General features: G+C 35.0%; 2 protein-coding genes across 3 annotated transcripts; one reads left to right on the forward strand and one right to left on the reverse strand.

Moving 5' to 3' along the window:
• Positions 1-6,458: 6,458 nt before the first annotated feature.
• On the forward strand, positions 6,459-32,071 carry SERINC1 (serine incorporator 1). Its single transcript, XM_012777543.2, has 10 exons — positions 6,459-6,616; positions 18,298-18,459; positions 20,755-20,924; positions 21,831-21,910; positions 22,157-22,294; positions 24,004-24,173; positions 24,284-24,374; positions 27,835-27,979; positions 28,088-28,318; positions 30,483-32,071. The coding sequence occupies exons 1-10, from the start codon at positions 6,578-6,580 to the stop codon at positions 30,616-30,618; spliced, it is 1,362 nt and encodes a 453-aa protein (XP_012632997.1). The 5' UTR covers positions 6,459-6,577; the 3' UTR covers positions 30,619-32,071.
• A 367-nt stretch (positions 32,072-32,438) lies between these two features.
• Positions 32,439-75,231, reverse strand: HSF2 (heat shock transcription factor 2). 2 transcript variants are annotated; one of them, XM_012777544.3, is made up of 13 exons: positions 74,957-75,180; positions 62,036-62,144; positions 61,749-61,876; positions 57,034-57,158; positions 54,697-54,772; positions 52,037-52,098; positions 50,905-50,992; positions 49,178-49,326; positions 48,524-48,763; positions 47,809-47,914; positions 43,403-43,456; positions 40,612-40,696; positions 32,439-40,173 (listed from the first exon to the last, which is right to left on the reverse strand). In XM_012777544.3, the coding sequence occupies exons 1-13, from the start codon at positions 75,047-75,049 to the stop codon at positions 39,878-39,880; spliced, it is 1,611 nt and encodes a 536-aa protein (XP_012632998.1). In that variant the 5' UTR covers positions 75,050-75,180; the 3' UTR covers positions 32,439-39,877. The 2 variants fall into 2 exon arrangements, with proteins under 2 accessions (XP_012632998.1, XP_012632999.1); XM_012777545.3 differs by lacking the exon at positions 43,403-43,456 and having other exon boundaries at positions 74,957-75,231.
• Positions 75,232-144,179: the final 68,948 nt, after the last annotated feature.

Consider the following 144,179-nt stretch of genomic DNA (forward strand, 5'->3'; position numbering starts at 1 on the left):
TGATTTTTTGTTGCTTTAGGCCACTAAATTTGAGGTGATTTGGTACAGCAGCAATAGGAAAATAACACAGCACTTTTCTGAACACTCACTGGGTGCTACTACATACTGTAAATGTATTATTTCATTTAATCATAAGAGCCCTATGGAGTAGATACTATTATTATGCCTGTTTCACAAATGCCGGAACCAGTGCAAAACTATTCAAGCAGTTTGCTAGAGACTGAACTCTGTTTCTTTTTCCTGTTTTTAATGTGGCCACTAAAAATTTTTAATTACAAATGTGGCTCACAGTTAATTTCTATTGGAAAGTACTGATTTAGACATTGCCTTAATAACATATTTAACAAGAATTCAAAAATCTGATAAGTGCCAAAATAGAAGTAGTTGGTTTCTTTCTATAGCATAATAAATAAGATTTTTTTTGTGAATTCATGCTTTATTTTAATAGCAGTTCTTCAATGTGATTTTATTATATTTTATCAACTCCTATGTGAGGTCAATAAATCTTAAAACCAATTTTAGCTAACTGCTCTTGAGATGCAAAATGTTTTAGAAATGCCATTAACATTTTTTAAAGTAGTCATTCCCTTCTCAATGATTATAAAACAGTACATTAACATTAGAAACATATTTGAATTCTCTATCTGCTTTATTATTTCCATAGTGAATATTTCCTTTTTTCCCCTGAATTTATGTATGTTCTGCCTAAAATAAATATATTTTTGTAGACATCTACTTCACTGATACTAATATGTCTGATTATCATGGGAATTACTGGTGTAGACTTCAGCAGTGAAAAGAACATTGTTCATTTGCTATTTTAACATTAAGGTAATAAGGACAGCATTTGACATTTGACATTATATTGTAGTTTTTGAAATTTTTTCAAAATAACAATGTCTTAACTGATGAAAGGATGTCTTTAATCAAAATATGGTCTCTTTCAATTCTAAGTTTATACTGACCCCTATGGGTTATTATATCCTAATCTATTTCTGACTTATTCTTAAAATACTTAAAAATGTTTGCATTTAGAATATTATTATTTTTGGAAGAAAGCCATAAATACTCTCTATATGTCCTTTATTTCCTTGGATTATAAAACATAAACTATGCACAAATACTATTCATCCTTTGACAATTCATTTGGGGGGACCAAAATGTTTTAGTCCTCATTAGTTTCAGCATTGATCTGCTGAAGACAAGGGAACTAAGTGGTCTAATTTCTAGAAACATGTGACCTGATTATTTTCTTTAAAATATGTTCCATTCTCACAATATATCATGGATGTAGTCCATTTAAAAATTAACGTTAAAGTTTATACAGAGATTCGTGTAAGGTAGGAAGGATTATGGGACCAAGGGTGAGTCTAATTTCAGTCAATCTTGATAGAGGGTCGTTGATACTAGGTTAAACTGGGATTTTTTAACGTTGGTATACAAGATTCTAAACCATAACTGTGTGGATTTCAATAAGAATTATAAGAGGAGGTAAAAGGTTACAGGCCTTTATTTTCTTTATGCTGAAGATATATGGTTTTATTGCCATGCAGGTAAATTCTGAAACCAAAATTATTATTTTGGTAAATATTCTCTCAACACAAATGACTGATAACCAACAAGTCTATATTTCAAAGTAACTTATTTAGTTACATAAACCTAAATTTTATACCTAAATGATTTTGGGAATTACATTGGCTAATATTGATTTCTATGAATCCACTATTGAAATTTTTACCATGACCAGGGTAAGCTTCGTAACTTTTTTACATTTCTCTCAGGCTCGAATGATCATACCGATGCTCTACTTGGGAACTTCAATTCTTTATTTATCCATGTGTGAGAATGAACTTGGACTGTCTTCTGAGGAAAACTCTAAGCCTGCGTATAGTATTCCAGAATTCTCTCAGCCCATTTCTGTGCATGTCTACTCTGATGTGATATTGGTTTTACTTCTGAATTTCCCTACAGGACTATTAATTTCACATTTCACTTATTCAAATATTAAATTTTATATCTCGTTCTTATTTGGCAACATAGAGAATTCATGCTCAGATTCTTGCCAAAGAATATAACCTTGAGTTCTCTGATGCCACATTCTGATCAAAGGTTTAGTTATGAAAACAAATATCCTAGTATTGCTAGGAGGCTATGCAGTTCACCCTTCCCTCCATCAGTATTTCTTAAACCAGTGGTCCCCAACCTTTTTAGGAAGACAATTTTTCCACTTCCACAGACAGGGTGGGGGGGCATGCGGGGGAGCATTGTGGAGCTCAAGCAGTGATGTGCAGCCCATTTCCTAACAGGTACCAGGTTGTGAGCTGGTGGTCAGGGATCTCAGTCTTAAACTATATTCCACAGTATTATTATTCTGGTATATACTAATACATGTTTCATGGGAAAGAAAAGAGGTTTTCCAAGGTCAAATAAGTTTAGAGAACATTAGGAGAGAAGGAATTCTTAGATACTTCAAAACGCTAATGTACAATAACAATCACAAGAACATAATATGCAGTACTGCACCACTGTCTTCTCCTCTCTATTTTCTTCTTTTTCAGCTTCACAGTTTTTCTCTATTGAGTCCCCAGATGTCTCTGTTGCCGCTCCCTGTCATCCACACCTGAGCCGCAACTGCTCTCCACTTTCCTCAATCCAATATTCTACCTTCCAGCAGGCACAATCTGACAATTGATGTCTCTAGTCGCCTATCTTGGCTGTTTTCCTCTAGCATTCAAATTTGACTACTCTATTCTAAAATATTTATGGCAGAGCAAAAGATCAAGAACAGCAGAAACAAGTTTGAAGAAAAGAATAAGGTAAAGAAACTCACCCATCTAGATAGCAAGACATTTGAAAGCAACTGTTAATGTAATTAAAACTATGTATGAGAGATACAAGGATGGACAATTCAATTCATAAAACAGAACAGAAAGCCCAGAAACAGACGTGTGTATGAAAATGTGACATATGACAGTAATGGTATTGCAGGTGAGAAAGAAAGAATGTGTTATTCTCCAATTCATACTAGGACAATTGATTATCTATATGAAAAACTAAAATACAATCGGACATAGTGGTATAGTGGAGGTAGATAAAACTGACAGGTTGCTAAATATTCAAGAATTTCAAATGCTTATTTTTAAACTATTGTAGCTGGGAGTCAGCCATGCTGGGAGTATTTTAAACAATGGAAATCAGCAAATGCTACATATTAATATCAGGGCTCACCCACTCAACCCAGAACCAGTTTACCAACATATCACTGATTGCATTTCTACCTCACACCATATACAAAAATCAGTTTTAAATGAAAATCAGTTTTAAAAACTTAAGTGTGAAGAGCTAAGTTTAAGACAGAGCAAAATACACAGAGGAAAATATCTTTAAAATCTTGGGGCCAAGAAGGAGTTCTCAGCAACAAAGTCATGTAACTTAAGGGACAAGTTTGCTAAATTTGACTACATTGTAATAATTTGTAAAACTACACTGAAGGGTCATCAAAGGATATCATAGAAAGGTGAAAGGACAAGACCAGATTGAAGGATGATAATTGCTACACACATAAAAAGAATTAATATTCAAAAATATATTAAATCCATATATTAATCAATAAGGAATAGGTGGATACCCCTCTAAAAAATAGGCAAAATACTTAAAAAGGAATTGTTTTTACAGGAGAGGATATCCTAATAACCAATAAAAAAGAAGAGTTCTCAGCCTTACTAGTTACAAATTCATAGCATAATGAGACAATTCACTTCTCTTATGTTCATTAAAGTGTGACAAACCCAAGTGTTGGTAAATATGTGGAACAATTCATACCCTGTGAGAGAAAGCATATATTGAGAAAACCACTTTAAAGAGCAATTTTAGAGAGTCAGTAAGTTGAAGATACTGTAGCACAGATTACTAGTTGGTCCCTAACATTCATTCATTATATTCATTTCTTGCGGAAGAGGGGGAGCAAAGCAAGCAGGAGCAATTCTATTTGTTAAGTCTCATTTCTTGTGAAATGAAAGTGGAAAGTTCATGGTTATTTTTATAGGTCTAAAATATTTCAAATTGTAAAGATGTTTAAAGTGTATTGGGTGACACACACCTACTTCACTTTTTGATATGTTGCATTTAAATGCTCATTAGGCATCCAGATGAATCCCCTTGTGGAGACTAAAATGTGGATCTGGAATTCTTTCTTGAAATTTCCTACTATAAACATGTCACCTCTCCTTGAATAGCTTTGGTAGATCCTTTTCTGATATCCCATACTTGTAGATTCCCCAAAATGTCTTCCCAAGGCTTGTGATAGAACAAACTTATGTATAGAAGTTATGATCTTTTTTTTTTTTTTTTTTTTTTTGAGACAGAGTCTCACTTTCTTGCACAGGCTAGAATGAGTGCCCTGGCGTCAGCCTGGCTCACAGCAACCTCAATCTCCTGGGCTCAGCGATCCTACTGCCTCAGCCTCCCGAGTAGCTGGGACTACAGGCATGTGCCACCATGCCCGGCTAATTTTTTTTGTATATATATTTTTAGTTAGTCAATTAATTTCTTTCTATATTTTGGTAGAGACGGGGTCTTGCTCAGGCTGGTTTTGAACTCCTGACCTCGAGCAATCCACCCGCCTCGGCCTCCCAGAGTGCTAGGATTACAGGCGTGAGCCACCGCGCCCGGCCATGATCTTTATAGGTAACATACCACTATTGGATCTGTATATGAAGCAATCTCATATAAATTATAGTGCTACAGGCCTGCCTGAGAGAAAGACACATCTCCTAGATCAGAAGTCGCATCTGAGTAGGAGCTCTTTAGATGATCCACAAAGATTAAATGTCATCTGGGCCTTACCCATACAATTATCGAGGTGTCTTCTGGGAAACAAACTTCTACATTATGGGTCACAATATGATAACCTTCCCAAGGATATAGACCAAGAAATTCTAGGAAACCTGGGGAAATTATCTGAGAAATTGAAGTAGCCCTTTCGGTTGAGGTTATGCCTATTCGAGGTTGGCAAGCCACAGAAGCTAATTAGTCTTGGTAGGGAATAAAGAGAAGGCAACTAGACTGTATTGATTGTTTATACACAGTGCTATCATTTCTAAGAGCATCCCATAAGATTTAATCCTCACAACTCTGTAAGGTAGGTATATTTCTAATGAAGATACTGAGATTCTCTCAAGTATCTTAGATAGATATTTTGACAATTTATATTGAAAGCAGAGTTTAAAATGCAGAACTTGGGGTAAAGGGTGTGTGGAGATGATATTAATAACCAAAGGGAGAAGGTACAAACTAAAGTCAACAGCTTTTTCCCACCTGATTATTCTTCATGTGTTAAAACTTTCGGTTCCATATTCAGGCTTCATGTAATTCTACACATTTCTTTTTGATTCTCTTCCTCAATCCTTTATCTTCAACTATAATTGCAATATAAATTACTTCAAATTTTGCATCTCATTAACTCCTGGTTTTCAAGCTTGCATTTTCAAGTATGTTTCAGAAACTTCAAGTTCAACATGTCCATACTAAGCCCATTATCTTTTATTAATCTCATTCCTTCCTTTTTGCTCCCTGCCAGTTAATGGTCACAGACCTCCCGGATTCCTATGTGTTACCCCACCTCCACCATGCAATTTTTGCAGATTTTATGACACTTTCCTACTAGATGTGGCAATGACTATTTCAAGTTATTTCTGTGTGTCAAACTCTTTTCCCAGAATATTTTCAGGGGCCAATGACTACAAAAAATAAGAACCAGAACTTTTTAATGAATACATTCCCTGCAGATGTGTACTGTCACCTAAAACGTAAGGGTTGCACATGTTTCAATGGCTCATGACATTCAACATCAATTATATGTTTGAATTTTTATAATTAGCATCTCTCATCTAGTTTAACATTTTTGAATGTGCAAACTTCTTGTAACACTTCAATAGGACAAGAAAATTTAAAAAATGTGCCTCAAAAGCAAACAGAAGTGATATAGAGAACTGAAAACACCCAGGTGAATATAAATGTCCCATTAAAACTTGTCCTGGGCAGTGGGCTGCAGGATTAAGTTGCGAAAGTAAGTGAAAAAAGTAGATGCAAAAGTGAGAGAAATGGGAAATAAGTGGAGGTGGAGCGGATAAACACTAGAAAAGAAGCAACTCCCCCAAAAAGCAGTACGAAAGGTTCCTCTGATATGGGAAGGCAAAACATCAATCACCACCGCAGCTCTGTGAGCTACTAATGTCCAAATTCAAGTAAACGGTAAAGGCAGGTTTTTCCTCACGTCGTATTCTTAAATTTGGCAAACTACCGCCACCCCTGCGTCAGCCACAAGTTTCTCCCCGGCATTCTTAAGGAAATCACCTGGAGAGCCGTCTCCCAGCCCAGGGACGCGCATGCGCAAGCTCAAGCACAGCGCTCTCCACGCGTCACCCACGCTTTCAAGCCTGGAAGGAAGTGACGCACAGCTGAGGGGCGGGTGGGCTCTGCGCCGGAAGTGTCTTGCAGATAGTAAATAAGCCCCAAAAGGCCAAAGAAACGCTGTCTCCATCTTGTCTGCACCCGCGGCTACTGCGACGTTGCGGAGATGGGGAGCGTCCTGGGGCTGTGCTCCATGGCGAGCTGGGTAAGGTGATTTTTTGCAGCCCCCGGGGTGCTAGCGTGAGAGGCGGAAGAGAAGGCAAGCGGGGATGGGTGAGGTTTGTCGGCAAGGTGGTACCCCACCCAGTATGGAGTGCCTTCAGTCCCATTTTCTTTTCTTCGCCACGGGTCACTCCGATTCAGCTTCAGGGCCTTGGGTCTTGCGAAGGACCATGGTGGCCGTAAAGTGCAGTGGCGATGGGAAGATGACCCAAATGGAAGAAGTAGCGGGAGCTAGTAGTGCCCCTCCCCCACCCTTCCTTCGTGAAAACTGTCTCCTTTCAGGCATTTTTTGCTTTTTTTCTTTTGTATCTGCTTAGACCATCTCTACAAAAGTCTTTAGCTCCGTCTCTCTGTGGAGTACGCACTCTCTTCTCGTCATCTCTTCCCTGGCGACCTCAGACTGCAGCACTGTCATTCCCGGAGGCATGTTGGCCTCTTTGTTCTGTGGCGCAGACTATGATTAAGAAGTGCCGATTATTTGAGACAGCCTAGCCGTAATACTGATGCAGTAATACAGTTTTTGAAATGAGTAGTCCTAGCTCTGCCATTGGGTCTTCGGCTTAATGATATTAGTGAGTTACTGTGCTTCTCAAGTAATAATTTTTGCAGCTGAACAAGCTGGTCAGTTCTGTGGTATCAAACATCTTTTGTTTTTTTTAGACATAAAGCATGCGTGTGTAATCTGAAATTTCATGCTTATATGTACTCTGCATTTTAATTGAAGAGTTGTTAAGAATAAAACCATTTTCAGTATAGTGGCAAGATTTCTTGTTCCAGGTGGCACAAATTTTAGTTTACTTAAGGTAACCTCTCCCTCTTCCACAATAGTAGATAAAACATTAACAGTACAGTTAATAAAGATGTTTGTAATTTTGGGCTAGGTGTTGGGAGTCAAATCATATATCTTTAGTCTGATTTCCAAATTCCCTTTCTAACGATTGCTTATCTGACTTCCCACAATGATCCCATTTTATATGTGTATATATATCAACCAGCATATTTATTATTTTACATACGTTTTTATTTTACATCTTTTCAAAAAGGTTTTGCTATTACTTGAACTGTAAATGTTACATTTTAATATAATATGTGGAGGTTGTTACTCCATCCAGGCCATTTTCTTGATTCTGTTTTTATTTTTGTAGTTGGGCATGGAAACGTGGTGTGTTTTATTTTAGCAGGATATTAGAGAGTCTACTTTAGCCTACTGACAGTTTATACAAAAGAAGCATATTTAGTGTAATAAAAAGTATTGAAAACTAATAAGTGATTGTTATATAATATTATTTTCAATGTTTGGGGGGAAGATGTCATATAATTTAATTTATCTCAGAGTTTGTCCAGTATCAAATGGGCATGCTGTAGTTCTTTGTATAAGAGATTTAAAAGGAGGGATACATATTTTTTATTTTATTCCCTATCTCCTTTTTTGTCTGAAGGATGATTATCATTTTAAAGAAAGGTTTTAAGTATATTTGTATGTGTTTTAAGTCAGAAAGAAAATAGCTTTAGTGAACACCATGAAAAAAACTGTATTCTTATTAATACTTTTACATGTTGGATCACACCCTTTATTGACTAGAAGAACCTCCATGCTAAAATTGACACTACTTTTTAGTCGCTGTTAATACCAAAGTACATTAGAAAAGTCGTGACAAGGAGGCAGTTTTCTTCTGATAATTAGACATCTGGCAGATAGAGAAACTAGGTGGCCAAGGTTGCTCATCATGCTTCTGAGTCCTTGTGGTCTGTCGGAGAATTTATTTTATTTATTTATTTTTTGTTTTATTTATTTATTTAAAAGTGAGGATCTTGCTGTGTTGCCCAGACTGGTGTATGTTGGCTATTCATACGCGGAGTCATAGCATACTGCAGTCTTTAACTCCTGGGCTCAAGTGAACTCCTCTCCTCAACCTACCCAGTAGCTGGGACTACACACATGCACCACCTCACCCAGCTTAGAATGTATTTTAGAGTTTGCAGTTTCAGTCATTTTTCTGCCCTTTTCTTCCTTATGCCTTTGTCTCTTTATTGATTAATTGTTCAATTTTAGTGCACGCCAGTAGTAATTGAAGGAGAATTTGCTTTATGGTAAACAAATTACCTCTTACACATTCTTAATAGTATTTACTTAGAAGTTTTGGTGAAATTAAAATTTATTCAAATTTTCAAAAGTAGCTTCAGGTCATTAAATTAGATCAGGTAAGCCAGAATTAAAAACAAACCAACCTTGTGCTTTCTTAGTTCAAGTTTGTGCTAGTCAAATTTAATGAAAGTTATTTTCTTATAAAATAATTGTAGAAAATTTCTGAACTGTAAAAAAGTATAAAAGGAAAAAATTATAATAACCACTGAGCAAAGACAGGAATGTTAAATTGTTGATTTTTTGTTTGTTTGTTTGCTTTTTAAGAGGCCTAGAGTTAGAATGATCATAATCCTTGATTAATGGCAGTATCTTTATTGATATATATAGGGTTGTCTCTTTTTTTTTTTTTTTACTGGTAATTACTTTAAACATTATGATAAACATTTCTGGACCTCCCACTAAATCCCGTATTACCAGCCACATGTACCTATATGTGCTTTTCCCCCATCCCAGTCTCAACATTGGTGTAGTGAGTAGAACTGGCTTTTTGAATGCTTGAATCTTGAATGCAGTAACTATCATTTCTTTGCCCAAGATACTTAAAATAGTTAAATGGTTAAGAAGAAAGATCTAGTGATTTCTAAGTGCCTATTTTGTGCCAAACTATCCTAGATTTTTATTAATAAAATGACTTGTTTTGTAGAAATGATTTGTAGTTGCTATGAATGGTCAAGCAATACACAGTGCAAAGAAAGTAAAAATGTTCCTTCAAAATCCCACCACCAGTAACATTCCTTCTCTTTCCATGCATATATACAAATGGATGAATAGGAAAAAAATACTTTTTTAGGAATGGCAGCATGTTAAACATGTTTTTAAGCAAAGATTAAGTCTAATTTTTCTTGAATTTAACAAAAAAATAAAGGAATTGTTGAATGTTAAGTAAGAATTTCATCAGGAGATTCCTAAAATTCCTAAAAAGATTCCTCTGAGGGGTTGTTTTACCCGCCCCCAACCAGGGCATGGCATTTGGCAATGTCTGCAGACATTTTTCCTTGTCATGGCTTGGGGTGAGAAGTGCCACTAGTGTCTAGTGGGTAGAAGCCAGGGATGTTAAATATTCTTCAGTGTACATCACAGCCTCCAACAACAAAGAATTAATCAGTCCAAAATGTCAGGAGTGCCATGGTTGAGAAAGCCTGTTTTAAGCTTAAGAAAAAGATTGTATAAAACATTGAAAGTGGAGTAAATTTTTAAAGGACATTTTAATTTTAGACTCACTACTAATAAGGTGGAAAAAATTAATGTTCACTTGTCCTGCCATCCTAGTTCTTATAATTGTATAATTTTTAAATTCAAATCTATATACACGTAGTTCTACATGACTTAAGAAAAACAGTACACTGCCTCCATCTCTACCTCATGGGAGTAGTGTTTCTTTAGGTATTTATCACCATATTTCTAAATAGCATGCATATGTTGTATTCTTGGGGTTTTTTTGTTTGTTTGTTTTAGACATTGTCTTGTAACTATGGAACATGAAGGGGAAGAGTAGCAATCTTCCTTCATTTCAAATGGCCCTCATCCCCCACCCGCACCAAAATCACACACTCATGGTGTCCCTTTATCCCTTTATAACACTAATAATTTTGGTTAAATGAACATTATTGTAACTATTTAAATGAGCTATTATATGTAAAGCTATAGTAAGCACTTAAATGTGTTCTTTATTATTTTTATTACTGTGCAGTGCTCTTCATAGTTCTGCCATGTAATAAATATACAATGACTTTTCCTTTCACATACAACCTTTTTGTGCTGATTAGAGTTACTGCTTAACTTTAATTTCTATGTATGTAGTTCATTTAACCCCAGACTTTTCCCCAGCTGTATGCATCTTTCAGTAAGTTCAGATGCATGTGATGATTGATCTAGCCTTGGTGGTTATCTCTCCTGGAATCTTCTGTTCTAGTCTACTGTAGTGATAGTCACTGTTTTTATCCTGGATCTCATTTTGTCTTCAAATGACAATGTACATTGCCTCTCTTGGGTTGAAACTCTTTTTTTTCTGTATTCCTTGTTCTTGGTTTATAATCGTATTTTTGTGAAGTTTTCTTTGACAGAAGAGAGTAAGAGGTTTACTTATGGCCACAGAATTCTAGGTTGGAAGTCATTTTCCCTCAGAATTTTGAAGGCATTACTCCTTATAAGCTCATTTGTAGGGTTGTAGTGTTGCTGCTGGGTATTCTGAAATCATTTTGGGAACCTTTTCTATGTGGTCTCTCCCTCTTCCCCCACCCCATCAATTGATTAAATTTGAGTTCAGTTATTTTCTTCTCTGTATTTTCTGTATTCTGTGTTACTCAGTGTGCTTCCTGGACTGTAACTCTAGGTTTCTTGTTTCCTGTTGTACATCTCATTGGCTTTTTGCATTACTTTCTGAGAAATTTCATCGATTGTTTTCAGGACTTCTGTTAAGTTTTTAAACCTCTCTTATATCATTTTTGATAACCAAGAGTTCTTTCTTGTTCTCTGTTCCATTTTAATAGCATCTTGTGCTTGTTCCATGGAACACTATCCTTTCTTATATAATCTATTTGACCTATATAATATATTCCATAAGTATGTTAAAAATACTAGATATTTTTATGCTTTCATTTCTATTGCATAGTTTGTTTCCTTTAAGTTCCCCTACTTACCCCTGACTCCCACCCTTTTTATTCATGCTAGAGTTTTGCTCAATATTCAGTGGTTCTTGACTATTCATATTTAGGAATGAGACACTAAAGAGCTTGGTAGGACTTGTTAACTGTACTTTGCAGTGAAACGATTTGGCTGTGCCATTTTGTTGCAGAAGCCTAGTACAAGTATTTTTATCCAGGCCTCTTGATATATCCAGAGCGAACTTCCAATCTCCTGCCTGGGGAATATATCTGCATTCTGGGAGCCAAGTGGGAAAAGAATGGTGAGGTTCTCACATTTGGTGTATAAAATTTAATTTTATGTTTTTAGCTTGGTACCCATGTTGTCAGCTCTATTATCTATCTGTCAAGACCCCTGTTTTATCCTCTTTAGTTGGTTAGCGCAAGAAATGGAATGAAGTCTGGGAATCCAAACTACTCTTTGAAAAGATGTTCATACAATCATCCTGTTTTCACTCTACCTTCAGTATCACTTTAAGAGGTACCTGGTGCCATCAATTCCTGATCTTTTTTAGCATTCTGCGAAACAAATTGTGTTACTTGTTAACTTTCTCCTTTAATGACTTAGAATTCAGCTTTCTTGCTCTTTTAAGTCAGTTAATATTTTCTGCTTTTCACCTATTAGATTTGTTCCCCTGTTCTTTTTGACCTTTCAGTTTTATTCCTTCTTTAAAAAAAAAATCCATTTTTCAATTTATTGATGTTTCTATGGGGAGTATAGGTAAGTTCATATATTGTCTGCTATCTTTAACCAGAAGCCCTTTGTACTACTATTTTTGTGTTGCCATTATGGTTTACACCCTACAAACACTGTGTGAGGCCCAGCATTTGATGTTTTAATAAAGTTTCTAGGTAATTCTAATATGTGCTACAGTTTGAGAACCACTGCTCTAAACTTAAGTGGATTCAAAACTCTCCACTGTTCCTTTTTACTGTGACTTCTCCCTAATTTTTTATTTTAATGTCATCTCCTAATTAACCATATTGTCATCCAGTAGATTTTTCAAAAAAGATTTCATGGGTGCAGAAATCCCTGAGTTCTTTTATATTTAAAAATGCCTACTAAATTCTTGAGAAACGTTTTGGAATAGTATAATAGTATACTCATTTCCTTCAGAACATAAAGTTATTTTTCTGTCGTATTCAGTCTTACATCAGATTGCTATCTACCCCCTCCCAACACACTTCTGCCCATGTGCATGTGACTTATTTCTTCTAGTTGAGTATCTGAAGAGTTTACCTTTGAAATTAAATAATGAGATAAGTCTGACTTTAAATCTTTTATCACTTTTTTCTTCCCCCAAATAGTGTGTTCTTTTGGTCCACAGATTTATTTCCTCATCTAAGGAATTTTTCTTTTATTAGATCTTTGAATGTCCTTTTTTTCCTTTTCTTTTTGTTTTTATTTTTTAATGTTCTTTTATTTATTTAGAGGGTTCTTTAAGGACTTTTTTTTTTTTAGTAAAGTTATAATTTACATACAGTAAAATTCACTCTTTGTTGTATACAGTTCCTTGAGTTTTGACAAATGTATATAGTCATGCAACAACTACAGAGCAGTCATAATGCTCAGAAATTCTGCCATCCCAACCTTGGCAACCCCTGTTTTCTGTCTTTAGAGTTTTTTCCTTTCTAGAATGTCATAAATGGAATCATACAGCATATATAGCCTTTTGAGTCTGGCTTATTTTACTTAGTATGATTCATTTGAAATTAATTCATATTGTTCCCTGTATTAGTAGTTTGTTGATTTCTATTGTTGAGAAGCATTTTATGCTTCATTTTTATGAGAAGCATTTTATTTTAGATGTACCACAATGTGTCCATTCACCACTTGAGTTTTGATGATTACAAATAAAGTAGCTATAAGTATTCCCATAAAGGTTTTTTGTGTGATGGTAAGTTCTTATTTCACTTGGGTAAATATCTAAGAGTGGGATTGCTGGATCATATAGTAGGTGTATGTTGACTTACACGAAACTGCCAAACTGGTTTCCAAAATGGCTATACCATTTTTCATTCCCTAAGAGAATTCTAATTGTGCTGCATTCTTGTCAGTAGTTGGTATTATCGGTTTATTTGACTTTAGCCATTCCAGTATGTGTATAGTCGTATCTCTATGATTTTAATGTGCATTTCCCTAATAACGAGTGATAGTGAGTACTTGTTTTTATTTGTAGTCCATATGCCATCTTTGGCAAAGTATCTGTTCACAAACTTTGCCCATTTTTTAACTGGGCTGTTTGTTTTCTTATTACTGAGTTTTGAGAATTCTTTTTAGATTCTGGACACAAATGATTTATCAGATACCTTTCTTGCAAATATTTTCTTCAAGTCTGTGGCTTGCCATTTTTTTTTTCTCAACAGTGTCTTTCAAAGAGGCAAAAGTTCTTAATCTTGATGAGGTCCAATGTATGCATTTTTTTCTTTTGTGTTTTTTTAGGAAATCTTAATTTTTATATATGGTTTGATTATGGCGTAAGGTTAACTTTTGAAAAAACATGGATGTCTAGTTATTTCAGCACCATTGATTAAAAATTTCATGTTGACTTGTGTTGGTGTCTTCATCAAAACTCCCTTGGCCATGTTTGTGTGAGTCTATTTTTGAACTTTATTATGTTCCATTTATTTTTGTGTCTACCGTTTTGTCCATACCACTGTTTTGATTCTGTATCTTTAAAGTTTTCTTGAAATCAGGTCGTATGTCTTCCAGCTTTGCTTTTTGTCAAAATTGTTTGACCTATTCTAGTTCCTTTGCCTTTTCATACAAATTTTTGAAGCACCTAGTTTATTTCTGTAAAACTGCTGCTGGGATTGTGATTGGAATTGGGCGAATATATAGATCACTTTGGAAAGACATCTTAAAAATATTGAGTCTTCCAGTCCATGAACCCAGTGTATCTTGCCTTTTATTTAGGTTTTTGGTTTCTTTCACTAGTGTTTTATAGTTTTTATCATTTGGCATCTTGTATATATTTTGTTAGATTTATATCCAAGTATTTAATTTATGTTTCTAATTGTTTTTACTATTAATAATACATGGAAATATGATTGATATGTGTATATGGACCATGTATCCTGATATCTTATTAAAGTTACTTGTTGGTTCTAGTTGCATTTTTGTAGGTTCTTTGGAATTTTCTATGCAGACAGTTATGTGTGAACAGGGTAGTTTTATATCTTCCATTCCAATTTTGTATGTCTTACATTTCTTTTTCTTGCCACATTATATTGGCTAGCACCTCCACTGTGAAGTTGAATACAAATGGCCAGAGCAGATAGATATCTTTTCCTTGTTTCAGATCTTAACCACTTCAGTACCAGCGTTGACTATAGTCGATAGCCACAGATGAATGCGCACAGCGACTTTAGCAGACAGCGTGATATGACTTTTCTAATTTTTCATTTATCAAAATAAAATTGTGAACATTTAAAAATAACGTAATGAAAACATATATGTATATGTTACCTATTCTGATTTACATTACAAGTAAAGCTGCCTGTAAAGTAAAATAAGCTTTCAGTGCTTTAAAGCTTTCTTCATCACACAAGAGCAAAACAGATTCATCGTCAGTGCACAGCACAAACTGTCATGCGGACTAGGAGTGCCAGCTGTGGGCAAGGTTTCATGGCCAGCGAGCGTGGTACTGAAGTGGTTAAGGAGAAAGCATTCAGACTTTCACCACTAAGTATGAATGAGAACTATAGATATTATATTAGTAAATGCCCTTTCTCAAGTTGAGAGTGTTCTCTTCTATTCCTTGTTTGCTGAGCATTTGTATCATGAATAGATACTGAATTTTGTCAGATAGCTTTTCTACATCTGTTGACGCGACCATAATGCTTTTTCTTTAGTCTGTTAATTCAGTGGATTTCATTGACTGATTTTTAAAAGTAGAACCAGCCTTACTTTCCCAGACTAAACCCTACATAGTCACTATGTATTAGCTATCCTTTTTATATACTTTTATATTACTTTTATAGTTTGACTTAATAAAATGTCATGATAATTTTTATGTTTATATTCATGAGGGATTTGGGTCTTTTTTATGATGTCTTTGGATTTATTTTCAGTTATTCTGGCCCACTTTTTAAATAAGAAAAATATATATATTTACCCTTTCTATTGTTCTTCATTCCTTTGTGTGTTGATTCAGATTTCCTTCTGGTATAATTTTCCTTCTACTTTAAAGATTTCCTTCAATATTTCTGGTACTTTAGGTCTGCTAGTTTTGGAATCTCTGGTCTTTTCCATGTCTGAAAAATGTTTTTATTTTGCCATAATTTTTGAAAGATACCATCACTGAGTCCACAATTCTATGTTCAGTTTTTTCTTCCAGTGCCGACTTTTGGCTTGAAATGTTTCTTACTAGAAGTGTGATTTATTTGTTCCACGTATATAATGTGAATTTATTTTTTGCCTGCTTTAAGATTTTTCTGGTTATTGTTTTTAAGTAATTTGATTATGATGTGACTTGGTGTAGTTTTCAACATGTTTATCTTGCTAGGGCTTTGTTAAGCATCTTGATCTGTGAGTTTATAGTTTTCATTAAGTTTGGGAAAGTTTTGGTGGTTATTTCCTCAAAAGGATCCACTTGTCTCATTTCTCTAGTTTACTTCTCTCCAGTTGAAGTCCAAGTCATGAACTCTGTTTTCACTTATATTAAGCTGCTTGAAGTTGTTCGACAATGCTCTGATCCTTTATTTTTATCTCTCTTTCATTCTGGATCATGTCTATTGTTATGTCTTCAGGTTCATTAGTCTTTTCTTAATGTGTCTTAGTGGTGTTTGGGGGACTTAGATATTTTAGTTTTCATTTCTATAAGTTTGATATGGGTCTTTTATCTTTCATGTCTATCCTTAACATGATCAAGTGTTCCTCTGCCTCCTTGAACATGTGAAATACAGGTAAAATAATATTACAATGTCCTGTTTATAATGAACTCAGTCATCTATATCATTTCTAGGTTGGTTTTGACTGATCAGTTCTCATTATAGATTATATTTTCCTGCTTTTGCATGCCTGCTAATTTTTTATTAGATGTCATGTGTAAATTTTACCTTGAGTGCTAGATATACTTGTAAAGTATAAAAAGTATTCTTGGGCTTTGTTCTTGGATGTAGGTTATTTACTTGGAGAGAATTTGATCTTTTTGATGTTTGCTTTTAGGCTTTGTTAAGTGGAACAAGTCTTTAGTCTTATGGCTGATTTTTCTCCAGTACTGAGTAATAGTCTTCTAATATCTCTACCAAATGACTCATGGATTATAAGGTTTTTCTACTCTCAGTGGTAGAACTCCCAGATACCACCGTCTAGCCCCTTGAATAATTAATTCACATGATCAGTGCTCTGCTAGAGCTTGCTTTCTGTGTAGCTTTCTTTGTCCTCTCCAGGGTTCGGCCCCATGAACTCTACCTACTTGTGAACTCTAGCTGCCTTTGCTTCCCTGAACTCCTAACTCTGTTTCCTCCTAAGTCACATAGACTGCCAGGCTCTGCCTGGATCCCCTTCCCTGCACTGGACATTCTCTCCAGGCAAAAAGATTGGCCAGTCATAGGGCTGACATTGCCTTCTCTCAGAAATTACTACCCTACATTTCCTTTTGTTCGTTGTCTGAAAAACCATTCTTTAATATAATTTTTTTGATTGCTTAGTCTGGTCACTATTTGTCCATCTTGCCTGAATTTATGGTAATTATTCCAAGCCTTTTCAATCAGTAATTTTATTTTCAGCTATGTCTGTTTTGTTCCTTGATAGTTAACTTATTCTTTGATTTTCCCATTTTTGTTTTTTTCTTTAGCTCTTTAATTCACCCTTTCCATCTTGTTCTGTCTTTTTTCATTTTATTTTTGAGAATCTTTTTTTTTTTTAGCTTTTTGTTATTTTTCTGGAGCTTAAGTGAAATACTAGTAGAGAATTTCCTTTTCTTACTGATTGTGTTTATTTCAGACCATAATCTGCATGTCTTTTTTTTTATTCCTTTCTTTGAGGAGAGCTGTTTATTTTTAATTTTTGCTAGAGTATGTTTGCTTAGTTATCATGACCTTTAAGTTTCTTGCTGAAAATTAATATAAAGCAGTTCTGTTCCTACCTTATATCAGTTGCTTCAGTGTGGCTGGCTGCATATTCCTTTATTATGGTATCTAAGACTCTTTCCCCCCAGAGTTACAGGTGTAGGGCTGGAATGTCTTAGTTCATCCAGCTTCTGAAGTCTGATGGTGTGGTAGAGCTCAGTTCAGCTTATGGTCAGTCCTTAATAGAATACTTACTCTTTGCCCTTTTGAGATATTTATTGTTGAATACCCTATATCAATGTTCACCCCTCCTGGACAGGAAGATATCCTGTTCCCTTGGGTCTACTATTAGTAGAGTTTATTGGACAAAGTTAGCTAGCCCTAGTTGTTTACTTATCCTTTATGCCTGACTCTAGTTGTAGTTTTCATTGTTATTACCATCACCAAGTCAAAAGAGGGAGAAGATAGGGGTACCAATTCACTTTTTTTCCTCCCTGGAGGTATTGGAGAATTCTCAGAATTTTGTGGATTCACCAGTATGATTTCTGGGAACTAAGGGGCTAGGGCTGGAGTGTGCTTAGCAGCTATGCTTCTCATGATTATTCCATTTCTTTTCTTAGCCAAATTTTGGTTCTGGTGATGATTTCCTTTCCCTTTGTTGTCTTAACTAATTTATTCATTTTGTTTAGTATATAGTGCAAGGATTTTTTTGTTTGACTGTAGATAATGTATATGAATCAAATACCTTTGTCCCTTGGTAATTACTTTTCTAATTTTTTTTCTTTATTGAACAGGTAGAATGTAAATTTCCATTGTATTATTTTAAGCTATACTGATTTTTAATAATATTCTTTTTCCCAGATACCATGTTTGTGTGGTAGTGCCCCATGTTTGCTGTGCAGATGCTGTCCTAGTGGAAACAACTCCACTGTAACTAGATTGATCTATGCACTTTTCTTGCTTGTTGGAGTGTGTGTGGCTTGTGTAATGTTGATACCAGGAATGGAAGAACAACTGAATAAGGTTAGTCTTTTTTTCTTATTTATTAACTGAAGCTGTAGAGTGTGTGTGTGTGTGTGTATGTGTGTATGTGTGTGTATGTACACATACACAAAACTGATTTTGGAGTATTGAAAAGAGAATAATGTAAAAATAAGATACAATCCCAGTTTTAACTCATAATCTTTTAGGGAAGGCAAACAAAGGTAAGATAAATTAGCTTGTTAAATTTTATGATGGTGGTACAGAAAATGTGCTATATTAATATAAGGAAAAAAGTAATTCTAACCAAGTGTCAGAATGTCAGTGGGTTTCATGGAAAAAGGGTCATGCTGAGAATGATTTGAACTTTTGTATGCAAAGATTGGAAATACGAAGCATTTGAGTATAAAAGAGCTTTTTGTAAATAGTATCTGTGCTTTAGGTTAATTTGGTAATTAGGAAAGTATAGAAGTAAAACAGTTAAGTATGGAGGCTGTTGCAGTGGGGTAATCAAGAAGTATATAGAGGGCTGGAAATAGATTTTTCTGGATATGGAATTTACTGACCAAGTCTGGTATTTAAATATTGGCAGTGATAGAATCATAAATAACAACCAGGTTCTATTCCTAGAAAACTGGGAGGAAAGTGTTTCTGTTAACCTAGAAAGAAAAATTTTAAAACGTGGCTATATTTTTTTTCCTTCAGAGAATCAGGTTGTAGAAGGAGATGGGGAACATACAATAAATTTGCTTTCTAACATGTTGACTTGTGGAACTTGCTGTCATTTACATGTCTTAGTTCAGGCTGCTATGACAAGAATATGATAGGCTTAAGGCCAGGCGCAATGGCTCATACTTGTAATCCTAGCAGTCTGGGAGGCTGAGGTTAGAAGATCGCTCAGGTCAGGAGTTTGAGACCAGCCTGAGCAAGAGCGAGACCCCATCTCTACTAAAAATACAAAGAAATTAATTGGCCAACTAAATATATATATAAAGAATATGATAGGTTTAAATAACAGAAATTTGTTTCTCAATTCTGGAGGCTGAATGTCCGAGACCAGAGTACCAGCATGGTCAAGTTCTGGTGAGGGTGCTCTTTCTGGCCTTACCTATGGCCATCCTCTTCCTCACATTGCTGAGAGAAAGAAGCAGCAGCTCCTGTCTCTTCCTAAAGGCCACTGATTCCATCATGAGGGCTCCACCCTCATGATCTAATTACCTCCCAAAGACCCCATCTCTCAATAACCTCCCATTGGGGGTTAGAGTTTCAGCATTCAATCTAGGGTAGACACAAAAGTCCATAACAACATAAAGCAGGAAGTAGAAAACATGAGTGTGTAATTAATTCAAAAGAGAAATCAGAGCTAGCTCTGTCTTGGGGATAGAGATTGAAAATTGATGCCATGGAAGCTTATGCTGAAGACCATTCAGAATGAGCAAAGCTAGAACATTGCCAAAAGGTCTTACTTAAGGGAGTTGGTGGAAATAAGGGAACCTCTGAAGGAGCAATAGAAAAGAAGAACCAAGAGAATGTACAGGCTATAGGAAGAGTTTTAAGAATGACAGGGACAGTGTCTGTAAAAAAGAGATTAAGGAATGTGAGGATTAAGCAGTAGCCTTTGGGTTTGACAACTAGTACATGACTAGTATCTTGAAAAAGTTTCTTTAGCGTGCTGGGGGACTGGAAGGAGTGGGAGGAAATCATTCATATATATGTGTATGTATATATATATATGAATAATATATGTAGTTCTGAATAATAGTTTCACTTTTTTCACATACAAATTCTTTTTTGTGCTCTAATTCCAGTATGACTTTCTGAAATGGCCAACAGTCTTTTTTAAGATTCTGGGTTAAAACATGAAACTGCCAGCTGTTATGCTGTTGAGCCATATCCATTCATGATCAAAAACAGCACTTGTAGAATAAGGGATAAAAACTAAAAATTGATAGTAATACTGGCTTTGAAAAGCCATTATTCTCTTTAGTACTTAGAAGCAGAATTAGTTACTCCATGATTCTTTAAACTTTTATTGACTTTATTTTATACATGCAGTTCAGTATATCAGAGTTGAATGCAAGTTTTAAGAATTTAGCATAAATCTTTAGCTCAAAATAAGCATCTAGTTTAGGCTTGCCACTGGTAGTTTATAATTTGCTCACATGGAAGTTTAACTCTTTTTCATTTTATTTGATTAAACTCTATCAGACTCATCTGGATGGTCATCATAATCTGTAAACTTCCATTTTCCAAGCCTTATCTTAAACTATTTGATTACATAGATTTTTCGCCCAGTGAAAAAATTATGGTTCATAAACTTCTGTTTTGTTTTTCTAGATTCCTGGATTTTGTGAGAATGAGAAAGGTGTCGTCCCTTGTAATATTCTGGTTGGCTATAAAGCTGTATACCGTTTGTGCTTTGGCTTGGCTATGTTCTATCTTCTCCTATCTTTACTAATGATTAAGGTGAAGAGTAGCAGTGATCCTAGAGCTGCAGTGCACAATGGGTAGGTTTTCTAATAAACTTCAATATAAAAGTCTGGGAAGCCTCTTCTCAGTAATTTCTGGTCTATCTAAAGGAACTTTAAGGTGAAATAAACTTATATAATTTGTAGAATTATTTTGTCTATTCATGAATGACAAGATTTAAGAAAAACTTGTCTGTACTATAGAATGTCATACTTTGGGTATTAAATAATAGCCTTGATAATTAGTAATTAATTCTAATCTATATTGTTTTTTTATTTTTATGCTAAAAAAGATCTATTATATATCTCCCTTGATATAGAGCACCACTTCCAGTATTCTATTTTAATGTTTTGATTTAATATCTGCTATTGCTTATCTAATGACATGTGCTACTAAAGACAACGGGAATAAACAAGTGGGATATAAATACGAATGAAAAAATATGATGTAACAGGTTGATTTTGTTTATTTTGTTCCTTTAGTCATTGATTGTTTGAAAATATCAGCGTTTTGGATGGTGACATTGTGCATTTATTAAAACCATTTATTTGTACAATACACCTTATACCTTCACACGTTATCCCACTTGTGTTAAATAAACCTGTGATGTTCTTCACATGTTTAGTAGTGCTGGCAAAAAGAAAAAAAAAATAATGTGAAAAAACTGTGTAACATTTTTTTAAAAAAAATAAAAATAAAATAAAGTAAACCTGTGAAATGAAACTAATATTCTTATTTTATCATAATGAATCAGTGGAAAATAATATTTTATTAAAACTGTCTCAAAAGCAGTTTAATGTAATAGTCATTTTTTTTGATTTTCAGGATCTCAGAAAGAATAGAATAGTTACATAGAATGTAGCTGTTCTTTAAGATTCAGTTGTTTCATATGTGAAAATATTTGTTGAATAAATATTTATTAATAAGACATTTTTTTGTTTTAGATTTTGGTTCTTTAAATTTGCTGCAGCAATTGCAATTATTATTGGGGCATTCTTCATTCCAGAAGGAACTTTTACAACTGGTAAGAAATCTTTTTCTTAAATTGTTTGATGTGGATATTTTATAAAGAAATCCCAAATAATTGTTACGTGGAATAATAACTATAGTTTGTTTTTTGTTGCATTTTGTGTGTGTGTGTGTGTTTTCTCCCTTGTTTACATAGCATTTATATAAAATTTTATTTTCTCTTTTTACTGTGATTATGGAAAGGGCATAATAAAAGCCAAATCAGTCACTCACTTGTATGTGTGCTTTTTCTTTCTTTCAGTGTGGTTTTATGTAGGTATGGCAGGTGCCTTTTGCTTCATCCTCATACAGCTAGTCCTACTTATTGATTTTGCCCATTCATGGAATGAATCATGGGTTGAAAAAATGGAAGAAGGGAACTCGAGATGTTGGTATGCAGGTAAGCTTTTATCTCACAGAACAACTGCAAGAAGATGAGAACTTTGAAGATGAGACTAGATAATGTAGACTGTAGGAAAATCACTTAGGATTTTTATGGTCAGTTGTTCCGTGAAGAGGTTTTTAGTTTATACGTTTGTGGGTGGCATCATATCACATTATATCAGCAACTTGTTGAGCAGATCTTTGGCAAATTAACTGGGAATATACCCAAGAACCAGGAAAGAATCCAAAGGAACCTGAATAGCTAAAATAAATGTTCCAAAGCCTATTCTTGAAAGCATGTGTATTTTATAGTATTTCCTAGCCTACAGTAGGTTGTATGTAAAATATTAAAGGGAAGAGGACTGTTAGAAATAATAAACACAATGATACAATTCATAAACAACAACAAATAGAAAAAATACCAAAAGCCACTCCAGGACATTTTATATAACTGCAGAGGATGCTTTTACATGTATCAGTAACAGCTGAGGGAATTTCTATAGTAATGCAATTAATGATTGATGAGCTTGAGTCCTATAGTGTTGTACTCTAAATCAGGAATCAAAATATAGATGCTTACAGGGATAACAAGAATGAGGAAAGAGGACTAAGTTTGCACATACTCAATCTTGGTGCAAATAGTGGAGACTGTGAATGAATTGGAAGGTGTGAATGCCCTACTGTGCATAGCTACTGCACAGCTCCATCTTTTAGCTGCCTTGTGGGAATATAAACTCAGTATTGCCTAATTTTTCTTAGAAGAAGCCATAAATCTGGATTTTTTGTAGAAATAATCTGGCTTTCAGCTAAAAAAAAATTTAAAATCATAGTGCAGGCCAAGTTCAGTGTATCTGCTGGCTCAATGTTTCTCTTATACAACTAGTTTGTGGTGTTTGATCTCAGGGGTTTAAGGTCAAAAGAGTTTGGTGCTCAAAGAAATAAGCTTAGTCATTTGGAAACTTCACTTACATGGAGTACCTTATTCTTTAATACAAAGTCTAATGTAAGGGTTTCTGTCTGTTTTGTTCTCCCTGGTGTATACCCAGGGCCTGGAACATTGTAGGCATTCAATAAATATTTGTTAGATGAATACCCTGTCAGTGAGGCAAATCCATATAAATATTTGTACATTAACCCCATATTAGCACAAAGACTAAAATATTTTGTAGGTTAAAATTTATATAGAAAAATCTTAGGTTGACTTTTTAAATAATGACTTACTCTTGCATACTATATATATTTTTTAAGATTTTAGTTGGCGAAAAGCATCATTGTTTTGTGGGTTTAACATTAACTATGAAAATAATTTTGTCTGTTAATGCCCTTGTTTACAACTGAATAATTAGGGTTCTGTAGAAACCTGAAGTAGTATTCCTCTTACAGTTATTTTTCTTTATTTTAAAAATAATGGCCAATATATGTGAATGTGGTTTTTAAACTTTGCAATATAGATATTACTACTAATAAAAATCATAATAGTATGTTACTAACTTATTCTCCTTTAAAATATATAATAGTGAGCTTGTGCAATGACTATAGAATTCTTTAGCAATAAAGATCAAAATTAATTTTCTTCCCTGCTTTCATAGCCTGCATAGTGCTGATAACATTAGTTGCTTAAAACATATTTTTAAATAAAATGACATTGTTTATAAAACAGGTTCCATGCCTAATTCCTAATGTTTGTGATAAAAAGCTAATTATCCAATTATATTTCTTTCACAGCCTTGTTATCAGCTACAGCTCTGAATTATCTGCTGTCTTTAGTTGCTATCGTCCTGTTCTTTGTCTACTACACTCATCCAGCCAGTTGTTCAGAAAATAAGGCGTTCATCAGTGTCAACATGCTCCTCTGCATTGGTGCTTCTGTAATGTCTATACTGCCAAAAATCCAAGTATGCTCTTCATGGCATTGGTTTTTATGAAGCCTGTATCTTTCTAAGTTTTCAAAACTCTAGAATGATGTAACAATATTTATCTGTGTTGCTTAATTTCTTTTTTGTAGGAATCACAACCAAGATCTGGGTTGTTACAGTCTTCAGTAATTACAGTCTACACAATGTATTTGACGTGGTCTGCTATGACCAATGAACCAGGTATGTTTGTTTGTGTAATTTGTTTTTAATGAGTTCTGCAGTTTTCTTTCAGAGATTGTCAATTTTGTGAAATAAGCTACTTAAAAATAAGGCTTTCAGAGGAATAAGGAATATAAATAATACCATTTTCATCTTTATTACTTACTATTTTTAAAACTTTATTGCTAACAATCATGTGAGCCTTCAGCAAGTTGTAATCTTTTTGCTGGCAGAAGGTCTTGCCTGGATGTTGGTGCTTGCTGACTGATGAGGGTCGTGGTTGCAGAAGGTTGAGGTGGCTATTTCAGTTTCCTAAAGACAGTGAACTTGCTACATCAGTTATTCTTTCTTTCAAGAAATATTTCTGTGTAGCATGTAAGACTGTTTGATAGCATTTTGTCCATAGTAGAACATCTTCCAAAATTGGAGTCAGTCTTCTCAAACCTTGCCTCTGTATTATCAACTACGTTTATGTATTGGTCTAAATCCTTTTTTGTCATTTTATCAGTATTCATAGCATCTTCATCAGAAACAGATTGCAGCTCAAGAAACCACTTTGTTTGCTCATTTCTAAGAAGCAACTCCTCATCTGTTCAAGTTTGATTATGAGTTTGCTGCAGTTCAGTCTTCAGGCTCCAATTCTAGTTCTCTTGCTGTTTCCACCACATCTGCAGTTACTTCCTCCACTGAAGTCTTGAGCACCTCAAAGTCATCCATAAGAATTAACAACTTCCCACACTCTGTTAATACTGATATTTTGACCTCTCCCCATGAATCACGAACATTCTTAATGGCATCTAGAATGGTAAATCCTTTCCAGAAGATTTTCTGTTTATTCTGCCCACATCCATCAGAGGAATAACTATGGCAGCTATAGCCTTCCTAAGTGTATTTTTAAATATTAAGACTTGAAAGGCAGAATTATTCTTGATCTGTGGGCTACAGAATGGATGTTGTGTTAGCAGACACAAAACAACATTAATCTCCTTGTACATTTCCATCAGAACTCTTGGGTAACTGGGTCTATTGTCAGTGAGTAGTCATATTTTGAAAGGGATCTTTTTCTGAACTGTAGTTCCCACATTGGGCTTAAAATCTTCAGTAAAGCATGCTGTAAACATGTGCTGTCATCCAGGCTTTGTTTTCATTTATAGAGCAAGGCAGAGTAGATTTAGCATAATTCCTGGGGGCCCTAAGATTTTTAGAATGCTAAATGAACATTGGCTTCTACTTAAAATCACGGCTGCATTAGCCCCTTAGAGAGCCAGCCTGTCCTTTGAAGCTTTGGAGACAAGCATTAATATCTCCTCTATAGATATTTCTAGATGGCATCTTCCAATAGAAAGTTTTCTCTTCATTGAAAATCTGATGTTTAGTGTAGCCACCTTCATCAGTTATCTTAGCTAGATCTTTTGCATAACTTACTATTGCTTTTACATTGGCACTTGCTTCACCTTGCACTTTTATGTAAGGGAGATGGCTTCTTTCCTTAAACCTCATGAACTAGCTTCAAACTTTTCTTTTGGAACTTCCTCACCTCTCTTAGCCTTTGTAGGATTGAAGAGAGGTTAGGTTAGGGCTTTGCTGTGGATTAGGTCTTGACTTAAGAGAATATTATGGCTGGTTTGATCTATCCAGACCACTCAGACTTTCTCCATATCAGCAAGATGGCCGTTTCACTTTCTTACCATTCATATGTTCACTGGAGTAGCACTTCTAATTTCTTTCAATAATGTTTTCCTTTGCATTCACTGCTTGGCTAACTCCTTGAGCTAGGCAAGAGGACTGGCTTTCAGCTTATTTCGGCTTATGACATGCCTCCCTAACTAAACGTAATCATTTCTAGCTTTTGATTTAAAGTGAAAAACATAAGACTGGTCCTTTCACTTGAAGGCCATTGTAGAATAATTAATTGACCTAATTTCAATATTGCGTCTCGGAATAAGGAGGCCTGAAGAGAAGAAGAGAGAGAGAGACAGAAATGGCTGATTGTTGGAGCACTCATAACACACACATTTATTTCAGTTAACTCTCTTATATGGGCATGGTTCATGGCACCCCAAAGGAATGTTACATTGGTAACATCAGGACCACTAATCACAGATCACCATAAGAGATACAATAACAACAGACAAGTTTGAAATATATAAGAGTTAGAAAATGTGACACAGACACAGTGAGCCCATAATGTTGGAAAAATAGCAAAAATAGACTTTTTCAACAGGGGATTGCCACAAATCTTCAATTTATAAAAAGCACAATATCTGTGAAGTGTGTTGTTTTTTTTTAGGTGTAATATAATGAGAGGTGTGCCTGTATAAGAAATTGTGTGAGAATTACAAGAAGTGTATCCAGTTTGCATATTGCTTAAGAGCGATATATAGAAAGAAATAATAGCTCTTTAAAAACCTACTAATTTAACTGTAAATAGTATAAGTTTTTCACATTACTGAATTACTCTATGACTACCATGAAATTAAATATGATCATTGGGCTTTGTAATGAATCTTTTCATAAGCTGGTTATATAGCATTCCATGGGAATAAGAACCAATATAAGTCAATTAGGGGGAACAAATTATAAATTAATTACTATTTTTAAAAGGAAGAAAATGATGTTTTCTTCTAAAAAATTATAAAATATGTTATCTGAATCTCATTTCATTGAGTTTACAAACTCTGTAGATATTTTATAATAGGTACTTTGTCACTTGGATGAAGGTGGAGTTTTTTTTGTTTTTATATATTATAGAAACCTTCCTTTTCCTAGGTTAAAGTGGTTAGAAAAAATTATTAGTAATTTGCTTTAGAGATTAGCTTTATCCAATTGGTTTTAAGATCCGAATTATTTTCATTAGTAAGATGGAATTTGACAGATGTCGGAAAAAATATACTTTGGACCAACCCTACTTTAATTCTTTCTTACAAAAGAATAAATCTGAATAAATGTAGGTTGTTATGCCTTATTTGGTCATTCCTGCAAAGTGTTTGCTAGGGTTCTCATAACTGGTATTTTTTGTAAGCTGTCTTACTTTTTTAGCAATGTACTTTGACAAATATATAAACCTTATAAAGTCAGTATTATAATCTCTTTCTTGTGGTAGGAAAACCTAGTGCACTGTGGTTTAGAACACCTGCATTTTATTTCTAAATCTTTTAGAATTTTACTAACTTTGAACGGTCGTCTAATATTTCACCTATTTCCTAATCAATAAAGAGTTAATATATCTCTCAGTTCTCACATGTGGTTTAAAATTAAATTATTTAACTTTTTCAATCACTTCTATAAAACTTAAAAGGAAAAAACCTTTGAATTATTATTAATGCAAGTTATTTTCAAGTATTTTGGTGTTATATTTGTGCCTTTTGCAGTAAAATTTTTTGAATTTTCAAGGGTATAAAGAGTTAAAAAGAATTCATGCTGTAAAAAATAATTTTTATATTATTCTAACATTTTAATTTGGCCTTAATTTATGTTACAGAAACAAATTGCAACCCAAGTCTACTAAGCATAATTGGCTACAATACAACAAGCACAATCCCAAAGGAAGGTCAATCAGTTCAGTGGTGGCATGCTCAAGGAATTATAGGACTAATCCTCTTTTTATTGTGTGTGTTTTATTCAAGGTAAAAACTATGGAATTTTCTTTTAAATGAAAAGTCTAGCTATTTATGAATTGTTTCTTTTTAAAAATGCTCTTTTCCTTCTTTCTTCCTAAACTTTCTTTCATGCAGCATCCGTACTTCGAACAATAGTCAGGTTAATAAACTGACTCTAACAAGTGATGAATCAACATTAATAGAAGATGGTGGAGCCAGAAGTGATGGATCACTGGAGGATGGTGATGATGTTCATCGAGCTGTAGATAATGAAAGGGATGGTGTCACTTACAGTTACTCCTTCTTTCATTTCATGCTTTTCCTGGCTTCACTTTATATCATGATGACCCTTACCAACTGGTACAGGTACTTATATTTCATAAAAATTTTGGATTTCGGAATTCTGATAGATGTTTTAGGACTCTTTTGCAAAATGATGTGATATGAAGTACTTTTTTGCTTGTGATTTATTGTGATTTATTTCAAAATTTACAGCTAAATGAAAGGTGACCAGCATGAGGAATGCGAAGTTTATTACCTCTTTGCTTTAGCAGTAACAAAATCATTGAAATAGTTCCAAATCTTGAAGAGATTAAAATAAAATGTTTCATGAAACTAATACTTTTTTTTATGGAAATGTATGTTGATAGCTGATCTGCCATACGTTTATTTTTTTAATATTGTAAACTCATTCCCAACATACTGCAGTAAAGGGTACCTCTTTTTCTGTTTTGTTTAAACTTTGTCATTAAAAGTTCTGAAAATTATGAAATTGAAGTGTGAATACATTAACATAGATGGAGTCTTAGAATTCTTTAAAACTATAATTTATGCTTTTTTAAATCACTTCTAAATTCATAAACCTTTTTCTGATAAGAATAAGGTGGTGATTTGTAGTATTTTCATTTTTTTTTTTTTTTTTTTTTTTTTTTTTTTTTTTTGAGACAGAGTCTCACTTTGTTGTCCAGGCTAGAGTGAGTGCCGTGGCGTCAGCCTAGCTCACAGCAACCTCAAACTCCTGGGCTTGAGTGATCCTTCTGCCTCAGCCCCCCGAGTAGCTGGGACTACAGGCATGCACCACCATGCCCGGCTAATTTTTTTTATATATATATCAGTTGGCCAATTAATTTCTTTCTATTTATAGTAGAGACGGGGTCTCGCTCTTGCTCAGGCTGGTTTTGAACTCCTGACCTCGAGCAATCCGCCCGCCTCGGCCTCCCAAGAGCTAGGATTACAGGCGTGAGCCACAGCGCCCGGCCAAGTATTTTCATTTTTTAAAATTCTAAATTTGTCCAGAAGAAAGATTTGGTTAAGATTCAAATTGAACTGTATGGTTTTGGCAGTTTTTAATAATTTTTTAAACAATTTGTAAGGCTTTCAGTACTAGCAAAAGATGGAGAAGAAAAAATTATTCTTTGCTTTATTTCTTTAAGAGCAGCCTTTACTGATTTTTATTATTGAAAAGAATATATTTTTAAAAATTCTTACACTGTAGCATTTTAAGCTATAAGAATCCAAATAGTTCTTAGTAATTCAGGGCTTTAGCTGTTAGATAATACCATGTTTCCCCGAAAATAAGACAGGGTCTTATATTTTTCCTCAAGAAGACACCCTAGGGCTTATTTTCAGGGGATGTGTTATTTTTTTTAAGTACGGTATAGCAATCTACATTTATTCAAATATAGTTAAGTCATCATCTTCTGGAGCATCATCATAACTCTCCAAACCCCGAATTCCATCCTGAATTTCTTGTGACTCTATTTCCTTTAGAACCATTGGCCCCAATCTCTCATGTTAAGCACTAGAGCTCTCATGGGGCAGATGAGAAGGGCTGCTCATCTTCTTTACTGCTTCCCGACAGAATGCATGGGTTGTGCGGATAAGCTGCGTAGCCATGCTCGTCACTCGGTGTTATTTTCAGGGTAGGGCTTATATTGCACAAATGCTTAGAAATCCTGCTAGGGCTTATTTTATGGATAGGTCTTATTTTCGGGGAAACACAGTAGTAAATGTTAAGACTTTAGATCAAATGTTAAGACTTCAGATCAAAAAGATTTTTGGTATATTTCATTAACACAAAAAATCAGCTAACCTTGGTGGGATAAATTTCCTTCCCAGTCTCTTAAATCTGAGAAGGGAAAAGGTGGAGAGAGGTCAGGACAAGGGGGTATCATACACCTTGAACAATCTTTTATGTAAAAGTAATATTTATTCAGAGGTTACATTCTGTTTCTCTCCTATCTATCTAATAACATGCCAGAAATACATAAAGTGTCTCAGAGTAATATGCGAAATAACTATTTTGGAGACTTATGTGTTTGTTCTATTAAAAGAAATTACCAATTTTCACATTCACACTGGCTATTAAAGCAGTGTAGAAAGCAAAGTAGCAAATTAGATGCAGCAGCAATATCTCTTTATATCACAGATTATGTACAAAGAACACAACTGAATTAATGAAGTATCATAGCTTGGTGGCTGATAATCCAACTCCCTTTACCCTTTTTAAAAGTTTTCCCTTAAATTTTAGGTATGAACCCTCTCGTGAGATGAAAAGTCAGTGGACAGCTGTCTGGGTGAAAATCTCTTCCAGTTGGATTGGCATCGTGCTATATGTTTGGACACTGGTGGCACCACTTGTTCTTACAAATCGTGATTTTGACTGAATGGGACTTCTGGCATGAAAGTCTCACTTTGATCATTACTCATTTGAAAAAAATATTCCCAACTTTTGTAAAGTTGTGTGTGTACGAGCTTCCCATGTTACTTCTCCAGTGTTGTTCTGGCATGAATTAGATTTTACCGCTTGCCAATTATTATTTTCTTGCCAAGTGCATTGATAAGTGAATTAGAATGAATTGTAAAGGGAGAGTTTTATGAGTATGATGTTAACATTGTTAGGCTTATCCTCTGCCCTGTATCTGTGAAATTAAGAGTGAAAACAAAACTACTTGACAGTTTGAGTTTAAAATTGTGTTAGACCTTAAGCTGTTTCAGAAAGCATAAAAGCAAATATATGGCTGCCTTTTGAAATATTTGATATTTTGTCTTTCAGGAGACTGCAAAGAAGGTAGCTGTTGTAAAATGTCAGTTGTCTGAAAAATCTTTTAAGGTTTTTCCCTTGATATGAGAGTAAGGAACTTATAACATGAGTGTTTGCTGGACAGTAGTGTAGGTTTTATGTATGGAGGTTGAAGCACAGAGTCATTAAAGACAGGCTGGTGGTGATAGGTACTAAATTGAATACCCAGTGAGATTATAATCTTCCTTGGGTAGAGACGACTTTCACTAAAAAAATGAACTTTGTTTTGGTCATTATAAACCCATGCAAAAGTTTGGGTTCAACAAAGATACTAGGAACTGAAGGATTTAGACAAGGTTATGGAAAGGATAATCATGAGTTAGAAGGAAGTTATTGAAAGCCATTTGAAAGTTTTGAAAATCAAAGGTGGTAAATTTTTGAAAGGGCAAGAAGAAACTGCAAAATGCTAGACTTCAGTAGGTACTTAGATAAAATCTAATCCAGTTCTCTCATTTTAAAAATGAAGAAAATGAAGGTCAGACTTAAATAGCTCAATAGCTAATTAGTGGCAAAGCTGGGAAATTCCAAGTCTGCCAACAATACCTAGCATTCTCTGTGACATTTAAAAATAATTTCTATTCAAAATACATGCTTAATTGATTTTATCATTACTAGTGGATAATTTATGTGATGTGAATTGCTGATCTTCAGCATGCCTTCTGCCCATAAACTGAGGTCAGCAGAATGATGAAATATTTTAGAATAAACTCCTGCTTACAGTACACTACAGTTTAAAAGATGTTTAAAGTGCTTTTGTATTTACTTCCAAGTAGCTGAAATATGTAGATTATTAGAATCTTTCAACCTGAAAATCAAGCATTATGACAGTAAACTTAGGTAGAAACTCTTAGTTATTTGTTATGTGTCATTAGTGTCTAATTAAGCTTTTGAAATCTACATTTGCTGCTTTAAAAGTATTTATTAATACTTAATATAACAATTCAACTTATTCCGAAACCTTATTGTGTGTGTTGATAGTGTTCCACGATTTTGAATGGCTGTGTTTTATCTCTAAATAAATAAATTCAGAGAAAGTGTGCAGTATATTGATTCTTTTAGCAACTCAGATTTAGGTGGCTGTAGTAATACTCAGAACTTGAAAGTAATTGCCCATTTCCTGTTGCGATAACTGAATTGTTTTGAAGATGGTTTTTACCCTTATAGTTGTCTGTAAGTGACCCCTGAAGTTGGACCTCAAAGGTAGTGGTAGTCTCATCCTAAAGAGCCTTCAGTAGGTTGACTAGTTTAGTTTGGGGAATATTTTTAATATATTCCATTTCTAGAAGTTTTTTTAGTTGCCAATTGATGCTTCCCTTCTTTTACTGACACTTTAGATACTATAAAAATTTTCCTTAATAAAAAATGTAGGACTCTACTTCTACTGATAAAATACTCCAACCCCTATGAGTTTCCAACCAGTAGTATATTTTATTTAATAATTATTTTGAAATGGTCTGAGTTTCTCCAGTCTTTTAGGCAGTATAGTGCCCATAAAAGTCTCAGGCATTTATCCTAGATAAACAAAATCTTACATGCACTCAAAAATCTATATATAAGTGTTCATAGCAGCTTTACTTGAATAGCCAAAAACACACTGTAATAGATCTATACCATCAAATACTACTTAATACAGTGAACTATTAGTACATGCAACAACTTGAATGATAGGTGAAAAATTCCAATCCTAAATTACAAACAGTATAATTCCATTTATAGAACATTCTTGTAAAGATAACATAATAGAAATGGAGAATGTATTAATGGTTGCTTGGAGTTAGGAATGGAAGAGAGGAGAAAGATCCTTGTAGATCATGTATTGTGCCATTGGTATTGCATCTAAAATGTCATTGCCAGACCCAAGGTCATCTAGATTTTTCTTCTGTTATCTTGTAAACATTTTATAATTTTGCACTTACTTCTGTGATCCATTTTGAGTTTTTTGTGAAGAGTGTATTGTCTGTCTAGATTCATTTTTTTGCATGTCAATGTCCAGTTCCAGCACCATATTTTGAAGAGGCTATCTTTGCTCCATTATATTGCTTTTACCCCTTTTTCAAAGACCAGTTTACTTTATGTAGGTCTGTTTCTGGGCTGTCTGTTCTGTTCCTTTAATCTGTTCTTTCACTAGTACTACACTATCTTAACTACTGTAACTTCATAGTAAGACTTGAAGACAATTAGTATCAGTCTTCTAATGTCAGTTTTCTCCTTTAATATTGTGTTATTTATTTGGGGTTGTTTGCCTTTGCATATTAACTTTAGTTCTTTGATTTCTTTCATCAGTTTTGTAACTTGCTTCATGTAGATATTGTACATATTTTGTTAGATTTATACCTATTTAGTTTTGGGGGATGCTTATATAAGTGACATTGGGTGTTTAATTTCAAATTCCACTTGTTCATTGCTAGTATATAAGAGTGCACTTTACTTTTGTATATTAACCATATATCCTGCAAGCTTGCTGTAATTGCTTATGAGTTCCAGTTTTGTCTGTTTTGGATTTTCTACATAGGTGATCGTGTCATCTGCTAACAGAGACAATTTTTGTTCTTCCTTCCCAAGCACTATACCTTTTATTTCCTTGTCTTACTGCATTAACTAGGACTTCTGTTACAGTGTTCAAAAAGAATGGTGAGGCCGGGCGCGGTGGCTCAAGCCTGTAATCCTAGCACTCTGGGAGGCAGAGGCGGGCGGATTGCTCGAGGTCAGGAGTTCGAAACCAGCCTGAGCAAGAGCAAGACCCCGTCTCTACTATAAATAGAAAGAAATTAATTGGCCAACTAATACATATATATAAAATTAGCCGGGCGTGGTGGCGCATGCCTGTAGTCCCAGCTACTCGGGAGGCTGAGGCAGCAGGATTGCTTGAGCCCAGGAGTTTGAGGTTGCTGTGAGCTAGGCTGACGCCACGGCACTCACTCTAGCCTGTGCAACAAAGCGAGACTCTGTCTCAAAAAAAAAAAAAAAAAAAAGAATGGTGAGAAGGTACATCCTTGCCTTTGTCCTGACCTTAGGAAAGTTTCTAATTTCTCACCATTAAGTATGTTAGCTGTAGGATTTTCGGTAGATATTCATTACCAAGTTGAGAAAGTTGCCTGCCGTTCCTACTTTACAGAGTTTTTGTCATGAATAAGGTTTGGATTTTGTCAGATACTTTTTCTGGATCTAATAATATGATCAAGTGATTTTTCTTTAGCCTGTTGATATAATGGATTATATTGATTTTCAAATGTTGAACCAGCCTTGTATATTTAGGATAAATCCCACTTAGTTCTGGTGTATAGTTCTTTTATACATTGTTACATTCAATTTGCTGAATATTTTTTGAAGATTTTGATATCTATGGTCATGAAAGATACTGGTTGGTAGTTGTCTTGTAATGTTTTTGTCTGATTTGGTATTATGGTGATGCTGGACTCACAGAATGAGTTAGGAAGTATTCTCTCTGCTTCTGTCTTCTGAAAGTTTGTAGAATTGGTATAGTTTAAGTGTTTAGAAGAATTCACCAATGAACCCTAACGTTTTCTGTTTTGGACGGTGATTAATTATTCACTTTTAAATGCAGATACAGACTTACTCAAGAGTGTTTTTTCTGGTGTGAGTTTTCACAGATTTTGTCTTTCAAGGACATTTTATTTGTCCATTTTATTTAGGTTATCAGATTTGTGGACATACAGTTGTTCATGATATTCCTTTATTATTGTAATGTCCATGGGTTCTGTAGTGATAACCCTCTTTCATCTTTGCTACAAATAATTTGTCTTTTTTTCTTAGTCTGGCTAGATAGAGGCTTACTGTTTTATTGGTCTTTCAAAGGCCAGCTTTTGGTTTCATCAATTTTCTCTATTGACTTCCTGTTTTCAGTTCATTGATTTCTGCTCTATTTTTTTTCTGCTTGCTTTTTGGATTTAATTTCTACTTCTTTTTCTAGTTTCCAAAGGTGGAAGCTTATAATATTACTTTTAGATCTTCTTTTCTAATACATACATTCAATACTATAAATTTCTCTCTAAACAGTACCTTACACCAATTTTGGTAAGTTTTATGTTCATTTAGTTCAAAATACTTTTAAATTTTTCTGGGTATCTTTTTGGCCCATGTGTTGAGACGTGTATTGTTTAATCACATATTTTGAGATTTTCCAATTCTTTTATTGATTTCTAGTTTAATTCCCTTATAGTCTGAGAGTAGATATTAATGTAATTTCTATTCTTCTAAACTTAAGATACATTTTATGGCTCAGCCATCTGTTTTGGTGAATTGACAATGTGAGTTTGAGAAGAATGTGTACTAAGGTTTTGGATAAAATAGTCTAGCTCTATGTCAGTTATATCTAGTTGATTAATTGTATTGTGGAGTTCAACTATGTCCTTCCTATTGGATCTGTCCATTCATTTCTGATAAAAAGGTGGTGAAATCTCCAGTTATAATAGTGATTTATTTCTCCCTATAGTTCTGTCAGTTTTTGCCTCATGTATTCTGATCCTTTATTCTAAGGTGTATACATGTTAAGAACTATGTCTTCTTGGAGAATGGACTCTTTCGTCACTTATGTACTATATCTTTTATCCCTGATGGTAATCCTTGTTCTACAGTTTATTCTAAAATTAATAGTTACTTGTCCTTTCTTTTGATTAGCATTACCATAGTATTTTTTTCTCCATTCATTTACTTTTAATCTATGTGTCTTTTCATTTAAAAGTGTGTTTCTTGTAAACATATAGTTGGGTCTTGTTTTTTGTGTCACTCTGACAATCTTTAATTGGTCCAATTAGACCACTGACATTCAAGGTAATTATTTGTATTTGGAGAAATATCTATCATAATGTTAACTGTTTTCTATTTGTTGCCCTTCTTCTTTGTTCCTGTTTTTGTCTTCCACTTTTGTCTGCCTTTTACAGTTTGAATTGCACATTTTATATTATTCTATTTTCTCTCCTTTCTAGCATATCGGTTATCCCTTTTTTAGTGGTTGCTCTAGAGTTTGCAATATACATTTACATGTAATCTAAGTCCACTTTTAAATAATATACTGCTTCATGAGCAGTGAGGACTTTATAGTAACAAAATAATCCATTTGTCCTTTCTGTCCCTTTTATCATTGATGTCATTCATTCCATTTATAAGCATACTGTATACATACACACATACGTGTAAGCATACATAATCAAATACATTGTTGCTATTATTTTTAATGAACTAATAATTAAGATTTGGTATCGTGGTTGTATTTTATATGTGAACAAGTTGATACAACTTACTAGTAAGACATCTGGTATTTGCGGAAAATTTTAAATTACTGATACAATTTAGTGGTTTTAAGATAGGTTTTTCAAAATTTCAGGTGCATTTATAAAATTCACTTTTTTTTTCATTCTCATCTGCTTTCTTGCTCAATCTTAACAGATTTTGTTTCAATAGTCTTTAACCCTTTGCACTCACTTTTTTCTCATTATCCACTCGACATTATCCACACTCAACATCCAAGTGCAAAGGGTTAAATAAACAAGCCCTGGCTTTGTGTTCTCACTTCCATCTTTGTTTTCTGTCATTGATTTATCTTTATTTCTGTCTTTATTCTATTTTTTTACTTAATCTGGATGGTTTAGTTCATTTGTTTTTATTCCTTTCTAACAAAAACATTTAAGCCTAGATTTTTTATCCTAGATACCACTTAAACTACATCTTACAAGGCTTGGTATGTCGGCGTATTTTTTATGTCATTAACATGATTATTTCCAATATTTCTTGTTTGATCCAAAGTTTAGTTCTTTTTCAATTTCCAAAAATGTTAAGGAATCTCGAAATGGTACCACTGGTTTCTAGTTTATTTGTATTGTAGTTAGATACCAGTTCCTTAAAATGTATTGCCTGACTTTATGACCTAATGTGCCGTTATCAATTCTCAAAAAATATTTGTGTGCTTGAAATGAAGGCTAGGCTCTAATTCTTGGATACAGCATCCTATGTGTTAATCATGTGTCAGTTGGACATTCAGTCTGCACACCTTTTTCTCACACTACTCTAAACTATAAGTATGCCATCTGTATGAAATACACACTGACAGTGTCTGTAAGTCACATTAGCTGTCTGTAAGTTCCAGTTTGTACTTACAGCTGTCTGTAAGTTCCACCTAAAAGGGTGTGTCTGTAAGTCACATTAGCTGTCTGTAATTCACAAGCTTTTATGGTCCCACTTTTATCCCTCTAAGGCAAAAGCAAGCTAGAGGTGGGATGAACATGAAGGGAGTACCCTTTAATTGTCTTCACACTGTGGTACTCATTTCCCAGACACAACAGAGACTTCCTGTGGTAAACACAAGCTAGATTATTTTTAAAGAAACCAGATCTTCAATTCCCATGTGTACTCTTTCCTAAAATTGATCTGCCCGAAAAGGTGCTCAGGACAAGGCATCATCCCCATCCCTTTTAACCATTACTCTTCATACTTGACAAGGCAGACACACCTTTTATCCATTCTGAATCTTTCCAAGGCACTTTGGAAAATTTTCCAGAGAGAAAGAGATGACACTAACTGGTTTAAAAATCTCTTTGTAATTTAGGTGGTTTCTAATTTTTTGCTTTTCAACAAAATTGAAAGATCTAATTGAGTCACCAGTTGACAATAACTTGGTAATAGTGAATTGTGATCACTGTAAGCAGTGATTCTGGAAGTCAAGTTCCTTCCTGATTGTGTCCCTTGGAAGCTACATACGCCTTTGCATCAAGCACTTCAGCATCTGAAGTGCTGCATGTAACTTCTCCTGTTCTATTTATTAGAACTCAGTTACACAGCTACCCTATTTGCAAAGGTAGAAATAATCTAGTTGCAAGATATGAAAAGGAAATGGTTTGGTAATTAAGTCTACCACATCTTTTTATACTGTTTTGATCAGCTGTGTGTTTATAACTAGAGATAAATTTTTTAAATGCCTGGAATCTTACAGGGAACAATTTCAAATTTAGTTGTAAAGAAGTGTGACAGGCTCATCAATATATAACTTTCATGCATAATATGAAAATTCTTTGGGGAAAGTGAAATGGATGATGGAGATCAAATCATTATGGTATTTACATTCCTTTAAATAAATTTTAAAGCAGCACGTAACAACCGTATTTTAAAATGGCAGTATTACCAACATCCTAATTCCCTCTCACTATTTAAACTTAAGATGAAAAATCTTAAAATATCAATTACCTCCCCCCCCGCCATAGTTAAGTTTTTCAAAATTATTTTTAGAGTGCTTTTAGAGCTTCAGCATGCCCAAGGAGAAGAAAATTGATCATATCCTACAATGACAAAGAGAAGAAAAAGAGAAAAAGTCTCTTCAGTTTTCTCCTTTCCGTTTCTAAACTCCTCTTCTTACCTTAACCTTTAGGAAAAATCTCATCAGCTCATGTAGAAAACTTTCAGGGTTTTGAATTCATCAAGATCCCAGTGTCAGAGTCAAGTACTTCAGGCTCTAACATCTTTCTATACAGAAGGGTTTCCTATCTTTCTGTGACAGGCTTTACACTTTGAATATTTACATCATAGTAAAAGAAACTGTAAGACACTGAGATGTAATATGGCCTTTGAAATTCATCATCAAATAGCCCTATTCAATATTCAGTTATTAACTGCAGTCTTTCCAGCCCTTTACCTGAAGGCAGAATTCTTCAAGTGATAAAATGCACTGGCCTTGCATTAACTCTCCAAAATTCTTGTGAGCAACTTTCAAAAGGGAGGAGATTTGACTATTTCTCTTACCTTCTCTCAGGGTAAAAATTAATAGGCCATTGGTGGCATCCAGTGATAATGGTCTTACCTCATTTGGGACAATGAGAGGCACACTTCACTCATTTTTTTATTAGAAATACAGAAAGCTAGCCAGTAAATTTTTTAACAAAGAACTTTAAAATACATTAAATTTAAAGACATTATATTACTCCCTTGTAGCAATATACAGTCTGTTTTTTGAGATGAGGCACAAAGATGTTGGTATGACTCATATTAAGAATGGACAACAGACAGTTTAAAGCCACTCCCTCTTATGAGGAAAAAAAAATGTTTCATTCATGTGGGTGTCACCTCTAAAGAAGACACATGGCAGACACTACTACTCAACATTCATTATATTTATTTTACTAAATAGTATGGTTCAAAAAACACAAACCAGAAAACCTTTACTTAAAATTAGTCCAACTAAGTGGATGGGGTTGACTCCATCCCATCCCACCCCCCCTTCTTTCTATGTATATGGAGCTGGAACCTTATCAGACAGTGAGCACTCTTGGAAACTTAGCCTTTCCTGTTGAGTATGAATGAACTTTTTTGAACATAAATGAACTTCTCTGAACCAAGAGAGACAAATGAAGTTTTACAAGATACAGGCACTTTATGTTCCCAGTTTTAAAAATAAGCCAAGTGAAAAATATTTAATAAAAGTAACTGGAACAGAGAAAGCTTTAGTTCTACCATTAGTTCAAATGACTTACACTCAATGCAAACAGACAGCATCAAACAAGTAAAACAAACACAAACAAAAGTTTAACTGTGGTTAACGGTCAGATTTGTTTTAAAAAAAATCCAATTTACTACAATTGGAGAAAAATGACCATTTGAATCCAACTTAAAGATATGCTAATAATGTGCATTAAATCTGTGTACTTATGTAGCTGAGTAACATCTGAAAGCTTTGCAAGAATGTGTGGTTAGTGAGAAAAAGCAAAAGGTGCTTTTATTCCACAGTATCTGATTAAACAAAACAAAGCAATTTACAAAAAAAAGTACCAAATGATACTTTAAAATAAATAGTTCATCATTTTGATGAATATATACATGTAGAGTCCACTTCTTGGGATTTAGCTATCTAAAAGTGGCATGTCACTATCCAGAGGTGCAGGAGCAAGTTCGCATAAATAAAACAGTGTAGCTTCACTAGCTTCAGCTTCAGTCAATGGCTCCAGGCGAACAAGCTTACTTTGGGTTGGTTCTGGGTCTAGGCTGCTATCCAGAAGCTCATCAACTTCTATGGGTTTATCTACAGAGGACACAACTTCTGATGATGCTGTTGTACTCCCCTGTTCAACAGTAGAAGCAGGGTTCCCATCAAGGAATGCAAGAAGTGGAAAGGCAGTGTACTGGATAAGCTGCTTATCTACAAAGATCAGAAAAACACTCTTTTATCACCAGCTTATACTACGTTCAAGCTGAAGGGAGAAAAATGAAAACAGAGATGTGTACATATGCAATCACCACTCTTATATAGTCAAAAAATGACATGATGCTTTGTGTCAGTAAATTTTAAAATTTGCAAGTCAGAGAAGTTAGTCTTTATTCAATAATAAGAAATGAGATTCTTTCAGTTCTCCTAAAGTTAAATAACAAACAAACCCCACCCCCAACTTTAAGAACTGTTACCTCACCTATTGTTCAATTTTCTCTATATGCTGGAACCTTGACACACTATGCACAGAAGTGAAGCCAGTATATTTTTGTTCAATTGTTAAATATGACAAGACTTTCCTTGGTTTGCATTTGTTTCTATGTAGGATTCAAAAAAATCCATAGAAGCTAATACTGTATCTATACCTACCTGGTTTGGATTTAGATTTTCTTCCCTCTTCTGAAACTGGCTGAACTATATTGTTCTTGGTAGTTTCTAATCCTTTATTCTCAGACTAAAAGAAAAAAAACAATATAAAAGTACTTGTTTCATATTTTATATGTTCCTGAAAAATATCAAAAAATAAAAAATTGACATAACATATGAATATTTGTATATTATCTGAAATATATGGGAAGGGAGAACATCAGGAAAAATGGACTACAGAGAGAAATTTGAGTAGAGGTTACGTAACAAGACTGGTTAAGAAAACTATTGTTATCGCCAATGGGATGAAACAAAGAATCTGAACCAGAATGATAATAAATGTGAAATGGAAAAGGTTATCTCAAATAGAATAGAATTTGTCAAGAGTAAAAGACGTGAATGAATCAAAGACAACTGGTTTCAAAATGATAATTTAGAGATAACTCTTTAAGCAATTAAATTCATTTTAAACAGTTTTGATCAAAAATGTATTACACATTTCACTCATAAATGGAATATTTAGCATTAGCAAACAAATGCAGAATAGCTCAGGATTACATGGTGACATCCTGAAAACTATTTGTCCCTACACTTTAGAAGCCTGAAAGTTGAGGTGGTGCTTCTTCTTGTCCTTTTTGTGGCTTTTTAAGTTCTTTTCTGTCATTTAAATTGCTTCTTTCAACCACCGTCTTCTCTCCTTACATCTAATTGTGGCAGGGAAATTAAATCTTTAATGTCAAATTCTTCAGTGTTCTTTTCAACGATGTTCAAATTCTGAGGTGCAGAGGTTCACAATTTTTCCTGATTAGCTGTAAATCCCAGATACCTGCAACTCCCAGATATCTGCATGCTGTTTAAGTATACATGATATAATAAACATCTATAAAGTAATTTTAATGATTCACGATATTCATCATAAAATGATGCAGTGTAAGTTTTAGGATTCAGAGAAGAAAATGACTTCCAAAATATAATAAAAACTACTAAACCTTTCTAAAAATTTGCAAAATATTTTTTTATCTTTTAGCATTCACAATACATACATAAACATTAATCCAATGATACCTTTCTATTTGTGTACTTCCTAAAATAGGTATTTTCCAAAGATGCTACTGTTATTCTAAAACATGAGAACCAGGATGCCAAAAAGGTTTCATTTCCCATGCAAATACTCATTCATTGCAGTGGTCACTTAGATTACTGTACTGAGGAGTATAAGGCATTCTGATTTATTAGGAAAGTATTATAATTCATGTCATATAATACCTGCCATGGCAAGAGAATGACAACTGATAGGCTAATTATTTGAAAACCAATCTGGATTCAGAACTATAATGAAAACTCATTCTCTAATTTTTCCATAATATTGTAGAGCAATATCCAATTTGCTCCTTAACTGCTATTTCTGAAAACTGTATTCAAGCTACTGGTTTTGGGAAGAAGGAAGATGATCCAAGAATAAAGAATGATTCAATGCCTACGAATAAAAAGTAAAGCACATACTCTAAATGAGTCCATTCAACAGAAGGTCTATGACTTAATAACATTCAACAGCACATTTACTGAAACACAGGGCTAAGGTGTTCCACAGAATCTTTAAAATGTAAATCTAGACAAACTATGGTCCATATGCCAAATGCAGCATGCTGCTGTCTATAAATACTGGAACACAGCCACGCATTAAGTATTTGTTTCTGTTTTTGCACTACAACTGCAGAATTGAGTAGCTAAAACCCAGAACATATCGCTTCCAAAACCAAAAATATTTACTACTGGCCCTCTACAGGAAAAGTATTCTAACCTCTATATAGATCATCCAGATACTGAATATATAATCAATTTCCTAGTTCACAATTTCATAAATCCTTTTAGCTCATGCTGCTGTAACTTTGAAAATACAGGAAATCTGGTTAAGCTATCCTCAATGATGACAGTCACGAACATTCCATCCCTATTTCACTCAGATTTATTTGAGATGTGCTTATTTTTGGACTACAAAGAATAAAAATAAAATCCTGACTTTACTAATTTGGAATATGGACTTGTTTTACCTTTATGTTCAATGAAAAACAAGGGTTATTAAACAAAGTAGCATAAGATAGAGGCAGTATATACTTATTCAAAACAATAAGTTATACTAAATAACAATGATTTATAAACATCTGCTCTAACAACTTCAAATTGTCCTTACTACTCACTAGGAAACCAGTTCTAAAGATTCTCCTGTCAACATTTGCTGAGCCCAAGTTCCTGTGTTTAAAAAAACAATAATCTTTATAACTTAAAAAAAAAGTCCAAAACCTATACATCATTGTTCCAACTTAGTTCTCCTCCAATTAGGAAAAATTCCTGAGTTTTTACTGCATGCTAATAAAATGAAGGAGCATACAGGAAAATATAGGTATCAGTAAATTTTCAATAAAAAATGCTGAGAAGTTGTTTCAAGAGGAGTAAGAATATAAAATGTAGCACATAAAACATGAAGAAATGTTTTAATCATTTATTTTAAAGATATACCTCAATATGCCAAGTTCAGTTAGGTGATCTCCCAGCATCAAAAGAAGTTGATTTCATACTGGTAGTTAATCCCACAAGTTCAAGCAAAATTGGACAATAACTTACCACATAACCAAAAACTAATTTTTCATTTAGAATTTTATTATCTTGATCACACACATTAGGTAAGAATATAAAATGCTTTTTGTAACTGGGAGTAATATTGCTCTCTGCTTTCTAGGGGCTTTTTTCAGATATTTATAGCTATGGGTCCTGAGCAACATGAATTAAAACTTACTTTTGTATTATTGATGTAATCTGTGGGACTCATCTGCACAGAACTAGTGAAAAGCTGAAAGACCAAACAAGAAAGATAAGTTTAAAAAAATATTTAAAAAGAATTGTGTGTTCAAATTTTTTATACAGCCAAGTTGGGTGAAGAGATGTAGCTCCTGCACTAGGAAGTTTACATATAGTAAACAAGTTTGGAAGAGAAAAGCAGGAAAGCAAAAAAAAAAAAAAAACCAAACAAACAAAAGCAAAATAAGATAGCCCATGCATTAGATAGAATTTTATGTGGTAGAATTTCTTATAAAACAGTGGGATAAATCACTTTAGACAATGGTGGTTTTCCCCACCTCCCCTCTCCTTTATGATTCTCCATTCAATTGCATTTCCTTTATTTTTTTTCTCTAAGTGCCTTTGGCCTTAAGTGGCCCAGGCTGACATCTGTGCTCTTACACTAAGATTTCACTGAATACCTGCTAATTAGGTAACACATTTATAGAATCTGCTCTATGACAGTGTCTCCTAAACTATACCTCAAGCAGAGCCCTCTGACAAAATGGCAAATCTACTTGTTGGTTCTATTCATTCACCTAGTAAGGGAAGTCAGTGCTAAGACAACTGCTTATTGTACTCCTCAGTCCAGGCAGTTTACAGATAAAATTGTTTAAGTAATAAGCTTCAAAGTCATTCATTACACCGGGATTTACTGAGCATCTAAGAAATAATTGTCATCATTAAGAATACAAGATAAAGATGTTATTCTTGCTCTCCAGGAGCTTACAATCTAAAGGCTGAGGTAAGACCAACATCAAATAGTAACATACACAATCCAGTATTTTAACAAAGGATGGTGGGGCTCAACAGTACTAAGGAGTTAAGAGAATGAGAAGAGAGGTAAGTACATACAGACACACACATGATCAAACAAAAAGGCCTTGAAATAACTATGTGATATATATCAGTACCTGGATAGTGTTAGGTTAGAACTTGGAAAGGAGAAGATGAAGGGTACAGTACACTGGTGTAACATTAGCAACAACAAAGAAAGTAGGGTATGTTCTAGAAATAGGTAAGGCCAGTGAATATAGAAATAACACAGAAGTTCGGAACTGAATAGTGAGTTATATACACAGATATATAACAAATAACAACAGAAGTTCTGAATTTAATAGTTACATACACAGGTTCAAAAAGTACAGTGAGGTCAGTGGATGAGGCCATATCCTCTCAGCAATAAAGCCTTGGGAATGGCCTGACCAATGAAATAAGGTCATTTTATGAGAATGAGCATACCAAATAGTTTACTGGATAGAATAAAATGCAGAGAAGCCACAGGTAGATCCTTCTTCCATGCTCTCTAGACACTGATTCTTCTCCTTAAAGTTCCACATTCACAGTTGTCCTATAAAAATCCCTGGCTTTTCCTTTTCTTTTTATTTCCTCTTTCTCCTTTCATTCCAACTACCATTCCCAGAAGAGAAAGACAGCTCAGATCCTTGAGAGTAGATAGGTACACATGATAACTAATCTCTGCCAGTTCAGCCTGTTACTCCCTAACAGGCCTAACCAGATTTTGCCCCAAACTGAGGGTGGCACCTGAAGAGGGCCAGCAGTGTAAGCTCCTGTCTTCCCCTCTTTGTCCCACAACCTGTACCTCACATTGACTCAGGAATATCTTACATGTATTCCCAGCAGACAAATGATATAAAGTAGAAAAAAAGAGACCATATATTAATATGAGCTGTCACAGCTGGTTGAATTTTAAGGCCAGGCCCCTCCTGCTGACTACACTTTGAGATATGCAGTACTGAACTCTGCAGAAAGAAACTATTCTTCATCAGCACATTTATTCACATTTTTACCATCTTTCCCAGTCCAGAAAACAAGGTAATTCATAGATTTTTTTGTTTATGACAATACAGCATAATTCAAGGATAAAATAATGAGGATCTTGAATGAGAGAAGCAAAAGTGGAAACAAGTAGGGATGCCTTGTGAATACTATTTTAGAAAACAGACAGGACTTAGTGAGTGATGAGATAAAGACAAAGAAGGGAAACCAAGGTGTTTCTGTAATAACTATCCTGGGTGATTAAACAGAAGTCTGATACCACTATAGAAAATAAGAAAGCTGTAAAGGGTAACTAATGTAGAGAATAAAGGAAAGTATGGCATTGAACACAATCTGAGGCAAGATATAATCGATGATCCCAAAGGCATTAAATTAGAATTTATGCCAAGTTTACTTTAAAAAATGTTAAGAGCTGGAGATACATATTTGAGAGCAATCTTACAAGCCAAAATCTCATCACATAGGAAGAGTAGAAAAAGAAGGTAGAAAAAATAAAAAGGAGGATAAAAGATGGGGTGCATTGGGAATGCCCGTAAGTTAAAACATTAGAAAAAAGGAAAAGCTCTTAGAGAAAATAGAGATGGTTAGGCAGACAGAAAAGAACAAAAAAGTCCAGTGCCTCTAAAGTCAATGAAAAAAGTTCTGTTGTACAGAACACTCATTAATAATAATAGTGCTAATTATTTATAATTCTTGCAACAGTCCTTCATGTTAGGCATTAGCCACATTTAATAGATGGGAAAACCAGGTAAGAGAGGTTAATTTTCCAAGGTTAGTAACACAGCTAGTAAATAACATGAGTCAATAATGGAACCCAGACTTATCTGAGTCAAAACAAACCTTCCTCCACTAGCCCACTGGACTGATTTAGCAAAACAAACCAAAAAAACACACACAGTCTACTTATAATGAATGGAAAACCAAGACAACAGAGACAGCACAGAGTTAGAGTAAATAAGCAAAACAATAGAAAGTTTCAGAAAAAATAGAGTAAAAAAGAGGTAACAAATATAACCGCTCATTTCTAACGTTTTATAGTGAAAAAGTGAGAGAAACAGAATGGTAAATGAGCAAAATGTCAAAATGCTTGTCTTTTAAGAAAGAGAAGATCTGTACCTATTGAAGGCACAGGGGAAAGAATAAGGACAGAGAAAAAAATATAGATAGACAGCAGGCAGCAGTATAAATTAGCTTTAAAGAAGAAGTAAGCATTTCCTCTAAGAAGAAAAGATATGAAATTGGAAACAGACACACCTTATGAGAGGACCAGGGCACACTGAATTATCTTCTGTGAACGGGGAGGAGCTGGCTGGATAAGGTCTTGAGGGCAAGTGTGACAAATGTTCCAAAGTTGGATTAAAATGGCCTAGTTAAAGACAGCAAAGATTTGTAAATGGCTAGAATTATGGGATTCTCTTCATTTTTAGTGATTTAAAGGGAAGATATTTTAAAAGGTCCCTGGATTCTAGAGTGGGAATAAGAGCTGATAGAATCAAGAAGGACTGTCAGGTTACCATTAACAAGTTGAAGGAGGTCATCAACATGAATGCTTAATTCACTTAATATAGTTATACAGGTCAGCATGGAAAGGAAATCTTCAAAGAAAGTGAAATCCACTCTCAGAGGTGCTGATGATTTGGAAAGGGTGATAAAGTCATGGATCACTGACAAAGACTGATGAAAAGTACAGGAGTAAAGTGGTAAATTAATGGACTTAAAATAAGATTGAGAGTAAAAAGGACTAATTCCTTTAGCCTCATTGAGAGGTTCTCAAAAGGGTAAAACTATAGAATCTTTTGATGTGATAAGCTGCAACTTAAGGCAAGAAACACAGAAAAAGGAGTAACAAAACTTTTCTGAATAAAAAGAGAAAGCTGTTCACAACAGAAAATGGACAAAGGACAAAGAAAAAGATTTATCTGAGCAAGGCCAGGCCATCTAGGAAGCTGTAGGTAAGGGAAGGAAGAATAGCAGGAACAAGAGGGAAGACAGTGAGAAAGGTGATTAAGTATGAGAAATGGTAGATAAGGACTCACAGCCCAGATAATATTGGAGTCAAGTTCATAGAGATGGTAGTGGAGACTGAAGCAGGGGAACCTTGGGACTCAAGACATAAAAATATAGCAAATATATTAAAAATATATTTGAGTAGAAAATGTTAATTCCTAAAGTATTAATAAATGTGTCCATGCTATTTCTTAGCTAAGTACCTCTATTACTAACTTTCACAGATTTCTATTCAGTAACAATTTATTCCAGAACAAAACATAACACAGTGACAAGTCCAGACAAGACCTGGATTTAATAGTACTGCTGAACAGATTTGATATGTTGTCACAGGAGATTAACTGAACTGCCCTACCCAGGAGCAAGTAGTGATTACCCTCCTTCAAAGTCCCAAACCCATTTTTTCCTTCTTTCTGATAAACAAAACTGTTTATTTTAAAAAAAGAAAATGCAAAAACCACAGTATATAATTAAAAAAAAAAAAGATGTGTCCATTTTTAAATAATATACATAAATACACAAATTACCAGTACACAAAAGATTATCCAAAGTACCTACATCAACCAGGAGATCTGGGTCTATGCTAAACTGTCTTCCTGACAGCATGGCTTGGAAGTCCTCTAAACTGCAATCAATACTGTCAAGATAATCCAACAGCTCAACCCTAAGAAAAAAAATATATAAAAAAAACCAAATGTTAGGTTTCCTTGTTTTTATATTTAAAAATCACCATTATAACCTGGTTAGGTAAAATATTGCTAGCAACTGCTGAATCCTAATCAGTTCTTAATCTCAAGAGAGTTTAAGATTTGGGATTCCTGAAAAGGTGATTAACTCAGAACTCAGTCTTTACGCAAAACTTTAGTGTTTGAAGAAAAAAGCTTCTGCAATACAATCTGATTCACCTTTTTCCTCTATACTATTACAAAATGTTTAAATTCATTACTGATTATTAGTTTTATGTTACAAAATAAGTCCCTTAATAGAAATTATATTATTGTACGTAGTCCTAATACAAAGACAAACACACAAAATCACAAACACCTTATGTAGTCTCAAAACAAGTAAAGAAATGTGAGGAATTGCCAGGAAAACCCAAAGACTACTCTTGGGATGATTAAATTCCTTTCACGACAGAGTTCAACCCTGAACAAAACAGAGAAAGATAGACTACATGGGTTTATCATCACAAAGGAAGATCAAAGAATAACAGAATATGTGAACTGAACACAGAAAGTAAATAATTTTAGACAATATCTACATGAGCACTCACTTTCCCAAAAGATTGATGTTATCATTTAAAATGGAATCCATCATGGTCACAGGATCTTCTGTGGTCAGACTGGATGAGCCATTTATCTGCACAGCACTAGACATGAGAGGACTGGTGCCATCATTGCTTGAACTTAGGGATTCTCTGGCTGCTTCACTCTGCTCTCCACTCTGAATGACAGGTGCATACTCATCCTCATTGTCATCTTCAACAATAACAATATCAGGGTACTGGCTACAGCTAGATCAAAGATATGAGAAAGAAGAACCAATTATATTATCAGACAAGTTCAATAAATTCTATCCATTCATTCCCCATGAAAAACTCTCTCTCCATACCACATATTGAACGGCTTAAATTTCCTGCATAGCTTAATTACAGTATTGATACTTCATAAGATACAAGATTATGAAGCATCAATGAAAACTGTTCAATTCCAAAATAAAAAAGTCAATCAATTCTCATTATTTCTTCATTTGAGGGGAAGAAGAGGTGAGGCTTTAATGGGTTGAATAATTTGGCTTGATTATTATATTCAGTTTAATAATCCAAATATGAGACAGATACTTATTAAAGAACAAAGTAGTTTTGAATTTAGCTCTATAATAAGAAAAGTGATCAATATTTTCACAAATTTTATCTCAAACTCCTTACTTGGAGGGATCAGATATAACATCCTCATTAGTTTCTGGAATAACTGGGATATTTTCTTCATCTGCATTATCATCAGTAACATCATAAATAATGATGTCATCTGAAATCCGCTCCCTTGGCTTTAAACCTTCAGTACGACTGTGTGGAACCTAAAAAATCAGGGAGAAAAATATGTCTAAAATTTGAAATCATACCATCAAACAAGTTATAATTTAAAAAGTAACTGGGCAGCTAATGGTAGGCAAAATAAATATACTCTCTGCTTTTATGGGGCTTATATACTAATTGGTATTAATTGCACCAATTTACAGAGGCATGAGGTACATTATGTGCATTCAACTTAATTATTTTTTTTGCTGTGACGGCCCCTGAAGATGACATATCTAAGAATGTTTCTATGGAAAGATCTTCAAATCTGAAGTATTTTTTTTACTTTAAGAGTAAAAACAAAAAAAGTCTTAAGACTTCACTAGAAATTTCAAGTATAATTATTGATCACCACTGTGCTGACAGATTATTTCAGCTCAAGTTACTCTGTTTTTACACACATTTTCTTACTCATTAACTAGCTTCACCAATAGAAAACAAGTACTTCAACTATGTCACAGTTAACTGTCAGCCTGGCTTTTTATTTTTTATTAATATTAAGGTACAAACATATTCAGGCCATAGTTACATTAATAAAATAAGTTCAATCCTCCAAAGCAAACTAATCATTACTATAACATAAAAAAATCTATAAATTTAAATACAACAATATGGAGGCAAAATACACGAAATATTTTAAGATACATAAATCCAGTTAAATTAAAAAATCTTCACCCATTTACATGAGCCTTCAATCCTAAAAACAAACGTATTTAGGTATGCTTGACTATTCAGAAACAGTGGTGGCAAGGGGAACCAGATGTGAGGTTAACTGATATGCCCAAGTACAAAAATCTTGGTGCTTTAATAATAAATCTGAAACAATATTTACAATTATAAAATTTGAAAGTAACAATGACAATAAGATAATAAAAAGGTTTAGACTCTGGACTGGACTAATTTGCCACTGGATGTAAGTTTGAAAATTAGAGTATGTGACAAAAATGAAGGTAAACGAAAGTATTTTGAAATATTTTTTTAAAAAGTTAAAAGCTGCCTAGTCAGTGCACATTTATAATAAAAGCTGGAAATAAAATAGCCAATAGAAGAATGCACATTGCATTATCATAATTATATTATTACATTATTATCTTCAATTAATATTACATAGCATTGAAATAAATGAACTAAATCTCTATGTTCTACAAATCTCAAAAGCAATACCAAGTAAAAAAAACCACATTGCAAAATGATATGTATAAAATGGTATCATTTATATGAAGTTTAGAAATATGCAAAATAATACCAAATACTGCTCTTAGATTCACACATACAAAATGGCCACGGGAATCAAAAATATTAATTCAAGATAGTGATTACCTCTAGGTGAGATGAGAGAGAAAGAGGGGGGATGAAAGAAGGAGAGAAATGAACTTGCAAACAGGCAACTGGGACAACTATATTTGTAATGATTTATTTCTTAAAACAAGCTGAAGCAAATATTGAAAAAGGACACGATTTAACAAAGCTGTGGGATGAGCACTTAACTATTCTTCACTAAATTTTGAATGCATGAAACACTGCCATAATAAAATCTAGTTTGAGACAAATATAAAATGGACTCTAACAAAAAAAATTACTTTATGATGGTGATTATCAGTTGGTTCTTTGACTATGTGTTGAAATAGATTCTTCTTTTGGGCTCCATTAGTGTTTAGAAGTAAAGGCCTGAAAATGAAGAATATTCACAGTTCAGTGAAGCAAACATACAAGAAATTTAAATTGTTTCTACTTACACACACACACACGCACACACTCTCACCTTAACAATGAATAAAAAATTTCAGTGAAAATGAAAAAACTCTTAAAAATGATTATATCTTAGGAATAGAAACTGAGGAACGAGAATGTCTAGAACTTTTAGTTCTCCATTCTTTTATAGTACTTGTTATAATAAATATAATGAACTAGTTTCTCCAGATATACTTCACTGCCTACTGAACTACACAACTCATTATGAACTGTATTTACATAGTAAAAAGAAAAAAATAGGCAATATCTTTCAGAATTAATTAGGGGAGACAGAGTTAAAACCACAAAGCTCATAATCAAGCTTTTCCACTATCTTATAGCCTTACAGATAATTTTTTTCTCTTTCCAACTATTCCTTTTGTCCATTATTCTTCTTATATTTTTGCTATGACAATGGTAGCTACTGACATTTACTGGTATTATGACCCATAGGTGAGATACAGGTTTAAAATGACTACTGAGTGGATTAAACATACAAGAGATCAAATAAAACAACTATTGATTTTTTTTACAATATAGTCTCATTTTTTAGAATTTCCCTCACTCAGGCCTCCCAATGCTACTTTAAATTGCTAATGTGAATGTAAAATGAATTCTTTATTAACTGTATGTATGTCTATAAAATGACTATTTAGGGTAGGCTACCCTTATCTCTCAAAAACATCAGCAGGATAAAAGAAGTAGAAAATAGCACCACCCTTGAGATATAATGAGTATAATTTCACAAGGGAGGACTGTTCTTTTGGGAAAACAGGCATACACTACTCAGCAAATATAGGCCATTCATAGTTAAATACTAAAAAGTTTGCCTGTCTATGCACAGGTCAAAATGTTTTATAATAAAAACTTACCTGGGCATTTATTCAAACCTTAAAATCTGTACCCCCATAATATGCCAAAATAAAAAAAAATAAAAAAAAATAAAAAAAATCTATAAAAAAAAATAAAATAAAAACTTACCTTTTACGTTTTAAACTCACAAGTTGGTTATTCTGAACCAATGTAACAATAAATTGGACAATCTGAAAGGAAAATAAGTAAAAATTTTTCCTATATGACTTTCAATTCTTTATGAAATGAATTCTTTTAAAAACTAATTCAGATGATATACACCCTATATTCTAAGTCACATATTTTTCACATATTAACATTTGAAATTTGGATGCATCTTACAACTGATAGATAAAGAAACATACCAGCTTCCAGGAGTTATTTGTTTTGGTAATAAATACAAAACTGGCTTGGATGTACATCCCAACTTTTTACTTCAAATACTTTCAAGAAGATTACATTACAATGCAAAAGAGAAAACTTGTGTTCCATAGGTGACATTTTTCTTATACAAGGTAATATAATCAGAGGCAAAACAAACTGCCAATCCTCTCAGAATAGATCATAAATTTCCAAGTTAAAAGAAAGTTTACTGGCTGAGTCTATAAAGATTAATGATGAGGCATATCTGTCAAACCTTCCCCAACAATCAAAAGAAGCTGATTTAATCTTCAGCATCTCATTACATTTTGAGAGAAAACTATTAAACAGATCAAGACATACAAACAAACCTTCAGATTTTATAGCAGTGTTTCAGAAAGTGTGGTCTATGGGCTAAGCAGCACTGGCCTAGGAACTTGTTAGACATGTAAATTCTTAGCCCTAATTGTTGAATGTGAAATACAGGGCATAGGGCCCAGTAATGTGTTTATTAGTAAGCTCTCCAGCGTAGCTGGATACTGATGTGAGCGAGAACCACCAGCTTAAGGTATGCCTTGAAATTATACTGTCAACTTCCTAAAGGCGCTAAAAAATTGAGGATCCAAGAGGTATTGTATAGCTACCAGAGCTATCATATAGCTCTAACATTGTGTATTCCCTTCCCACAAAAGAGGCTACTCTATAATCAATATCTTTTCAATGGACAAAAATACAGATATTTTCACTTAAGAGCTAGAAAACATTAGAGTCTTTGAAAAGAAGGTTAGTCCCTAAAATGCCTATTCAAAAGAAAATACTAACAGCTAATGAAAAGACAACAGTTAAGCTTAAAGATATCTATGAACCAATTCAACATAAATGTTTTTTATTTATAAATTTATGGAAAGATTCTAAAAATATCAGTGGTTGATTTTATAATAACATCATGGACTAAATTTATCCTGAGAGTTTTCTATACCTATGTTCTCTTTTAACACTTCTGCATCATGTTATACGGGGTTTTTCTCTGAAGATGAGCCATCTAACATTTATAGCATTTAACTTCTGTATCTGACAAGTCTTTTAACGGGTACCTCACACATACTATTCTCAATTAATCCTTGGCCAAAGAGTAAATGGCAGAGTTAGGAACCAATTCCATAAGCAGAGTAAAAATTATTGGTTATTATCATATATTATGTAAGCTCCACTCACCAAAACACATAGATTCAAACTCCAATTTCATCAGACAGAATGTTAGTGTTCGTTCATGAAAAATTGAAATGTAATGTAAATATTTTACCAACCATGCTTGCTTTTAGAAAAAAAAAATCTACAGATTATGGAGCATTGAAGCTGATTATTAACTAAAACATTGTTTCTGAAAAATGCTAACAGATTTTTCTCCATAAAGTACAAGTTAAGGGATATCTATTGTTTTAAATTAGACATTCTTAACAGGGTTGTGTATTAGTCACCTATAGACATTTTAAAAATGTATGTACTCGGACTAAACACTTAGAATTGAACTCTACTACATTCAACCTTCACTTGCATACTGATTTTTTTTAAAAATGGTATATTTACTTTTACTACAGTCCAAAGGCTGCTACTGCTATTCATCTCTGCTCTAAGCCTGCTCCACCAGACCCAGATCCTGTCAGTCATAACCCTATTTTTAGCTCAAGGGCTTTCTGAACAGGAACAAGTTGAAACTCCCCTCCCCCACAAAAAACCTGTTGCTTATACTCAGAGTCCAATTTCCTCATAAGCAAAAAATAGCTATCTTAATTACTTTTGTTTCACTTGGTATTAAGAAATGAAAGTTGATATCTAAAGATTAAATCACAAGGACACAATGAAACAGAGGAATTCCAATTCCATTAAATATTCAACTCATACTAAAATCTAGGGTCATTTTACAACACTTTATTAACTGCTTTTCTGCATAGACTATTAATGGCATACATTGATAAACCATTTCTTGAACTCATAATATGGTTAACTAATTTGAAAATAATTGTCATATATCTTCTGAGATTTTTAACTAAGTCTTTTATAGTTAAAAAACCAAAACATAGCAAGGCTGTTTTATATTAATTTAAAAAGTTAAGAAATTGGTAGTATATTAATTAAGCTCCCAACAATAAAGTATCTCAAAATTGTTGTATTAGGCAAAACATCATTTTCTAAAAGCTACTGAGACATTATCTGGGACTTTAGAATGACCATCCTTGGCAAATGAGAAATGCTTTTATTAAAAAGAATAAATAACACTTAGCTTAACTTGATTTGTTTTACTTCTACTTGTGTACCCAACATATAAGAAACTAACATCAATCACTGATACTCAATAGAGACTTTTTTGAGTCACAAACAGTACCCATTAAACAAATGTCATTATGGTTCTGGGAAAAAGAGCTTCTTACTTTTCGAATAACTTGCTGCTGTTGTGCGTGCTTTGCTCGTAATTCTGACACTTCCTTCCAAAGGGACTCATTTTCACTATGATATAATAACAAAACAAAATTAGTCAGAAAACAAGGCCTCAGTGTCTTTAATTAAGAATACCAGAGAACTTAACTATACTTATTTTTACTACATATTTTTATGAGACTAGGAAAACTATGAATTACATTGGAATATAATTATATAACTACCTTGATATAACTCCAAAATCATTCCTTCTTAATTGTAGTATCTGCTGCTCATGGCAATATATACACAAAAACTTAAGAAATATACCTACATCATTATAGTAGTTGGTAATTTACTCCTTTGAACAATCTGGTTCAAAACTTTTTATTTAAAAAATAAGCTAACCTTTCAACTGTGGCTGTACCAAGTGAATTCAGGCCTTGTGAATCGCCTCAGAAAACAAAAAGAAGTGACATTTACCTAGCATTTACTATGTTGCAGGTACTATGCTAAGCATTTTATGTGTATTACTTATTTAAAACATCTCTAAAAATCACCAAAAAGGAATCATTTACTTTATTTTATAGATGAGGACACTAAGGTAAATTAGTGAATTCAGAGAATTTAGGTGACTTGCTAGAGATCATACAAATAATTTGGTGTTAAAGTCAAAGTAAAGTTTCAGACATTAAAACTATCTTAGGATTTGTCTCAAACAAAAGCATATGCAAACCACGAAAATGTTTTATTTTTGAAAACCATATCCAAGAATATGATAAACCAATAACTTGCCCAATTTTAATAGTTTCTTTTTCTTCATTCACCATTTTTTATTGAAACTGCAGTTACTAAATGTTAGCAGCACTGATAATGCTGAGAAGGCATGACAGATAATCCACCCATTAAATGCTTTAATTCTTGATCTTCTGTTAATCTCCACAAAAGCTATCTGCCTTAATCCAAACTATTTATTACAAAAGAGACTACTGATATACATATAAAGGTATTAGAAAAAAGATTTTCTTTAATATTTACTGAATATCACGTTTTTTCTGACTCAAATTTAAAGATGCTAATATCTGCCTAATTAAGATAAGTAGAAAATGGCTCTTTCTAGGACTGAAAAGATGATTTGGGAATCCTTTTTCTTAAGGGCTAAGCCTGAGATCCAAAGAACTGGGTCAAGGGCAGCTAGTAAACACAAGATACGAGGTATAGTAAATAGCGTGAGTGGTTAAATAGGCAAAATGGGAAAGACTAAGGCTTACGATACTTATAACACTCGAGGCTTATTCAAAAACAAAAAAAAACGAAGTCCAAAGTTCCTCTTTTAATGAAAATATTTGCAGCAAGAATAACTAAACTAATATTCCACATTTGAAATGGGAGAGAAGGTATATAAAATAACTACTATCAAGCCCTTGGCACCTATTAGGACAAGGGAAAATTCCAGTTACTTACTAACAAGAGTAATACACATCTACTCTATAAACAAGTTATTATTATGGTAAGTTAGAATGACACCAAGAAATGTAGCAAAATAAAGCACCTTTCTTTAGATGAAACTTTTGAATAACACATTCCCAAATCTACGTGGAAGTAAATATCAAGTAGGGCAACTCTTTTGTATCCTTTTCTCCCTATTTTTTGTGTCCTACTTTTTCCTAAGAGGTAAGCCACATAAAGAAATCTTAACAAACAGCCATAAAAGAAAGTATGGGTAACATAGGATTTTTATGACAAATGTGCCCTCAATTGTCTGTGAACATCATATGAAAGCTAATCTAAGTAGAATCATATTTTCTACGCCAACTTAAAGATTTACTGTTTCATCAGTAAGACATACATAAAATTGTTCTGATGTGCTTAGGTTCATATATTCTTCTAATTACCATAATTAAAACATAATATTGGCCAGGTGTGGTGGTTCACACTTGTAAGCCTAGCACTCAGGGAGGCTGAGGAAAGAGGATCCCTTGAGGTCAGGAGTTCCAGACCAGCCTCAGCAAGAGTGAGACCCTGTCTCCACTAAAAATAGAAAGAAATTAGCTGAGCAACTAAAAATAGAAAAAATTAGCTGGGTGTGGTGGCACACGCCTGTAGTCCCAGCTACTCGGGAGGCTGAGGCAGGAGGATCGCTTGAGCTCAGAAAAAGAAAAAAAAAAAAAAAAAACATAAAATTAGGGTAATGCCTATGGCCATATGGACCAATACTTGCAGAAAAACAACCTTTGATCTTGGCTTAAACAAAATGATCTAAAGTACTTAAAGGACCAGACAACCTCCAACTCCCAACAAACATCCATACCCCCAACCCCCAAATTAGAATTATATTTGGAATACTTTACCTTTTTAATTCAGAAAGCCTGGATTCAATAGTTTCTTGTTTTATTTGAACCTTCTGAGCACTACTGATAATTTTTGTTAAATCTTCCTGACGAATTTTATTTTCTTCTGGTTTTGAAGATGAAACCTTTCAAAAAGTAAATTTAGAAAATCAAACAAATACTAAATATCCGTGATTGTAATTCAAAGCTTTCCTATGATAAGAGGTTTTTGTACCCCTGTTCAGAAATCGAGATCTGGTTCCAACAGTCCAGGATGAAATTCTAGAGAAAAAATAAACTTCATATCTAAATGGGAGAGGAAACATGGAATAACCAGCTTATTTTTTAAGTTTCCATGAGCAGGACCATCTTAGGATCTTTTTGTCTCCCTTCTGTCAAATTCCCTGTAATTCCCCCAAGCTTGTTACCACATTCCACATTTAAATAAATTTTATGCAGTAATAGCTGCAAGTTAGGCCATTTTCTTTCATAGTCCACCCCTTTTATGGATTTAGTAAAATATTTAAGCAAATGCATTCAAAAATGTATTACCAAATCTCTATTATTTGAAGAGAGATGTCTATTAATGTCTACTATTATTTGCAAGAGACTTACTGTGGCCACTGGATACAAAACAATGAACTACAGAAAAAGTGCTGCAGGGAGCTGGCATACTAGTAGGAGTTAACTTTTTTTTTTTTGTAACCTAACTTAGGAGTCAGCCATCCCATTGTAATGAATGACTCCTCACCCTTAATTAGAATATAAACATTTTCCTTCCTCTAGAAAGTGTCTGAAGACTGAGCCCTCAGTAAAGTTGGAGGGGGGGAGGATAGAGGCAAATAATTAATTAAAGCTTTATTGGTCTAATTCATCTTAACCCTTTGCACTCACTTGCATTTTTCTCAATTCCTTTATTCTACTTGGGATTTAATTTTTTAAATACCCCAGATTTTACAAAGCGCGGCAGTAGAATAGAAAACTGGAGTTTCTTTTCATACAAACTTATTTATTTGGATTATTTTATATTTCAAATTATTGATACATTCAAAGAGTAATTTAATCTCTATAATTTTTCATGGTGTGATATTTTTCGAACATTCACCCACATGAAGACCTGGTTTACATTCACACGTTTCACAAATATAAATCGTCTCTCTTTTTTCCTCCTTTGATTTTTCTGTTAGAACAAACAACACAATCTTTGTTTTTTGTTAGGGTGGGGTGTGATATATGGAGCTTTCCATCTAAATGTTGCTCTAAGTTAGTGGATAATAATCTACCCCTGGAAGTTAGTGTACTATCTCTGAATTCTCCAACAAGATCATGTACTAGTTTCCCAATAAATTTCACATGCGTTCTCGGTTTTTCATTTTTTCTTTTTTGGCATTCTTTGTACAATATATAGGAATTTACAACACTGACCTCAAGCCCCCAGAAAAACAATGTACGCTACCATTTTAGAGTCTTCCTCATAAAACAGTATGTGCTTGTGTAGTGATCAGCTATATCAACACCCCCCCATAAACTTTGTATAGTTGGTCACCACCCTGGGTTTGAGAACTATTTCCTTCCCACCATCACACACACTCCTTTCCACAGACTCAGTCTCTGAAGCGTCCCATGTACTGAGCATTGTGACTATCCTCTTGTCTTTCCATGCAAGCAGCATTACATTTTCATCCCTGAAAGCCACTATCTCTCCTTTCTTTTAGCTTTGGATGTTTGATAACAGGTGGATTATCTTTCCTATTGGGCATTACTTTTCCTGTCAAGTGTGTTTTTTCCTTGAACAATTCCTCTGCAAGAGTGACACTAGTGTAATACCTGTCAGTGAAGAAATGATAATCTTGAGAACCAGGTACTGAGTTCTTCAATCTTTCATGAAGCTGTAAAACTATTCTGCTAGTAACAGGTCTCACCAACATTTCAGATGTTATTCCTCCATAATAAGGGACAAATGAATGTATGTAACCACATTTTGAATCTGAGAGGACATATAAACGGACACCCCATTTTGTTGGCTTTTTAGGATTATATGTGATGAAGTGTATCTTTCCCTTGAAACCAACAACAGCCTCATCAACAGCAATCTCTCTTCTAGGACAGAATCTCTCCCTAAATTTCATTTCAAGGTATGACAAGAAGCAGTTTACCTTCTCGGTTCTTGTTCTCAAATCTTTACTTGACTTTTGATCGTTTTTCAAGTGTAACATCCAAAATATTTGCAAGAACCTTTCTCTTTTGAAAACAGATCGAAAAAATGGTACATGAGATTCAAAATCCATGGACCAATAACTCTGCAAGTTGGGGTGATTCAATACACCCATATTTAGTATTACACCAAGAAAAGCCTTCATTTCCTCTATCTCACATCTTTCCAATTATTCCAAGTGGATCGCTGGGATAGTTCTTTCTGGCTAATTTTATGCCTAGCATACTCATTTGTCTCATCCGTTATATTTTTTATCAACATCTCAGTAAAATACAACTGAAAAAAGTCTATTGGTATGGCATATCCAGAAGGAACTTGAGGTCCAACATGTAACTGACCAGTGGAGAAAGGGATTCTGCTAGGCTATTTGTCATTCAGAGATGTAGATGTCCACTTTTCTTTTTCTTGTTTTCCCCTAGAAACATAACTTTCATTGGGTCTTATATCCGATTTCTCAATGATATTACCTATATCTCTATCACTCACTCGAATAAACAATTGTGCGTCTTCATTTTGCCTTTATGAATTCAATGTCACTGTCACTGTCAGTACTTTCAGCCAGATCTCTGGGCAAAGCAAGGAATATTTTCCTTTCTGTAGTTCCACTAGGACCAGCGATTTGTTCATCATCTCCACTCACATCCTTGGAGAACTCACTTTCTACATTTTTCACCTTTTTCTTCATTTTCGAAGTAATATTCATCATCACTGCTTTCTATGTCTTTGGAAAACTAATCCATCCTGAGGAGGGGAAATTCACTCAGAACCTGGGACTGCTAGGGGGCAAACCAATCATTCAACTAAACCCTGTGTCATGACAACATCTGTGATATGCTAACAGAAACCTAAACAAACCTAGGAGACAAAAAGATAAGGAAGGTTTTTTACCAAGGGAAGATGATGAAACTATTAGAATTCTAGAGGAAAATGTTGGAAACACTCTCCTAGACATTGGCCTAGGCAAAGACTTTGTGAAGAAGTCCCCAAAGGCAATCACAGCAGCAACAAAAATAAATAAATGGGACATGATCAAACTAAAAAGCTTCTGCACAGCCAAAGAAACAGTCATGAAAGTAAACAGACAAACTACAGAATGGGAGAAAATTTTTGCATCCTACGCATCTGATAAGGGGCTGATAACTAGAATCTACTTAGAACTCACGAAAATCAGCAAGAAAAAAATCGAATAACCCTATTAAAAAGTGGGCAAAGGACTTGAACAGAAACTTTTCTAAAGAAGACAAAAGAAGGTTTAAAAAAAAAAAAAAATCCAGATACGCTGTAGGTTTAAAAAAAAAAAAAAAAAAAAAGAAGACAAAAGAATGGCCAACAAACATATGAAAAAATGCTCAACATCTCTAATCAGGGAAATACAAATCAAAACCACAATGAGATATCACTTAACTCTAGTGAGAATGGCCTTTATCAAAAAGTCCAAACATTAAATGCTGGCCGAACAATAAATGCTGGCGTGGATGCGGAGAGGAACACTCCTACACTGCTGGTGGGAGTGCAAACTAGTTCAACCTCTGTGGAAAGCAATATGGAGATACCTTAAAGCAATACAAGTGGATCTACCATTCGATCCAGCAATCCCATTACTGGGCATCTGCCCAAAAGATCCAATGACACTCTACAAAAAAGACACCTGCACCCGAATATTTATAGCAGCACAATTCATAATCGCAAGGCTGTGGAAACAGCCCAAGTGCCCATCAATCCAAGAATGGATTAATAAAATGTGGTATATGTATACCATGGAGTACTATTCAGCTCTAAGAAACAACGGTGATATAGCACATCTTATATTTTCCTGGTTAGAGCTGGAACCCATACTACTAAGTGAAGTATCCCATGAATGGAAAAACAAACACCACATATATTCACCAGCAAACTGGTATTAACTGAGAAGCACCTAAATGGACACATAGGTACTACAGTAATTGGGTATTTGGCAGGTAGAAGGGGGGAAGGGGGTGGGTATATACATACATAATGAGTGAGATGTGCACTATCTGGGGGATGGTCACGCTGGAAACTCAGACTTGTGGGGGGAGGGGGGAAAGGGCATTTTTTGAAACCTTAAAATTTGTACCCCCATAATATGCCGGAAAAAAAAAAAAAAAAAAAGGCAGGATGCCATGGCTCATGCCTTGAATCCTCCTACTCAAGATTGCTGCCTATGCAAAAGATAAGCTTAGGTGGTGACATCAGTTGAAAGGCATTTACATTTTACTTGTCCTTTCATGCTAATGAAAACAAGAAAAGAGACTGGAAAAATAGACAAAAATCCCCCTTCCCCTGCGGTGAAACTACGCCTCGAGAGTGGCTCAACATACCAGCTGCTACCGATGCTAACTGTGTCGAGTCACACTCGACATTCGAGTGCAAAGGGTTAAAAAGGAATTCCGTATACTTCCGAACATTCTTAATTTCAGTAGCTGAAATAAAAATCTTTGCCATGCATACTCCATGTCCATACTCTAACATCAGATGTTAGTTCACATTAACAGTAACTCACCTTCCTTTTAATGTTCTCCAACAAGTCATCCTGGCCTTGTTTGAAGTAAGGATGCTGAAATTCAACAGGACCATCTCTTTCCTGTTTCACAATTCCAGAATCAATATGTACTACTTTGCGAAAACCATCTGAAAAAGATTCAAAATTGAAATGACTAAAATAGGCAAGAATGAAAAATTAGTGGTGCTTGTACGGAATATACTTTCCTTTAGCAACCTAATGAGAAAAAAAATGGTTTAATTGGTGGTTGATAACAGCACTCCAAAGAAACTGCTGTCCATACTCACACATATTCAGTTGCCTCACAAAGCTTGCCATGTTATTGTGCTTGAAATATTTGGGAAGAATTTCTTTTGCAAATCTTTGCTCATCCAAAACTAAAAAACTTTGGCCATTCTGAAAACAAAAAACAAAAAAGGTAAATTATTTAAGATCCTCTAAAACATCATGGGGTGAGAGAGAATGAGAGATTCGAAAACTGTCTTAGGTAATTCGTCCATGATACCTTCAGACAAACATTCTATTCCTGATAATGGTAAGAAGAAACAAACTGCACTTAAGTGCCAAATTGCAATTAAGCTTTTTGATGTCAACTTCAAAAGTATAGGAATATATCTCAAACCAAAAGCCACATCATATTCTATAATGAAATATTAGAATTTCCATTAATGCAGAAATGAGAAAAAGAAATACAGAATATAGTCAGCATAATCATTTAACATTGTTATAAAACTAACGCAATTGTTTTAAAAGTAATGCTATTAGACAAAAAAAGACAAATTTTGAGAGGAAGTAGCATTTATAATTATTTGCAATAGACATAATTATATCCTTGTGCAATCAGTTAAAAAACTGTAAGAATTCGGTAAGATATATGATTATTAAATTAATATTAAAAGCCACTAGTGTTTTTCTACACAAAAAAATAAACAATTGGAAACTTACTACAAAAATACAGTAACCAAAACAGCATGGTACTGGCATAAAGCAGACATACAGATCAATGGAATAAAATAGACAGCCCAGAAATAAACCCTGCCAAAGGATTTTTTGACAAGATTATCAAGACCATTCAATGGGGAAACAACAATCTTTTCAACAAATGGTGCTGGGAAAACTAAATATCTATATGCAAAAGATAAGTTGGACCAATATCTGACACCATACACAAAAATTAACTCAAAATGGATCAAAGACGTAAAATCTGAGCTTAAATTACAAAAATGTTAGAGGAACAGCTTCTTGACCTTGGATTTTACAATGATTTCATGAACACCAAAAGTATAGGCAACAAAAACAAAAATAGACAAACAGCACTACATAAATCTAAGAACTTTTGTGCAAAGAATACTATCAACAGAGTGAAAAGGAAACCCTCAGAATAGGAGAAAAGATATGTGAATCATATATCTGATAAGGGGTTAATATTCAGAATATACATTAAACTCCTACAATTCAAAAATAACCAATCTGATAAAAAATTAGGCAGGGATTTGAGTAGACATTTCTCCAAAGAAGATACACAAATAACCAATAAGCACATGAAGACATGGTCAATATCACTATTCATTAGGAAAATGAAAATTAAAACCACAATGAGATACCAGTTTCATTAGTTTGCTTATCAACAAAAATCAATAAAATAGGGTTTCAAGGATGTGGAGAAATTGGAACCTTTGTTCATTACTGGTGAGAATATAAAATGACATGGCTGCTGTGAAAAACAATATAGTGGCTCTTCAAAAAATTAAACATAGAATTACCATATAATCCAGAAATTCTAGTTCTGGATATGTACTCAAAAAAACTGAAAGCAGGGATTTGGTCAGATATTTCTACTCCATGTTCACAGTGGCATTATATTCACAATAGTCAATAGATGGAAGCAACCTAAGTGTCCATCAGCACATGATAATATATATGGATAAACAAAATGTGGTATATACATACAATGCAATATTATTCTACCTTAAGAAAAAAAAGAAAATTCTACCACAAGCTACAACATGGATGAACCTTGACTATATTATTTTAAGTGAAATAAGCCAGTCACAAAAGGACAAATACTGTATAATTTAAGGTATCTAGAATAGCCAACTTCATACAGATAGAAAGTAGAATGGTGATTGTTGGGGGTTAGAGGATGGGTGTTGGAAGTTATTGTCTTATGGGTATAAAGTTTCAGTTTGGAAAGATGAAAAACATTCTGGCATGGATGTTGGTAATGGTTGCATAAAAACTATTAAGTAAATACACTTAATGCTGCTGAACAGTACATTTAAAAATGGCTAAAATGATTAATGTTATGTATATATTACCCCAATTTAGAAAAACAATTAGAAACTAAAATGGAATAAAAGATCCCAAGAATAACAGAAAAACATTAAGTATCTAAAAATAATTTTTTAAAAATATACAGGATCTTTAAGAAAATATTAAAGCTACAGAGATATAAAGGAAGACAAATGCAGTATTGTAAAGCTGTCAATTATCCCCAAATTAACCAATACATTAAATTCTCTCAATTAAAAAAATTTTTGGAATAGAGACAGAGATGCTATCACAACCAAATATTCAATACTTAGGTTCATTTGTAAAAATACATAACAGGCAAGAAAATATTGAAAACAGTGGTGAAGAGTGTGTTAAACCTCATGATAAAATTCTTTCTTTCTTTCTTCCTTTTTTTTGTTTTTGAGATAGGATCTCACTCCACAGTCCCCAGTAAAGTGCAGTGGCATAATCATAACTCACAGTAGCCTTGAACTCCTGGGCTCAAGAGTTCCCTGCCTCAGCCTCCTGAAAAAGTGGACTACAGGCATGCACCACCACACCTGGTTAATTTTATTTTTATTTTTTGTAGAGATGGGGTCTTGGTAAGTTGCCCAGGCTGGCCTTGAACTGGCTTCAAGTGCTCTTCCCACCTCCTCCTCCCAAAGTGCTGAAATTCCAGGCATGAACCACTGTGGCTGGCCCAGATAAAATTATAGTGTTTACAAGAGTTTGGTACTAAGGAAGGAATAATTAAAGAGATGAATGGACAAACTAGTGAGGACAGAAGCAGCAGCAAATCTATTTGAGAATTTAGCAGGTAATAAGTAAAGACAGCATTCAAATGGGGGATCAGAATGGAGAAAGATTATTTTTAAAATTTTCCATTTGGGAGGAAAAAAACAAAAGCTCAATGCTACCTCACTCTTTACAACCAAGTTTTTGGAAACATGACATACTAAACCTGGAAGACATACAGATAAAAATAAATTTATCCATGGAAACTGCTAGCTTCCTACCCTATCTCCACTCTCCTCTACTTTCTTACTAATAGAAATAATCTTGTTTGATGAAAAACTCAATGTAAAATTTAGAAAAGGCCTAGTCTTATTCATAATTGAAGAAATTTATGTCAAAACAAATAATAATTTTCCCTTATTAGACAGGCAAAACGTAAAATGTCTGATAACAACCAGTACTTTCAAAATTAAAAATGCATGCATTTTTTTCTACCTTAATTTTCCCTCTTACACTTTACTCCCTCTTAATCTACCCATTTGTCTTTTCCTTAAATGCAAATTTAACAATTTTTAAATCCCCCTTCTCCAATTCATTCACTTAGCTCTCACTAAAAACTGGTTTTGGTTTCCCTCACTACTAAATCAGCTTTCTAAAACATCAAATGCCAAAATCAATATTCCTTTTAGTCTTTATCTTCCTATATCTCTTTGTGGCCTTTCACTTGGTTTGGTACTACTAACAATCCCCTCCTTCAATGTTCTACTCTCTGGGCTTCGACACTGTAGGCCATTGGGTCTCTTACCTCTCATACTTACTTTCTATTTTCTTCCACCTATCAAATAAGAGGTAGATGTGCTTCTTAGGTTTCTATCCTTGATCATGCTGCCCTTTATATTCTTTCCTTAGACAATCTCATCTACACCAGTATAACTTATTATTAACTTTATTTTCTTTATTTTATATGATTATAACATCTACACTTCTGCCTCTAACCATCTCAAATTTCACTTGAATTTATAATTATTAACATTTTTACACAATGCTCTTTAATTTAGTATGTTCTCAACCCATTTCCCTTTCAAATCCATTACCCACTCTACCAAAGTCAACCTTTTCTTGTATCCTCCATTCTGGCAAGCCCCTCCCCCACTGAATTTGATGTCAACAAAGAGATAAGTTAAAAACTCTCAATTCTAACAGCTAGTAACTTAAGAGGGAAACATTAAAAACTTTCCCTTTACAATTAAGAACAAGGCAAGAATCCCATGATCACTGTTACTGTCCACCATCCTGAGGTCTTAGTAACTACAAAGAAATAAAAATTGAATGCATAGGTTCTGAAAGGAAAAAAAAAATTGTCATTCACAGATACCATGGGTGTACACTCAGGGAACTCAAATCAGTAAAGTGACCTGCTCACCTGTTTATTATCAATATACAAAAATTACTTGTATTTCTAATTACTACCAACAGCTAGAAATGTATTATTAAATAAAAGACACCACTTAAAACTTCTATAAGATACTTTGGAAGAAACCTAACAAAGATGTGCAAGATCTAATAACAAAAAATTATAAGATTTTATTAAACAAAATGAATTTAGAAATATACTTGTTCATGTGAATATTCAATATCATAGAGATATCTATTTTCTCTAATTTGATTTATAGTTGTAATGCAATTCCAATAAAAATCCAACAAGCATTTTTTTTTAAATGGAACTTTATTGTAGACCAACAATAATCAAGACACTCCTGACAAATGGGTTACCTACCCTACCAAAAGACTTTCTCTAAAGCTACGGTAATTAAGAGAGTACAATATAGGCATTGGATAAATTGTCCAATTAAACAGAATAGAGAATCCAGAAACAAAACCGTAACATCCATTATGGGCTGAATGTATGTGTTCCCCCAAAATTCACATGTTAAAGCCTCATCTCCAATATGATAGTATGTGGAGGTAGGGCCCTTAGGAGGCAACTGAAGTTTCAAAGAGGTCATTAAGGTGGGGCCCCCATGATAGCTGTCTTTATAATAAGAGAAAGAGACCAGAACTCTCTTTCTGTCTCTCTGACACATGAGAACATGGGGAAAGTGGCTCTGTAAACCAGGGAGAACCCTAACCAAGGAACCAACTGGCTAGTACCTTCATCTTGGATTTCTCAATCTTCAGAACTATAAGAAATAAATTCCTGGCCTGGCCCTGGTGGCTCACGCTTGTAATCCTAGCACTCTGGGAGGCCAGGCTGGCGGGTTGCTCAAGGTCAGGAGTTCAAAACCAGTCTGAGCGAGACCCCATCTCTACTAAAAAAAAATAGAAATTAATCAACCAACTAAAAATATATATACAAAAAATTAGCTGGGCATGGTGGCACATGCCTGTAGTCCCAGCTACTCGGGAGGCTGAGGCAGAAGGATCACTTGAGCCCAGGAGATTGAGGTTGCTGTGAGTTAGGCTGATGTCACGGCACTCACTCTAGCCTGGGCAACGAAGTAAGACTCTCTCAAAAAAAAAAAAAAAAGGACAAGAAAGAAAGAAAGAAATTCCTATTGTTTGTATTTTGTTATAACATCCCAATTGACTAAGATTGTGACATAAGAAGTGGCAAAACAGAACACTGGAAAAAGGAGGAACTATTCAATAAAGGTACTATACAATTAAATATTATGTGGAAAAGAGTAAAACTGGATCCCTCAAACCACACACAAAAATCAACTCCACATGGAATCAAGACTTATATATGAAATGCAACCTTTAAAAATTTCAGAAGATGGAAAAGTATGCTTTTCTCCTTAGGGGAAAACAATCTGAAGAAACAAAAAACGTGAATCACAAAAAAGATTCATATATTTAATTATACTAAAATTAAGAACTTCTCATCAAAAAATGGTGAAAGGATAAGCCACAAACTGGGAGAAGATATATTCAACACATATACTCAGAGAAATGAATATATAGAACATATAAGGAATTCCTAAAAATAAAGACCAACATAAAAATGGGCAAAACAAACATTTCACAGAAAAAACACAAATGGCCAAAAAACATGACAAGGTTTTAGAACTCAACAGTCAGAAAAATATAAATTAAAACCTTATTAAGATAACACCTTACATCCACTAGACTGGTAAAAATTAAGATGAATACTATCCAGTTTTGAAGAAGAGGTAGATTAAAAGAAAATCTCATACATGACTGAACAGGAGATTAAGCTAATTTCTCTTAGAAAACAAGTTGTACTATCTTGACGTTAAACATTTCATACACTGTTTTTCAGCAATTCATGCAGATATACCAACTCTAGAGAAACTCTGCTTATATACACCAGGAGAGGTATATAAGAATATTCATAACAGCACATGACACAGTTGATCATCTCTTTCTTGAACTATTTTCTTTCACTAATTTCTATGACCTCACTCCCTTGATTTTCCTCCTTTCTCACTGTTCCTTCTCAGTCTCCTTTGCTGGCTTTTCCTTATCTTCACCCCTCTAAATGTTGGAATACCTCATGTTTCAGTTCCTTCTATCTTCATGCATCTTTCTACATGATTTCATTCAGTCCTATGGCTTTACCAGTCACAAGCTCCAAACTCCACCCTGAATGCCAAAGTCCCATAGTCAACAACCTATTCAACATTTCCACTTGGACATCTTGGAGTATGGAAGTCAGTCAGCTATTTAGAAATATTCCTGCTCTTCCTAGCACTGCACTTCCCCACCCCTTTTGAAATAGGTGTGGCCATATGAAATAAGTATGGTCAATCGAATGTAAGCAAAATGAAACAATTTCCAAATGATACTAGAGATTCATTTTATTCTCCAAGTTATTATAACCAAACAAAATCCCCAATCTATACTTCTCTTATCCTCCCCTATCTCACAAATGGATTCGTCCTGTTGCTCAGGCCAAATTCTATGAGTCATTCTTAATTCTTTCATGTCCCTCCTCCAACTAAAGCCAATTCATCAGCAAGTCCTACAGCTTTGCTTTCAAAGCAGACATCAAAGCTGACTATTTCTCACCACCAAAGCTGACTACTTCTCACCACCTCTACTGCTACGATCCTAGTTTGAGCCAATATCATATTCATAGGTATTAAATATGATATTTTTAATACCATATTGGAAAACTGTGTTGGTCTTCTAACTGGTCCCTTCATTTGTAATCTCTATACCACAGCACTAAGGTCTACTATACCATCTGCTCCTGCCCTCACTCTCCTGTTCTCCAAAGATACTCCAACCACATGGGCCTTCCTGTTTCCTTGAACATGCCATATTCAAGGCCTTTACATTTGCCATTCACCTTTGGCTGGCCCATTTTTTTCTAATCATTCAAGTCTCTGCTCAAACATCACCTCCTCAGAGAGGCTTTCCTCATCACCATGCCTAAAATACCCACAAAACCAGTCAGTTTACATGACAGTTATCAATTTATTGTTCCGAATTCATTCTTCATTGTCTGCTCTTCAAACATGGAGTTAGGTCCCTTAAATACCTTTCACTAGCTGCCATGATGTTAAGCTTTATAAGTAGGGAATACTAGAGAGATATGACAAGAGAACAGGGTTCTCTTTCCTGGCTGTGTCCCCTTAGCAGGCTCCTGCAGTGTAAGCAGGTTCTCTAGCACCTAGCTCTTGCAATGCTGACGAGAATGGTGGTCAGGAGCACTCAAAGGCCAGAAGCTTTCCCTGGCACTCCCTCTCCTTTGGGAGGTTTCAAAACAGAGCATCTCTAGCAAGACATCTCCCCATGAACAGCTTTCTAGAGCAAATGCTGACAAGCTTTTTCTTAATGGGTCAGATAGTTAATAATTTAGGCTTGCAGATCATAACATTTTAACTCTACTTTTGTAGTGAAAAAGCAGCTATAGATGATATGTAAGTAGTCTGGGCATTGCTGTTTTCAATTAAACTTTATTTATAAAACAGATGGCTGGCACATGGGCTATATGCCAACCCCTGTCCTAGAGGGCATACTTCCCAGCAAATTTTGAAGGCTGGGTTTCAAGTAAGTTCCACCAGTGCACACCAATGGTTTCTCTGCCATTCAGTGAGACATGGCCATACTCTCTCCAACAAGCTTAGGATCTTATCCTTGGGGGAAAGGGTTCATACCTGGGTACTCTATCTCAGCCTTATCTGTAATAGCTGCTTCTGTAATCATTCCTATACTCTTTAGAGTTTTCTTTACTCCAATTTCCCTGATATAGTCAGTAATTCTATTAAAGTTTCACTGTTTAAATACCTGTGGGTTCTGTCTTCTGTCTAGACCCTAACAGATATACCCGTTTGCTTACCCTACTTTATTTTCTTTATGGTAACTGAAATTATTTGCCTTTTTTTTTTTTTTTTTTTTGAGACAAGGTCTCTACTCTGTCACCCAGGCTAAACTGTAGTGGCCTGATCACAGCTCACTGTAACCTCAGCCTCCTGGGCCCAAGCAATACTCCCACCTCAGCCTTCCAAGTAGCCAGGACTACAAGTGCACACCACCATGCCAAGCTAATTTTTTATTTTTTGTACATATTGGATCTCCCTATATTGCTCAGCCTGGTCTCAAACACCTAGGCTCACGTGATCCTCCCACCTCAGCCTCTTGAGTAGCTGGGAACACAGGCTGGCATCACCACACCTGACTTGTGTTTGTTAACTTTTTATTTATCAGTTTTTACCACTTGAATGTAAACTCCATGAAGGCAGGAATTTTGATTCATAATCAAAATTAGTGAATCAAAATTAGTGAATTTCTAGTATCTAACACATTGTGAAGTCATAACATATTTATAACAAATATTTGTGACTGACTAAATGAATCTTTGGCCAAATGGACCAAATTCTAGTTTTAGAATTTCGACTCTTTGATTATAACAAATGGAGATGAATGTCTCTTGCTTACACCTGAGCTTTCTTTCACATATTCCCACTTATTCACTTCACTCGTATCATTCCATATCCATGCTTATAGTGTTCCTTCAGTCTCTACCCTAAAATTAATAACTTCTTTGTGTGCAAAAATTCCACCTTACTGCCATTTAAACCTGTGAAAGGCTCAAGCCATAAAAAACAGAACTCTCCCTAAACATTTTACAAAGGACAGAAAGCTACTAGAGTGGGGTGGGAGAGATTGGTTTCTCCATAAACCTTTCCCACAAATGCTGACAAGATTCCGAAGAGTAGTAACAGCTGTTACTGTCCAAGTTAACCTTTTTGCACTGTTTAGAACAGCAGTCCCCAACCTTTTGGGCACCAAGGACTGGTTTCATGGAAGACAATTTTTCCATGGAATTTAGTGTGGGGGGAAGAGTTCAGGCAGTGATGCCAGCAATGAGGAGGGGTTGTAAATACAGATGAAGCTTCCCTTGCTCACCTGCCACTCATCTTCTGCTGGACAACCAGTCCAGGCCACAGACTGGGACCAGGACTGGTCCGTAGCCCAGGGATTGGGGACTGCAGGTTTAGAACACTCAAAATACTCCTACTAATAACCTAACACTTCAGATCCATCACTTTAAAACACTTTTCTAATTTGTAACTTTAACAACCAGTCTATCATCAACCATTTCTTCTGAGTCTTTAGCTCATTCTCTCTCTCTCAAATAAAAAATACTTGCAAACAGATCTTTGAATGAATCTTTCAACTTTTCTGCAGGCTCCTTTAAGCTGAGTTTTACCGCTACCCTGCTGCACTTGTAGCCTTTCTTATTGTTTGTTTTTGGAATACTAAAACAATGCAATGGTTGCTGGGATGTTCAAAATAATACCATCATAGTACACTGGAAAGTCTAAATGCCTACTGCTCAAATTCATCCAAAACAGAAAACACTGGAAAAATTCTGTTTTTGCTCCCTCTACCTCCTATGTCCTATTCATCTCTGCTGATGAGAGGAATAGAGAAGTACAGAATGCCAAAGGACACAAAAAGATGCAACAGATAGGTATGAGATCTTCAGTGTAAATCACTTGGTCTTACCAAGCAATCTGAAGAACAGCAACGAAGGTAAGAACACTGACAAAAGAATGACCTGCCAGCTCTTTTATAATGCTGCACTTCAGTTTATACTGATTAACAGTAAAGATAGGTCTTCACTATATAGCAAGAACTTCCATTTAACCTCCACAACCTGTCTCTGAATATCAAGTTTCCCCAGTTGCTTCCAAGCTAAACATGTGCCCTCTCTTTAGGACCCTGTTACATTTAAAATAGTTTTAGGTTGTCCAACAGCACAAACTCTGTCTTTGATTCTGGCAACAAACTCTCTACCAAAGCCAAGAATAGATATATAACAATAGGAAATATTAAAAAAAAAAAAAAAGAAAGAAAGAAAAAGAATTTTTTCCCAGGAGATTAAGTGGAAAATGGAAAAAAGTACAATGTTTTTTTAAAGACACTCTGGACCTAAAGATGTTTCTATTATTCTAGAGTCAATAGCAAATTTAGTATAATTTTGTTGCTCAGAACATTACATTTCTGTATTTAATGGTGAGAATGAGGGTACTACTTCACTTTTCAATTTTGTCATACTGCAAGTGTCAAGGAAAACTAAACTTGTACATCTTAGTGATATTAAGCCAAACTTTCCAAAATGCAGTTGGTAAGAGTTTTCTTCCCTTGTTTTATACTCAAGCTAGGGAAATAAATTATTTTCCACCAGTGGAAAAAAACTGCATAAAAGATTGCCTGGTTCTCAAACATCTGCTTCTTCTAAAAATTCTCAGTAAGATTTTCACTCAGATAGTATAAATGTGAAATTAACTCAACAGAAGTACAGTACAACAAGCTTGAAGGAAACCAGAAACAACCATAAATATAAAAGAGGAACTTATTTTGGTTTGTCATCCTAACATTATTGTTTAATTAAAGTTTTACCTTTCAGTGTTAACACTACTTTTAGAAAAATTTGTGGAGAGCAAAAGTAACAGACAGCTGCCCTAAGGAACCAGGCTTAGCCCTGAAAACATTAAGCCAGAATTGTCAATTAATCTGGGGAAGCAAACATTTGGTATAAAACTAAATATGGTGCCAATCTGTATTAATTTTAGTGATATTGATGGGAGACTGATCTGGGACCTCAGAAATCTCTGTTAGAGATTCCATCTTCAAATTGGCTAGCTGTATAATTATGGATAAGTAACCTGTTCAAGCCTCAAATCCTCATCTATACAAGGATGAGGCTAACCTTGATGATCTCTAAGATTCTTTTCAAACATAGTTTTATCTTTATCATTCCCACAACTCCCATTACATTTTCCAGGGATTTCATTCATTCATCAAACATTTATTAAACACCTACTGGGTCTCTGGCACAGACACTGACCTCAATGAGTTGACATTTTGATTGTCCCATAGGCATATTAGAAAATGAGCAGTTAAAACATAAGGCTTAGCCTTAATAATGGGATAAGAGTGATTAAGTGGCTTATTTATTTGATTTAGAATTCATAAAATGATACGTTTATGGATCAGTGTGAAACTCCACATTTGATACCACTCAGAAAACAAGAATATTATTACGATATTTTGGTTAATGAGTACTTATTAGATCTTGCACTGCCATAATATCATTTAATTAAAACCAACTGCCAGCATATTTAGGCACCATTTCTAGGCAGTAAAAAAAAACCAGAAGGCTTGTCCAGCCAAAAAGGTACAATAAAGTCGGCTTGGGTGGGGAGAGAATCTCAATCCAATTTCTAACATGAATATGTGGCTGAGTAACAGTCTGTGCTGATCCATCCCTGTCCACTTTTAATCCTTCTGACTGATGAAAAGCATGAGACATCTGTTTATTTTAAGCACATGCTGGTGGCTGGCTTCCTTATTTTCACCTTTCTTTGTACAACTGTACAGAATTCATCAAATGCTTAATTCATACATTCACACAATGCCCCCCACCCCTGGTGTAGGGGCCTAACAAGATAACCCAGTTGCCTATATTGACCATATGAAAATTAAATTCTAGAATAAAGTGTTAAAAATAAACAAATGACACTAACACAAAGCAAAATACGATATTATAATAGTGAAAACTTCATGTACTCAATATGGTGCTCCCTGTTAAGATAAAAGTAAATAAAACTAAGAGTTCCTACAACAGGAAAGGAACAGAAAAGAAAGAGAGGAGGAGATACATTTACTCAGCACTTAACAGGTGCCAAGAACCATTCAGGTAGTTTTTACTTATTCTTCTCAAGAACTCTACACATGAAAATATGCCCAAATAGGTGATTGTCTACAATAAGAGAAAGCCTTCATAAAATGATTCCAACAGCCTTGGAGTGTATTCTAACAAGAATGCACTGTTGATGTAAATAATCGTTCTGCCTAGAATCTTCACATTTGGAACTAGAAGGTCACCTAGGCAACCCATCCATCTTAAGGATGACTCAATTTAAGCCAGACAACCAAAGGGGCTTGATTAAGGTCATCCTTGTTTAAAACAGATGAGATCAAACCAATAATCAAGCCATCCATTTACCACCCTGCTAGTAACTTGTTCAGTGAAATTTAGAGGTTACTAAGTTACTGAACACCTATTAGCACTTTTATTATAATAGTCATAAAATCCGATTATACAAATGGCCCAAAATCTCCAAAGAATAATTTGCCATTTTCTATGAACTTGCATTTGAACATATTTGCCTATTTCCCTGATTGCTCTACTCACAAAGATCCAGACGCAAAGCGGGGTGTGTGTGTGTTGGGGGCGGGGGGGGGGGGAGAATCAGGTCACTGAGGTAAAGATTTCTTCTCATAAACCCCTGCGCTGACGATCCTGGACCGGGGGCTCCCTGTCCCCTCCGCGATTCGATTCGTATAACCCGTGAGTCCAGCGGGAGGACGGAGGATGAGTGTGCAGTAACGTGGCTCCCGCGCCCTCGGCTGGTCGGTTCCCCTCGCTCCTCCCGGGTCCCGAACGCTGACCCCACCGGACCGGACCGTTACAGGGTTACCAGGGCCGCGACGCCCCGCGCGGGCCGCCCCTCCCCCACCGCGGCCTGAGGCGAGCGGCGCCGGCCCGGCCCCCGCGGCTCCCTGCGCGAACAATACAGGGGTCCCCCGCCAGGCCGAACGCCAAGGCCCCGCGCCGCGGGCCTCGCAGGGAGCGTCGAGCTGCAGGCCGCAAAAGACAACCACGCGGGAGACGGACAGAGGAGGCGGTTAGTCAGGGCGCTGTGGCCCGACCGTACCTGGCTCCAGGTGATGAATTCGTTGGTATGGGTTTCCTCCACAAGCGTCCACAGCTTGCTGAGGAAAGCCGGCACGTTCGAACTCTGCTTCATTGTTAACGCGGCGCAGGGATTCCAAATTCTACACCCGAACGCGACGATAGCGGTGGCGGCGGCAGCTGCTCCCCGAGAACGCCCACAACGCAGGCGCAGCAGCTCCCCGGCCCCGCCCCCAGGGCTCCGCCAGGCGCTCAGCACCGCCGGGAGGCCGGGCGGCCGCACGTGACGGACAAGTCGCTGTGCTCCGCCCGGGCGCAGTGGTCCCGCGCCGATCCCTTTTCTGGCCAATCCCAGAGACCCACCGCAGGACAGAGAAAAGCGATTGGATGCTAAATACGTGGAGGGGTGGGAGCAGAAGGGGGCGCTGCCATCTCATTCGCTGTTTGTAGAGGAGCCTTCACAGTAGCGGCTCAGGAGACCGTGTTTGGTTGTTTCACGTGGAAACGGCGTAGGGTTTCTGGGTTGTGGCCGGAGGGTACAAAAAGTCTTCAGGGTCCTCTGAGTCATACGTTTGGCAGGCAAAGTGTGGTTTGCGCTAGTCTACAGAAAGGAATAATTCAGATAGGGAAAAAAAAATCAGTTTTCAATCATGATGTGCTAGGCCCCGAAATGAAACTGTCTTAAATATAAACCACCTTGTACTTAAATTTTCACTGGGAGAAAATGTCCCCTTTCAAATGTGTTTATCAAAAAGAGGAGTTTAAATAATAAATCTCTACTAAGCATATGTATGCAAACCAGGAACTGTAATAGGCATGTCACAAGCTGTTTTTTAATTCAACAGACTTCAAGTGCCTACCGTATGCCCAGCATAAAAAAGGTCTCATTTATACTACTTTAGTCAATTAAAATAATTGTTCCTGCTTGTACTTTACACATGCATTCTTGTTTGCCTGAGATAGTTTGGTATAGTGGGAAAAAATAGTGGACAAGGAGTCAGTACATCTGAGTTTAGACTCAGCTTCAAGGACTTTTTACTATATGTTAAATTATACTGGTACCATGTCATATAGATCAATTATTTAATCTATTAGTGCCAGTTTTTCCTCTTTCTTCACTGGGAATAGGAATATGTTTTCACCCATTAAAAGTGGCTTTAATAACATAATAGCTGTGAAAGTGCTTTGAAAATATGAAGAAGTTTACAAAATTAAACTTTAATTTTTTTTATAAAAGTCAGCCTGTGAAGACAAAAATGTATAAGCAAGTCTGAGATAACAACACTTTATAACATAGGATTGATTTACTTCCTGGGTATATGTAAAATGGTACATAAAAAATAAAATATACAGTATCTTCCAATAAGCAAATGTTTATTGAATACTACCTTTGTCTTCAGCACCGGTCTCTTTGCTGAAGCAAAATCAGGCATTTGGAGGTATACATGTAATAAAGGAACTAGTATTTGATGAGCTCTTATATATGCCCAAGACTTTATGTAATATTATCTCATTGACTCCTCACAGCACCTCAGTGAACTAGGTCTTCTTATCCCATTTTTGAATCAAGATTCTGAGACTCAAAAGTTGATTAATTTCCCTATAGTCACAGCCAGTAAATGGGAAAGGGTATTTACACCCAGGCTTTATTGAACTCAAAAGCCTGTGCTCTTTTCATTGTTCAATAATGACACGATTTCAAAACTCAAGATGCTTGTATTTTAATTCAAAAAACAAGATAAATACAATAATCAGCAACCATTAATATTTTTTAAAAGAGCTAAACGTATAAAGTGAGTACTAGATAAGTTAAAGACAGAGGTTTGTAAGTTAAGGTGGTTAGGAGAAAATTCATGGAGGTTAGGAACCTTAAGCTGGGTCTTGAAATACAAATATATCTATCTGGATAGCCAAATGGAAGCTGCAGAATGAGCAAAGACCTGGAGTCTAATGAGCATAACCATGCCTGTCTGTGGAAGGCAACAGCTCGGGAGCTAATATTGGTAGTGTTTGCGAGGAAAATGTGGCCTACTTTCAGGACATATTTGCATTTTAAAAAGGTGTGGTTAAATACTCAGAAACTCTTCTTTGGGCATTTAATATGTACAAGTATAGGGTTTTACTTAGTAGGCCCCTAAACTTAGTTTAATGTTCTGCTGTCATCTTGTTGAAATTCTTAATTTTAGAACAAGTGACCCTGCATTGTCATTTTGCACTGGGTCACAGAGAACCGTAGATGGTTCTGCTTCCACTGTATGGCATCTTATAGATCATAAGTTTGAGACCAGTGATTCTCAAACTTAAGCATGCATCTGAATCACTTGGAGAAGGGAGCCTGCTAATATTAAACAAATGAACAAATATCATCTATAAAGTAGTATTTGTAATACTCATAAGACAGGCTAAGGGGATAAGTTATTAACCAGATAAGGAAACCCTGGCATCAGAAAATTTGATAGTGTTACCTAAAATCACCTAGGTAAGGTTGGAATTGAAACCATGTCTTTCACAGTCTGAAATACATGCTTTTTTCCTTTATACCATTGTGCCTCAAATTTTAGCCTACATCAAAATCATCTAGATAGCTTCTTAAAAAATAGATTGCTGCTTCTGAACCCATTTCACTCTGTAAGTCTGGGGTACAGGCTAAGAATTTGTACTTCTAACAGGTTCCCAGATGATGCAGATGCTGCTAGTCCTGGGACCACATGTTGAGATTCACTGTTATAGAGGAAAAATTAGGAAACTGACCTTCCCTTGCTAACAAGGGAAACCTTCACCTCTTAACAAAATCCGATCTAGACCTTCCAGGAATAATTTAAACTATTGTCTTTTCTTTTTCTATGAACTTTATCATTCATATTATTGTATTAATAATTAATAAACTTTCTGAAAAATTAAGTATGACTATAGAATTTGGGGGGAAGAAAATCATAATTATTGGCTTGTTTATACTTCTTTATAAAACAGAGAGTAAGAAAACCAAACCAAGCTTTATCTCACAATTATTTCCTGTGTATAATATTCCACAAATATCAGAAGAAACAGATTTGAGCCAGTGTCAATGATTTTGACAGGTTTACAATATTAGAGGATAAAAATGTCACTTTCTTAAAGGAGTTATCTCCTATTGATTTCAATTTTAAAAGGTGGAGTATTTCCATGGCTCATTTGCAGCCTGGAGGGTAAGGTTTAGAAGATTTAGAATAACGTTAGAAAATAAGAGTGATCTGGACCTTTACCTAGGAAATGAAAAGCATATTGGGGAGAAATGTGATACTTCAAAGCATCTGATTCTGATTGCCAGAAATTCTATACTGACATCACTTCTTTTGTGAAATCTTCCTTGACAACCTTTATTATACATTTTTTACATCATATTGTAATTATTTATATGTTTTTTTATACTAGCCTGTGAAACTCCTTCAATATAAATTCTATGTCATATTTATGTCTGTTCATCTACAAAGACTTTTTAAATGACTCTACAATGCCTGGTATATGTTAAACTCTTAATAAATACTTGTTGAATTCATCAATGAATAGATGAACACATAAGTGCTAACCATCAGCTTAGTCTTCCATGACTACCAAATCTGGATTAGTTCCTCCCATATGTTCCCCTAGATCCTGAAACCTGACCTTCATAGTATTTACCACACTGCTGTTGCCCACTTACTTCTCAGCAAACCTCACTAGACAGACAGATTGTGCTTGCATTGCTCACTAAACAAAGTGCTAATAGCATAAGAATTGCTCAATAAATTTTTTTGAATGAATAATTTTAGCTTTTTGAAATCCTTTGGATAAAATTGACTCTACCTAATAAGAAAACCATTATAACTTAAGTCTCAGTGAGTATAAACTTTTTTGTTTACAAGAGAAGAAAATGAAGAGAAGAGCTTAAGGAATAGCTCAACTGAGAGGCATATGAATGAGAAACTATCAGTACTGCACAAATATCAGAATCCTGGAAATGCCAGACATTAATGGAATGTCATAGAGACCTGGTTTTGAGGTCATTTATGTCTTTGAAACAAATGACAGTGGCAAAATTCTTAAGGACCCTTGGGTAGGCTTTTGACTAAGTGAAAAGCTAGAAGATTGTGAAATTTTTAAAGAAGGAAATTCTTAAATTTTTAAAGAAGGTCAAAGAAGAATCTTCCTTTCTCGAAGGCTACAACTTGTATGCAAAAAGCATTGGCCAAAAGAGCTTTATACATGGGAAATGCGTTAGTACCACTTGTACCAGGCTTAGGCTGGGATTGCTCTATATTAAACTTCCATTCTATGCCAAATTTGCTAGAATGCAGTTAATCACCCAACTAGGGTGACAAACTAGTCCAGGTTTGCACAGGACTTTTCCAGATTTAGTACTGAAAGTCCTATGCCCCAGGTACTGCCTTAGCACCAGGCAAACCAGGATGTTTAGTCACCCTAACTCCAGTCTCTTCTAGTTATTCATGTTGTACAGAAAGCAGAGGCTCATTAAGCTAAGCAAAATATTGTATAGCAGCTATGTAGATAAAGATCTAAAATTTATAATGCATTTTTTAGCCATTCTGGACTCAGTGTGGACGTACTCTTTCTAAAACACCCCAACAGCTAGCTGATAAATAGAAGGAATCTGTATCCCATAACTCAAGGTCCTCGTGAAGGCTCAGACACATGCAGAGGGACATTGATAAGAAAGAACACTTAAAGGCTAAAAAACTTAAAGGACTGGAAGAGTAAGAAAAATGTAGTGGATTAGAGAAATGGTCTGCAATAGCATTCTATTATTTCCACTAGAATAGAATCATGTTAAGGCTCTAGTTTCTACTCCCCTGAAGCTGGTCTTGTTCCAAGTGGAAGTAGCGTCCAAGATAGAAGGTGTTTGGAGTTCATCTTTCTAGACAATAGGGTTTAAGTGGTCATGTTATTCAAATCCTTTGATAATGAAAATCTTTGAGTCCCCTCAAAGATTAAATGAGTTGAGTTATATGCATTGAATACAGAAGTCCTACTCATACCTTGAATGTTAGATTAACTGGAGAAATTGATTTAAGTGACAAGGTAGCCACTGCCACAGCTATATGTTGTGATCTGAGAGGTATGTAAGGAGAGTTGGCAATGATTGGAACATTTTACCTCTTTGAAGTATAGCTGAGTACTATGAGCAGCATTACCAGCCGTAAAGAAAGATGCCTTTTCTAGTCTGTGTGCTCACAGTGTGGTGCAGTATAGTAGAGATCAAATAAAGGCTGAGGCTGTCAGTTTCTCAAGAAGGCATCCTAGGATAGAAATGAATGAATTTTGACCTTCCAGAGAAAAGTCTGGCATTGTCTGAATCAAAGAGTTGCTAGGACACATTAAAGAATTGCTAATTAGTGGCAGAACTCTTGACCAATAAAGCCCTTATATATGGTGATTATTGTATTTGCTATAATTTACTCTAAAATACTACTATTTAATTAATAGTATATAATGTGATAATTAATTGTTATCTGCATCCTGGGGAGAGTTAGTTAACATTAGGAATGCGTACTCCAAGGGTGGTTAGTTAGCATATGAAAGACAAATCAAATGCCTTCCCTCTAAAGGATTTATCTTAACTTTTCTTTATCAATACCAAAAGTTTTGTTAATTAGGGTAATTGATGTGGAAATGATTTTACCTTGGTGAAATGAATGAAGTTCAGGATATGTGTCTTCACTAAAAACAGTGTATTGGATTTCCCCATTCTTAAGTAAACTGAGAGTGGAAATATCTTGAGCTAGTAGCTTATCCCTTCTGAAGGTGCCCTAACCTTAGGATTCTCTTAGGTTCAGTACTCAGGGAATTTGGGTGACCTGGAGCAAAAGTAAAAATAGAGGCTCACATACCACATTTCAGATCATTTAAAGATCACAAATGAAGTTAACAAAGTGTCAAAATATATTCTATTTTCCTACCTTGGCAAATAAATCTTCACAATAACAAAATCAAAAGATATGTGTAAAGTCATAGTTTTCATAAGACACTAGGTTGGTAAGGTTGGCAAAATGTTTTTTAAGATAAGTTTTGATCCAAGAAGATCAAATTTAATTATTGTTGTCTGGTGTTTTGTTGATGGAGCAGTGGTGTTTTAGACAAATAACAAAATAAAGACATAATTCATAGATCATTATATACTTATTCCTTATAATTATTTTTTTTCAGCAGAGTGAGTCAGATTATCACCAAGATTGTCATATAACCTATGTTCTATCAATGGTAGTGAACAAAGTATTAAAAATGTAATTGTATTCAAAGTCCAACCGAATTTAAAAACCAATTTTAAATATATTTTATAAAAATGTTATTTAAAGTAAATGTTAAAAATTGAAAAATTAAACCTATATTCATGTTTTAAGTCATGAGACATTTAGAAGTGTCATAAATTTAAAAATTTAATGTAAATTATAATTAATAAATTTAAAATCAAAATAATTTACATAAATTTGGTATTTTAAATTTAACCTTTTGAAAATACGATCAAATTGCATTAAATGCTTAGAAAAACAAACTTTTCTTTCATTCTGAAGCAGCTTCCATCTCTGACATAGGGAGTAAGTAGCACAATCTATAAACCTTGTGTTTTAAGGGAGAAGCATTTTCCTGGAGCCCTCACTGGAGTGGTGTTTACGGCTTCACGATGCCACATGGAGTACTGGATCCCAAGTGACAGAGTTGACCATTTGTTCCCTCATAAATTTATTTATTTATTTATTTATATTTATATTTATTTATTTATTTTGAGACAGAGGCTCACTCCATAGCCCTGGCTAGAGTGCTGTGGCATCAGCCTAGCTCACAGCAACCTCAAACTCTTAGACTCAAGCAATCCTGCTGCCTCAGCCTCCTGAGTAGCTGGGACTACAGGCATGTGCCATCATGCCCGGCTAATTTTTTCTATATATTTTTAGTTGACCAACTAATTTCTTTCTATTTTTATAGAGACAGGGTCTCACTCTTGCTCAGGCTGGTTTTGAACTCCTGACCTTGAGTGATCCACCCACCTCGGCCTCCCATAGTGCTAGGATTACAGGTGTGAGCCACCGCGCCTGGCCCATAAATTTACTTTTTGTATGTGTTTATGATATTCAGGGCCCTCTAAAGTGTTGGGCAGCAGGCAGAGACTCCTCTTCCTACAGTATAAAGGTAATACCACTACTTACAGTAGATTTTGTCACCTGACTCTGTCTCAAAAGTTAGCGGAATGCTGCTGTTACAATCTTCTATGCAATGTACTTCATCAAGTTTACAGAGCAGGGTGAATAACTTTTTGTACCTTCTTGCTAATATATCTTTGTATATGTGGCAGAATTTCAACTGAGACTTATGTTCATTGTAACATTTACCTGGTGGTAAAGTTGTGGAGGGGGACAACTTAACTTTACCTAGCTGTGACTCTTTGAAGCTACCACAATAACTTAATCATTGTAAATAATGAAATTGGGTTAGATTGGTTCTCAAGAGTGTAAATCTGACAAAATTCTCTAAATTGATGCAACAAAATAGATCCTTACATTGAACTGTGAGCTCAGTTATGTGGGAAGCTAATTTTCAGTGCTGAGGGTGGGGGTAGTAGTGTAGGTTTTATTGCATGTGGACTTGCAGGCATTAGTGGTTAAGATATATTCCAAGATGTACTACCAAGCACTACAACAAATAAGGACCTCCCAATTCTGTGAAGAACTCCCATTGCCTCCACGTGGAGATTAAACTATTTTTCTTATCTACTTGAAATTGCACATTCACACATGTGACAACCTGGTGGCATCCTTTTAAAGTTTCTCCATCTATATCAGATTATATATGTATTTATGTACATATAGAGAGTTTATTGGCATTATTTATACATATATCTTTTTTCTATTTTTAAAAATGTACTTTTAATGGTGGCAAAATACAAATAACAAAATCCACCATATTAACCATTTTTAAGTATGTAGTTAAGTAGTGTTAAGTAAATTCACATTGTCGTGTGACCAATCCCCAGAACTCTTTCCATCTTGCAAATCTGAAACTCTATACTCATTAAACAATTACCTCTCCCCAGTCCCCTCAGTCCCTGGCAACCACTGTTTTAATTTCTATCTTTATGAATTTGACTACTCTAGATGCCTCATATAGGTGGATTACACAGTATTTGTCTTTTTAGGACTTGCTTATTTTACTTAGCATAATATCCTTAAGGTTCATCCATGTTGTAGCATGTGCCATAATTTCTTTTCTTTTTAAAGCTAAATACTATTCATTTCTATGAATATACCGAATTTGGTTTATCTATTCTTCCATTAATGGATACATGAGCTGTTTCTACCTTTTGGCTATGATGAATAATGCTGCTATTAACATTGGCATATATACATAACTTTATGCATTTTGCTTTTTCTCGCTTGACGACACATGGTAGAAATTCTTTCAAATAAACTGGCATAGCTATAATTTATTCCTTTTAATGATTCCATGGTATTCTGTGGTGTGTATGTAACACAATATATCCAGACATTCTGCTACTGATGGGCATCTGCTTTGTTTCAAGGCTTTTATTTTATGTCTTTCATTCTGAAAGATGTTGCCAAAAATTTCTTAAACATAGATCCTTAAATACTGGTGCTTTTGTTTCTCCAGATTGGTAAATGCAGATCATGTATAATTTGCATGGTAAAACTATACTTTCCATTATTGTATCAGCATATAAAAAAGAGTCCTGCTGCTTAAAAAGCTACGCATTTGAGTGATCAGAATGCTATTGTATACGTATTCAACACTACGACTCTCCTAGCAACCAGAAATGTCAACATCATGCTTCTATGGTAATAACAAATGTTAAGCTTGACAGAGAAGAATCTAATATTTAGTGCTTAGAAGTGATGTCACTATTGGATAAAAATAAAAGTAGTTACCTTAATTCTTTGGTATTTTCATAACACATTAATGCAAAGCCAGGAAACTAAATATTACTACATGTGACTTTTTGGGCATTGGTGGCTGAAAATATATTCTCTGTTTCCTTTGGACCAATTTAATTCTAGTGTATTACACTTTTCACTGGATTAAATTATAATTGTTGGTAACTATGTCTAGTCCTACTCAGCTGTAAGAAGTGAAGAGTAAAGAAAAGGAGCCAGTGTTTACTGAGATATTTATTGAAATTGAGACCCACAGAGGTTTGATCACATTATCAGATTCATAATCAATAATATATATACATACGTATACATATACACACATATACATACATACACACATAGTGTTTTGAGTCAGAAATTTTCCACTTTGAAGCCTATGCCTTTTCACCACTTTGTTTAGGATTCACCCTACCATAATGCTAAAGGAAGTCTCTTGTATCTGATGTGCCTGTAGGGTGTGCTTGGCATCCCTCATTCAAAGTGGCAGCCTTCCCTTTTGACTCTCTCAAACCTACAACTGGGATGCAGTCATAGATTTGTGATTTGCACTCCAATTCCCATGCCAGTTGCAGAGCCCTGCTTCCAAGACTCACTTACTTAGCTGGGCTGCTTTCTCAGCCCTTACACAAGGTCAGCCACAAGCAGGCTAAGACCTTTAAGATATTTTATTATAATAAGTATTAGAAAGTGCAATATATTAATAGTTATTTTTCATGATGACTGTCTTAATGCTTTTAAAATATCAAAATCTGCAATAAACAAACACAAATGAACAAAAATATGTTTTGGTTCTTCTGCTTTGCATAGTGCTTAGTTAGGTAATTGTGTGCTTTGGACCTGAGTCTTGTTTCAACTAGCTAGATCAGGAGTCTTCAAACTTTTTAAACAGGGGGCCAGTTCACTGTCCCTCAGACCATTGGAGAGTGCGTACTGTGGGCCTGGGATGAGTTGGCTGCTAAGCAGGACAGGCAGTGGTGGCAAAAACACTCGGAGGGCCGGATAAATGTGCTAGGCGGCCTGCAAGTGGCCCATGGCCCGTAGTTTGAGGACACCTGAGATAGATCTTTTGGATCTTGATGCTATGTGTTATGGGCTGAGTCATGTCTCTTCAAATTTTATTTATTGAAATTCTAACCTCCCAGTACCTCAAAATGTGATTGGTTTTTGGAGATACAGCCTTTAAAGATATAATTAAGGTAAAATGAGACCATCTGGGTGGGTCTGATCCAGTATGACTGGTGTCTTTATAAGAAGGGAGATTAAAATTTACACAATTATATGGGTAATGTTTTAGTCCGATTACTGTGATTTATTCAATTCTGTGTTTATTCTAAAGTTACCTAGAATTGTCATGCTGCCTTAATTTATAAAAATCTGGTTTAATATGTATAAAGACATAGCAATCATTTTGTTAAATTTCTAAATAGATGATGTATAAAAATAAAATCAAAGCTTTGAAACAACAAAAAAAAAGGGAGATTAGAACACAGACAATACACAAACCTACACAGACTGAGGGGTAGCCATGTGAGCACACAGGGAAAAGGCAGCCATTTGCGAAGCCAAGGAGAGAGGCCTTAGAAGAAACCAGACCTGCTAATCTTGGTCTTGGACTTCTAGCCTCCAGAACAATGAGGAAATACATTTCTATTGTTTAAGCAGCTGAGACTACTATTTACTCTCTGCAGGAGGTCCATAACCTTCAACTATACCAAAACCTTGGGTTAACCAAAAAGTCCAACTACTCTGGATATTAAAACAACTTTAATCAAAATATTTTACTAATATAGTTGATTTTTAATGACTGGATAAACTGATGAACACATTTATAATGGCTATTAATATTTTTTATTTTAATAACCAAAAGTTAATGATAAGACATTATTCTAAGCCTAGGTGAATAGAGAATTATTTATCTATGTTAAAATTAAGATTAGCACTGTGATATTTATCATTAACTATAAAAGTTTTAATAAATATGTAATACTTGATACCCAAAAAGAAAAAAAATGACCATTGATATTTTGGATATTGTCAAATGGTATTTTCCCTTGGCTAGTCTCCTGCTTTTAAATTATCATTTAACAAGTAATTACATGGCTTTATACTATTTATTTATTTATTTTTGTATGTTTCTATTATATACAGTACTTAATTTTGAGAGGTGTCACTTCTCAAAAAAAAAAGATTAAATTTTGTTTTGTTTAGAACCTTACCAAGAATTGTTCACATTACCAATATATGCATTTATCTTTAAATGAAAATATACATCAGAACATGTCACTCCCATGCACAAACCTTTGTAAAGGCTATCTTCCTCCAATTAAAGCCAAATTCCTTTCAATGACTACAAGCACCTCTGTGATTAGTCTTCTCGCAACCCCGGCACCTGGTAAAGCCTCTGCACCTGGGTTGCGGGGGTTAGGGGAAGATTAATCAGATTAATCACACACTTCTGTTAATACTCTCATTTTTTTCCTGACAGGTTCCTCTACCTGGAATGCTCTTTCCCTAGATATTCTAAGAGCTAACTCTCCTCTTCTATTCTAAAACTTTGTCATCTTTTCTCTGGGGACTATCTTGACCAGCCTATTTAAAATTGCAGCTATCTCAATTACTCTCCTTCTTCCGTAAACGCACAATCCCTTTTTATTTTTTCTGCAAGGGCAGGGTCTTCATTTTTTCTTTTTTTTTTTTTTTTTTTTTTTTTTTTTTGAGACAGAGTCTCACTTTGTTGTCCAGGCTAGAGTGAGTGCCGTGGCGTCAGCCTTGCTCACAGCAACCTCAAACTCCTGGGCTCAAGCGATCCTCCTGCCTCAGCCTCCCGAGTAGCTGGGACTACAGGCATGTGCCACCATGCCCGGCTAATTTTTTTTTTTTATATATATATCAGTTGGCCAATTAATTTCTTTCTATTTATAGTAGAGACGGGGTCTCGCTCTTGCTCAGGCTGGTATTGAACTCCTGACCTTGAGCAATCCGCCCGCCTCGGCCTCCCAAGAGCTAGGATTACAGGCGTGAGCCACAGCGCCCGGCCTTTCATTTTTTCTTGTGTCCTAAGATCCTGCGAATGTGGCTGGCACATTATAGGTGGGGCTCATTAAATATTTGTTGAAAATGAATAAATAAAAAATAAGAGTAGCAGCTTTTTATGCAACACTCTGTCAACTAAGTTATTTTAATAATAACCAGAGTTGGCTGAAGGACTTGGCATAGAGACAGGCTCTATTTAATGATGGCTTAGCTTTACTCTAAGTTAAAGAAATGGCCTACTCATGGAAGTCAAGAAAGGATGTAGGTTGATCCTTAAAAACATGAAATAAAAATCAAAGTACTTTATTATTATTATGAGCTTTGATTCTTTCAATAGTAAACATTTGTCCAAGATTTTTCATATTACCTGCAAAAGCATTTGTTTCACCATTGGAAAACTTCAATATTAATATGTCTTGGGACTTTACAATAAATTTGCAGAATTCCACCTTTTTGATCACTTCAGTACCGCGCTCACCAGCGGTGAAACCTTGCCCACAGCCAGCACTCATAGTCCACACAATAGTTTGTGCTGTGCATTGACGACGAATCCATTTTGCTCTCGTGTGATGAGGAAAGCTTTAAAGAACTGTTTAACTTTACAGGCAGCTTTACTTGTAATGTAAATCAGAATAGGTAACATATACATATATGTTTTCATTACGTTATTTTTAAATGTTCACAATTTTATTTGATAAATGAAAAATTAGAAAAGTCATATCACTGCTGTTGGCTAAAGTCGATGCTCAGCTGTGTGCCTTCATACCACGGTTATCGGCTAAAGTCGCTGTGCGTGTTCATCTGTGGCTATCGACTATAGTCGACGCTGGTACTGAAGTGGTTAACTCAGTCAATTTTTGACATTTGATAGCCCCTGCTGTATTTCCTTGGCTAGTTCTGGAAACTTGCATTTTGATTTTTCTTATTCTCACTTTGTGTCACTACAATTGTTCTGCCTACGTAATACTTAGTCCAAAAAATGCAAATTATTTCTCCAATTGTGTCAATGGAAGATGTTATAAAAGAAAGAACATATACTTGAAGTTTGGTAGACATGTATTTGAATCATAATTAATAACAATATGACTCTGGACTTCTCTTAGCCCACTTGCTTATAAGACCTCCTAAGGTTATTGTGAAAATATAAACAGTGAATTTATTGTGGACAAATAGATATGTAATAGTAGATGTCCAATAAATGTCCCCTGATACTGTTGAACAAAACTGATATAGTAAATTACAATTTATTATATTTGAGCAATTTTTTCTTTGCTACCTTCTGAGATTATTTTCACTTTCTCTTAATGAATGTGCAGGCTTACATTTCAGGCTATTTACTTCTATACTTCTAAGATATGGAATATATGGATTAACTTAGCTAATGTTTCTTTGAGTGTCTATTAGGTGTCCTCAATCATATTAGTTCCATGGGCAAATCAGGCAAGTATGCAATACCTTGTGGTCCCTGCCAAGACCACATGATTTAATGAACATACAAAATCAAAATATACATATAATTAGAGAACAATTAAATATTAACTACTTAACATTGACTAGATATACAGCAAAATAAAAGATCGGAATGAGTTGGAGAAATTAGAAAAATCTTCATGAAAAGAGTACAGATGAGTATTTGAATTGGCCCCTATTAATCCTTAGTATAACAATAAAAAAAGCTTTACAGCTCTTAATGTGTTCCCCAAACAGTTATATTTAGTTTACATTTATTAACTTTTTAAATTTCATCAAACCCATCTGAGTGATATACTATTTCAGTCCCATTCACAAAGGAGAGAAGAAGCAAAAGAAAGGTGAAAAATAGTAACTGTGATTTTTAATCCTTCCCATAAAGTCTACACAAGGGTTGAAGATGTTTACCAAAGGCAGAGTCTATTATGAATATGGCAGAGAAACCATCCTTATTGTATAACAAATAATGTATGGAATTCCCAGCTATTCTTCCACATGTACCCCTTGCTTCAACACCATTAAGACATTCCTTCTTCCTGCCTCAGTGGTATTACTCATCTTGTTCTTCCCACTAATGCTTACTGACATCCATCCCACAAGATCGCTCACAAAGGCTGCCTCTATATAGACAGTTTGCGTATTACTACCATATCCAGGAGAAAATTACTGTGTTTTTCTAATGGTTCTGATATTATACTGCCTTTATAGTAATTTGTTCTTATTTCTTGTTATGTTATGAACACCAGAGGGAAAGAATCATGCCTTCTTCATTTTTCTCTTCCCCATTTATTCATTCCTTATTGCTACTCCCCATCCATGGTGCCAGGTATGTGTCTCACATACTGTAGATTTTCATTAAGTATTTATAAAATAAGTAAATTAATGAATACAGCAAAAGATATTGCTGTTCTCACTTTGCAAAAGTGGAAAAGAGGTATCTCTATAAATGTGAAAAGAAAAAGAGAAAAAGACATTTTTAAAGATGATGGCTTAGATTATAAATGAAGGAAAATGGATGGATGGAAGAAAAAACAGTTGAATAAGAAAAATAGGGAAGAAATTATTAAAAATCAATTAAGGCCGGGCGAGGTGGCTCACGCCTGTAATCCTAGCACTCTGGGAGGCCGAGGCGGGCAGATTGCTCAAGGTCAGGAGTTCGAAACCAGCCTGAGCAAGAGTGAGACCCCGTCTCTACTATAAATAGAAACAAATTAATTGGCCAACTAATATACATAGAAAAAATTAGCCGGGCGTGGTGGCGCATGCCTGTAGTCCCAGCTACTCGGGAGGCTGAGGCAGGAGGATTGCTTGAGCCCAGGAGTTTGAGGTTGCTGTGAGCTAGGCTGACGCCACGACACTCACTCTAGCCTGGGCAACAAAGTGAGACTCTGTCTCAAAAACAAACAAACAAAAAACAAAAAACATTTAAAAGGTAATAATAAACAGGGGTTGAAATAAAATGTAATTGAAACAAATAAAAATAGGAAAGAATAAATAGGAAAATTTCAGAGAAAAGGAGTTGTGGAAATGAAAGAAAAACGGCAAGCAAATAAAATTCAAGGGAAAGGGTGTATATGAAGAAAGGAATGTAAAAACATAGAACAGTAGAGAAGAGTAGCAAACAGTAATAAAAAAAAACGCCCCATCTGTGGCAAAAGATCTGTAACTAGACCACCCTAAACAAATCCTTCTTAGTAGAGTAAGAGTGAGATGATTGTTTTGGCTTTACCTTCTCCCGTCTTTGCACTAATTGGTAGTACTCATAACAGGAATCATGGAGATGCTGAAATAGTCGAAAATGGCGTTTCCAAAATATTTTTAAGATAAATGGAAAAAAAATCTTTTCCTAATCATATTTTCCCCAAATATAATATTTGGCAAGAATGAGCTCTATTAAAGATAGTTTGATATTTTCATAGTACTTTTGAGAACAAAGAAATCGCCTAATTATTTCAATCAATATACTTTGCACACCCTACTGGGGTGGAGTTTTCCGTATGCATGCTAAGTCCAAGCAAGGTTAGGCTGCAGAGAAAGGCTAGTCTAACTGGCATTCACCGGCTGGCCTGCATCTTCAGCTCCCTCTGCTGTTCACGCTCCGTTACTGCTGCGAACTGTGTATGCATGCAGAAAAAGTCTACTAGTAAGAGAAATGTGTGCTGAAGAAATCGAAATCTCATTTTTTTCCAGAAGCCCCAAAATGGTGTTCAGTGTGATTAATTTCCTAATTTACATTCTCGCAGCACTAAAATCGCTCTTTCTTAGCAAAACTACATCACAGAATGTACTTCTGAGAGTTGTATTCCCTAGGATCAGATTTGCTCCCCTTAGTTTTCTTTTAATTAATGATAAAACATGAATACACAGTAAGTGCTTCTCTTGACAGGTATTTTTTTTTAAATTATCTAGATAATGTTAAAGGCACATGATTTCTCAATTCTTTCAATGATTCATTAACACAATGGAATTTTGGAATATTCTTAAAGTATGGTTTACTATTAAATATTTTTTTAAAACATTTTTTTCTTGCATTTAAAAATGTGGTCCTATCTGAGACCTTCAGAAACAGATCCATCATTATAATATATTTATTATATCATATTATATAATAAGTTTAATAAGTTGCATTTATTTACAGGACAAATCAATAAACTAAACTTCTGAAATTCTATTTCCATGGTTACCAATCCACTGAATATTAACCCACCCCAACAGGGAGAAACAAAGGAATGTGAGACAGGCCACTAACATACTAAAGCTCAGGTAGAGCAACCAGTACCCAGGGAGAAAAGACAATGAAAGCAAAAAGGGACGGAGGGATAATGAAAGAAAGTGAAGGAATAAAGAAAGGAACATAATAAAAAGGAGTAGAGCCTGGAAGATAATAGAAGGATGAGAATGTGGCTTAGTAGCTCTCACATTTAATCCTTTAATTCAACTTGAATTTCTGTAGATTTTTATTAGTTTTATAGCAGAGCTTAAATATTCATTGTATAAATTTAAATTTAGCATGTCTAGGTTTGGGAATTGACTGATTTTAAAAGTTATTTTAAATAAGTGACTTTTTTTGTTATCAAAACAATACTTATCCCTTGTTAAAATAAATAAAATACTAAGAAGGATAAATAACGAAAATTAGAAGCCCTATGGCTCCCTTCCTCATCTCTACCAGTATCACTCACCAAAAGGCAACAATATATTTATTTATTTGCATGTGGCACTCATAATATACCAGGCACTATTATAAGTGATTTACATATATTGCCACATTCAATCCTCACAACAAATATCATGAAGTATGTGCTAATATTTTCATTTTACAGGTGAGGAAACTGAGGCACAATGGGGTTAAGTAACTTGGCTGCCACACAGCTAGTACACTATTAAAATATCTCCAAAATGTGCTTAAATATCTATTCCTAGATTTATCATTTTTAAGTATTCTTTATTATTGACTTCTTGCTATGAAAGATGAAGATTTAGTTCGTTTTTACCAAGCTTTCCTACATCCCCCTGTCTTCCAAAGTATTTTAATCAAAAATGTTATCGTCTATGCTATAGCTTTAGTTCCTGCAATTTTAAGTTTTATATGACCTTGATGTTTTTGTTTCTCCAACTATAGAGAGTATCTTTTTGTTACCACTTTGCACAACATAGTCAGGACATCTGCTCATCCTGTCAGTTCTCCTACTTTCCCACCACCTGTCACCTTTGTCACTGTACTTTTACTTTTAATGAGGTTCATGCCACTTACATTCTGCTCTACAGCTACACCACTTTCATACTTTGTCCATAAGTTAATTCTAAAATCTGAAATTCAATAGACAGTGTTAACATTATTATGATTGTGTAAATATTGTTCACCGGACAGGCAAGTAGTGCATTATAGTTACATTTTCTTTCTTTTGCAGCTGTTTCTTTTTCGTAGTTTCTAGCTTCTTTATTTCTTGCGTTATTTACTTTTGTTTCATTTTAAATTTTGTTCAAACTTCATATCACACAGTCTATGATATTGTGGATGTTTCCCCCACCTGGTTCTCTTGCATGGATCCCTTCCACTTGCAGGTCCACCAAGTACTACTTGCGTTCTGGTGCCCAACTGTCACCCTGGGACTCCTCTTCATTGCTCCTCTGAGGAGGACCCGTTGTTGCCTAGACCCATTGTTTTCCTCTTTTTTGGTTTATTCATTCATTTTATTGGAATAGATCCTAAAGGAATTTCATCAGAAATCATCTGGGTCTGGATGCCGTGGCTCGTGCTTATAATTCCAGTGCTTTGTGAAGCTAAAGTCAGAGGATAACTTGAACCCAGGATTGCAAGACCAGTCTACACGACACAGTGAGATCCTTGGGTCTACAAAAAAAAAAAAAAAAAAAAAAAAAAGAAAGTAGAAAACACCATTGTAGCTAAACTTTTTGGTTGCTTACATGTCTGAAAATATTTCTTTTTTTCTTCCACTGTTTTCTATCATCTCGTACTGCTGGTAATTCTGATGGTAGTCTATCTTGTGTTCCTTTTTAGAGAATTTTTTTTAATCCCCAGTGGAAAATTTAAACATATTCTCTAGATTTGTTATTTTTGTAATTTATAATGATATGGTTCAACATATGTTTTTCTTTTATTCATTGAGCAAGAACCACCAAGGGCTCTTTTAATCTGCAAATTTTCACTGAAGAATACTTCAGTTATAGGAGATTTCTTCTATTATGATTTATTATTATCACCTCTCTTCTACTATTTCTGTTCTCTCTTTTAATGTTGGACATCTTGGAGTAAGAATCTATGTCTGGTTTTTTGTTGTATTTTCTATTGCTTGTCTTTTAATTCCATTATTCTGGAAGATTTTTAGTATTTGTGTTTTAACTTCCAGTAACATATTTGATTTCTTTACTTTTTAATAGCATCTTCTTGCTGTTTTATTACTTTTACAGGTGCAATAGATATATCTTCCCAAGTACCTTCAAGAATGCAATAAGTCTTTTTTCTTAAAGATCCCTTTGTTAATTAATTATTTCTGTTTTTCCTAGTCATTTTTGCTTATTTTGAGTTTACTCATTTATGATGCATTTTTTTCTCCTAAAATTTTTGGTGGTTCTTGCTATCCATTTGTGTTTAAGAAAGGTAATAGAAAAGCTGAGTGAGTTTCTGTCAGATGCAGTATTGTTCTGATAAGCTTTTTAAAAAAGGTATGTGGGTAGACACTAAACATTATAATTTAGGACTCCTAAATGCCAGAGTTCCAACTCCCACACAAGCTTCCCTATTTCTTCCAAAGAAGTATATTCAGTTTTGTAGAGAAGAATGGCTACTTTTACATTTTTCCCTCCCTCCTTCCCTGCCTCCCTTCTTCCTTTCTTTCTTTCTGCCTCCTTTCCCTCTGTCCCGACTGCTTGTGTTCTCTTTCTCTCTGTCTGTCTGTCTGTCTCTCTCTTTCACTTGGGGTTAGATTGGGGGTAAATGCTAGGCAGTTGTACCTTCTGAGAAAGAAGCCGAGAGAGGGAGGTGGATGTGGGGGAAAGTAACATACTTTGTCTGAAATCTTTCAAATTATTTCTCCATTTTTAGGGCATGCTCCCACCTCTCTCCACTAGAGTTGGCACTTCAAAGTCATCAGTCCTTGGGTTTGTAGTGGGCATTATTAGCTTTCTGTGTGTGTACTTTACAGCATCTTCCTCAGCCTTTCCTTATCAGTTACTATTATCTGCTATCGGTCTTCCCAAAATTTGTTGAAATCATTTGTTGATTGTCCCACTTTCTGTTCTTTTTCTCATTGTTGGTTTACACCATTTTTGTATATACCTCTACTATCATTTTCACTGGGTCTTCGGATAAAGGGGAGATAAACGTAACCACTCCATCTTTCATCTTGATTTATTTTTGGAAGGAAGACAAAAGTAACCATTCTCATTCATGTATTTATTCATTTAAGAAATAATTTATGGTCTTACTAACTCTATGCCATGTACCGAGAGTCTTATGATGAGCAAAACCAGAGAGTCTTTCCATGCTCATGAGGATTCCTAAGGGGACAGATAAGGGAAGGGGCCTGACCTAATCTCAGTGAGTGGTTCCCTGAGAAGGTGAATTTGAATTGACATCCAAAGATAACTGAAAATAAGGTAATTAGATGAATGGGACAGCAGGAAGACTGTTCCAAGAAAAGGTAACAGCATTTACCAAATCCTAATCTTGGAAAAGGGAATGGTGCTTAGAGAAACTGAAAGAATTCCAGTGGCTGCAGCTTGGAGGATGAAGGCAAAAGCAATGTCACATGAAACCAGTGAAGCAGGCACTGGCCAGGTGGTGCAGAGCCTTCTCAGCTAGAGTGAGGCCTGGGATCTTGGTCCCTAGGAGCAATGGGAAGCCTCTGAAAGATTATAGAGGGTTTTGGGGTCAGGAGTAATGTGAACAGAACTGTCTGGCTGATGTGTGGTGAACTGGGCATGGGCAATAGTAAGGAAAAGAGATGAGTTTGGAAGCTATGACCATTACCCAGGTCATGAGTATCTGGCCTGTCGCAGTGGCTCACGCCTGTAATCCTAGCACTCTGGGAGGCTAAGGCGGGAGGATCACTCAAGGTCAGGAGTTCAAAACCAGCCTGAGCAAGAACGAGACCCTGTCTCTACTAAAAATAGAAAGAAATTAATTTGCCAACTACAAATATATAGAAAAAATTACCTGGGCATGGTGGCACATGCCTGTAGTCCCAGCTACTTGGGAGGCTGAGGCAGCACGATTGCTTGAGCCCAGGAGTTTGAGGTTGCTGTGAGCTAGGCTGACACCACAGCACTCTAGCCCTGGCAACTCTGTCTCAAAATAATAAAATAAAATAAAATAAAGAGTATCAGTAGTTTGATCTAGGGTTGCAGAAATGAAGGTGGACAAGAGTGAGCAGATTTGAAAATAAGTAATTATTGAAAATAAGTAATTTAAGTTAAAATTAAATCAGTAGTCTGGACAATAGATTGGATATAGAAAGATAGGAAGAGGGAGTTTATCAAAGATGACTTCCAAGTTTCATGGTGCCATAGACTAAATAAAGGGGAACTCTCAAGAGGAGCAGGCTTGGGGGAAAGAACATAATGGCTCTGGAAATGCTAAGTTGAAATGTCTTTGAGACATACAAGTAGAGATGCTGAGTTGTCTTTTGAATATACAGAGGTGAGATCTATATGATACATATTAATTTGGACTCATTGGCATATAACTATTAAGTGAAACTTTATTTTCTAATAAGATTAATTAGGAAGAGAGAACATATATTAAGAAGAGATGAAGGCATAGAGTTTTCATCTTGGTTAAGTGTTTTCAATGTAGCACAGTAAGACAATAAAAAGTCCATTCTTATTTTTTAAAATATTGTGTTTATAAGTAATTATAACAATTATTGTTAGAAAACAAGTTGAATATCTGCCTTAAAGACAGAGTTGAATATTAAAAATATTTACTCATAGAAGGTAATGTAACCATTAATTTAACTCAGTTTGCTATATAGATGCTATCAAGCCCAGAAAGATATTTAAAGTGTTTAGTGATAAAGTTCATTTTTTTCCTTCTCCATTTTTGGTAACAAAACATTTAGATTTGAAATATTTTTCTAATCTACATTGCAATTTCCCTTTCAATAAAACAATTTTGTTTTTATTTGGAAAAAAAAAGAGAGAGATTTTTCTTTGTTGTTTAAAGTATTAATTGACAACACAAATGCTATATTTAATTTAAAATAAACTTTGGTTTAATGTTAGAAGAAAATCTAGCTGTAGGCCCTCCAGTTTACCGTGGGAATTTAGAGTTTAAATTATATTCAAGTAAAAATTTTAAGTATTTACAACTATAAGTATTCATGCTAGATTCTAATTTATATCTGATTTCATCTACATAAGATGGGAAATCATATTCCAGTAGTGCTACATGAAAAATCATCTCAGGCAGGTAAAATAGTTTCTGTTTTATAACTGTCATTTAAGATTGTTCAATTTGTCTCTATAATCTATGAAAGCGTTTATGTTCAATATAAATTTTACATCTTTCCTCTAGGTGGTGCACAAGGCACAGATATGTTGGAAAATCAATAGACAATCCCTAAAGCCTTTCCTTCTATATCTTATTTTGAATCTGAATAAAACTTAATCTTCTATCCATCTACTATAGTTTAATAATTGAGATGATATTATGTTATATCTTTGAGATACTGAGATTTATGCAATAATTTCTTAGCATATAGTAAAAATGTGAGTATAATTTTTTGACATTATTATAAAATTAATTCTTAGCCTTCAATGAAGATAATTTTGATATATTTCAGATCTATTACTTTCAGTTATTTCAAATGAATGATAAATATCCAAATACTGAGACCATCATCAATTATACAGCTATCAGTGTAGAATGGAAAGTAGATTCAGGAACTTAAGGTTAGCTGTTGAAGGTGTGTACTGCTGCTGTGTTTTCATATACATTTAGCAATCCTTATCTTTGTCCAAACTTCAATTAAAGATGTAGGAAACCTGAAATCAGCGGCATACACATTTTGGACTATCGTTTCTTTACTGCAAATACCTTTGAGGATATTTGTTACATAGAACAGAAGCTACCACAAGAGTACAGGGCAGCTTTTTGCAAAAAATTATACAACAGTGATATTCGTGAGTATCGGATTTGTATGGCTGAACAGCCAGGATTGCTTTGCTATTTGGAGCCTTTGGCAGTTTCATAGAGATTTGAAAGTATTTTTTTTCTATTTCTGTGAAGAATATCATTGGTATTTTGATAGGGATTGCATTAAATCTGTAGACTGCCTTCGGTAGTATATATTTGAAGCAATATTAATGCTTCAATATCACAAAGAATAGGACATTATAACTGATAACACAGAAATACAAAGGACCATGGAAAACTATATGCTAACAGATTGAAGGAAATGGATATTTCAATGCCTTTTGTTATATCTGTAATTTTCTGTAATTACCCACTCAAAACTGTACTATCACCACAAGACTCCTTTGTGTTAACCCTTTACAGCTACACACACCTCATCCCAAATCGCTTGTAATCACTAACATATTTTTCATCTCTATAATTTTGTTATTTTAGGAATGTTCTATGATGGAATTATATAATATGTAACCTTTTGAGATTGCCTTCTTTTTAATTCAGTATAATTTCCTTGAGATTTATTGAAGGTGTTGCAGCAACTTATTCTTTGCACTTCACAATATATCATAAATGTATTTCCACATTAGTACATAAAGATCAATCGTGTATGTATATATGTATATTTATAAAAGTGGAGCTTGCCATCGTGTATAGGTATCATAATTTATTAGCTGCTTATTTATTTCTCATTTGGCTTTTGGGATGTTTCCTAGGTAGTATTTTTAATAGCACAATGTTTCATAAATAAATTTGTATGTATATTTTTGTCTACTTGCTTTAAAATGTTACAGAACAAATTATTAGAATTATAGGTTTTCCATTTAAATTTTTGACAGAAATAGGCTTCCAAATACTGAAGTAATTTTTGTTGTAAATAAATAAAAGTGCTGTTTTCCCATATTCTTATTGACACTCAATGTTATCAATTTTAATTTTATCTTTACATATCTACTGAATTAAAATTGTATTTCCTTGTTTTAGTTAATGTATCTTTAATGGTGAGTGAAGATAAGCCCATTTCATAAATCATTGATTGTTCATATTTCATTTAAGAGAAAGAAATGTGAACATATATTCAGGGAATAATTAGTAAAGCAGTTTGTTTGGAGCTGAGTCTTTGACTAGGGAGTTAGTAAGGTATCATATTAGAGATGTAGAGGTCAGATTGTGAACAAAGAATGTGGACTTCACTCTAAAGACTACTGAGAGTCATTGAAGGGTTTGTGTAAACGTAATGTGTAGTGTGTCAAATTTATTGTAATTGGGAAACTGGTAACAGAAATTCACTTAAATTTTTTTGTGATATTTCAAGGTCTAAAATCATCATTTAGACTTTTAGAGAACTAATAGACTTTTAGAGAACTTTTAGGCTAATTATGGTAGTAGTTATGTAATGAAAAGATTCATGGAGGGACATCTCAAAGAAAAATCAATAGATGCTGACTGAACAGATTATGTGAAGGAGAGTGGATTTTGATGTCATGGCCTTGGAGTTAAGGAGAAATGATAGATCTTATGGAAGCAAGAAAATTTTGGAGAAACTGATTTGGAGACTAATGGCTGAGTAGACATATATAATTCTGTCGTGTTATATTTTTTTTTTTTTTTTTTTTTTTTGAGACAGAGTCTCCCTTTGTTGCCCAGGCTAGAGTGAGTGCCGTGGCGTCAGCCTAGCTCACAGCAACCTCAAACTCCAGAGCTCAAGCAATCCTCCTGCCTCAGCATCCTGAGTAGCTGGGACTACAGGCATGTGCCACCATGCCCGGCTAATTTTTTCTATATATATTAGTTGGCCAATTAATTTCTATTTATAGTAGAGACACGGTCTTGCCCTTGCTCAGGCTGGTTTCGAACTCCTGACCTCGAGCAAATCGCCCGCCTTGGCCTCCCAGAGTGCTAGGATTACAGGTGTAATCACCTGTACAGGTGTACACACCTGGCCAAGTGTTATAAATTTAATGAACAAATATTATTAAGTGCTGACAATGTGCTGGCACCATGTCTATGCTTTTGTATACTATGATGCTCTAAATGCTTTAAGATTACTGATCTTTTCCACTGGGTAAGATTTTAAAAATTATGATTTTTTTTTCTGGAAGATGATAGGAAGAAATGGGCACAGTGCGGTTATTATGGACTAAACAAGACGTAAGAAGTTTAAGGTTCCCAAGTCAGGCAGATGCAGGTTCCAGTTCTGCCTTCACTTCTTACTCAGTTCATGACCTTGGGTAATGTTGAATCCCTAAGCTTTAGTTTCTTCCTTTCTACAGCAGGTAAAATGATAGTAATTATTTCGAAGGACTAGTACAAAAAATGAAATAGATCATTTACTAGTGTTTGGTGTAGGTCCTTGCATGTAGTAAAAGTTTAACGTTAAGAGAAGTGAGAAAAAGAGAGAGTAGAGCACAGCCTGATGTCACTACCCATTCAGTTTTACAGACATTTACTTAGTACATAGTATGTGCCAGGCACTGTGCTATGATTTAAGAGGTAATAGATTAAAGGGCATGAGCAAGGCTCTTTGCCAATTACCCCATGATTTCCTCTCTGGCAGCACCAGTGACAATAGCAGTAGCACACAACATACAGCATGACTCAAATCTTTTACTTACATTGATCAAGGAACATGAAAAGGAAATCCAAATGCATGGTTCACCACAATATGGCAAAATCCCTTTCTGCTCAATTCTCTAGCTTCCCCAAGGTCTCCATAAACTCCCAGTCCCCCAAATCCCAATTTCTCAACCCAGAGAATATTTTTTTTTGCTGCTCATCTTCCTCCTGGTTCTTCCTCTCTCTTCATTTACCTCTGAAATTGATCCTCCAGTACCTTCCCCACAGACCATGACTATTTGCAGGAGGTCGTCTTTACCATCCACAGCTTTTTGCACTAAGAATCAGCCCACGAACTTTACTGTTTGCATTTCAGCACCTATTCTCCTGATTTGGTATCAGGAAATGTCAGATCCCTTTTGAAGGTGATGAAGGGAATGAGGCTAAATGAGCACAGAATCCTCTTCAGGGGAAACTGGAAGGATGGACAGGACACTCATACAATTGTGTCCAGTCAAAATTACAATAACAAAAATAATAATTAAAACGTTAAACTTTTTGTTCTGTTTGAACCCTGAAAGATCCCTCAAAGATCAGAGGATGCCCACCCATATCGGTGAGAGTGATCTTCTTTATTTATGCTGCTGATTCAAATGTTAATCTCTTTTGGAATCAGCCTCTCTGTGGCACATCCAAAAATATTTTTTACCAGCTCTCTGGGAATCCCTTAGTCCAGTCAAGTTGACACATAAAATTAACCATACTCTTAATTATCCTTTGATGAATAAAACTTCTTAATTGTATTATTGTTTGTGATTGTTTCATCATTAGTACTTTTTGCATCTTGATTAAGAAGTCCTCTCCCATCTCAATAAGAGATATTCTCATGAAGATATTCTGCTATGTTTTGGAATATATTTTATATTAATTGCTTAGTTGCTTTAGTGTCTTACAAACCTATAAACTTCTTGAGGCAGACACCATGCTATATTCATATTTAAATCTCCAACACTTAGAACATTGTGTGGTACACAGCAGTCATTTAAAAAATGAGTGATCAAATGAGCCCAGTTCTTCTATTTATATGGTGATCTCAAGCAAGTCATCTAATAGCTTTTCCATCATTAAAAATTTGAAGCTCTTTTTTTAAAAGCTCTAAAAATCTATAAAAAGGATTTTTATTAAATACTTTTGGTGCCCTGTCACCACATTTTCATTACAATCACATTAGCTAGACAGGTATGGGACATAAAAATAATTGCCTAATTGTTTTAAACAGTTAAAAATATAGAAGATTTTTTCTTTTGCTCACTAAGAAAATAACACTTTTCTCTTCTTTTCTTTTTCTTTCTTTCTTTTCCTTCCTTCTTTCCTCTATCCCTCCTTCTCTCCTTCCTTCTCCCTTTTTTCCTTCCTCTTATCTTTTCACAACTCTGGAGAATTAGCATGGCACAGGGAAAAGTGCCTTTAACTTTGGAATTAGTCAGACCATTAACAATTATTGAACATCCACTACATGTCTGGCACTGTTTCAGGATCTAATAAATGAATTAAACTAAATTCTGTGATAATGTTGGTAATAGTCAAGTGAATGAAGACATTACTTGATCTCTAAATTCCTGTTTCCTTTAAAATAGAGTTAATGTGACTTAATGAGGTAATGAATGCCAAATTCCTAACATATAATATGTACTCATGATATGGTGCCTATTATTATTATGAAATTCTTTTTAATATGTAACTAAGCTTTTCTCTTTTTTGAAATTTAATAAATTCCAGGTAGGTGGGCAGAAGCCTAAATTTCCTTGATGATATGTACAATTTTACGCTGCTCATGAGTAACTCTTTTGAGATACCTTAGCAAGTAAGTCAAATGTTGAAAAATTGGTGATTAACTTTCCCTATAAATTTCTTGAGATTGACACTTTTCTTCTGAATGTATAAGAAACGCCTTTCCCTTTCTTTATCTCATTGCATACTTGTTTTTTGCTTCACTTGTCGCATGGGTGACTTAGGGAATGTTCCGTATGTCCTTAGATAATTTACTCAGTACAGTAGCCAGAAACCAGGTACAAACCCACTTGTTTTTTAATCTACAGAATTTTATACATGGTTTTGATCTCATGGTACGTTTCAAGCCACAGGCTGCTGTGAACATAAAAAGAAGGCACAGAAGTTCAGCTCATAGCAGATTTTTCTTTTTTAGTCTGTATTAGTTCAATTTCTTAATAGCAACATGAAAGCCAAGCAAAATGATTTCTAGTTGATTTATGCAGTTCTTGTGAATCGCTTTGCTTTTGGCCTGGGGCCTTACAATAGCCACCTGAGGTATGGTCTATGATAACCACTCAGGAAAGTGCTGCCTAGCAGGCTGCTATACTTAAATAATCTGGGTTTGTTATTTCACTCAGCAGTATTGTGGCTTTGAGGGAGACGAACTTAATGCCAAACACTCCTTTCTGAAGTAAAGCAAAGTTCAGAATCTTAAAGGGATGGACATCTCATTTTAAAAAGCTTCTGATCACTGAATGTTATATGAATTATTGCTGTCCCAGTGAGACTAAGAAGCAAATATTTTTATTCTATTACTGAAAATCAAAAAGTGATTCTGAATTGAAAATGGGATATGAAAGATTTTCTAACATTTTCATGTATTTTTGAGGTTTTTGGTAACTAAATATATATGACTATATTTGGAACTAGTACATATAGCTAACTCTTGGGATTTTGGAGAGGCCATCAGAAGTTCACAGATTATTTAAGCCAGACAGCTTCCTTGATGACAGATTGATTTCAATGACGCCAACATAACTTAGCTCTCTCTATGTGCTAGTTAATGTCACACAGAAATACGCACTGTTCCTTTGCCACAGGCTGCATTCAAGTCTCTGGTTAGCCATTCTTTATATACTTATTTAAAATTGAAGGTTGGAGCAAACACATCTTAAAGTTGCATCTTGTGACAGTTCTGTGGAATTTCATCTGTGAAATCATCTGACCACTAATTATCCCTTCTAGTAGGAAAATATGGGGGGAAATGAAAAAGCAATTAAATACATGTTCAGAAATGTGGTGCATTGAATAGTTTAGGTTTTTGTTTTTCTAAATTACTTAAAATAGTTTATTAGTTGTACGTGTACCAGTGATATTTTAATAATAAAAAAATGGTGCTTTCATAGGATAGGCTGTTAAAATAATTATACAAGTATTTTCTCTCTAGATATCAGTAAATGCAATTAAAGTATCTTATATAGTTTTTTTAGCAAATGCAATAAATCATTTTCTAATTCATGTATTTTGTTGATCACCTGCAGTTACTAGAGGCAACACAGTGCTATTGAGAAACAATGGGTTTTGGAGTAAGAAAAATTTGGATTTGAATTCTCATTCCTCCATTTGTTCACTCCCTGAGCCATGGTAGTCTCTTTGGTAACAGAAGATCAATAGAATCTACTGTCCAAAGTTGTTGTAAATATTGTATTTAATGCCCTTAGTATCAAAACAGGAACATAGTAGTTGTTCAATGAATTGAGCTACTTTTCTCTCAAAGATCTTCAGAAATGTAGCAAGGGGGATTGACCTATGCCCAGACATTTTGTCAACACCATGAATATTGGAGACATTATGACTATAAGAATAAAGACCATACATGCCACTGTAATTTATTGATTGAGAAAACAAACAACAAGGACACAGCAATTCTTAAATGTGGGACATAAATATGAAATACCTTTTCATCATCTCACTAGCTCAGAAGTCTGTGGCCACTCTTCTCAAAGTAAAAACAAACTAATAAGCCTTCTGATTGAAGTTCATTTTGCTAATCTTCTAAAAGCATTTTATAAGAAACCTAGTTATTTAGATTCCCACTTAATTTAAAGATGCACACACAAAAGGTATCTACTCTGTGTAACTGAGAGACCAAACAAACCTCAGTTTTTATCTTTCCTTTTTACTGATATGTTTCTATTGAGGAATTAGGAGATCAGATGTTTAAATTTTTATTCATCCTGTTTCATTATTTATGCCTATTCTCCTCTGGGACTTGTTATGGAAAATAGAAAAGGTAGAGGAAAAGAATACATTGACCTAGACTCTGAATCCTCATTTTTTTCATGTAAAACATTTTTCCACAGTCTCTTGATTTATTTCTTTGTCAAGCATCCAATAAGTGCTTTACACAAAACCATATTCATTTTAAAGCACTTAAATTAGTGTTTTGGTTTTCAGTGGGGAAGGGCAAAATTCATGTGGGTTGCTGCTGGAACAAGATGTGTATTTGAGACTCTGGAATTCTACTTTGATTTTTATCCCTTTTTTCCCTTGCCTTTTTGTAGCAACTATCAAGATTGGGCTATTGTGTTTGTGTTGTTGTTTGTTTAATTTATCTTTAAAAGGAATTGAAGTCTGTAGGCAAAATGAGATTTCAGCTTGTCAATGCATTAATGTTGACAATTTAGTATGTGGAATTATTCTTTTGAAACAGTACTAAGTCAGTATTATACAAACCAATTACTTCTGTGCTCCTGGGAAATCTTAAAATTCTAACTTCTTATAAAACCCCATGAAATTTATCCTTGATGGTAGTAACTCCCCAGGAACATTGCTAAGGTGACAATATATTTGAGCTATATCTACTGTTTTATTTTGATACCTACTCAGTATCATTTAGTTTCCCCATGTCCTTTCAAATTGGTAATATGTTACTTCTCTGTTGCTTGAATTTGTTTTTAGTGAATTGATTCAGTAGCTATTATATGTCACCCTAGGAATACCTCAATTTTACATGTGAAAATGAATTAGCTGTATCTTGTAAATGAAGCTTAGTAAGAGGATAGGAAGCTTAGTAAGATGATAGGATTGATAGGATAATGGATATGCTAATGATTAAAACACAATTATTGTTAAATTTGGTCTCAGCACTGGGACTTCAGCTAAGGAATAAAGAAGCTTTTGTGGTAAACAAAATCTTAAACTAGAAGACAGAATATTTTGTATATAGTCTTAAATCTGCCACAAATTTGGTTTATGATTCTGACTAGTTATTAATCTCTCTGGGCTCAGTTTCAGTACCTGTAAAATTATTGTGTGCTTCACAGGGTTTTTCTCTTTCCTACTTTAACATTATGATTTTGGTTAAATACAAAGATCATCTAAATATCTGATAGTAAGGAGCCCAGAAGCATTCCTGAGTACAAAAGGTTTAGTTTGAAATGATGTTAGAAACTATGAGGGAAAACAAGAGTCAGGACATACTTGAACATGGAAGTCAGATACTCTTGTAGGACTCAAGAGAAAACATATGCCCAAGGACAAAATAGACAAAGTAGAGGGTTCAAGGTCTGAGCAGCCTGGACTTAGGGCACTGACAAAGGTTATAAGTACAGGACAAGTGAATAGATGGATAAATTTAAGGCACTAGCTCCAAGAAAACTTCAGTAGTTGAAGTAGCAATCTGTTTCACCTAATCCCTTATGCACTACTTGTTCAGAAAATAATAAACCCCAGTTGTGTTTGGCTTAGGAACTGAAGGGGAAAATATTAATATGATAGTTAAGCAGGAATACATAGCTAACATGATTGAGTTTAGGTATAGAAGAAGACAGATTAATCCTTATATATGTAAATCGAACCAATTTTCTTTTTGTTCTTTCATTTACAGTTTTTACTAAAAATTTTCTCATATGTCATTGAATTTAGGCACAGAGCTTGATATCTAAGATCACATAGTGTGAAACATAACTAATTTATAATTGTCCTGGTGATGATTATTTAAATTTTAAAAAGCACTGTCAAGTCACATCAATGTTTTGAACATTCACTAATCTGAAACTGGGAATATAAACTAGAAATTTGACATTGCTACAAAAATGAAAAAGATCAATACTCATTGATTTTTTTCTCTGGATCTAGAGATATATAAGAGACAATACAGATATGACTTTTAAAAATGAAAAATGAAAGGGAAGAATCCAGCTCCTAGCAAAAAGATTAATTGAGGTACCTATTGGATATGTCCATTTGAAGGTTATGTCATCATTCCATCTGCTAAACTTCCCTCTCTTCTGCTCTGCAGTCCCTCTTGCATTTCTTATTTCTTTCAGGTATCCAAACTTAAAACTCAAAATTCATCCTTCACTTCTCTCTCTCTCTGGCATTTTGTATCCAGGCAGGTTTTAAGCCCTGTTGATTCTCCATCTAAAATGTATCCAGCATCTAACTTATTTTTTCATGCTTGTTGTCGACCTAACCAGATTCCTTCCTGCACTTCCCAAGCTTCTACTGCCTTCTTAATTCATTCTCAATATACTCTAATTCAGTGTTCTCATCTACAAATCCTATTATTAATGTTCCAACTCTGAAATTTATGTTTTGAAAAGTTCTAATAAGATAAGCTACATTTATGAACTGGTAGGATACTATGTTAATTTATCTATATTTTATAAATCTGAGATATAAAATGTATAATTACAATAAAGCTTGATCCACATGTAATAATCAGCATAACCATGCCAAGTACATATGCTCCTTTAGCAGCCTGTCTGGTCCTCCCTTCAAGATCCAGGTATCTTGGGACAACAGGCTGCATATCACTGCTCTAATCCATTTGAGTGAAATACCAATTACACTATGCTTAGGGAGACCATGTAATTTGTTGTTCAAAGTGATGCACTTTGAACAATGAAAGGGAGATATTAATAATTATAATTTTGCTAGACAGTGATATAAAATTGGAGCTGTCCCAGGCAAAGTAGAAAGTAGGATATCCCTAGTCATCTTCCCCCTCTTGTAACCTCAGTGCATTCTACCACCTACAAATACAACTAAAATTAATTTTTAGCTTGGCATTCAGGAACTTCATTTTACCTCTTTCCTTTCCTTTGATGGGTGTACTTACTGATGTCCTCACATCTTTTGCTTAAACTTTTCTACCCTTGCAGATTTACTTTCATTATTGCATCTTGTTGGAAAAATATTCCCATATCACTTCACCTATCTAATCTTTATACAACTTTTAAAGTCAAGTTTATTCCCCATATTTCTCACAAAGCTCCCAAGCTTTAGTCTACTGTGATTCATTATTATTCTCTTTGAACTCCTAAGCATTGGTTGATCACTTGGCCCGTTCATTTTATCTTACATTCATAACAGATTTTTAGGCTTAGTAAGCAGAATCTCCCTCAAATGCATTTCAGATTCCCAAAGGCTTTGTTTTTTACTTATAATTTCTTTTTCATTTTGGGGTCCTCTTTCACTCTTTCTTCCCACTTTCATTGTCTAGAGCCCAGTTTACTTATGAAGAGCTCTGCAGGTGACATGAAATGAAGGAAGGGATTCCAGAGGCCAAGGACTAGGAGAAAGAATCTTCATTTGAGATGAGAAACACAGAGGCTGGAGAGATGGATGAAACTACAAACCCATCATTGCACCAATAGTTAGTAGAAGGGGAGTTGGGCAGTGTGTCATGAAAGACAGACCAGGAGAAGAGAATAAATAGGCTGGGAACAGATCATGGGAGAAGTTGAGAGGAATGACAGCAATAGGGTCTTATATCTATTTTTCCTCAAGAAGACACCCTAGGGCTTTTTTTCAGGGGATGTGTTATTTTTTTTTAAGCGCAGTACAACAATCTACATTTATTCAAATATAGTTAAGTCGTCTTCTTCTGGGACATCATTATAACTCTCCAAACCCCAAATTCCATCCTGAATTTCTTACGACTCTATTTCCTTTAGAAGCATTGGCCCCAATCTCTCACGTCCAGCAATAGAGCTCTCATGGGGCAGATGAGAAGGGCTGCTCGTCTTCTTTACTGCTCTGCGATGAAATGCATGGGTTGTGCAGATACGCTGCGTAGCCGCACCCATCACTTGGTCTTATTTTTGATGTAGGGCTTATATTGCACAAATACTTAGAAATGCTGCTAGGGCTTATTTTATAGGTAGGTCTTATTTTCGGGGAAACACAGTATTTCATCATTGGTTTCTTAGTGTTTCAAATGACAATGTAGATCTTGTATAGACTTTCACAAAGGTAGAGGAGATTTGAGCTCAATGTAGGTTAGAATAATATTTTTCAGATAACAAACTATGACTTATAAGAGTTGGGTGGAGAATAACTGAAATAATCTAATTATGGATGAACCCAGGTTTTCAAGTGTCTGTTTATGTCATTAGGATCTGTAACTTTTTTGACCTTAAATCTAGCCTTGCCAGTTTTAAGTGCTTCAAGACAAGAAAACAGTTGGCCATCTGGTTTTACTAAACACTTTCTCACGTACAAGGACAAGATGTATTACTTGGAGCAGCTAGGAATTGCACTGTTGGAAGAATTTAGGATACTTCTCTATATAAACTACTTCTGAAGGATGAAGAGCTTGGCCTGTATCAAAAAAATAAAGGAATTTCTGTTGGAAGTACTTCTGATTTTTTTCTTCATATGTTTCAGCTATCTGTAGATGGTGTATAAATAAACATCTAATTAACTACAGAAGGTATCTCACAGTTTGAGCTACACATAGACACTTGTCCACTCTTCCTTTAATGGAATAGAAATAGAAAATCTTGCTATCCAAATTTGTTAAGTAAATCTGTTTTACTTTTCTTGTTATTTTCATTATTAAATCAGAGTTAACATTTGCCTAGAAAAAATTGTTACTTAACAAGAAAAATATTAAATTATATTGAAAAAAACTAATAATTACTGATAAAACAATAATTATGTTCTTTAGAAAAAAGGCAACATAAAATATTAGAAGGTAACAAAATTCAGCATATTGTGCTAAACATTTTGTTTTCACTGTGGAGGTGATAAACATAAAAATCTTTCAACATTACTAAGTCTATTAACACATTTAAAATTGTTTCTTTCCCCAGTGATTTGATCTAATTAATCTCCAGCAAACATTATTTTTCCTAATGATCTCGGTACAATTTGTCACAAGATGCTTTGATCACAGTGAATAGCCCTACAAAAATATAAGATCAAACTACCAATTTATGTCTAGGGGATAGATTGAAACAGATGTCAGCTGGCATATATATTTGTCCAGCCACAGGCAAGATTACTCAGCAAATACTTAGTAGATTGCATTTCTTGATTTTTGTATTTGATAAAATTGTTTGTTTAACCTTTTGAGGCAGCATCACACAGGCATTTGTCAAAATATTGACCATCATGCAATTTTAACAAGTTGCTAAATTTTAAACGTAATTTAACAGGAGGAGCAGGATAGTTACACTGGGAATCAAGAGAACTGGTGAAAACAGTAACATAATGTCCTCCAATTTACTAAGTTTGGAGTAGATGTATTTGTAGAGAATTTGTGACTTCAAGGACTCTTAAAAGTCTCTTTAGAGAATCTATTTTAAGTTTTTTTTTTTTGAGACAGAGTCTTGCTTTGTTGCCTAGGCTAGAGTGAGTGCCATGGCGTCAGCCTGGCTCACAGCAACCTCAATCTCCTGGGCTCAAGCAATCCTCCTGCCTTAGCCTCCCGAGTAGCTGGGACTACAGGCATGCGCCACCATGCCCGGCTAATTTTTTCTATATATATTAGTTGGCCAATTAATTTCTTTCTATTTATAGTAGAGAGGGGGGTCTCGCTCTTGCTCAGGCTGGTTTCGAACTCCTGACCTCGAGCAATCCGTCCGCCTCGGCATCCCAGAGTGCTAGGATTACAGGCGTGAGCCACCGTGCCTGGCCAAGAATCTATTTTAAGTGAGGGATAATAAAATGGAGAAGCAAGAACAAACAAAACATTTACAAAAGCAAACAACGTGTTGTTGCATATAGTATATCTCAAGACTTGTGCAGAGTGGGACTGCAGGCATCGTTACCCTATGTGCCTCTCTGTTTCTACTTGGAGCACCAGGGTGGCCACCCTAACCTCTCCTCAGGTTCCTCATCATGTTGTCAGGCAGTCATCAAGGGTTTTCACACGCTTGCTGTGCAATGCTAGTGGGCCCTTGGGTTGGTCTTAAGCTGTGCAGGATAAGGGATGCATATTCCTTACGTAAATGGGAACATTATTCTAGTTTCAGCCATGAGTTCTTGCCTATCCTCCTTAATGGGAAGGCTTTCTGCCTTCTGCTATTCCAGAAGATTTCAGATTTATTTGAATGATAACATTAACTGAATTCCATACTCCTTTTCATTGCATTCAGATTGCTCATAATGGGTATATGCTTTTCCTGAGGGGCGAGGGGCTGGGGGCTGCCCAACATCTGAAGTCTCTTCTCATATTTCTGGAATTCCCCACATAATTAGTCACGATAAAAGGCAGAGTCTGTCTTGCATGATAGAGGCTGAGAATGCTTGATATTTGCTCTCCCAGGGTACTTTTCATCTAGGTTGTGAGCACCTGACCTTCTTTCTATGAATCAAACAAACATTTTCTTCCAACTTTGAATAAGAAGCTACTGATTCAAAAAAATAGGCATTGGAGAAAACCCACTCTGATGATGGGCAGTGGCAGCAGAAGTGGGGATAACACTAGTTTTCTAGAGGCAGCTGTGGCTTTCAATGTCCAGTGCCGGAAGCAATGGCAGAGCAACCGACAGCATCTAGCACTTAGTGGTGGAGGCAGCAGTGACTTTTCTGGATTGGTTTTGTGGCTTGGCCATGGTTTCTTGCCCTCATTTCCACCTGTTCTCCAGTTCAGAGAATTGTGAGCAACACTGTAGCTTTTTCATTAATGCCCTTTTCCCTAAAACCTTGTTGATTTCTGTTGTTTGTGGCTTTGAACCCTGATTGATGTGTGCCCCCTACTCCTATCTATTTTATTTTATTGCTTACTATACCTGATTTCCTTTCCCTCTCAGCCTTGCTGATGCCCTTCTCATCCTGATCCCCTATTTCCCCTGTTCACCACTCCTAGCAGGTGGAGAGATGGAGGCACACAGTGTGATATGCCTTGCAGTCACATCTTGCATTGAGAACTAGCCCTGCTGCCACTTGGAAGCAACTTTCCAGAGTACAGGTTATTAAATGATGCATAAAGTATTTAGAAACCGCTATATCTGAACAGATGAGGCTCATTAAGAGGTTTTGTGATGCTATGTTTCACTTATATTCTTTAACAGTTTCATTACTTACTATGCAGAGATTTTGCCATTAAATGACCTGCATCTATTTCCTTTGTTGAACTACTGCATGATACAGCTTCAATTGTTTAGCGACATAAAATCACAGGCGGCTTTAATTCTACTGACAACCTCACCCCCAATGTCTGGGAGGTTAAAAATTATTCATATAAGAGACCAAACTCCTGATGCTTTCCATTCTAGTATTTATACTGATTTTTTCCAATCAAAATTTTAATTCATTTAGAATTTATAGAAAAGTTATTATGCTGACATTTAAACTTATTTAGTGGTAAATGTGGAAAGACTTTCTTTAAATACCACAAGGAGAAAAATTCTAACAAAAAATTTATGATTTTCAATTACTTTTTTAAAGCAGTAATTTTTGAACACTACTAAAAAAACAACAAAGTGTCACACTTAAAGTCAGACTCTAGGCAATTAGGTTGAGTAGTAAATCTTGTTCTAAAACCAGCAAAACAATTTTGAGTACTTTATAAAAAAATCCAGATGCTGCCTTAATGTAATAAAGTATACTATATCGTCATATGCACAAATCACTGATTTCTACATAAAACAAGATCCCTTGTAGTATCTACATAACTCATAGTTTGAGAACAAAGTAGCAATTCAAAGTGGGACAAAAGCTTCACTCAAATATTTTCTATTTTTTTTTTTAAAAAGCTATAATATTATACAGACTTATTAGAGTTGGCTCTTTATTCTGTGAAAAACATGATGAGGAGATTGTATTAATTTTCTATTACTGCTATAACATATTACCACACAGTTATTGGCTTAAAACAACACAAATTTATTATCTTACACATTTTTAGGTTAGAAGTCTGACACAAATCTCATCGCTAACATCAAGATGTCAGCGGGGCCACATTCCTTTTGGGAGAGTCTAGGAGAACATTGGCTTCCTTTCCTTTTCTAGCTTTGAGAGGCCGTCTACATGCCTTACCCTGGTCCACGTCTTCCATCTGCAAAGCCAAAGGCACTGTATCTCTGTGACTATTGTTCAAGAATCACATCTTTCTACGACTCTGATTCCTTCTCCCATTTTTAAGGATTCTTGTGATTACATTGGACCCACCTGAATAATTCAAGATAATTTCTTTATTTCATGATTGGCCAATTAGCACTTCAATTCCATGTGCAAACTTAATTCCCTTTTGCCATGTAACCAAACATATTCATAGGTTCCAGGGGTTAGGACGTAGACATGTGGGGGTGGGGAGAAGCACATTTGTACTTATTATAAAGGGAGATAATGATATAGAGCTATGGTAAAACATGTGGAAATCCTAGAGCCAGATGGAGGATGATTCTCTGGGGAGCCCCAGGAATACTGTGAGGATGTCCCAGGGCCCTGCTACATAAAATGTGGTCTGTGGATCAGAGCATGGGCATTGTTAGAAAGATACAATCTTGAGTCCTACCACAGATTTGGGATCTGTAGTTTAACAAGGTTTTCAGGTGAGATTCATATGGATATTAAGTATAAAGAAAAGCTCTAAAAAAAAAAAAAAAAAAGAAAAGCTCTATTCCCCTTATTCAACCAGAGAGGATTCAATTATATTTGCTGCAGTTATTGAACTACTACCCTGTTTTCATTTGAAGAAATAGTATGGGAACTGAAAGAAGCTTGAAAACCTCAGTCACTCAAGATGCAGAAGTTGCAGTGGCATCTTCTCAGCCATTTCTGCTCTCACCGTAAGCCCATGTCTTCATTTGACATTAGTGAGCTCCTGCTTTTATAAGAAGTATCATAATTTTCTTGTGATTGGGGGAGGCAGAAGAGCAGGGGATGAAAAGTGATGGAAAACTGCAGACAGCTAATTGTAAGCTTTCAGAAGATGAAAGGAAGGGTCTTGAGAACAACATATCTGAAAACATAAGCTCAATCCCTAGTAAAATTATAGAATGGAGTAAAAAAAAAATTGTGAGCACTTAGAAGAACCTTGGAGAATTGTGACATCACAAAGCTTCAAAATGCGTTTACTGAGAACAAGTTATACAAACTTTATATCCTTTTATAATTATTAATATGGCAAATTAGGAAAATATGTACACAACATATCTTGAGTAAGGCACTTGATATGCTTGGTAAAGTACTTGATATGATTTGCAAATCAACTGATAAAATGTGGGCTGAAAGGTAGAAGTGATCAATTCTGATTTAGTTAAAAACATTGTACCCAAGGTGTGTGCATGATGACTTACAAGAGCAGAGAGGTGAAAGGCTCATTATAGGTGAGCCTTTGATTCTACACTACTCATTTAAGAAAATGAAAGAGCAATGTTGTTTTGTCTAATTTTCAGACAAATTTAAAGGGATAACAAATAGAATATATAACATAAGGAAGCAGAATTAAAAAGGGAATGTTGTAATTAATGTCAAGTGAATGGCACCAGTATTGGAGGTAAATTTCTCTATACATCAGTAGACATAGGTAGCGATCTAATTATTAATATATGCTTCCCATGGGCTAATAGTGTACTGTGGCTATCTATATGAGGATAGGGAGTAAGCCATACTTGATTTTAAATCTCCAAGGGCTAGCATAAAATCTAACATTTACTAGGTACATGGTAAATATTTGCTGAATGAATAATTCTTGAATTATATAAAAGCTAGAGCTATGTCAGGTTGTAGTAATAGAAGTCACACCCAAAATATTACATTTGCTTCTGGGTACCATATTTTAGAGTTATACTGACAAAATACTATGCAGGAGAATAAACTAAAACTCTGTTGGGAAAAAAACTGGAAGCTATGTCCTATGTGGAATGTATTAGTGAAATGATGAAGTAGAGGGGACATTTAAAATAGGCATCATTTAAAAATCCTTATGTAAACACGAGGACAGGCTTGTTGTTCTAAAAGGCTGATACAGAGCAAGTGTAGGAAAACTACAAAGCAGTAAATTATGGTTTAGCATAAGAATTTTCTAACCGACAGGACTGTCTAATGATAAAATGGGCCTCTCTTGGTGGTGACGCATTTTCTACTATTGGCGGCTAAATGACCATCCATCAGGGATGCTGGGGAAAGGAGTATTCATGGCACAGAAGGATTTTGTAAGGAACCTTCTAATATGCAAGCATGCTAGGGCATGGGCTGCAGACTTTTGTTTTCAATCTACTATATTATTCAGGAAATATTTATTGACTTGGCATTTGTTGACTTTTTTGGAGTTAATATCTCTTTAGTTTGCTTCTGTCAATTTAGATGAGACCAAGTGATAGAAGATGAAGGGACCAGGGTATAGGGAATTGGAAGCAACAGGACTCATCAAGACATTTAGAAGATTCAGAAATTTCTTGTTAATTTCGAGTTGCTAAATTTCTATGCAATCCAGTCTTCTTACTGATTTCTCTTTAGCAGCGAATAAAGAATTTAGAGATGCTAATGAAGCAGAATATTCCCTGGGTTTCACTTATTTACTAGTAAGTACAATAGGTTTGCATTGCTGGAAAACATTTAGCTCAATCATTCACTCATATCGTTACTTCTAGGAACAGAAAAATTTTATGTCCCCAGGAATATGGAGACACAAAACTTATAACAGAAAAATGGATATTTTATATTCATAGATATGAGAATAATTGCTATTGGGGATGTTATGCTGTTATTCAAAGACATAGCCTTACTTTTGATGTGGCATTATAAAACAAACATTACCACTTGAGTAAGATGATTTCCTAAAGGGGACAGGTAGATTCAGAAAGAGAGCCTGGCAAGTAAGATAGTTCCTGTGCTAGGACACTCAAGGAGAGGGGGAAATTGATATTATAGCTTAGTGACAAAATCTCTTGAAAGGAGATGGGAAATAAGTGGCTCAATCTGTTTTCTAGGCACATTGCAGTGCATTTAATGACATTCATACTGAATCAAAGAGTAAAGATTTGTATCACAATCAGACAATATAAAGTTCTGGAAAAGTTTTTTGTGACAAAATACTTACAAAATTACATAGTAAAATTAAACAAAAACACTTGAATTGATGTTTGTCATAACTCTCCCCCTATTGTCCATGGTAAATTTGAGGATAAAGCCAGTGTTCTGGTTAAACAAAGAGATTGTTCTGGGCATGACAATGTGAAATAAAAGATTTTCTGTCTAATTTTTCCCATGTGTTATACAAACAAAGTTTATTGTTCAGAATACTTTGATGGGGCAAAAAAGTTAATGAAATAAAAACAAGTAACAAATCTTGTAAATTCATTACAATCCTGAATCTCCCACTGTCAAATGTTACTATTAGTTGTTATTAACATTGCTGTTTCTCTAGAGTAGGATCTACAAGTCATGTTCTCTATATATACCAGGCTACCATTTTTTGACTCTTTTTCCTTTATAATCATTTTAAATATGTTACTTGCTACATAATGAGAATATATGTAACATATTTGAAACTTCTAAAACTTAATTATATCATATGCAGCAAAGAACCCATGATTGAATAAAAAATGGTAATAATGTTTAAACATTTAAACCATCTAAACTGGGTACTCCTGTTTGTTATCCTTTTGACTCTCCACTCTTCTCTGAGAATCAACACAGAGATTTATCATTTTCTTACCTTAAATAAAAAAATATTCACCTATGTATACGTACCTAAACAATATAGTATTATTTTTGCTTATTTGAACCATAAAATTTGTGTCATACTATATATAGTCTTCTGAGACTTATTTTTTCACTTAACAATATGTATGTAAGAGGTATCTATGTTGTAGCAAGTTATAGTTTAGTCATTATTTCCTTGTGTGAATTTCCAATTTATTTATCTATTCTTTTTTAGATGGTTACTATTGTTTTTCTAATTCTATTTTATTATTACAAACATTGTTACTATGAGCCTTTTGGAGCACATGTGGAAGAGTTTTTCTAGTTTGCATACAAGAATTTCTCTAGGAGTGAAAGTTCTGGGTAATGAGATATATATAAGTTTTACTTTACAGAGTGTAAAGTAAATGCCAAACTATTTTCCAAATTGTTCCAATTTGCCCTTTTCCTCATGATATATGTGTTACAGTTGATCCTTATCCTCTTCAACATTTAATATTAGACTTCTCAATTTTTGCCATTTGAATTGTCACAAATATTTTGTTTTAAATGTGAATATTCATAGACTTTTAAAAAAAAAGAAATATTAATAAAATGACAAGGAAACATCATGCTGCTCATTTGTCCAACAAATTTTTATTAAATATCTAGTGAGTACCAATCACTAAGAAAAATGTGAATATATAAAGAAAAAAAATAAGGAAATTACAATATAAAATTAAGTCATTCAAATAATAGTACAATAAAATGGTATCATTTTTCAGTTTTTCCTCTCCTTCCCTTCATAGTCTTTGTTTCTATACCATAGAACTTCTCAAGAAAGAAACCTAAGTAGTTTCTACTTTCAAAATGACTCTTGGAAACAGAGTCTGTCTGACCTGTTTTATTCCTGCCATTTATTCTATCAGCTCCCCCTTGGACTGCCACTGAGTCTCCTATTGAAGATGACCCAGATCTGAGTGTGGGCAGAAGGGAGAGTTGAACGAGTGAGACTTTTTTTTCACTTGAATGAAAAGAGGTAGGGAAGTAGAAGAATGAGAAGGTTTGGTTCCAACCATTTACTGCAAGACCCTGTGTGTCAGATTGAAAGAGTTTGGACTTTGTAGACAACAAGGAGCAGCTAAAGGATTTTTCCAAAACTCATTTTCTTAGTTACTGATTTACTTAGAAAGGATTCCACTTAGGAGGTATTTGTTAAAGCTAAATGTACAAAGGAAAAGTAGACATATGGAAGTCTCAGAAATATATTTTTTTCATAGAGAAAATAAGAGTAAACTAATATGTGGTACTGAAAATCAGTATTAAAGATGGTCTCTAAATTAGTATTTTCAATAAATACAGCAAATTAACTAAACCACACTGTCCTGAAAGAAAAGGAATAAAATTAACATTCTTTATTTCTTACATGGCATGAATTATTCTGGGTAAATTTGATGCTTACCCTAAAGCAATATTGTTTCCAAATACTTTATTACTTTATTTTTAAACTTTTGTTTTGTATTGTTTTAATGTCAAACATAATTAATTACTTTCCTAGTTTGTATATAACACAGATTCCTACCAAACCCCATAGCTCAGTATTCACTGATTTGGACTTTTTGTTTACATAGCCAAACATGTTTTTAGAAAGACTGTGAAGATCACCACGAAGACCCAGAGTCCAAATGAAGTATGGAGTGAGTTAGAATCCTGCAATGGACTGAATGATGTTCACAATGTCCTGTTTGAGCAGTACTTTATAGAATTGTTTTATGTGTCTTTTCCCATGCGAATCTTTTCTAGTGAGTTGTGAGAAAAAGTGTCATTAATAAAGATAAAAGAGAATTGTAAATTCCAGGACACACATATATATATTTTTTAGGGCTGATGAAACTTAAACTATCCAAGGGTGTTTTGTGATCATACATTTCTCCCCCCATTAAATGAATAACTTTAAATTTGTGATTGCCAAACAAAACTGTCAGAAAGAGCCTTCCGAGTAGTAACTTGCAAGATGAACACCATTAATTCTGTAAGTTGGGATAATTTGTGTGGCACTTATATCTTTAAAAAAAAAAGGAATAAAAGAGATAACTGTTTCTCTTAAAATGAAATGATGCTTTTTTTCTTCATTATTGTTTCTACTCATTCCATACAGACCAAATTAACTCTTAATATGCTGAAATAATTCCCATAGGTGGATATGTCCTTTGAGTTTGACTGGAATGATCATTGTATCTGAAATTAGTGTTGGTAGAACTTTAAAATTTTCTGATAAAGCTATATAAATACCAATAATATTTTTAGACCAGTTTTTTGTTATGCTTTTAAGTTACTCCACATTTCACTGAATTACATTTCACTGAATAATCAGATCCACAGTTGTTCAATGCTCATAATGGGGAGAAGAGGAGGAAAAATACTATGGCAGAAGCCAGTCTGGAAACTTTTTCATGCTGTAAATGGAGCATGGCATTGTCTTTTGCTTCAGTATATAAACTTTACAGGCTTAACTTTAAAAAGTAGATATTAACCTTTCAAAGATCCACAATGAAACCCAAACATACGCACAATCTTAAAATTACAATTTTGTTTACCTCAAGCAAGCATGGAGCATATTTGCTAATGATTAAAGGAAGCCATTTTATGACTTTATTAGAACAGTTTGTTTTAGTATATTATTTATTCATATATCTATTCCTTTTTATTCCTATTTCCCTTTCCCATCTGTATATAATCAATAACTCTAATGTGTTTGATGTGTATATTTGAAATATTTTATACAGCTTTCACTAGTAAAGTGATTTTTAAAATCAAACTAAGTTAAATCTCTACTTACAATGATATTATTCTTGGTCTTCTAAAAATAGCAAAATTTTTCTTTTATTATTTTGTGTATGGCTATAGTCACTTTCTTAAAATACTTTTGTTAAATTAAAAAAGTACTTTATTTTGATTAAGAATCAGAGAAAAATAGATGACACATAATTCCACTGCCTCAAGATGGTCAGTTAATTATTGGCTTTCTTTCTTCAACTTTCAAAAATGATTCTTTAAAAATAAAATTGAGTTCTTATTTTTTATGCAATTTTGTGATTTTTTTCTACATGTACATTATCATATAAACACTTCATTTAAGGTATTTTAAACATAATTTTGTTGGCTATGTCATATTCCATTTTATAGATTATTTAATCATCTTCTTAATGTTAGACTTTTGTCTGCATTTTTTGTTATTATTTTGTTCTTATAATATTAATTGATTTTTTTGTACATAAATATTGCTCTTGTAGGTTATTTATTCCTTATAATGGATTTTTAGATGTGGAAATACTGGCTTTTAAAATACGTGGCCAAGTTATTTTCAGAAAGGCTCCACCAGTTGTCATTCTCACCAGCAGTATATGAGAGTACCCATATTATTGAGCTCTTGCAAATATTGAGTGTTGTCTTTATTGCTTATTTGGTGAATTAAAATAAAGCAGAATCCCATTTTTACTTATTTTGTGTTTTTTTATTGATACAGTTTAACATTTTTTCCAAGTGTTCACTATCCATTTGCAATTTTTCTTTAAAAATTGTTTACCCATTATCTTTGTTCATTTATCAATGAGAGCTTAGTACTTTTCTTATTTATAAGTATGAGCTGTTTGTTGTATTTGCGAAGTTTTTAAAATTTTGCTCGGCTTTTGTTTAATTTTTGCCTTTTTACTTGCTTTTTAATGTTGCAAAGTTTTAAATTTTGAGTTATTAAAACTTTTTCAAACTTTTCTTCTTGATTATTTACACTGCTTATATTAATGTGTATTTACTAAATATAATTCCTTAAGCTATATGTAATTTGTGCCTATTAAGTATCCAAATTGTATATTTTTCAAAACTCAAGTATCTCAGCTCTATTTCCCCCTTAATCTATGATTTATGATACCGTCTCTAATGTAGCTGAGATTTGTTTTAGGAGGTTTTTTTTTTATTCCTTTGGTCTCTATATTCATGCATTCCTCAACACTACACTTATTTAATTAAATTTTTGTGGTATGTGGCTTGGCGTGGTGGTGGCTCACACTTTGGGAGCCTGAGGCAAGAGGACACTTGAGGCCAGGAATTAGAGATCAGCCTGAGCGCCATAGAGAAACCTCATCTCTACAAAAAAAAAAAAAAAAAATACAGAAGTTAGCTGGGCATGGTGGTGCACACCTGTAGTCCCAGCTACTCAGGAGGCTTGAGGCAGGAAGATCACTTGAGCCCCAGAATTTGAGGTTGCAGTGAGCTATGATGATTCCACTGTACTGTAGCCTGAGCAACAAGGTGAGACTCTATCTCAAAAAAAAAAAAATTTTTTTCGTGGTATGTGTCAGCTGTATCATATATTTGATGGGTCTTGCCCTGAAATTTTGAAAAACTTTGCCCACTGGTTTGCCCTCAGTGGTTGGAATTGCTTGGCCTCAGAACACTTCACTGCTTCTATCTTAGCATCTGGAGGCACCTTCATTGTGTTTCATCAAAGGGCAACAGACTCTGATCAAGCTACCTTAGGAGCTAAAGTATTCTTGTCTAATAACGGGGAAAACAGTGAAAGGAATCAGCAAAGTAGCTGCCAGTGACTATAGCACAAGAAGAGGAAACCATAGGCCCAGAGGAGCAGCCAAGAGTTACTTGCAACCTCTGAGCCCTCTGTGAGGAAGTCATGGCGGAAAAGAACCACATATAGCCTGGGACCCCACAAGGTAGGAAAGGGAACATTGGGGAAATATCCATGCAAACCTTGAGAGAGTTCGGTGAGTGTGAAACTCTTATGAAGATACAAGAAAATGAATTTAACTGTCTTCATGGATTAAGATAGCTTCAGATAAACCAGGGTAACCTAAACCCTTAACATAGTATAAACTCACTAAGAGTAGTTTAATAAGTTATATAATTATTGTAGTAAATAAAAATAAGCTAATTTCAATTGCAAGTAGAATCACATTTTGGATAAGAGTTTAGAATGAGACTTACATATATGATTATTGTAGTACACTGTCTCATACATTATGCTCCTGAAAAGGAGGTAGGGAGAAAGAGGGCTCAATGTCATGTACTCCCTACACTCACAAGTAAGGAGGGGAGAAAGTTTAACTGCCACAGAACAGAAAATTGTCTAAAGGCAGAAAGTCCTTTGGAGGAAGTGATACTAATTACTGTTGGCCATCTATATAGGAATTTTAACTTGAAGACTGGGACTGTGATTTCCCCAAAGGAAGGGCTAAGGGAACCTCATGCTGTCACTGACTATAAAAATTCCTATTTACTTATACCTGGGCTGCTTCTTACCTACAGGTCATCATTCTGCCTACAAAAACTCCTTTATCTCTCTCCTGTCTTTGTCTTAAAACAGAAAGAGACTATGAAAAGAGGGTGTGTTTATATATATATAATCTCCCAATTTCTCACCTCTCAAAAATGTAGCCTGCAAGATATGAGGGAATAAACAGAGCTGAAGTTTTTAGAGTTTATTTAGTTTGATTTTTCTAGCACTCCTAATTATCTAGAAAGGATTTTGCCATTACCTTGAAAATCGGCTTAGCACATTTTATTTTCTATAAGGCAGAAGGTTAAAGAGAAATATCTGCACAACCCCTGATGCCACAGAATAAATACCTTCATGTCTTCCCCTCGATAAGAAAAAAATATTTCTTAATTCTACCTTTTATAGGGATCAGTTCTTTCAGTATTTTAAGAAAAGGCTATTGGTAGTTAACTGTGATTTTATTTATGCACATAATTATTTATGTCTGTCTCTAGCAGATGGTTATTTCAGATAATAGTTCATAGTAAACCTTTTTCACAATCATTGTTAGATTACAGGTGTGGCCAGTACTATCACAGGATGCTGGAAGGTAGTTTTGAGCAATCAATATCATTAAATAGAATGAGACACCTCAGACAAGAGTTTTTTTTATTTGTTTTGCTTATTAAATCTACATTTTGAGGTTTATATCATTTCTAATCATGGACAGTCGACATTCTAATATTATTCTCCCAATGACTCTCCTTGTAACAGAGACCATTGTGCAATTGCCTTACTATGGTGTGTGCCAAATGAGGGTGGCTTTCACCAAGTTGGCATAATGCCAGTGTAGAGAGTATACAATTTTGATGTAAAAATACTGATTTTTACAGCACCGTTTTCTAAAGAGCCAAAGACATTGTACCAATAGCAACACATTTTCTTTATAGTAGACCTAGTTCATTTTAGTTTATCAAGTACTTATTATTGATTAGCCAGGTACTGTCTTTGGTGGTGGAGACAGAAAAGAATCCATAAAATGTAGGCTTTATAGTTCAGTGATTTTCAAACTTCAGTGTGCCTAAGAATCATTTGAGGGGCTTGTTAAAAATGTATACTTCTGTATTATTTTTGTCCTTACTAATACTAATACTAATTCAGACACTCTGGGAAAGGCCCAATAGTCTGTATTTTAATAAAATATTTCAGGTAATTCTGGTGCAAACAGTTCTTAGGCATTATTAAATGAATATTTAAGGAAGAACATAGACTCTGGGATCAGATTGACCAGGTACTGGTTTCACAGTTACTAACTGTGTGATCACATGTAAGTTCCTAGTTCTTAAACTTACCAAATCTCAGTTTCCTCATTGGGAGTATTGGATAGGAAGGTATATAAAAAATACTTGGCATTAGGTTATATCTCATTGTGGTTTTGAGTTGCATTTCCTTGATAATTAGAGAAGTTTTTCATGTTTGTTGGCCATTTGTCTATCTTCTTTTGAAATGCTTCTGTTCATGTCTTTTGCCCACTTTTTAATAGAGTTGTTTGTTTTTTTCTTCCTGATTTGCTTAAGTTCTTTGGAGGTTCTGGTTATTAGGCCTTCATTAGATGTATAACATGCAAATATTTCTTCCCATTCTATAGGTTGTCTATTTGCTCTGTTGATTGTTTCCTTAGCTGTACAGAAGCTTTTAAATTTAATCAGGTCCTATTTATTAATTTGTATTGTTGCTATGATTGCCATTGAGGTCTTCTTCATAAATTCTTTGCGTAGGCTGATATCTAAAAGAGTTTTTCCAACATTTTCTTCTAGAATTCTTATAGTTTCATGTCTCAGGTTTAAGTCTGTTATCCACCTTGAATCAATTTTTGTGGAAGGTGGGAGATAAGGGTCCCGTTTCAATCTTCTACATGTGGCTATCCAATTTTCCCAGCACCATTTGTTGAATAAGTGTATTCTTTTCCCCAGTGTATATTGTTGTCTGTTTTGCAAAGATCAGATGGCAATATGTGGATGGTTTTATATTTGGATTCTCTGTTCTGTTGCATTGGTATACCTCTCTATTTTTGTGGAAGTACTATGCTGTTTGGTTACTAGAACCTTGTGATATAGCTTGAAGTCTTGTAAAGTGATACCTCCTGATTTGTTCCTTTTGCCTAAGGTTGCTTTGGCTTTCAGGGTCTTTTCTGCTTCCACACAGTGTAGAATTATTTTTTCTAGATATGCAAAAAGTGACATTGGTATTTTAATGGGGATTGCATTGAATCTGTAAACCACTTTGGGTAGTATACACATCTTTTTTTTTTTTTTGAGACAGAGTCTCGCTTTGTTGCCCAGGCTAGAGTGAGTGCCATGGCGTCAGCCTAGCTCACAGCAACCTCAAACTCCTAGGCTCAAGCAATCCTTCTGCCTCAGCCTCCCGAGTAGCTGGGACTACAGGCATGCGCCACCATGCCCGGCTAATTTTTTCTATATATATTAGTTGGCCAATTAATTTCTTTCTATTTATAGTAGAGAGGGGGGTCTCGCTCTTGCTCAGGCTGGTTTTGAACTCCTGACCTCGAGCAATCTGCCTGCCTTGGCCCCCCAGAGTGCTAGGATTACAGGCGTGAGCCACCGCGCCCGGCCTGTATACACATCTTAACAATGTTGATTCTGCCAATCCATGAGCATGATATGTTTTTCCATTTGTTTATATCCTCTAAAATCTCCTTCCTCAGTAATTTATGGTTTTCCTTGTAGAGATCCTTCATCTCCAATAACATATCATCTAACTCCAGTGAGAATGGCTTTTATCAAAAAGCCCCAAAACAACAGATGCTTGCATGGATGCAGAGAGAAGGAAACACTTATTCACTGTTAGTGAGACAGCAAATTAGTAAAATCTCTATGGAAAACAGTATTTAGAGTCCTCAAAGAACTAAGAGCAGACCTACCATTTGATCTAGCAATCCCACTACTGAGTGTATACCCAAAGGAAAAAAAAAAAGCCATTTCACCAAAAAGACACTTACACTCAAATGTTTGTTATAGCACAATTCACAATTGCAGAGATGTGGAATCAACCCAAGTGCTCATCAATTCATAAGTGGATTAATAAAATGTGGTATATGTATACCATGGAACTCTCAGACATAAGATAAAATGATGAATTAATACCTTTTGTAACAACCTGGATGGAACTGGAAACCATTACCTAAGAGAACTAATACAAGAATCGAAAAAGAAACACTACATGTACTCACTATTAAATTGGAACTAACTGATCAGCACTCATGAGCACATACAAAAGTAAATCAATGGAAATCAAGCAGGTGGGAGGGGGGAAGAAGAGAGTGGCTGAAAAATCACACCTAATAGGTACAATGTACACTATCTGGGTGATGGGCAACCTTATACTTTGACTCAAGCTGTACCAAGGTAATCCATGTAACTCAAACATTGGTAACCCATAATATTCTGAAATAAAAAAAATGTACTTGCCTCAGCTGGGGTGAAACTCACTAAGTGAGTGTCTTTGTTAGTATTAACAAGCAAATTTAGACCAGCTTTATTACTTTTGTGCAATCCAATTGGGAAATGTTCAAAGTAGGAATCTGGGGATAATTGAGGAGTTTAGGAGGAGTGGACTTATGATGAAAGGCAGAAATAATTCAGCATTTACAACTGCATAAAGTTAAAAGGTTTAGAGTGGTCACGGGAAGAGACTTAGCCAAAGGGCATAAAGGAAGCGCAGCTGACCAAAATGCAATGAGGGGATTAGAGTATTTGATGTAACTAGACCAAAGAAAGGGAAATTGCAACAGTCTTCCTAATAAACAGCAGGGAGGGTTACTGGTCACTCCAAATGTTGGAAGGACATTAATTAAAAAAAAAAATACTAAAATACTGTTTTAACAAAAGCAAAAAACAATTGTTCTGTTATCCTTTGTTGACATACAAAAAAGAAAAAGAAAAAAGCCCAGTGAACTTTGTCTCTAAAGAGCAAAGAAACAAAAATTTAAAGATAGTAAAGAATGGAGACCATCAGATTAGTGGTCCACATCCTGGGATAATTATTATTTTAAAATACATTTGTACTGAAAATTATGAACTACATAAATTTTTAGTAACATTTTAATGGCCTTATGAAATTTTAAATAATTAAACCAACAGTTATTATTTCATTGCACTATTTTTAATGTCATTTTATACTCAGATTTCTATGTAGTAGGGTGTATGAGACAAAAAGGCTAAATGGAAAATCATTAAAAGTGAATTTACTGGAAAAATAATTTATTTTTATAAATTGCTCATCAAAACTTGGACCCTCAAACGAGGGACCAAATAGTTTTTAAGTTGAAACAGGAAAACTGATATGACCATAACCAGGCTGGAGAGCTTTAAGTTGTGTGCCAATAGATAGTGAACCAAAGACTGCCAAAAGCCAATCAGAAAGCTATAACCCTTCCCCAAAGCCTACCTAATAGAAAATCTAAGTTTACTAGCAAATTCGCCAGTCAGAGACTTCCTTAAGGCTTCCTTGTTTTACTCAATAAAACCCACTATTCTTTCAAAGTCTTTGCAGTCTAGCAGAATTAAAGTGACAGTAGCTGAATTACTGAATTTTTGGATAAGTGGTCTTTGATTAATTTTGTAAGTGGTTTTGACAATTGACAAAATTCTTTTGACAACTTGTATAAAGGTTAAGTTTTAATCTTAGTCATGGCTATACTGTGATAGTGTTTGCTTGAGATCACAGAACCTGGGTCACAGTAACATCCCTGTACATGTACAGACACATCACAGAACACATATGCAGATTCTTTCAACAAGCAGCCTCTCCTGTTAAAAACAGAATATAAAATCCTCAATGTTTTAGCAAAAAGATCTCCTCAGAGAACATGTCTATATTGGGAGGTTTAGTTTTTTCTGGAGGGCTGTGCCATGGCCTCATTGTATCCTAGTTCACTGCTATAGCCTAGTTCTTACCCTTCCCTCGGGAGATGGTCTCTGTCCTTATACTTGTATTGTGTATGTGTGTTAAAGAAGTGGAGCAAGACTAAGAAAAGGGACAGGAGTAAGTCTTAGTTTCAGAAAGGGGAAAGGTATAGTTAAATATGGAGTAAAGCAGAAATCAAATAATGGTTTGTAACTAAGTAGTTCATGTTTGCCTGACACATTGAAATGCTTTATAAATATGTATTTAAATAAATAGATTGGTTACTAAAAAGAAGAATATACATCCTGTATGCTTGAATTAAGTTAGTTTCCCCCAGAGATTATAATATGAAACAGGTAGGGGGTAGGATGGAGAGTACTTGCAGAGCCAACCTTACCTATGTTGGTCAATGAACCAAGCACTGAATGAGTTTTGATAGATTCCTAAAAGTCTGTGCTCCCAGAATTTCTCCCACATTGAATGGCTGGGATGGCTAAAACTTGTAACATTGGAGGAATAGACTTTTAGAGAAACCTGGTGAATGAATTGCATCAATTTCAGGGAACCATTTAAAAATGCCAATATGTTCTCTGGAAAGTATGACACATCATTATGTTAGCACCCATTAATCCTTAATATTGACTAGTTTATTGAATTAAGAGTTAGAGGCAGAGACTCAAAGAGGCAGAGAAGATTATAAAAGAGCTGTAGGTAAGGGTAGAGGCAAAATTTATTCATGTCTAAATTTTGGATAGGGCTGCCAAAGCATTTCTCTATGTTGTTAATAATATGCAGTTTTTCCTTCTTTGAAAAATGTTTGGAGCCTCTTCTTTTAATTTCTCTTTCCTTCCTTCCTTTCCTTACTTGTCTTCCTCTCTTCTTTTCTTCATTTTCTCTTCACTTTTACAAACACTTAGAGTAGAACCTTACAATTAAAAATCCTGTTAAAGGGTAAAGTTGAAATGCCTATTGGCCTGATTCAGCATCTGTTGATCTGATAGATCAAAATAGTTTTAAGAACTTTGGCAGACCTCACAGGGAAGAATGCAGGATGGGATAGTTGCCCAGCTCATCTCAGGAGAAAAGGTTTAGCGAAAACATGACCCAAGAGGATGAGCAAGTCCCACCCAGATCACAGCAGGCCTGGCTGCAGTTTTATTATATGGCAAGCCTGCTTGTCTGGCACCCAGGGAACAACCCACCAGATGAGGTCAGCGTTGTGCAGAGAAGAAAGCTTACAAAGGAAAATACCTTGAGCTTGGATTGCAGTAGTTGCTGGGAATCAAAATAATGTAAGGGGAGCCCTAAAAATGGATTTATTAACAACTGCTAACACTTATTACACATTTGTGCCATTTCAGGTACTATTTTAAAAATTTACTTGTCATGTTTATTCCTTACAACAATCCCCTAAGGTAGATATTAATCTTATCTCCATGTTATAGAAGAGAAACTTATCAATATTATCAATGGTGCAGTGACCATTCTTGTACATGTCTCATAGTGGCTGTGTAAGAATTTCTTTAGGGTAAATACTTAGGAGTGGAATTGCTGGGTCACAGGGAAGCACATTTCCACCTCCTAGATAATGTCACATTAATCACCTAGATAAGATCAAATTGTTTTCCAGAGTAATTGTGTCTTTTTACTAGCAATTCATGAAATCTCTTATTGCTCCATGTTGTCAGGCTTTTAAACTTTTGTCAACTTAAGGCGTATGGAATTGTATCTAATTTATCTTTGTGTTTCACTAGTTACTAATGCTTTATCATATTTTTATATGGTTATTGGACACACTGTTTTCCTTTTCTAGGAATTTACTTTTCATTCTTCATGAGTTATACTTGTTTTATTTGATTATACAGTTTATCTTTGAATAATATGTGTCTGAACTATGTGGGTCCCCTTATACGTGGATTCTTTTCAATAAATATATTGGAAAACTTTTTGAAGATTTATGACAATTTGAAAAAACTCACAAATGAACTGTGTAGCCTAGAAAGATTGAAAAAAATTAGCCAGGTGTGGTGGCTAATGCCTATAGTCCCAGTTTCTTGGAGTTTGAAACCAGCCTGGGCAATATAGTAAGACCCCATTTCAAAAAAAGAAAATAAATATTGAACAAAATTAATAAAAAGTTAGCAATGTTATAGATGCACAAAATATATGCAGACATTAGTTTATTTTACTACCATAAATATGCAATCTATTATAAAAAGTTAAAATTTGTCAAAACTTACACACAGAAATACAGACTATACATTGCACCATTAGCAAGCAAGAGAAATACAAACAGAGGTAAAGATGCAGTATTAAATCATAACTGTATAAAATTAACTATAGTACATAATGTACTACTGTAATAATTTTCTCACCATCTCCTGTTGCTGTTGTAGTGAACTCAAATATTGTGAGTATCATCTTAAAATGCCCTGTGATGCTAATCATCTCTTCATGAGCAGTTTATCTCTCCAGAAAATTGCATATTACAGTAAAAAGCGATTTCTTTTTGTTATTGTATATTTCACCTTGTGTTTATTGAAATACCATGAACCTTAAATAATGCCATGGGACCCATAGGCAGTGCCACTGGTGATGCTGAAAATGCTCCCAAGAAGCAGAGAAAAGTCATGACATTACAAGAAAAAATTGAATTGCTTGATATGTACCAAAGACTGAAGTCTGCATATGTGTCTGCCTTCCATTTCAATACAAATGTAGGCTTAAGGATCATTGTAAAAAAAGAAAAAAGAGGTAATTTGTGAAGCTGTAGCTATGCCAGCAGGTGGGAAAAACCTTGCACTTTTTTGTGAAATACCCTTTTATCTTGTGTTGAAAATGCTGCTTTTATGTGGGTGCAGGATTTCTATTGTAAAGGTATACCTATAGACTTTAATATGATTTGAGAAAAGATGAAGTCATTATATGGCAATTTAAAGCAAAAGGAAGGTGAAAGATCTAAAGCTGGATAATTTGATGGCAGCCAAAGGTGGTTTGATAATTTTAGAGAGAGGTTTGGCTTAAAAAATATCAAGATAACAAGAGAAGCAGCTTTTGCTGACCACAAAGCAGCAGACAAATTTCCATACACTGTTAAGAAAATCATTGAAGATAAAGAATATCTGCCAGAACAGATTTTTAATTCAGAAGAGAGTATCCTATTCCAGAAAAAAATGCTATAAAGGACATCTATTAGGAAGATAAATGATTACCAGGACTTAAGGCAAAAAGGAATAGGCCAACTTTATTGCTTTGTGGAAATACAGTGGATTTATGATTAGGACTAATCTTATCTGTAAAGCTGCTAACCCCTGATCCTTGAAAAGAAAATATAAATACTAGGAGCTGGTCTTTGGTTGTACAACAAGAAGTCTTGGATAATGAAACCCCTTTTCTAGATTGGTTCTACTGATGATTTGTTTTTGAAGTCAGGAAGTATCTTGCTAGAAGAGGATTCCCTTTTAAAGTTATTTTGATATTAGCCAACGCCCCTGGACACCCAGAACCCCATGAGTTCAACACTGGAAGCATCTAAGTGGTCTACCTTCCCCCAAAGACAACATCTCTTATTCAGCCTCTAGATCAGGAGATCATGAGGAACTTTCAGGCTCATGACACAAGGTATTCTATGGAAAGGATTGCAAACACTATGGAAGAGAACCCTGATAGAACATAATGGAAGTCTAGAGGGGTTACATCATTAAAGATGTCATTGTTGTTATAGAAAAAGGTGTGAAAGCCATTAAGCCTGAAACAATAAATTCCTGTTGGAGAAAATTGTGTTCATATGTTTGCGTAACATCATAGGATTTACAACAAAGCCAATTAAGGAAATCATGAATGAGACTGTGGAGATGGCAAAAAAGGTAGGTGATGAAAGGTTTCAAGATACTGATTTGACAGCTAATACTGACCACACAAGAGAATTAACAAAGGATGCCTTGGTGGAGATGAATGCTTCAGAACCAATGCCAGACCATGAGGAAAAATATGTAGAAAAAGCAGTGCCTAAAAACAAATTTATATTAGACAATCTGGCAGGAGGGTTCTAATCATTCAAGTCTGATTTTGACTAATCTTTTTTTTTTTAACAGTGTGGACCCTTCTATGATATGGGCACTGACACAAAAGGAAATGGTGGGAGAAGGATTGATATCATAGAGAAATGTTTTTAGAGAAATGAAAAAGCAAAGATGTCAGACAGGTATCACAATTTTTGTAAAGTTAAAGCAAGTGTGCCTTTCTCTCCTTCTGCCCCCTCCACCTCTTCTGTCTCTGCCACCTCTATGACAGCAAGAACAACCCCTCTTCTCCCTCCTCCTCAGCTTACTCAATGTGACGATGACAAAGATGAAGACCTTTATGATGATCCACTTCCACCTAATAAATAGTGAATATGTTTTCTCTTCCTTACAATTTTCTTAATAACTTTTTTCTCTAGCTTACTTTATTGTAACAATACAGTATATAATGCAGATAACATAAAAAATATGTGTTAATCAATTGTTTATGTTATTGATAAGGCTTTCAAGCAAGAGTAGGTTATTAGTAGTTAAGTTTTTGGGGAGTCAAAAGTTATATGTGGATTTTCAATTGCCCCAGTGATCAGTGCCCCCTAACCTCTATGTTGTTCAAGGGTCTACTGTATATGGTAATATGCTTTGGTGACTAATTTTCTGTGGTTAGATACAGCACAGATAACCTTTCCCAGTCTTTCTTCCTTCCCCTTCCCTCCCTCTCTTTCACAGTGTCTTCTGATGTACATTAGTTTTAAATTTTATTTTTTATTTATTTATTTTTAAATTTTATTTATTTATTTTTTTTGAGACAGAGTCTCACTCTGTTGCCCAGGCTAGAGTGAGTGCCATGGCATCAGCCTAGCTCACAGCAACCTCAAACTCCTGGGGTCAGGCGATCCTCCTGCCTCAGCCTCCCGAGTAGCTGGGACTACAGGCATGTGCCACCATGCCCGACTAATTTTTTCTATATATATTAGTTGGCCAATTAATTTATTTCTATTGATAGTAGAGACGGGGTCTTGCTCTTGTTCAGGCTGGTTTCCAACTCCTGACCTCGAGCAATCTGCCCGCCTCGGCCTCCCAGAGTGCTAGGATTACAGGCGTGAGCCACCACGCCCGGCAGTAGTTTTAAATTTTAATATAGTCAATTTATTGATCTTTTACTTATTGGTTCATTCTTTCTATCCTGAAGACCTAAAGACATTTTTCTGTATATAGCAATCTCATCTCCATCATGTCTCAAGCTCTTATATGTGCGTGGTTCTGTCTGTGGGATTCCTTTCTGGTCTCTTCCTATTTCCCCTCTTCCTCCTCTTCTTCATCATCATCATCTTTTTCTTCTTTTTTCTTAAATTCCTGTGACAATATCACATTGTCTCAATTACTTTTACTTTATAATTAGCCAGGATATTAGTAGAGTGACTCTCCATACCTTATTATTTTTCTTCAGTATTATATTTATTTAGCTTGGGTCTTATCATTTTTCCTCAGTATTATATTTACTATTCTTGGGACTTTTCTCATTCTTACACATTTGATAATTGGTTTTGTTAACTTCAACAAACTGACCTTTTGTGAGTTTGAATGTAACTGAATGATTTAATAGATTAATTTGGGGGTGTAGATTTCCATTTATTTAGATCTTCTTCAATGTTTTCCAATAATATTTTATCTTTTCTTCATGAAGTCATTTGTTAGATTTATCTCTGGCATCTCATTATTGCTATTTGAAAAGGAAAGTTTTAGGAATTTTATTTTCCAGCTATTTGTTGTTAGTATATAGAAATGCATTTGATGTTCAGCAATGATTTTTAAGTTGACCATGCATCCAGCAACATTGCTGAATTCTCTGATTAATTATAATATTTGGCTGTCAATTCTCTTTGGAAAATGGTAATTTTGTTTTATTCTTTCTTTTATTTATTCCCTCTATATATGTAAATACATATGAAAAGACCATATATATATAAATACACATGAAAACACCACTGCAGTCTCCCTCTCTCATCTGTTATATATCTTCTTATTCTTATCTTAAGGAACTAATGAGAACCTCCAATACAATATTATATAATATTATTGATAGTGAGCATCCTTAGTTTTAACCCAGGAAGTGTACTTCTAAAGTTTCACTATTTAGTCTTCTTTGCTGTGGGCAAACAGGAAATTTTCTCCTGTTTTAGGATAGTTTGGGTTAGGCTATAGTAACAAATGATCTTAACATTTCAATTGCTTTTAAAGAAAGGTTTATGTCTTGCTCACATTTTTTTCTCCCTTACTAATCAGGTATCTTTTCTCCCATCACTTTATGCCAGGGAAAAGGATGATGGAGCTAGCTCTGTCTGTGACATTAGCAGCTATATGGCTGAGGGAAGCAGTTCATGGTGAACAATGTGATGGCTTCTCAAGTTTTTGCCTGGAGGGAAGGGCAAATCTCTTCTGCTTACATTTCATTGACCAAAGGAAATCCAATAGTCATGCTAGATTTAAACAGGCTGGGAACATGCAATCTTCCCTTAGGGATGGGGCATCCCAAAGACAGACTGTGAATATTTTGAACACTAATATAATTGCCCACAGTGGGTAGATTCAATTTCTTTAATAGCTATGTCTATTTAAGTTTAATACAGCATTTTAACCACAATTTCAAATTTATTAGCATGAAATTATATTTTTCTTTCCTTTTTTTTTTAAAACTAAGGATGAATTGTTTGAATAAACAGGTAGACTTACTTCAAGTCTGAAAATCCTTGATTTTTAAAATTTCAAAATATTAGGGGGGTACAAATGTTTCTGGTTACATGGATCACTTTTATAATGCTTGAGTCATGACTATAAGTGTGCTCATCACCCAGCTAGGTTCATTGCACCTGTTAGATAGGATTTTGCCCTTCCCCTCTGTTAAGGAAATATGATTGAGGAATTAATGTGATATGGCTCATAAGATCATTATTTTATTGTATTGCTCAATATTGCTATATTAAAGAAAGAAACAGGAGTTTGCAGGGTTTTGCTCGGAAGGAATAAGTGAACTCTTTAGTTCACCTATCAAGGGCTGCCTCACCTTGGAAGGGCTCTCAAAGCTCCAGTAGGGATGTTTTCCAAGAGGCTTCCTGGTTATCTCAGAATCTGTGAAGTCTTCTTGTTCTTGAAAGACAAGGCAGGTAAATATCTGGTTCACAGAATTGGAGGCGGAGACAATGAGTGCTCTGGGCAAGAGATGCATCCCTGTGTTATGAACAATTTGTTTTGTAGAGATGGGCTTCCTGCTCTCTCCTGACTGCCTGCCTTAAGTCCTCAATAACTAGGTCAAAGAAATATAGAGCCATTATACCTCTTTGTTATTCCTCTGTTAATTGATAACTATCTCTTAGAACTTAGTCCCTGAAAAACTTTGTACCTGTTTGTTCACCTGGATAGATTAGAAATTGTTAGAAGCCCTTTGAAAGGACTTTTGACCCTAACCCAGTACCTGTTACCCAAAGCAACCGCACTATCTGATATGTGAATCTGTTATCCTGGCAACTGGTAATTGATATCTGTGATTATAAAAACCTACGTGAATCTAACCATAAGGCTGGACTACTTATGGAAATGTGGTTCAGACTCCTAAGTACCCCTGCTTTATCTTGATTTCTTTTTTTTTTTTTTTTTTTTTTTTTTTTGAGACAGAGTCTCGCTTTGTTGCCCAGGCTAGAGTGAGTGCCGTGGCGTCAGCCTAGCTCACAGCAACCTCAAACTCCTGGGCTCGAGTGATCCTTTTGCCTCAGCCTCCCGGGTAGCTGGGACTACAGGCATGTGCCACCATGCCCGGCTAATTTTTTATATATATATCAGTTGGCCAATTAATTTCTTTCTATTTATAGTAGAGACGGGGTCTCGCTCTTGCTCAGGCTGGTTTCGAACTCCTGACCTTGAGCAATCCGCCCGCCTCGGCCTCCCAAGAGCTAGGATTACAGGCGTGAGCCACAGCGCCCGGCCTATCTTGATTTCTTTATATAAATCTATAAAACTATGCCTTAGTCTCTGTGTATTCTTTTATTCTCTATATTTCCTATCAATTTTCTTACCCTATGTGGTGACCACTATCTAAGGGACCTGGCTTTTTGGGGAGAAGTAGCTGATCTTCTCACAGCCCTGCCACACTCTGCCTCCCACCCCCTGCTTGATTTCCACAGAGTTTTACTTCCTTCTGTGCACATGTGTTCTCACAGGTTAATTTTAATTTAATAGTGAATACATGTGTGTGTTCTTCCATTCTGGTACTTCACTTAGGAGAATGTTTTCCAGTTCCATCCAAATTGTTTCAAAAGTCATTAATTCATCATTTTTTATGGCTGAATAGTATTTCGTGGTATACATATACCACATTTTGTTAATCTACTCATGAATTGGTGGACATGGGTTGATCCCATTTCTTTGCAATTATAAATTGTGCTGTAATAAACACTTGAGTACAGGTATCTTTTTGATAAAATGACTTCTTTTCCTTTGCATAGATGCACGGTAGTGGGATTGCTGGATCAAATGGTTCTACTTTTAGTACTTTGAGAAATCTCCATACTGTTTTCCATAGAAGTTGAACTAATTTTCATTCCCAACAACAGTGTATAAGCATTCCTTTCTCTCTGCATCCATGCCAGCAGCTATTGTTTTGGACTTTTTAATAAAAGCCATTCTAACTGGGATAAGGTGATATCTCATTGTGGTTTTAATTTGCATGTACCTGATGATTATTGGCATTCAGCATTTTTCATATGTTTATTGGCCATTTGTGTGTCTTTTTTTGAAAAGCTTTGTTCATGTCTTTTGCCCATCTTTAAATGGGGTTATTTGTTTTTTCCTTGCTGGTTTGCTTGAGGTTTTTGTAGATTCTGGATATTAGCCCTTATTCAGTTGTATAGATGAAAGAAATAGCCGGAGAGCGTGCTTGAGGGCGCGCAGAAGGCGGCTCTGGGTTGCTGGGGTCCTGTCAGCTGTGAGGAGCGCCAAGTACGGCAAGAGCAAGCGCTGCCTGAGGTAGAGCGCCTCTGCTCTGGCCCTGTCCCTGGCTCCCTCGCCACCACCGCCAGCAGAGCAAACGCGAGGGCCTGGAGCAGGCTGGGCCAGGTGAGGCCTCTCCCTTCCCGGGGCTGGGCGGGGAGCCAGCGCCTTCTGCCCTTCGTGCCCCGGGCCTGCAGGGGGCGGCGGGTGCCTCAGGTCTCGCGCGGGGTCGATCCTGGCTGGTCCCGGCGCCTTGCCGTCACCGTTCTCCGTCTCTCCTGGGTTAGGCGGGGAGGAGCAAGCCCCTTTCCAGCCAGCCCCTGGCGTGGGGGCGAACTGGAGCCCGTCTCCTCGCCTCAGCCAGGCGGTTCTAGTCCCCTCGCCGGGCCACGACGTGGGGAAGGGGTGCGTGGCCAGGGCAGAGATAGCTTTGAGGTGTCAATCTTTCACCCCGCCTCAGAACCTTGTAACTCCTGGGAGAGGAGCCAGAGTCAGTCAGGTGCCTTTCAAAACTGGGGCTGCAGCTAGAGGCCAGCACGTCTGAAGCCGCAGCTGCAAAGGGATGATTTTGGAATTGGTTTGTGAAATAAAACAAGCAGTTTTTCCTGTCCGCTAGCTTGTTGAGTGTTTCCCTGGAGAAGTGGGAACTGAGGATCTCCTTGCTTGAGACAGCAATCCACGCTGTGACTGTGGAAGGCTTCTCCTGGTGAGAATTGTGTGCAAAAGGGACGGTGGAGGGTGGGAACCAATTTGTAGACGAAGAAAAAACAATTATGAGATCTCTATGGTCTCAGCAGAGTAACTTCAGTGCTAGTGAAGTTCGTTTGAAGCCTTTGGATTGTTAAGATTTGGAATAACCAATTGCTTTGTCTGTTAAATCTCCAGACTTATTTTTAGGAAAATAAAAGCTTCATTTCTTAAAAAAAAGAAAAGAAAAAGAAATAGTAGATGACACAAACAAATAGAAAAACATATCATGGATAGGTAGAATCAACATTGTTAAAATGTTCATACTCCCCAAAGTGATTTACAGATTCAATACAATCCCCATCTAGATACCAATGTCATATTTAACAGATCTAGAAAAAATAATTCTGTGCTTTATCTGAAACAACAACAAAAAAGTCCAGATAGCCAAAGCAATCTTAAACAGAAAGAACAAATCTGGAGACATCACATTATTAGACTTCAAATTATACTACGAAAGTATAATAACCAAAACAGCATGATATTGGTATAGAAGTGGAGACATAGACGAATGAAACAGAATAGAGAACCTAGAAATAAAACCATCTATTTATAACCAACTGAACTTTGACAAAGAAGACCACAGCATACAATGGGGGAAGGAAGCTCTATTCAGTAAATGGTGCTGGGAAAACTGGATAGCCATATACAGAAGAATGAAATAGGACCCCTATCTCTAACCATATACAAAAATTAAGATGGATAAAATACTTAAATGTAGGCATGAAACCATAAAAAATTTTAGAAGAAAATGTAGGAAAAACTCTTCTAGACATTGGCCTGGGCAAAGAATTTATGACTAAGACCCCAAAGACAATTATAGCAACAACAAAATAAATAAATGGGACTTGATTAAATTAAAAAATTTATGCACAGCAAAGGAAATAATCAGCAGAGTAGACAACCTACAAAAATATCTTATTTATGCAAAATACATTTCACCAATAATGTTTTTATGACATACTACCCCATGATTAGTGTTAGCTTATGTTTCATGGTGCATTTATAACATAATAGTATCTTAAGCTACAGCTATGTTAATTATGAAATGTTTAATTTTCAGAGGAAGATGTTGATTTTAAGTATAATCTCAGGCATGTAAGTTATTAACCTGAGGAAGTGAAGAGAACATTTAGTCATGATGCTCCAAAGATTACTGGAAGGGGTGGGGAGGATGGAGAAGGAAGGAAGAAGGTCAAGATGTAGGTGAAAAAATGACACTCACCAGTGGTGATTATGCAGATTTGTTAAATGTCCCAACACAAATGATATAAAAATGTTCTAGGGCACTAGTTCTTAAAATTTAGTGTTTGCACTGTTCATCTGGGACCTTTTAAAGATGCAGATTCTGATTCAGTAGAACAGAGGTGAGGCTGAGATGGCATATTTCTAACAAACTTCCACAAACTGCTGGTCTATGGAGTGGCCGGGGTCCAGAGCTATGGTTCTGAGCATTGGCCCACCTTGGAAACATCTGCAGAAATTGAAAAGATTCTGATGGTCAGGCCACACTCCTGAACAATTAAGTTAGAATTTCTGGTGCTGAAACCCAGGGCTCCAATGTTTTTTTTGTTTTGTTTTTTTTTGTGTTTAATTTTCCCTAGAATATATTAATATGCAACTAAACTTGAAAAACCACAGGTCAGAAGATTATTGTCCTCTTCATTGGCTGGAGCTGGTGTATTCACTCCAATGTATTTTATAATCACTCTAAACTGAAAGTCAAATTACTCCATTACAATGGACTGCAGCTGAGAAAACAAAACGTGCACCACATTATTTAAATAAAAACATGTCCTGTACACATAGGATATGTTTGGCTTCATAGATTCTCAGAAATGTTATTGTTTCTGTCCTTGCATAATTTTGCTATTGAGTTCCTGTGTATAAGTACATCTTGGGAATAGTGGTTAAAATAAGAAAAATAAGCCATTAAGTTTCTCCCTGCATGAGCCTGGAGTGATTGGAAGGCTGATTTCTTCTCTGGGATGGCAGGATTTCAGGGAACAGAGCCTTGAGTGTTGATCCTAACTTATCCTGGTCTATTCCCTACAGACTTTCTTCTCAGGATAGTCCTTCCGATAGCAAGAATTATTCCTATTTCATACATATACAGAAAAGTATCAATCCTAATTTTTAAAGTATCAGCGACCCTTAGAATTGCTTTCCTTTGCTGAAACTAACTCCATTGGTCAATATTTCTATTTAACTGCTTATGGTTAAAATACATTTAACTGTAAGCAACTAAAAGGGAGTCTGGATGAATTAAACAGAAAAGGAGTTTATTTAAAAGGATAAGGAGTAATTCACAGGACCGTTGGAGAACCAAAGAACCAGACTTGATGTTAAATGACCAAAAAAAAAAAAGTGCTTAAAACCCATGATAGAATGGATCGAAGAGAAACTACTGCTGCTGTTGTGCTAGATGTTAGAATTTTCCCTCCCACCATTTTGCACCAGGAACACAACATTGCAGCCACTTCATGGCTTAAAAGCTGACACAGCCCCACTTCCATCTACAATAGAAAGCACATTTTGTCTGCTCACTAAGGTCTCCTGGACTATATGATTGAGTTTCAGGATTGCTCCTAACTGCAGGAATATTTTCTAACTTGGCAAGGCAGAATTTAAATGGTGGGAAATTCCTTGAATAAAGGAAGGGTGTTCAAAACATACCGAGGCAGTAAGGAAACTAGTCAACTATCTATTACTCTTCATAGAGTCCTCCTTTTGTGATTCAAGTTAGTAAAGGCAGCATCAATTTTATTCCAATTCATAAGCATCTATTCCAAGTCTATTACATTTTCAATATGTACACAAGGCAAAGATAAATTGTCTGGTGTAGAAGAGCTTACAGTTTGTTAGGAAACGTTTCACATGAATTATTTTAATCTAGTGTTGCAAAATATAATGCATTGACATATACACATATGCACAGGGCAGGATACTTAATTGCTACAAACTGTGCTGAGGAAAGGGGGGAAAATACACCACTTTAAAGTTCATATTTCTTGACTTAAATCAGGTAAAGTGAAATAGCTAACATTTATGTTGCATTATATTTGTGTTTTTCTGTGTCTTGCCAAACGCTATATAAGCTCTTTAATGGCAAGTATCTTTCTATCTTTTTAATTTTGGTATTATTCATAGTATTTAGCACATAACTAGGCACATAGTAAATGTCCAAGTGTTTCTTATTGAATTGAATTATTTTGGCAAATGTAGAGTCAGAATGCTTCAAAATATACCCAACCATACTATTAAATAATACTGTATAAGAAAACACTATTTTAAATCAACTTGTTGCTTGACTATCACAACAATCACAATGAACAAAAGTTTGGACTAGCAATTGAAGAAGGACTTAATGTTGCTAAAGTTTGCAAGAGTGAGCCTTTCTAACTCAAGGTATAGCTGGGACAAGATTCATGTGAAAATGAATTTTAAAAATTGACACTAACATTGTTATGATATCAACTGCTCTGTTCTTTATTATTGTTATTATTATTATCCCATATTTAAAGGATATCTTTCCAATGCCAGGTTTGAATATGTGACCTATTCATGACTAGAAGATAGGAATGCCTCATAGGTTCTTGTGCATACCTGAGCTGTCTATAGGTTAGGAAGATAATTATGTATCTGAAGAGGCAAAGTCACACACACAGTTCAGGAGAAAAAAAAGATATAAAAAACAATACAATTTGTGAGGAATCGAAACTCACTGGAGACGGTAAGCAAAAAGGAGAATGTCTTAAAAAGATATATGATATCCTGTATTATCCAAGGATAGAAAGCTGGAACTCAATAACAAACTAGAATCTGGGACTAGAAATCTATCAGGAATTCAGGGAGTTCACACTGTCTCTCATTTCTGCTTCTCTGCATGTCTATACAAGTTTCTGGTAGTGTTGCTTTTTAATGATTTCAATGTTTAACTTTTACTGAGTAATAGTTAAAGTAACTCTTGTCCTTCAGAATACTTTCATTTATTTTTTGCTTTTAACAGTAAATATTTTCAAGTTTATGTCCTACCTAAATGAAGAAAGAAAAACAAAACAACAACAACAACAAAACAGTATATCTTAGCCAGGGATTTGACAGCGAAGGTATGACTTTCTACAGTTATACTTTGAAACTCATTCTCTCTTTGATCTTGCTTAACAGTACATCACAGAAAACAATAAACTCTGTACCTTTCCCCTACTTTTGGAGGCTTTGTATGCCTTTCACTGTAACTTTGGACTGCATTTATGCAGTGTAAACCAAATATTCTCTTCCAGTCATTCTGCACTTTGATGAGTTTAGTCCCTTTGCCAATAATAAAATTTTTAGCTCTTCATTTTGCAAGCTTTTTATTTCAGAATTTATTTTTTTTGAAAAGAACACATCCTTTACTCTTTGCTCTTGGAACACTCATTAATTTTATCAATCAAATTTTATTCATTTTAACATTAACTAGAAAAGTAATATACACCTTTTTAAAAGCAAATGATACATATAAAGAATTTGCTAATCATCATCCCCTACCAAACCACCCCTATCCATTGCCACCACCTTGAGATAATCAATGTTAATAGCAGATTGTATCCTTTAACATCTTTCTTTGTGTTTGTAAAAAAAAAGTGCATACACATAGATTATCCTTTTTTAATATTTTTTCTAACTTAACAAAATATCAAGTAAATAGAGCTTTAATTAAGTTTTTTAAACTGTAAAATATTTCACTGAAAGAGTGTACTAAAACAATCAACTATTTCTCTAGTATAAATACTCAGGTGGTTTCTATTTTTTTTCAACTAAAAGTAATATTGCAACCTCTGCATACACATATTCATATATTATGGTATTTTTGAACAGACGTAGTATTACTGGATATGGCAGATTTTATTATTAGCAATTACTGAATATCTCCCTCCCCATCACTCCAAGGGAATGATACATCCTCATTATTGCTATATGACTTAGTGCCAACACCTCCCTCCTCATAAGCATAAGGGAATGATAGATCCTCACCATTGCTATGTGATTTAGTGCCTCCATGTGGTGTTATCAAAATCATAGACATACAGTTGTTCATGTTTCCTTATTCTCTTTATGCTGTCAAGATCTGTAGTAATGTCATTTCTTTCATTATAATATTGATAATTTGCATTTCTTCCTCTGGTTCTACTGATTGTTTTGTTTCTTGACAATGTTTTGTTTTGTGTGTTTTTTTTCTCTTTGCCTTTGCTAAAAAGCAAATTGTGATGGTTAGTTTTATGTGTCAACTTGGCTGGGCCACAGTGCCTTGATATGTGGTCGAACATTATTCTGGATGTTTCTGTCAGGGTGTTTTTGGATGAGATTAATATCAGAATTGGTGGTCTTTGCGTAAAACAATTGCCTTCCATAATGTGGTAGGCCTTATCCAATCAATTGAAGGCCTGAATGTCAGCAGATGGCCTTCAGCTTCAAACTATAGCATTTTCTTTTTCCTGGTCTCCAGCTTGCTGGCCCACCTTGCAGAGTTTGGACTTTTCAGCCTCTCTTTCTGTGTATGTATAGACAAATCATTGGTTCTGTTTTTGCCCTAATAGACAAGTCTTATGCTTTTTTGTTAACTATCAGCCATTGCATGGAGAAGAATAGTAGAGGCTGAGATACATAATATTTAAGCTTTGGAATGGCCATGCATTTTTAGGGGAAGGGAGTCAGTTCATTATCATGGAGGTTTAGTCAATATAATCAGTAGTTGAGCAGGGTTTAGGGTTTGGTGTTATCATTATCCTCACTACCTGTTAGAGTTCAAATCTCTCCACTGTGGCCTGCCATTACCTTGTGCTTATTGTCAAGGCTGGGGTAGCAGGTAGTTCCTCAACCCTGAGCTCTGAGTAGTCCCTGTACCTGGTTTTCTGGTGCAGCCTCAGTCTCAGGCAGAGTCTACATACCTGGACCTTGAGAGTGGGGCTTTTTAGCACTCCTGATTCTCTTTCCAGTGGCAACCAAACTCTACCTGGTATCTTTGGTGAATTTCAAGCAAGATACAGTTTTTTTTCCTTTCCCAGTGGAAGCAGACCTCTGCTTTGTATCAGTGTTGGAGCCTGGGCTCAGAAGATTTCCATGTCCCTCCTATAGAAACAGCTTTTGCTTCTACCCTTTTTCTTCCAGAAGCAGTCTTTTCCTGGTTCTTTGGGATGGGAGTTAAGGATTCTTACTGCTGCTCAGAAGCAATGGATTTTTGCTGGGCTGTAGTGGCACAAAAGCATGCTGCCTTTTCCCCTAGGATCTTAAGGCTTTTTGCCTCATTCAGGGACACGGAAGCAGTAGTGTTTTTCGCCTGTGTCCCTGTGGTAGCTGATCAGCTCCCACATGGTGTCTCCACTGAGGGGAGTGGCTCTCCCTGGTCTCCTGCTTGACCAACTCTTTCTCATGAGTACCTAGTAGAGAACCATGGAAAAAAGTTTGTGAGTGAGTGTAAACTACCTTCCTGAGACTCTAAATTATTCCAAATTGTTACACTAGCGCACACTTGGTCTTCAGGAATTTGTTAAAATTAAAGCTTCTTTATTCTTGCTTACAATTATGGCAGCAACCACTTCCTCCTGTGCTCTGCCAAAGGTGAAAGAGTTTATGTGTCCAATCTCTCTTCAGAGGGTCTTGTCACACTTTGAAATTCAGTTCAGTTTGTTCCCTGATTACCTGAGGTCTCCGATGAGTTCAAGAAGTTTTGTTTTTTGTCCATTATCTGGCTTTTTCTGTTGTTATGATGAAAGTGATATTCTTTTGCACTTTTCTACCCTCTAATCTAAAGTAAAAGCCATTGCCATTATTTTTTATTTAAACATGATATTGCCTTTTAAAGAAATTAAGAAAAGAAAGAGCTGTGTTTTACGTTTATTCATACATTTACTATTTTCAGTGCTTGTCATTTCTTCTGATATCATTTCTATTCAGCTCAAGGAACTTCTTTTAGCATTGCTTTTGATACAGATCTGCTGGCAATTAATTTCTTCGAAATTTGAATATCTGAAAATGACTTTATTTTGAATTTATTTTTTGAAAGATATTTCAACAAATACAGAATTCTATGTTGACAGCTTCCTTTTACTTTTAGACCATTAAATGTGTTGTTCCATTTTCTTCTGGCTTCAGTTTTGTTTTTTAAACTAGAAGTCGTCTGTTATTCTTATCAATGTATCTCTATATATGGCATCTCTTTTTCTTTGTCTGCTTTTAAGATTACTCCCTTTAGCTTTGATTTTGAGCAGTTTGGCTATCATGTAAGTACTTGTTGTTTTTATCCTTTTATCACATAAGAGTGTTGTGGTTTTTTGTTTTTAATTCAGGTTAGAGTTTTCTGAGTCTATTGAGTCTTTGGGTTCTTTTGTTTGTTTGTTTGTTTGTTTTGAGGCAGTCTTGTTCTGTTATCCAGGCTAGAGTGCAGTGGCATCATCATAGCTCACTGCAACCTCAAACTCCTAGGTTCAAGTGATCCTCCTGCCTCAGCCTCCAGAGAAGCTGGGACTATACAGGTACGCACCATATTGCCTGGATAACTGTTCTATTTTTTGTAGAGATGGAGTCTCGCTATTGAGCCACAGTGTTCTTTTTTTTTAATTTTGAAAAACTTTGGCATTGTTTCTTCAAAAGTTTTTGTTCCATTTTCCCTCTCATCTCCTTCTAGAACTCAAATTGCACTTATTTTACACAGCTTAATATTGTTCTATAGTTCATTGAGTCAATGGTTATTTTATTTTTTCCTCTATGCTATTGATCTCACTGTTACTTTCTTCTGCAGTCTAATCTGTTATTAATCTACTACATTTTTTGAATTTATATAGTATATTTTCCAGCTCTAGGATTTCCATTTTGTTATTGGAGCTTAAAAGTATATCTTGAAATTTCTCATCACCTTATTTATTACATTCATCTTCTCCTACAATTTCTTTAACATATTTATATTGTATAATTTTTATATAATAATTCTGACATTTGGGTTATTTGTGACTTTACCTCTGTTGATGCTTTGTTTGGATTAAAAGCCAATTTTACTTGCTTCTTTGCATGCCTAATACTAAACATTATTGATAATGTGTTATGGACAATTGACTCTGTTCTTTTGCTCTGAAGTTTTGAATTTTGCTCTAATAGGCAATTAAATTACTGATAAGTCATCTAGCTCCTATGGAAAATTTATTTAAGTGGTGTCAGGGTGGTTTATTTTCATTTTACCTTTAATCCAAGAGTGTAACCCTTAGTCTTGGGTATAGTCATCATTTGTAAGGCTATCGAACTCTTCTAATTTGGCTCAACTTGAGCTCCAAACTCTGTCTTCCAGAAATAGACAATTGCTGAAATCACTGCTCAGCAATTTTAGCCTTCTAGCTAAAATTGAAATCTCAACCTGCACTTCCAAACTTAGAACTCATCCAAATATTTAATAGGTATGTATAGGAGAGTTTAGGACTGACCCCTCTGTGGCTCCCTCATGTCTCAGATTTCTCCTTTTAATTTTCATCAAATTGATCAACTCTGAACTTTGACTTATGACTCCTCAGCCAAGTAAGATTGCCCTTTTTAGCTTGAGCTCTAACATCCATGCAGAGTACAAACCGAGGAGTATATTTAAGGGAAAATCCAGTCAAATGTGAATCTATCTTATTTAGCTTCTTTTCTTTAAGGTGCTGTAGCCTCTCTAGTTTCTGCTTCCTTTTGATTGGCATTTTGAAACCAGATTTTGACCAAACAGAGGTATTTTTATATAGTACAAAACACAACACTTGCTTTCCCAAATAAATAAAAAAGAACACAACATTGAGCAGAGTTTTTCTCCTATACACTGTGTGCTATTAAACTAATTACTGTGCCTTTTCCCTATAAGCGTTTAGAAATTAGAGATTTTGCTAAGCCTGAATTTTCAAAGTATGCAATGATCTTACCTTAACTGATTTTTGACATCACATAGTATACATTGTAATATTTATAGCTTATCACTTTTTTTGTGTTTACTTTGTTCCAGGCACTACAATGAGTTCTTAATTTTAATATTT

The sequence above is a fragment of the Microcebus murinus genome, chromosome 5 (genome assembly GCF_040939455.1).
Source record: "Microcebus murinus isolate Inina chromosome 5, M.murinus_Inina_mat1.0, whole genome shotgun sequence".
NCBI lineage: Eukaryota > Metazoa > Chordata > Mammalia > Primates > Cheirogaleidae > Microcebus > Microcebus murinus.

What these genes read in the sequence shown, in the direction of transcription:
- HSF2 (XM_012777544.3), bottom strand. Translation starts at nt 75,049, where the DNA reads ATGAAGCAGAGTTCGAACGTGCCGGCTTTCCTCAGCAAGCTGTGGACG. An exon ending in GTGAGTTTAAAACGTAAAAG is followed by an intron (nt 50,993 to 52,036) that starts GTAAGTTTTTAT and finishes CTTCATTTTCAG; the next exon opens with GCCTTTACTTCTAAACACTA. An exon ending in AAAATCTAAATCCAAACCAG is followed by an intron (nt 40,174 to 40,611) that starts GTAGGTATAGAT and finishes TGATCTTTGTAG; the next exon opens with ATAAGCAGCTTATCCAGTAC.
- SERINC1 (XM_012777543.2), top strand. Translation starts at nt 6,578, where the DNA reads ATGGGGAGCGTCCTGGGGCTGTGCTCCATGGCGAGCTGG. An exon ending in AGAAGGAACTTTTACAACTG is followed by an intron (nt 21,911 to 22,156) that starts GTAAGAAATCTT and finishes TCTTTCTTTCAG; the next exon opens with TGTGGTTTTATGTAGGTATG. An exon ending in ACCCTTACCAACTGGTACAG is followed by an intron (nt 28,319 to 30,482) that starts GTACTTATATTT and finishes CTTAAATTTTAG; the next exon opens with GTATGAACCCTCTCGTGAGA.